Consider the following 125,923-nt stretch of genomic DNA (forward strand, 5'->3'; position numbering starts at 1 on the left):
GTGCTTACGATTTCAAGGGAATTGTCCACAAGGAGTTCGTGCCAACGGGCTAAACCGCCAATGCAATTTTCTATCTTCGCGTTTTGAAGCATTTCTTGCATCGCATTCGTCGAATGCGAGCAAAACAGTGTATCGAGGCCAGAGGGGACTATTTTAGCTTATTCTTATTTATTTCGGATTTCCAGGCGGCTATTAAATCAATGATTGCGGCTATACTAAGATCAAAGGTTGCACAGGAATGCCGGGCAGCTTTTAATGATATTAGTGTCGTATTCAAGGTCAGCGTTATTTGAGTTCCGGGGCACAGAGCCATTGAGGGAAATTGTAAAGCCGATGAGCTAGCCGGGAAAGGTATTACTCTTCAAATGCTTAGTGACAGAAGTACCATTGGGATATCTACGGCCACGCGCAAACTAATAATCAAAAACAACATTATCCCAGAGGCCAATAGGTCAGCTAGGCTACTGTGCAAATAAATAAGAAAAACACAAAGAAACTGCTTAGCCCTTCACAGAGGACATTTCAAAGGTCGTGGCTTGTATAACAGGTCACTGGCTGTTTGGCAGGCATTACTTGAGGCTAGGAGTTTTCTTCCATGAATTTTATAGAAGTTGTAGAGATGAGGAAGAGGAAGAAACAGTTGAGTATTTCCTCTGCAATTATCCAGCCTTAGCTAGAATCAAAGCAGGTTTTCAAGGCAAATATTTTTTCAATTCTCTTAGGAACTGGCCGGACAATGGTTTCATGAAGATTAATAACTGAGGTTCCCGTACCACACAGTGGTATTACAATGGGTCTGTAAGGCCTAAGAGGGTAGGGCACTAATCTAACACATCCATAAACCATTAAATTTTTTTAATCTCAGATCATTTAGCTAGCATTAGTAAGCAGCCAAGCCTATTTATGCTAATTAAACCATCGATTTGCTCTGCCTTTTTTCTTCATTTCTTCAACTGCGAATAAAACAAAAAAATCGAGTTTGTGCTCAATAATAATGTTTATAATATATTTTTATAATTTTTTATTATAATTTTATCATATTATTATTTTTTTTTTATTTGAAGTTGTCATTATTTTACAACTTTAAGGTTTCATTATTTAAAGTGTGCTGAGTCGAAATATGGGGAATAAAACGTTTGTGGTTTTGAAACCGGATGCGATATATTTTTTCTTCATTTTTTTATTTTTTTTTATTTTTAGTATTTTTAATGCTACCCGTTTTTTACAAAAACTTAAAATATACATAAAATATAAAAATCCTAAAAGAAAATTGTCTTATCAAAGTGCAATCCTTTTTGAATCGATAGCTAGTCGAATTTTTGCAAATCGGTAAGTTCTTGCGTAAGTTATAGTGTTTTGAAAGAAAAAATTACAAAAAGTTTTAATTATTAATGGTGGCAAAAAAAAAAAAAAAAAAAAAATTGTAACAAAATATTTTCGTAAGTCGCGTGTTCACAACGAAAAAGTTTTTTGGCTGGCCTACTTCGGGAATTTTCACACTGAAACATATGTACGCACATCCAATGAAAATTTACGTTTGCGATGAACTGAAGGTTAAGTTGAGGGACAGTTTTATGTCGGCTCTGGACGGCAGATAGTTTTTTATGAGGAGCTTTTTCTTATCATATATATCAGATTATTTTCATACAAGATGGCGCAAAATTAATCACCCAATTTCATTTTTGAATAACTTCTTTTACTAAATAAAAAAAAATAATAAAAATTTTGAGTGATGGAAATCTTTATTTTGACCTTTTCGCACTCCATTGCTTGTCTGTTTAACATATGTATGTACTGCAGCTGTTCACAAGTGCAGTTCACACGTGTCAAATATGATTGACGTACGACGCCATTTGGAAAAATTGTAAATCTTACGATAGCGTGATTAATTTTGCGCCACCTTGTATATTGATTAGTAAACTACAATAATTAAAGTTTTAAATTATAACTCTCCGATTTTTTTATCTCTGATTTGGCAGTGTCTCAAATGCCTTTCATTTAATACCCATATAAAATCAGTAACCCCACTTTTTATTAAGTTTTACTTGCTCGCTTGCCATTCTACAAATATTTTTTGATTATAGCTACTTAAAATAACTTCCGCTTGTTTAAAAGTTATTTAATATTCTATTCCTTCTCTAATCAATTTCTAGTTTTCATATTCAAAATAAGTGACAAGGCTATCTAATTTTATTTTTTATGTAAAAAACTATCTTTAACACGCATTTAGATCTCTAAAGTAGAGCTCATCGTTCCATAGCCTACGATATTCGCCGTTGCCAACGTGCAAAGGTTCAAAAACCTTGCGCATAATCTTTTTTTCAAACAATCCAAGCGTCGCTTCATCGGATGTTGTCATCGTCCACGCTTTTGCGCCATACGTTAGGACGGGTATGCTCCAATTTTATTTTTGAATAACTTCTTTTACGAAATTAAAAATCAATGATGATTGGATTACGACTCCATTTCTAAAAATTATAAATCTTACGTTAAAGTGATGAATTTTGCGCCACCTTGTATTTTATAAATTGTATATTGTGAAGTATAGCTCCCTTAACCCTTTCGCTACTGCTGGGACACTGATATCCCACAACATGTTCACTTCCCCCTTACACTTGCAATTTTCATAAGAAACTCAACCAAAATGTCACAATCAGTAGCTGCGAACAGTACTTACAATTTACCGTTATCCGCATTCCACACAGTTTCAATCGTGTTTAGTTTTGATCAGTTGTTTGTGAGCAGTCGCTAATATTGCATCAAATTTACGCGTAATTTTGGTGAAATAATACGTATTTTTATAAGAAGTGTTGATTTTTGTAAAGAAAAATATTGCCCTTTTACTGGTAAGTACAAATATATATTTTAATAAGAGTTTTGTGGAAAATATTCAGCGGAAATTAATTTTGGGATGCATGTGTCCCAGCAGGGCTTTATATAGGGACATATGTGTCCCAGCAGTACGTTGTACATATTGTATCACACAGCTAATTTATTTATTTTTGCAACATGGTAGACAGCAAAAATGTCGAAATTAAATCGCGATCAAATTAGTGCATTACTTCAAGAAGGCGATGATGAATCCATGGAATCAGGAACTGATTTTAGTGACGGAAGTGATGATATATTTATAGTCCTGAGTTAGATAAAACCATTGGCAATGACGATTGTTCTAGCGATTCAGAGGAGACCGGATTGAGTGACGAGAATAGTGGCATAGACGATCAACCGGCACGAGGTGACGAAGCCTCAGGCACGGTTATTTGGAGCACACCGAATGAGTCGTTTATTTCCAGAAAATCGGTTAGTAACCATCGCGAATGCAAAATTGCAGCAAATATTGGGCGCCACTCAACCCCCTACGAAATTTTTCAAAAATTGTTTCCAAGAAGCATGTCTTTGTACATTGCCCAATGTACTAATGAGAGGCTCAGGAAAATACCCATAACGGAGCGAAACAAAAAAAAATTCTTGAGAAGGACTCCGGTGATATTGATATATTACTTGGATGCATGTTTATCATGTCGTATAACCATGTGCCGTCGATTAAAAACTACTGGTCGAATCATAACTCATTGAGCAATGAATCTATAAAATCAGCCATATCTCGTGATCGTTTTGAGCAGATAATGTCTAAGCTATATTTTGCTCCAGTTGACAAGCCTGCAGATGCAGGAAAAACCTATTACATTGACGATTTCATGAATTGCTTGAAAACAACTTTCAATGCCTGCCGGGATGATAGTAGCTTCCAAAGTATCGATGAACAAATGACTAAATTCAAAGGGCGTTCATCACTCAAGCAATATATGCCACTCAAGCCAGTGAAACGGGCCATCAAAATGAGGCTTCGCTGCGATTCTTTGACTGGATACACCTATGACATGAGTATCTACTGTGGAAAAGAAGGATCTGTCCTTGAAGGGACACTCGGCGAACGAGTTGTGAATGATCTTGCAGCAACGATTTCTAACCCTGACGTGACACTTTGCTTTGATCTTTTTTCACCACTGTTAATCTTATTAACAACATACAATATCCAGCTTTGGGAACATGCATGTCCAACCGGAAGAATGTTCCGAAAATACCAGAAAAATTGCAGTGAGGCGAAGCTATTTTCAAAGTTAATTCGGCGGGTACGAAGTCAAACTAAAACCCTTTAATGAATTTTTTAAGTAACTTTCTTGATTGCAGGTACCATAGCGGTAAAAAGGCAGGACGTCAAAGAGGTAATGCTGCTCAGTAACTGCCACACACTGAGGCAGAGTTTCCATACCCTGACATCGTAAAGACGTACCGCGTAATAATGGGCGGTGTGGACTTGGCAGATCAAATGTCGGGATTGTATGATATAAACAGAAAATCAAATAAATGGTGGAAAAAAGTATTTTATCGTGGCATGATGATGGCTGCTGTAAACACTTGGGTTATATATTCGGAGCTGAATAGGAAGAAACCTGCCTTCTTACCAGTGCTGGTCGAGATTGCTGAGTCGCTAATTGAAAAAGGAAAGGAATCTACCGCATATAAACGATCCCGTCGGTCTGGAAGATCATCGAATAAGTACAAATCAATGATAAATGTGGGGGATCATTTACCCATAGAGCAGTCTAAAAGACGTCGATGCGTAGCATGCGCCAATCAAAAAGTCGAGAAAAGAACAAAAATTATTTGCCGGGCTTGTAATTTGCCATTCTGTATACAATGTTTCGCTTCATCACATTCATAAAATAAATAAAAGTACAAATCATATGTTATTACCAAAAAAATGTTTCTACTTTCTAGGTGTAGTTTGTACCCTGTTGGGACAAATATATCCCATTTTTAAATACTGTTGGGACACATATGTCCCACCTGAAAATACCGTTATCTACATAAGTTACAAGCTTCATCTTGTTTCTACGCACATAAAGTACCAATGCGTATCCAAAAACTCAAAAATAAAGTTTGAGCAAATCCCCTCTAAAAGTCGGAGCGAAAGGGTTAAATACTTTTTATTTGACGCTCATATTGTGGTATTTTATTCAATTTTTGTGCTAAAACAGGTTGGCAATTCAAAATTAAACTATATTTGAAGCTTATCCTAAATACATAGATCTCGTTAAATATCGATACTAAAATAATTTGTTTAATTTTTTTATAACTTAATTGTTCAATTAAATTATTTATTATTTGAACTATTTTACGAGCGCCCAATAGGCAGAGTTTATTATTTCAGCACTGTAGATGACTCCTAATTGCTGTCGAAATGCCGACAAATGTATAAAAGCAATAGTTTAGTTTGATGTTTTATTCTTAACCCTTAAGCTCACAAAATAAAAATACGAAAATAAAATTAATATTATTTCTTAATTAATTTGTAACCTTATTTTAAAATATTTCGGATTTAAAGCTTTCATGCGTACACAATTGTAATATCTTTTTTTCTACTCTGTCAGCAGATGTGCATTTCGGTTTGCACTTAGATCTGTTCTCTGAAGTATACGAGCATATGGTATATGTAAATATGTATATTTTACGTAATATTTGTATGTTTCCTTCGATAATTTTTCCTTTAATTCAACAAATTTTCGCCGGTATTTACATATGCAGACATACAAATAAACTACACCTCTACTCATTCCGAACCTGTCAAAAATGTATAAAAAGCCTCAAAGGTAACTGTAAATACAAACACCTATACATGTATTTATATATAAATGTGTGTGTGTTGTGTAATGTCCTTTGTCTGGCTAACATATTTTAGACGTGTGTGTGAGTACATATATTTTGTTTTTTGAGCTGGACTGTGGCCTTCTTTGCCTACCATTTCCGATGTTAACTTTTTTGTTCATTTTTCGTAGGAGTCATGGAGGGCGTTAATTTTTTGTTTTTGCTATGCGAAGGTGTTGCATGTAAAGCTTTCAGCAGTTTTTCAATGTCATGTACGTATGCCACACGTAGCCTATTACATCAACATACATACATATGTACACATACATATAAGTATATCTTACTTCTACAGCGAGAGGTTTGCATATTAAAAGGTTCAAATTTGAATTGTGAATCATTTTGTTTACACTTTGCTGTTGTAAATTCCATTTACGAGCCCTATAATGGAATTCATACAGCCTTCTGTGCATGAAGCAATAATTAAAGGTGATGTAAGTAGCCAATTTTCACCCTGTGTTAGCCATCTTGAAGCTACTTAATAAATCCGTGTTGTCCTCTTGGAAAAGCTACTTTTTATTTCAGAGCAAATTCTAAAGAAAAAGTACTCAAAAGCCTAGAAATTAAAACTTTTGCTGAAAAAGTTAGCAGGCAATACTGTTTTGCCTATTCCATTTTGCTTAGACTTTCGCATCTTTCAATTCTATTGAAAGTTCTGTGAAAATTATTTATTTTATTTATTTTTTTTATTTTTTAAAAGCTTAAATAACAATACAATTGCTAAATAAACAAAAAGATAACGCAGCGCTAGCAATGGAGGCTTTCAGCTGGCTGGTGAAGAATTCCTGGTGTAATACGTCGTAGAAGATCAGAGTCCTTCAGAAATTTATAGATTTTCGAAATGTTGGAATCGGAAGGGTTAATTAATAGCGATAGTGCATCATGACCGTCAAAATTCTGCTGTCTTTGTCTATCTAATATAGTCCAGGGCAAAAGGCTAACAAGTGCAGGATACTTACTGGAGTATTACAAAATAGACACAGGCTTGGTTGCCTCCCTTGCAGTAGATATGCATTGGTGATTACACTGTGACCAATGCGTAGGCGAGTATATGGCGTAGTATAGTTAAATGGGAGGGATGATAGATAAGTTGGTTTAGTACGATTAGGATTAATCCTGGAGTAATGGTGGCTATAGTGAAACCAGTCAGCTACTAGTTTGGTTTGCCTATGCTGCTTTATAAGTCGATAAACATCATTTTTACATAAAAGGTTTGATGTGATCGTAGGAGTAATGCTCATATCCTTGGCAGTATTATCAGCGATTGTATTGCCGTTGATGCATGAATGCCCTGGTACCCACATGATTTTGATATTATGAGGGTGAGAAATCAGGATATTTCTCATGGTTCCAATAATGTGGTTGGAATTATTATAGTTCTTTATGGCCTGAAAACAGGACATACTGTCTGTGCATATAATGTATTTCCCCTTCGATTTTGACGAATACTGCATGGCGTAGAGAACTGCTGTTGCTTCTGCGGTGAAAATTGAACAAAACGGAAGTAGTAGTCAATACGATATAGGCTCTCCATTCTCTTTCACGACAGCAAAGGAAGTGTAATTCGCTTTGGAACCATCGGTGAAGATTAGCTGCCAACTAGTGCTTTTAAAGCGAGATGAAATTTCTAAAAAATGTGCGCAATACTCTACCGATGTCGTAGTAGATTTTTGCATGTAACTTAAGTCGTTTATAAAAGATGATTTTTTTAGCACCCATGGCGGGTAATGGCCATGTCTCGTCGATAATAGTCTTAAGGGCAGTCCATTGTCTTTTGCAAAAGAGACGCATTTGGAAATTGATGAAGCTATCTTAGGAGCCCGTGCACGCACGGTTGCCGAGTGAAAGCATTTTTGTAGCAAAGCATTAGAAGTGAGAGCAAGCTTAGGATAAAGTTTCCTTATATTGTCCTCCACATTGTCGATTAGTGATGGTAGAGCTGATTCTGCCAAGATGTTTTTTATTGGCGAAGTAGGAAATGCACGTAAAGATCGTCGGACAGCAGTATGGTAAGGAGACGCTAGGAGCTTGATGTTATTTTTGCATGTTGGCCCTATATTTCTACGCCAAAGTTGATAGAGGATAAGAGGAGCGCCTTTGTAACGTTGACCAGCAATTCATAGTTGATAAGCGAGCGTTTGCAAGATAAATAAACAATAAACTAATAAATTTGTAATTTTTTCAATTTTAATTCTTCTAACTCCAATGTTTTTCTTACGTGGAGGAATGATCGACTGAACTTCTGCCTTTGCAATGTCTTTACGGTAACAAATGGACATACATATATTGTCATATATTGTTATGCTCGGAATACGAAATTAAATTTTCTGTTTTATCTCATTCCTGTCGATAACATATCATGGCAGCCAAATCTATATCAAATTCAATGGTTTAACAAGTTACTCTCTTAATGCATATGAAGGATGCTAAAAGTCAGCATTTATTTCAGGAATAAAAGTTTGTAAAAACAGGTATGAAGCGTACATTTACGTTCGTACGGTACTGAAATGAGGAAATTTGCAACACGTCGTAATACAAAGGTTACTAAACATGGCTTTATATGCATAAGAGTGAAATAATTTTCCAAAATATTTTTGTTTACTAGCTGCATTTCCATTTTAATGTAATGAAAATACTCCTTTAGAGACTCCATTTTTTTACTTTTGTCTCGTTTCCCATCTAACTAATATTTGTTTTACAACTGCGAACTAACTTAAAACACATACATAAGTAACATCACATATTTGTGAGTGCTCTTGGGTTAGATAAACATCCAAAATATTCTAAGTAAATATTATATTCGCTTTAAAACAAAAACAATAATTTTTCTGTTGTTTTGTTTTAATGTAGAAGTAATAACCAATATACCAACGATTCATTAAATGAGGACGCTGACTTTGATAGCTTACACGAAGATGCCCTTGAATATATTGCCGGTTACATAATACGCAAATTAAAGTTGACCAATTGTTCATGCAATGAGCCTACATTTACTTGGGTTGACACTTTATCTAAGGGCGGATTAGTTAAACCAAGCACCGAGTTCTTGGACAAAATTAAAATGTTGGAATCAGCGTTTAACCAGTTCAACGGCAGGGAGCTTTACGGTGGGATATCATTTTTACAAAAATTGTTCAAATTAATGAGCATTCGATAAGATAATTGTAAGTAAAGTATGCAATGCTTTGGGCGTCTACTTGTGTTTCTGCGTATATATGAATTTATCTTTTTTTAACACAGATTTTATACTTGTAACTTTGCAGGTAATCTCGTCAATCAAAAAGTCAAATGTATGATTAGCGGACGTGACGAAATAAAAGTGGTTTTTCCTCGTTAAGAGTTTCCACTATTCTCAAGTTGTTTTATTATATTTATTACTTCAGTGTAGGTTTACAAATGGCACCTATAGATTCCAATCCGATGCATGGTCAAAATACATATATATATGACACAAATCCATGGGAATAGTTAAGTTAAAAATATAAATAATTAAGTACCACTTATAAAATAACATAAAATTATTCAATGGCTTACAACGACCTTTTTCAATTTTTTACTACATTTTCCGAAAGGGGATCAACTTATGCCCTTTTTTCCCTTGCTTCCAAATTGCATCAATGGATTAAGTAGCATCCGAAATCAGTTGTCAAACTTTACTTAACCTTGTATAATTGAATCATGCCTTCTGTGTACATACATATATACATACATACATATTACAAGTGTTTGTATTGATATTTTTTGGTGGTTTGCCAGAAGCTTAGCTGGAAAGTTTTTATGCATTCATCACATATTTGGAATCTGGGACCCTGATTTGTTTCGGTCTCGAAGTAAAATCGCTGAATGTAGTAAAGTTTAATTGAATTATATTATACTAGCAAACCCGGCCCCCTTCGCTGGGCACATTAAAATAGAATAGATATGGTTTAGAACAGAAAATATATGATTTTCATATTATTTATTTCTTTATTCTTTATTCAAGCGCTTTGGCATAAATATATTGTTTTGTTTTTCTATTTGTTTTTGAGTAAATATAAAATATAAATTGAAAATCAGGAAAAAAAGAAGATTGTTTTTAAATTTCAAATCAACGCATATGAATAAACAATTGTCTTTTTTCCTGATCATCCATGAATTTTTCGTTTCAATTTATATGTTTTATTAAGCATTGGAGCTTTTTTAACCATTATCCATTTATATTTTTCAAAAAAAAAAAAAACGAAAAAAAATTTTTTTCACGAACACATAATTTCATTCGGATTTCACATTAAATTCTCAAATTTCGTAAGAAATTATTCACTGTTCCAAAATCCACTCCAAAAAAATTCACAAACAATTTTTACATATTGCACTTACGTATTTTCCTAATGGCATCCAAATCAGAAAGAAATATTGACACATTGTAACTCACACTGTCAATTTGACAGTTCAGTTCCGCCCCAAGCGTTAAAAAAGTAAGCGACATTATGGCTGGTTCAAAAGAACGCTGTACCCGTTGCCAGTGCTCCGAATTACAACCAAACTTTACGAAACCCATTTTCAATACTTACTTAACAATGTGCGTAAGTTTGGTTTAATTCGGTGCAAAGACGCGGCGGGTCCACGTTTTGGCATATATTTCGAGACCCTAGTCATCAATAGGTATGAAAATTACCCCGTATTAAAGCACTTATCAACAGCTTTCATTTGATATCCATATTGAACAAACACATCCTAGGGTCCACGTTTTGGTCTCTATCTCGAGACCCTAGTCACGGAGCGGATGGAAATACTCTGAACTAAAGCATTCACCAACAGCTTCCATTTGATACCCATATTGTACATACACATCCGAAGGTTACCCGGGTCCACGTTTTGACCTATATCTCGAGCCCTATTTCCAAAATACAATATGATCCATGTTACTCGTGGATGATGTAGCTTTCGAATGGTGAAAGAATTTTTAAAATCGGTCCAGTAGTTTTTGAGCCTATTCATTACAACCAAACAAACAAACAAAGTTTTCCTCTTTATAATATTAGTATAGATATATATATATTTTTTTTATATATTAATTTAATTACAAAGTTTTAAAAAATAATTTTATTAAATATCCATGCGGTTATTTGAGCATTGTATTTTCACTAGAAATTAAATGAATGGCAACACAAAAAATTCTGCATTACAACTGTACCTTTACATACTGGGAAGTATATAAGTTTTTAGCTGGTAACACTTCTCAAAAATATTTCTTTATTAGAGTTGATCTAAATATCTTTAGTTTAAATAAATAAAAATAAAATAATTTTCCTTAACTTTATTTTAACATTATATTTTAACTAAAAAATTACGCAAATTTTTAAGTGGCAACGCTTTTCAAAAATATTCCTTTATTAAAGCTGCTCTAAATACTTTTCATTTAATATATAATTATGTAAACGTAGATTATCTACTTTTTCGTACTTAACTCCCAACCCGTAAAAGTACGTTCACATATGCATTAATTACCAATAAATCCACAAAATTAATCTACCCATTCACATATGGCAGATTACCTGCAAAATTGACAATCAGCTGTGAATACTGTTGTGAAAGGTTAGTCTTCATGGAAATTAATTTGGTGGAATATTTCGGTGTTTCTGGCTTGTTTAATATTATTAGCGATATGAAGGAAAGACAAGGAGAACGAATAGCTAATATAAGCGAGATTACCCATATAAAATTTCTCTCCCAAAATCTGAGCTTATAAAATAATCCTAGATTATTACCATACTTTTTTACATACAACCCTGAGTTACTGATAATTATTTTGACGAATATAGAAAGAAATGTCAAAGTAAAAACTAAATAAAATGGATGCCGCCAATGAAAACAGGTTTGTAGACGTAAAAATAAAAATTTGTAGACGTATTTCTAATAAAATTTTTGTTAGGTATTATTAATTGTGAATTCATATAACAGAAAAAAGAATGTGTCCATAAACGCTTTGTTCTCTTATTTATTATTATAAAATGTAATATCGAATTTCGCATGCGTATAGCTGCCATCATTTTTTGAAATCTAAATAAACGTCGTTTACGGATTTCTTCCAACTGTTTATTACTCGTAGCCAATTGTAAAATTAAATTAGCTATTCCTTCTCCTTGTCTTTTCTTCATATCGTTAATGATAATTAAACAAACCAAAAGAATAAAATATTCCACCAAACCAATTTCCATGAAAAAAAACCTTTCAAAGCATTATTGACAGCTGATTGTCAATTTTGCGGGGTAATCTGCTATATGTGAACGGGTAGATTAATTTTGTGCATTTATTGCTAATTACTGCATATGAGAACATACATTTAATCCCCATATACAAATTGTCGTAAATTTTAAGTGGCAACACTTTTCAAAAATACTGCATTTAATACTAATAAAAAAGCTTTATATTTTAACTAAAGTTTTTCATAACTTTTTTATCAATTTGTTTGGCAGCCCCATTTAAAAATATGTTTATATTTTAGATGCTTTGTATACATTTTATTTCATAACATTATTATAACATTTTCATTCACTTTTTGGCTACAATTTTTATATAAAATTAGGTGGCAAGGTAGTTTAGTATTATTTTCTAATTTAATATCTTTAAGCAATCTTATTTTGTTGCCTTTATTATAATTTTATATATAGTTCTTTAACTTATTTTTTAGATCTTTCAGAAAACACAAAATCTATAGACTGTTCGAATAAATGGCTTTACCCAAAAACTGGCACATGCTTAGTTTTAAATTACCCATATGCCCGCTGTGTTAATGCGAGCAAAATTTTAAGATTAAGATCAGCTAAAACACTGAAAACTTTTCAAGGTTCAACCAATATATGATAAAAGAACTTGAATATAAAAATTCCGCACACACCCAATTTGATGCCTGATCTGTATTGGACTCACGCTCGGGTCGAGGAATGAGTCTATAATTACTATGAAGATGATAGAGACCTTCGTTTCCTACATAGATTTTCGCGCTATCCCTCTAAAAGAGAAATCTGAAGCTAGAACTGAACAAAACTTTGTGGGAATACTGAGAATAGAATACACCAACATCTGTTTGGCTATCTTCTAAAATATACTATGTGAGGACCCTGATTAAGACCACTGGTTTAAATGTTCTACTCTATAAAAAAAGATACCTTGGCACTGTCATGCACAGGATAAAGAAATTCTCTAATTCTCGATAATGATAATTCATTCCGATCTTTTGACGGATTCAGTCATCATTTTCAATAAGAAGTCTACTTTCGATTTAATCAGCTTAGATATCATGTTCACTGTTTTATAAAAAACCTCTTTAGGGTATGAATATTTGAATTGATTTGAGTGCTGTTCAAATTTGATGTGATACTCTGAAGGTGTATTATTTGACTCAACTTGAAAACTAATGTAACTAAATGAATAATCAGATTTGATCATTTCTTTCTCAGATTTTTTCCTGCGTATTAGTATATTTCTGGTTCTATTGGCACAGATAATCATTATACTGTTGAAGACAGGTCATTACATATGTTTTATCGTGGTTCTTACACGTGAGTAATGAAAGTAGTTGTTGTAAAATGCCCGAAGTTATATCTGGAAGCAAAGAAACTTGTTACAAATAGCTTCAGAGTAAAAATAGCGGACATTTTTTCAGCATCGCTTTTTTATACACTGCTTTTTTTTAAGTATAATATGAATTTTATTTTGCTAAGTTTCAAATTCGGGGATAGGCCATATTTAGTCCGAATTAATATACAAAACTAGCGGTATTGGTGTAAATAAAAAAGCACAACCTAACTACATTCCCAATTGTATTGTGTCTGGGCCTTAAGTGTGTGAATGACACTTGCTGCACAGAAGAAGAAGCAGCACGTGTTCTGATCAGCTGCTTTGTATTTTAACAACAAACTATATATTTGACCGCGTCAAGATTTTCTGCGTCTTGCTATGGTTGACAAGGAGCAGGATTTCAACGAGTTGCTTGACGGCATTATTCTAGCAGAGGAAAATCTTAATCTTGAGGGCTACGAAGAGGGTTTGGAGGTGGGGCGCGCCCAAGGTGTTCAAGAAGGTTATCAGCTCGGTTATGCGCAAGGCCTCCAGCTAGGCAAAGAACTAGCTGAGATTTATGCCGTGGTAGTGGCACAACAAACACAAGCACATACGGAGAAAGTACAACGAGCGCTCCAGCAATTGCGAAAGAGCATAGACGACTTTCCACGTGATAATAATCCAGAAGCGGATATAATTGGAACGGTGGAGAGCATACGCAATCAATATAAACGTGTGCGAGTCTTGACTGCGGGTAAAGTTGGGAAGTTTGCGAAAAAAGTGGAAGATAGTGGAAGTAGTAGTGTGACGGGGGACAAGGGCAAAGATTTATCTTTTTAAATACGAAACGAATAGCAACATGAGTATTAATCAAATACGCGCGCGTCTGGATGAAATACTTCACTTTATGCAGCCACATTGGGAGTTTGTCAATTGCCATATGGTTAGTTATTTGACGGAAAAGCACTGGCAAAAGTACGTGCCGGCTGAACTGAAGCTTGAAGTGCCAGATGTGGAGAGTGTGCAAAGCTGTATTGAATCAGTGTTTTGGAATAGTGAAGTTGACAAAGAAGTTGACGTTGGAAGATTTGTTGGCTTTAAGCGATTTTTGGCCAGATGTGAGCAACAACGTTTAGATAAATGCCACGATGTGCTAACGCCAATAGAAGTGTTAAACAAAACGCTTGATTTGGACAAGAATGTGGAGCAAAACCTGTCAATTAAAGAGTTTATGAGTAAAAAGAAAAGGCATGAGGTAGGCTTTATTTATACCAGTTTACAATAAAGGTTTGACAGTCTACATTAATTATCATGCCATTCTGCAGGTTGAGATCACTGCCGCATTAGTTAATCGCCTAATTCAGAGTGTCTCAAAGCACAACAATAAACAGGATGTTTTTGTAGTCGATGCTGGTGATGGCAAAGGCTATCTATCATCACGCCTGGCTTTGCAATATGGACACCGTGTCTTGGGAATCGACGCTCAAGAATTGAATACCGAAAATGCTTTGGAACGAAATCGAAAACTCCAGGTAGTTTATACTTATAAGTTATAATATTTAAACCATTTGAAAAAACTGTAATCATCTGTAGCGCGTTTGGAATGGTTTGGTAAAGCGTGCAGAGTTAGAACAACAAGGTGTGACGCCTAAACGTCGCGGCAACAAAGCGGCAGCAGAAATGGATCTACCAACGCAAACTGTTGAAAAGCCAACCGAGCAGGAAACGCTCTACAAAACGGCAGCTGCGTTTATTACACCCGATATAAATATAACACAGCTCCTGCAACATCAATTTCCTGAGGCCAATGACGCATCCTCCTTTTGCTTGACTGGATTGCACACCTGCGGCAATTTAGCTGCCACTTGCCTACGCGTTTTCAATGAAAAGCCACAGTGCAAACTGATTTGCAATATTGGCTGCTGTTATCACCTGCTGCAAGAAGAATATGCAATGCCCGAATATTTTGCTAATGAAACTATATCCGCGCTTCAAACTGCGCCTGGTTTCCCGATGAGTAAATTTCTACGTGACAAACGCATAGCGCTCGGTCGCAACGCGCGCATGTTGGCCACACAATCTCTAGAACGCGTCACCGATGAACGCAGTGCCATGAATATTTCACTATTTTATCGCGCACTCTTAGAAGTATTGATTTGCGAAAATGCCAGTGATCTAAAGCAAAAGGTACAAGTAGGCAAAATACGAAAGTTTACAAACTTTAGCAATTACATTGAGTTTTGCTATAAAAAAATCGCTCCACACAATGCCAACTTGCAATGGCGTGCCGAAGTAGTTGATGGCGTGCGGCAGCAATATGCCGCAGATGAGCATTACATGCATTTATTTTATTTGCTGCGCATGTGCTTTGCGCAAGTGCTGGAAACTCTAATATTATTGGATCGGTTGTTATACCTTAAAGAGTTGGGCCACGAAAAGAGTTACCTGGTAGCGGTATTTGATGCAGTAATATCGCCGCGCCGTTTCGGCATTATCGCTTTGAAGAGTGCTGATAGATGATATGCACATGCATGAGTATGTGCGCATGTATATATTTAAATACATATGTGCATATGCAAATACGGATTGTTGTAAAAATGTAAGCCTTTAATAGTCGCATGTCAAAAACGATTAGTGGTTAAATGTACTCCGGGGTGAAATTATACACTCATATTTCTGTGTCTATTTTTTTAATTTAATAAATCTACACAAGTAAATTTGAAAGACGTTAATAAAGTCAAATGTCTAATTATATACACCATTGCGACTTGTATACCTGTGTGTACTTGTATTAAATTGTATTGTATTTTAACGCTAGCGTAAATAAAGGGCTCGTTGTAGCGGACATTTAAATATCACTTCAGCGCGTATTTTTATTGCATCTACATACATTAAAATGACTATATATTAAAGATAAACAACTGGCTGTTCTATGCAGTCGAAAAAATGACACGCTCGTTTATGGGTGCATAACAGTGACAAGGATTTTACTTTGTATTTTCGGTTTACTTGAAACTTTGATAAGACCTACAATAATAAATATTTTTTATGTATTAATTATATTGATATTTGGAAAGCGTCGATTTTCAAGCAGCAAATAAAAACTTGAACCTATGGGACTACCGAGCTCAGTGTTGCGGTAGAAGTGGAATTGAAAAGGTCCAATGAAATTTGCAACAGTTAAAAATATTTAAATTTAAAAAAAGTTAAAAAGTCAAATTTTGTAAAATATTTTTGTATAAGGTAACTACAAATGAATTAGAAGAGAAGCAGCAATTCACTGATAATAACGAAGTGCAAAATTCATTTTATAAAGAAATAAACGATGTACATAAATCTGTTATATGCGGACATTTTTTTTTTTAATTTTTGGTGCAGAAACGTTGGTGATTTTTATTTGCGGTGCTCACTACTGCATCCGTTATGTTATCGGCTATGTGAAAATTTAACATATTTGTACTCAAACCGATAAAATATTATTATAAAAATTTTCGATTTGTTGGGAGTTGTTGGTTAAATTAATAACTTTTTTTTGTTTGTTAAGCATGAAATATCACTGCTCGTAATGAGCGATGGGCGTTATAATTGGACAAATTCTAAAATAATTAAGCGTCAGCGCCGACTTAAAATTTAAAGAAATTCGATTTTTTCATTTAATTTTTTTTAATTAGAAAGTTGCTATAAATAAATTCGACAATCTTACCGTTATTCAAATTAAAGAAATAGAATTTGTATCACACAGAAATTTTCCTATTTGAAAAACTAAGTGCCAATTTATTATTTTTCAATTTGCTAAAAAAAAAAAAATAACTGTTTCGGGTGGATGTATGTTGAAAAAAGAAATTAACCAATTTCGGTGATGGGTCTCTTGTGATATGGACCAGTTTCGAATACCATGGAAATTTACTTCTTACGAAACCTTGGAGTCTGTACTGAATTTTTTGATGAGAATTTCCGTAGGGAGTTCTGAACTTTTTACCCTTTCCAAATATATCCTTCTTCTAGAGAACCTGTAGATATTATTTCTCAAAGAGTCTTCAATAGACACTTATATGAAACTCTCAAGCCCCTGTGAGACGCGATCAAGTCGATGATTCTGTGCCTCATTTTAGCCACTTGGATTCAGTCAAGCGACAAAAAGTTGCGAAAAATCTCAAAGTAGTTCGTTGCTAGGGTCGTATAAACATTTCGCGGGTTTTGTAGGTACGCGTATAAAATGCATAAATTGATTAATTTTGCGAAAAAAGTGTGACAATTTAATGACAGGAAATAGGAATAGGAAAAAATAAGCAGAAAATAAAATTAAGTACCGGCAATCTTAAAAAAAGAAAAAAAAAACAATTAATTAAAAAAAAATCAAGTGTATTATTATTAAAATAGAATCAAATAAGGCGACGTTAGTGTAATCATTAAATAAAATAACATAATATAAATTGATATGAAAAATAAAAAATTAATAAGAAAATGTAAAAAAAAAACATTAAGTACAATATTAAAATATATAATAGAATAAAATAAAACGACATTAAATAAAATAAAATAACATAAATTAAAATATAATTTTATATAAAAAAATATATTAAAAATAATATGTATGTATATATAATGAAATAAGATGGCATTAAAATAAATAAGAAAAATAAATTAAATTAAATAACTTAAATTGATAAAAAAGGTAAAGAATTATTAAAAAAAGCAAAATATTAAAAATATGGAATAAAAAAATAAAATCATGGTAAAGAAAAAAAAAATTAATTAAAAAATTAAATTAAATTTAATTTAAAATAAATAAGAAAAATAAATTAAATTAAATAACTTAAATTGATAAAAAAGGTAAAGAATTATTAAAAAAAGCAAAATATTAAAAATATGGAATAAAAAAATAAAATGATAGTAAAGAAAAAAAAAATTAATTAAAAAATTAAATTAAATTTAATTTAAAATAAATAAGAAAAATAAATTAAATTAAATAACTTAAATTGATAAAAAAGGTAAAGAATTATTAAAAAAGCAAAATATTAAAAATATGGAATAAAAAAATAAAATGATAGTAAAGAAAAAAAAAAAAATTAAATTAAATTTAATTTAATTAATTAAAACAACATAAATTGTTAAAGAACTAATAAAAAAGATCAAAATTAAGTAACATATTAAAAAATATAAGAAAATCAAATAAATGGCATTAATTTAAATAAAAAATAAAAATAAAATAGAATAACACAAATTGACAAGACGTAGACTCGCCATTTTGGGTAGACAATCCTTTATGGATTGGCAGATCTCGGTTCTGTCGAGATTAAGGATCTTACAAAACTTTTGAAAAGTATACATTGGTTTTGGTTCCCCATGTGGCATCATAATGGGGCCAGAGCCTGAGTGTGTCCCACAGTAGAAAACCGCTTAAACCTAACGTCACCTAACATAAATTGATATAAAAAAAGAAAAGTTTTAATGAAAAATCATATTATAAAACAATTAAATAAAATAGTAAACATATAGAATAAAACAAAATGAAATTACATTACAGAAAATTTAAATAAAAAAATTAAAATAGAATATAAAATATACCAATAAATATTAAAATATAGAGTAAAACAAGATGGCATTAAATAAAATAGGATATTGATATGAAAAAAGAGAAAATTAATTAACAAATAAAATATTAAAAAAGTAGAATAAAATAAAATAAATGGCATTAAATTAAATAAAAAGCATAAACTAAAATAAAATACAATAAAATGAATAAAATAAAATTAATTAAAATATAAAATTTTAATTGTCGAACTTTGCTCGTAATTGTCTGATAATTAAATATAGTATTCCAAAAAGTATTTATTATAAAACCGACGCGAAGAGGGCGTGTTTCGAATTAAAAACGTATGTATGTGGCACAGAATTAATTACTCTATCGTAAGATTTATAATTTTTGCAAATGGCGTCGTACGACAACCATATTTGACACTTGTGAACTAGACAGATGCAGTGTACAAACACACAAGCAATGGCACGTGTAAATATCAAAACCAAAGATCAATCAAAATTACTGCGTAAAAAATTATTCAAAAACGAAATTGGATGATTAATTTTGCGCCGTCTAGGAAAAATATATGATTACACATGCACACATTCATATGCATGTGCAAGCTTGTTAGATTACAATTAGAAACATTTTACGGAAAACAACTTCTTTAAGTGCAGGTGCTTGAGATCTTTTCAACTTAGTACTTATCTTTTTGCTGCATCATTTAGTTTACTGACTACAATGAATGCGACAGATAACGGCAGTGCTGTTACTCGTATTTTTATATGTAGGGCCTCGCTTATCTAATTTTCATTACGTCCTGGTTTCGGAGAGCGTTGAGAAGGATTTTTGATCATTGGTTAAAGGATTTTGTATTGTGCAGCACAGTTTCGGATTTTTTTTGGGCAGCTGAAGAGCTAAACCTTTTGTAAGATTGCCATAATGGAATAGGCTGGTGCGAGCAGCTTACAGCAACAGCGACTAACTAACTAACTATGTAGTTCTTGCACCAAATTGCAAACTGTTGGTAGAAGTTAAGCTGAATAGACTTCATAAGCTGAGAAACCTTCTTATATGACGCCGCATCCGAAGTTTGTATGGCAAAAAGTCTTCTTATTGTAGTTATTCGTAATTGTACGTGAAGTGATTCTTGGAAGACATCCTTTCCCCCGATTATCATCATCCATATATTATATTTTACTTTGTCACGCCAATTTGGTCTTAGCCCAAGCGTTTTAAAATGCCGATATCAGTAAATAACTGCACTTTCATCCACAACCGCCCCAGTTCTTATCAGCGAATTCGACAGTTTTTTTTAAATTAGCGAATATGCTCAACAGGTCAAAATCGATTCAACCGTTAAACAGATTAGGCCGGACAAACAGACGGGCAAAAAACTTTAAAACTCGTTTTCATTTACGAATGGCTATGTGAGCTTAAAACGTGAAGCAATTATTAGTAAGGCGTATCTATAGAAGATGGTTTGATTATAATAGTTAACTTCTTCTTCTTCAATTCGCCTTGCAGTCTAAGAAATGAAACGCTCTTTTATGGGTGCATAACAGTGACCAGGATTTTATTTTGTATCTTCGGTTTACTTGAAACTTTGATAAGACCTACAATAATAAATATTTTTATGTAAAGCGTCGATTTTCAAGCACCAAATAAAAACTTGAACCTATGGGACTACCGAGCTCAGTGTTGCGGTAGAACTGGAATTGAAAAGGTCGAATGAAATTTGCAACAGTTAAAAATATTTGAATTTAAAAAAAGTTAAAAAGTTAAATTTTGTAAAATATTTTTGTAAAAGGTAACTACAAATGAATTAGAAGAGAAGCAGTAACTCACTGATAATAACGAAGTGCAAAATTCATTTCATAAGGAAATAGACGATGTACATAAATCTGCCGAAATATTTATATGTGGAAATTTTTTTTTTAATTTTTGGTACAGAAACCTTGTTGTTGGTGATTTTCATTTGCGGTGCTCACTGCTGCATCCCTTATGGTGTCGGCTGAAGCAATTAATTATTCATACATACATACATATGTGCTAATTTAACAAATTTGTACTCGAACCGATTGGGGCTAAATAAAATATTATTTAAAAATTTTTTGATATGTTGTAAGTTGTTGGTTCAATTAATAATTTTTTTTGTTTGTTAAGTGTTATTTCAACACTGCTCGTAATGAACGATGGGCGTGGCAATTGGAAAAATTCTAAAATAATTAAGAGTCAACGAAGCGCCACTTAAAATGGAAAGTAATTCGATTTTTTAATTAGAAAGTTCTTCTTCTTAATTGGCGCGATAACCGCTTACGCGATTTTGGCCGAGATTAACAAAGCGCGCCAGTCGTTTCTTTCTCGTGCTAACCGGCGCCAATTGGACACACCAAGTGAAGCCAAATCCTTCTCCACCTGATCTTTCCAACGCAGAGGAGGCCTTCCTCTTCCTCTACTACCACCAGCTGGTACCGCATCGAATACTTTCAAACCCGGAGCGTTTGTATCCATTCGGACGACATGACCCAGCCAACGTAGCCGCTGGATCTTTATTCGCTGCGCTATGTCTATGTCGTCGTAAAGCTCATACAGCTCATCGTTCCATCGTCTGCGATATTCGCCGTTGCCAACGTGCAAAGGTCCAAAAATCTTACGCAGAATCTTTCTCTCGAACACTCCAAGCGTCGCTTCATCGGATGTTGTCATCGTCCAAGCTTCTGCGCCATACGTCAGGACGGGCATGATGAGAGTCTTGTAGAGTGTTAGTTTTGTTCGTCGAGAGAGGACTTTACTGCTCAGTTGCCTACTTAGTCCAAAGTAGCACTTGTTGGCAAGAGAGATTCTTCGTTGGATTTCAAGGCTGACATTGTTATCGGTGTTAATGCTGGTTCCCAAATAAACGAAGTCTTTTACAACCTCGAAATTATAACTGTCTACAGTGACGTGGGTGCCGATACGCGAGTGCGCCGACTGTTTGTTTAAAGACAGGAGGTACTTCGATTTGTCCTCGTTCACCACCAGACCCATTCGCTTTGCCTCTTTATCCAGTTTGGAGAAGGCAGAACTAACAGCGCGGTTGTTAAGGCCGATGATATCGAGATCATCGGCATACGCCAACAATTGTACGCTCTTATAAAATATTGTGCCTCAGCGATTAAGTTCTGCGGCTCGTACGTACGTATTAGAAAGTTGCTATAAATAAATTCGACAATCTTACCGTTATTCAAATTAAAGAAATAGAATTTGTATCACACAGAAATTTTCCTATTTGAAGAACTAAGTGCCAATTTATTATTTTTCAAATCGCTAAAAAAAAAATAACTGTTTCGGGTGGATGTATGTTGAAAAAAGAAATTAACCAATTTCGCTGATGGGTCTCTTGTGATATGGGTCAGTTTCGAGTACCATGGAAATTTACTTTTTACGAAACCTTGGAGTCTGTACTGAATTTTTTTATGAGAATTTCCGTAGTGAGTTATGAACTTTTTACCCTTTCCAAATATATCCTTCTTCTAGAGAACCTGTAGATATTATTTCTCAAAGAGTCTTCAATAGACACTTATATGAAACTTTTAAGCCCCTGTGAGACGTGATCAAGTCGATGATTCTGTGCCTCATTTTAACCACTTGGATTCAGTCAAGTGACAAAAAGTTGCGAAAAAGTAGTGCTAGGGTCGTATAAACATTTCGCGGGTTTTGTAGGTACGCGTATAAAATGCATAAATTGATTAATTTCGCGAAAAAGTGTGGCTATTTAGTGACAATACTTATCTCCTAGAATAAAGCACAATAGAAAAAAATAAGCAAAATATAAAAATTAAGTACCTTCAATCTTAAAAAAGGAAAACAACAAAATATAATTTTTTATAATTTACTTTGATTATCAGTTTACCATTAATTCTCAAAAATAAAAACTCTCCTCTTTGACGGTGGCAATGAGCTGCTCTTTCGGAAATGGCGACGAAACTACATACTTTGCGGTTGAGCTAGCAAGAAGATGGACTGAATTACTCATTCTAATTCGCTAACATCCTTCGATCGTATCTCTTTACGATCAGTGCCTCGAATAGTAACCGACAGCCAGCCTCACCTAACCTAAAGACACATGTCTATGTGTGTAGAACTAAAGCTGTTGTTTACTTTCAAATATAATAAATGTTTTAAATAAATATTTACCCTGCTCTTGAGCTGGTTTGGAGGGCTCTAATGACTTATATGGTAGCAGAGTAAGGTATATAATTACTTATACAATCAACTACAATGTCCGTCAGAATAGTAACACTTGACAGACAAGTGATTGATCTCATCATATTAAATCGCTTCGTCATTATCTCAGTGTTAGTTTTTTCCTCCTCGCCTTAATTGACGCTGTAAGTGTCTAAATTGGACGAGTTCACAAGTGCGTTCCAGTCGCTTTTTTAATTACATTCTAGAGATATAGGCAGGTCGATAGACAGATACGTAAGATAGTAGAGTAGTATATGTTAGTAGAATGACACAGGAACGGAGGCGAACTGCGACTTAGAAATTCTCTTATATCCAGTAAACGAGTTTCTAACGCCTAACAAAGAAATTTAACTTCAGGTTCCCTAATGAAAGTTCAAAGTTGCTTTGTAGCTGTATTAATAATAATTTAAAGACCTATCGTCATTTCTTAAGGAATATCAATTTAAATATATCCAATCAGAGTCGAGCATTCACAGCAAATGTGTTGTGCCCCCTTATTGTTGATCCAGACGTTTACAGATGCCTATTCTTCAGTTTCAGTGGACAGGCTAATCTGGTGTAGGTGCGAACACAAACGAATGTGATCCTTGAGGTGAGCTGTGTGCAATCTGAAGTCAATCAAAGTAAAGGTTTTAAATAAAAAGTTTTGCATAACAGGGCCCGCTCATCATACTCCACGATAAGGCAATGAATTAAAGCACAACTGGTTTTGATGACTAAACTTTCCACCCCTCAAAGCAGTTGCACAAAATAGTGAATTTTGCAATTAAAAATCAGGAGCCTTATTCTTAAATACGCATTTTAAAATTTTCTTTTGTTTACTACTTCAAAATTTCTTATCTATTCCAAAGCAGCTCCTATGATGATATCTACAGATACGATTTGCCTCTTGGCCACCTTCTTCGTAGCTCTTTACATTTGGTGCCGCTACAATTATGGCTACTGGAAACGACAGAATATTCCATTTATGACGCCGATACCACTGATTGGCAATACTAAGGTCATGTTTACACTGAGCAACAGTTTCTTCTTATATCTCTCTGACATTTATAAGGATGCTAAAATGTCAAAAGCCGCCGCGGTCGGCATTTATATATTGAATAAACCAGCTTTGATACTACGCGAACCGGAGCTTGTCAAATCTGTGCTCATTAAAGAATTTTCAAAATTCTCCAACCGGTATTCAGCTTGCGATCCACATGGGGATGCTTTGGGATCGAATAATTTGTTTTTCATACGCAATCCACAATGGAAGGAGCTGAGAACGAAGATTTCACCGGTGTTCACAACAGGAAAGATCAAACAAATGTATCCACTAATGATTGAGGTTAACTAAACAAATAAAAAATCATTACATGCTTTGAATTTTTCTATATTATTATACTTTCTCATTTTAGGTCGGCTCTCAGTTAGAGGCTCATTTGGCGTCGCACATCAAGAGCGGCAATTCCTTCGTCACCGAAATTAAAGATATTTGTGCGCTCTTCACTACCGATTTGATTGCAACAATTGCTTTTGGTGTACAAGCGAATAGCTTAAAAAATCCAAATGCAGAGTTTCGTAGAGAGGGGCGTAAATTTATGGAGTTTAATTTGGGTCGTGCGTTTGCCTTTTTCATCGCATTCTTCTATCCAAATTGGGTCACTAAACTAAAAATAAAAATTTTTTCGCCCGAGCTTTCTTCATTTCTACGTCGTACTATTAGTCATGTAATAACGGAAAGAGAGAAAAGTGGCCTCACACGCAATGATCTGATCGATGTGCTGGTGTCATTGAAAAAAGAGTCTGTTGAGAAACAGGAGTACAATCAAGTGACACAGGATGTGCTAGTAGCACAAGCGGCGGTGTTTTTAACGGCTGGATTCGAGACTTCATCATCAACGATGGCATTCACATTATTTGAATTGTCCAAAAGACCGGATTTACAAGAGCGTCTACGCAACGAAATTTGTGAGGCGTTAGTGGCGGAGAATGGCAAACTATCCTATGAGACCATTACCAACTTACCATATTTGAGTATGGTAGTAGATGAGGTGTTACGTTTGTATCCAGTTTTGCCCGTACTCGATCGCGAACATCAACCCAAAGATGGGGAAAGCCAATTTGATCTCAAACCGTATTACGATTATACAGTGCCAAATGGTATGGCTGTTTATATACCAATTTTCGGTTTGCAACGCGATCCCAAGGTGAGTTGGTTGGAGTGTGGGAGGGAAACTGGTTCTGAAATGAAAAAAACAAGTATCAGAACCAGTTACTTTTCTCGAAATTAATTGTTTTTCGTTTTACTTCTAGTATTGGCCCAACCCCAATACCTTCGATCCGGAACGATTCAGCCCCGAGAAGAAAAAGTTACATGAACCTATGGCCTACTTACCTTTCGGTACTGGCCCACATAATTGTATTGGTAGTCGAATCGGTTTACTGCAAACCAAAATCGGTTTGGTGCACATATTGAGGAATCATTACGTTGAGGTCTGCGATAAAACACCAGCGCAAATAAATTTCGATCCCTTGGCAATAGTTTTGCAAAATAAGGGAGGCATTTACTTGAATGTAGTGAACGATGGACTCTACGAGCGGAGTGCGAAGAAGTGATAGGCGCAGTTTGGAAGGAATGCAATGAGTTTTATTATGGATTAAGGTTAAAATGTTCAATAAATGTAGATAAACGTGAAATATTTTCTTGCGTTAAGTTTACTTTTTGTTTGTTTTAATTCGCATTTTGGCATATGATAATTCGAAAATGGAGGCTCTGTCAAATGATGCTTTCTACTTTTTTACACGTTTAAGTCTCTAATGCACCTACCCATAGTTATTTTTGGATAGTTAGTAGTGCATATCCATATACGGATGGAAGAAATATCGATTCATCACAATACATCAGATAACAAGAAATAGTAGTGGTGAATTGAAATCGAAGGAAGCCAAGCGGGTTTGCCGAACATCGAGGTCATAACGACAGTTTTATGGGACGCACGTAGTGTCCTTTACACAAATTATTAGGAGGTTGAATTAGTTTTAAAGGTGACACACAGATGGCGCTATTTATCACTTTATCGCGTTGGCAATACGACAAGGTTATTTTGCAACATGACAACGCTCGGCCGCATATTGCTCAACCTGTCAAAAAATACCTTGGAACGCTTGGCTGGGAAGTGTTACCCCACCCGCCGTATAGTCCAGACATAGCTCCCTCCGATTATCATTTGTTCCGGCATATGAGTCTCGATTTGGCGGACCAGCGGTTCTCCTCGTATGAGGCTACCAAAATATGGGTTGAGTCATGGATAGCCAAGCAGCGGCCAGAATTTTGGAGAAACGGCATCCGGAAATTGCCCGAAAGATGGGCGAAAGTTGTAGCTAGCGATGGCCAATGGCTTTATTGTGAAAAATTTTGTACCGTTTTTTCACAATAAAGCCCCAAATCTTCGAAAAAAACCTTTAAAACTAATTCAACCTCCCAATAAGTTTCTTGAAAGTGGTAAAACGCTCTGTATTTCTTCCACCAGATCAATTTACTAATACACAGATCCGCAATTTCAAGGTGAAACTTTAATGAATGGAGTTATGCATTTTTCTCGAGATTAAGCTCTACTGTGAGACGTCTTTCTGCTTCCAAATATAAAAAAATTGAAGAAACATTTGATGGAAGTGTATCGAGCTAAGAGAAGACTCTGTTGAAAAATAAAATTTTTCCCCAACAGTGCTTTTGTGTGTTATTGCACACTATTTTTGTCTTAGAAGACTGCTACTGAAATTGTCCAACCCACACGGGTAAGAGATATAGGATTAAAAGGTTCCCCAAAAATATGCGCCATTAAATTTCATTATAGACTCTTGAAAGTAATTTTAATGGTAATTGTAATTTTACATGAGTTTTTTTCAAAATATTCAAATCAACTTGAGACCAAATTAGGAAGACTTTAAAACACTGTAAAAAATATTGTGACGTTTAGTGAAAAAACGGAAGTCATTCAAATATTCTACAACTGTTTCTCTTTCATTATTGCTAACTATAACGCATTCTTCTCTTTTTCCGTCCATTTTGTCGCACAGTGTACCTATTAAAACTATGTGTGGATCTAACAAAGTACATAGTTACCTTTTTTTCAGAACTGAAACTAAAGTTTTGCTTGCAAGCCCTTTTTTACTAATTTGTACGCTAATTGTACCCGTTTGTACCCATTTTCACCCATTCGTGACCGCTCGTTTGAAACACGCAAATGACAGAAAAAAACTTCATAACGTGCCTCGATATATTTTGCTAAAAAATACTATATTTAACAACTGTTAATTATACTCAACAGCATCTTGAGCTATGGAAAAGCGATTTTTTTAATTTCAGCTAATTACCCGAGACACGCAAAGGTGTTATTGACCCACGCCAAATGCTCAAAAGTGCTTTGATTTAAAAATTATATAAATATATTTTACAAATTCATATCTACACTTCTGTGCTGGTATGCAGTAACTGAGTGCCCCTTAAAATCAATAGTTTTTGAATAACTTTCACTCATTTTCGCATCCAACTCGTTCTCGTTTGCATGGAATCCTCTTAACCAAACAAGCGGCGGCAATTAATCAGAGGACTACGCACAACATTTAAGTAAATACCGCCCTCGGCCTGCACCACAACTGCTTTGCGATCCAACTGCATGGGGATCTTTGTACGCTCACAAGTCGTCACTTTGTGATTTAGTAGAAAATAAGTAAGACCGATTTTGGTTTGCATCATAGCAAAGCGTTCACCAATGCAGCCGTGTGGTCCCAAACCGAATGGCATGTAGGCATAAGGCTTTAAGTTTTTCTTGTTTTGTGGCGCAAAACGTTCGGGATCGAATTTTTCCGGTTCGGGATAGAACTGTAGGGATAGTGAAAAAAGTGAGTACTATTTTAGTTGATCACACTCTTGATGGTAAAACAAGCTTCGAGAAAAATTACCTCCGGGTTCATATGCAGACCATAAACTGGTATGTAAACGGGCATACCTTGTGGCATGCGAAAATTGTGAAAAGGTTCCAACGAGTAACCCTCTTGCTCTGTGCATTGTCGATCCAAAAATGGTAAAGGTGGATAGAGTCGCAATACCTCATCGATCACCATTTGCATATACTGTAATGAGTCTATAAATTCATGCGAAATTTTACCCGCTGTACGTGTTAGACCTTCTGAGATTTCTTCGCGCACACGCTGCTGCAAATCTGGTTGCTTGGCTAGCTCGTACAGTGCAAAGGACATTGTCGCCGAAGATGACTCAAAGCCAGCTGTGAAAAAGAGTGCCGCCTGCGCAACCAATATGTCACCCTCAAAGATGAGTCCATGCGGAGAGTTTTTATTTTTTGTAGAGTTCTTAAATTCGATCAAAATATCTATTAGATCGTTACGTTTCAGACCAGATAGTTCTCGTTGTTCCATTACGTAATTGATTGTAGAACGCAGAAATTCGCTGGATGTTGGTGGCACTACCTTGAATTTTAAATAGGGTACCAAGTGTGGCATAAAGAACACCACCATGAATTCCAGCGAACGACGTACACTAAACTTGAAGACAGCGCGACCGTGGCGACGGAACTCGCCATTGGGATTTTTGAAACAATTCGCTTGGACACCATAAGCAACGGTGGCTATCACATCTGTGGTATAGAGTGCACAAAGCTCTTTCATTTCCATCGTAAAAGAGTTCGCTGCATGGCATTCAATTGATCGAGAAAGCAAATATTTATCAAGCTCGCGACCGACCTGCAACAGCAAGATGGAGGAAGAGAATTTTTGTGTTTAAAACCATGTTGTAATTGTGATTGGAGAGTTTAAAATGAGGATTTATTTATGGATTCTCGTGCATTTCCGGCGGTGAGATCTGGAATTTATTGGTTTTTTATAGCGACATGATAAGCGGATGTGCTTTTTGGGTTTAAGAGTGAGGCTTCAACTTCGCTTAAGACTTGTCATAGGCGTCAAGTTGAAAACTCCGGCTGTATATAATATTATATGGTACATGAGTTTCTTCAAATTTACCTCTTCAACTAAAGGAAGCATGTGCTTGAGTTTACCGCTGGTAAAGAACGGTGATAACTTGAAACGGACCTCCTTCCAGGCGGGATTGCGTAAGAAAAATAAATTCAGCGAACCCAATGGATCTCCTTTGCAATCTGAGTTGGAAAACCTGAAGCAGAGAAAGATTACTACTACATACATACATATATGTGCAGCAAACATTGCACACCCGCTTTCCACCTTACCTATCAGAGAACTTTGAAAAGTCCTTCACCAAAATTCGTTTAATAAGTTCAGGTTCACGCAACAATATTGCCGGCTCATTGAATACATGTACGCCTACGAAAGGTCTGTGCCTGGCATCGGGATGATTATAAAGGCTTTGCACAAACTCTGCTGGACTGCGCTGCATCGAAAATAATCCACCTAATAAGCCCACGCCATATGTTGGTCTCAGCTGTGGCACCTGATGGCGGTTCCAGTAATCATAGTGGTACCGTAACCAAAGTAAAAGCAAGCAACAAAGAAGTAGCAACAACAGCAAACTTTCGAGCCACATTGCATTGGTGGCGGAGTCGTGTACGATACTGAAGCTTTATGTGGTTGATGTTGGGCGATTTATGTGGCGCGCCGCCGACTATACAGTTGGGCGTCAAGTGAGTAATGAACTATTCGAACTTACCTTGGAGGTGCAGTGATATTTTTGGAAATGCGGCAAATACACATTGAATACGGAATGCGGAATGAGAAATGAATGTAGATTTTTTGAGCGGGATAAGAAGTAGGCTTTGTGCGGTAGTCATTTAGCTCAATATGCGAAATAAATATTTGCATACATTGAAGATGCGGAAATACATGAAAAAATATGAAAACAGATTTTACAAGCAAAAATAAACAATATATTTATAATAAAGGGTCTTTCAAAAGTGACGCCTAGATGGCAGTAGTGAATAATTCCTAGACGTTACTGTTTTCTATGCCATCTTTGACATTTCTCAAGTAGACAGATTCACCATTTTACACAATAGAACAACGCGTTAAAATTATTGAAACTTATTATATTCTCAGTGTGCTTTTAAACACAATTCTTCAATTTCCTTCTCAATGGAAAAAATCGACCACTATAATGAATCCGAAACCAGGAAAAAATAAAGCCAAGACAGCTTCATACAGGCCTATAAGACTGCTGCCATCTCTCTTCAAACTATTTGGAAAGTTGCTAAAACGAAAACTGATGCCGCATCTGCAGCAAAACAGTACTGTTCCAGCTCATCAGTTCGGTTTTCGTGAGAATCACGGCACAATTGAGCAAGTCAATCGTATCAGCTCCGAAATAAGCAATGCCATATTTCTTGATGTAGTTCACGCGTTCGACAGAGTATGGCACGGGGGTCTTGTCTACAAAATCCAACGCACACTGCCACACAGCTCACACAAAATATTAGAATCGTATCTTACAAATCGGGTGTTTATCGTAAGATATAAAAACTACCTAACTGATGAAGTCGGTATTAAAGCCGGCGTACCACAAGGCAGTGTACTCAACAGGCATCAAAGTGAATGAGCAAAAGTGTAAGCATGTGACTTTTGCGCTAAATAGAAGCGACAGCTAGAGTGTGTATCTAAACTCCACACTCATACCTCATTCATATCACATATCTTGCTGTGCGTATAGACAGACGCCTGACATGTAAAAGGCACATTGAGGTCAAAAGTGGACAGATGAGGCTAAAAACGAAAGATCTTCATTGGCTAATCAATTCTCGTTCCGGGCTTAGCCTTGATCACAGAATTCTTCTCTATAATACAATCATCAAGCCAATCTGGTTGTATGCGTCACAATTGTGGGGTAATGGAAGTGCCAGTAATATTGCAAGTATACAACGAAGGATATCTAAAATATTAAGAATGCTTATTGGAGCGCCGTGGTACATAACCAATGAAAATATCCGTCCAGTCCTAAATGTTCCATTAGTGACAGCAGAAATAGCAGTAATCCAATAAAACTACCGCCAAAGGCTGAAACATCACCCAAATCCATTGGCGCGGTCGCGGTTGCATACCGTCCATAACAACCTATAATATAGGTTAAGTATCGAAATCGTATTGTTAGTATTGAAATTAATTAATAGATTCTATAAATAATAATAACAGTATAAAAAAAAATTATAAAAGTGGTCGATCTTTAAGAACAACAAATCGCAAAATTCGTGTTTTTTTTATGGAAATAATTGTCCGAATGGGTCGGCAGTTCAAAGGTTAGTGAAAATATTTGAAGAAACTTGTTTTGTCAAGGATAGAAAAATGACTGGCAGACCAAAAACTGGACGTTCTGTTGAGAAAATTGCTGCTGTGGGGCGAAGTGTTGCTGAACAACCTTCAACGTAGATATCTCGACGTTCTCAACAATTAGGAATTCATGAATTACTGGTTGGCGGTTTTTACCGGTAGACGTGCTCCGGCCCTTTACTGCATGAATTATATATATATAATTGGCGCGTACACCCTTTTTGGGTGTTTAGCCGAGCTCCTCCTCCTATTTGTGGCGTGCGTCTTGATGTTGTCCCACAAATGGAGGGACCTACAGTTTCAAGCCGACTCCGAACGACAGATATTTTTATGAGGAGCTTTTTCATGGCAGAAATACACTCGGAGGTGTGCCATTGCCTGCCGAGGGGCGGCCGTTCTGAATTTCTCTGAATTCCGAATGGTAATCCTGCTCCAACCCATTCGGCTGCGGCGGTGCAAAGAATATTTAATTTTCCAAAATAGCAACAGGAAAGGGTTTCCAGCTGATACCCACAACGCAGTATTTGATCATTGCTATGAAATTAAAATAATTTTTAAAAAGGTGACAACTCTTAAGCGATATGACTTCGATTAGCCATTTCTCTACTCTATCTCTGGACTCTGCTCACTTGACGAAAAAATTTCATGTGAAAGCAACGACAAAGTTATCGAACAAGATTCGAGGCTAGCGAATATGGTTCTACGTCCTAAAACTGGTATAACTCATTATTTACAATGCTGCCATTTCTCAAGAGAGTCTCGTTAAGGGGGGATGAACGCGTTTTAAGGGGCGAGCCTACTTTAGAGGCTTCAAAAAATCGATTTTTTTTTGTTTTTGCAAAATATCTTCCCAAACTAACCAAGAATGTGTCCTCAAAATTTCAGAAGCAAATTCAAAATATTTTCGGAGTTACAGAAGAAATTGTGAGCAAGCATACGAACAGCCAAAAAAATGAATTTTGTTTTTAATTAGCGAAAAATTGTTGAATTTCTCACTTTTTGTTTAATTTTCTTGGTAAGGGTAAGGGATAAAAATCGATTTTTTTGCATGTTATTGTAGTAAAACATTTCAAAAATACCGTGTTAAAATTTTAAGTCAATCCGAGCAAAACTTTTTAAGTTATAGAGCATAAAGCCGACCCGCCTCAAACATCTGCCGAGACGCAGCAGTTGCGCGCGTAGTCCGTTACAAACTTTAAACGCGGTTTTCTCGAACCTTTTTTTTTAAAGTGCGTAGTCATTGGCATTTGAAAACTACTCAACCGATCCTTTTGAAATTTTGCACACATATTTTACATATAAAAAACCTCCTCCCAACGTTTTTTTTTCGCCATTTTTTTTTATATTAAGGTGATTTCGCTCATTTTGCAATATTTTTACATGAAAATTTTATCAAATATTCTTGAAATGTTACTTTATAATATGCAACGACTTTTAATAAACTGACTTGAACCGTTTCGCTACAATAAATTCATGAAAAAAGTGTTTTTTTTAGCGTTTATCCCTTACCCCCCCTTAAAAATCGGTCGAGGCGTTTCGGAGGTGTGAGACCACACACAAACAAATAAAATATAATACATACAAACACCACTAGTTTCACATCATCAACCACAAGGGGATGGTTGCAATCCTGGCTAAAATTATACACTTACATATGTATATGTATAAGCACATTAGCCGAAGACATTAACAACCCAGTGCTTGTTCCTTTTTCTCTACTATAATGGAATAATATTTATGTTTGGATTTATGGAATAATTATTACTCTTTTCAATAAATTAATTAAAAAATGCATATCTACAACTGTATACAAGTAAGTACTTACCTACAATGACCGTAAGTCATTTTTTATTTAAAAAAATTTAGACGTAGTTTCATCATTTATATATGTATATATGGGGGTGCAATGTGCAATGTATAATTAAATATTTTTTCGCCTTGATTAAATACATATGCCACATTTTCATTGTTTTTTATTAAAATGACTATATATTAAAGATAAAACACTTTCTGTTCTATTCACTCCACGAATGAAAAATTGTTTTATGGATGCATAGCATCAGCAAAGTATTTTCGGCTTACTCGAAATTTTGATAACAGGTACAATAATAAAAAATTGTGTGTGTAATAATTTATATTGATATTTGGAAAGCAGCATTTCTGAAGCACCAAATAAAAATCTAAACTTGTGGGACTACTGTACTCAGTGTTGCGATAGAAGTGCAATTGAAAAGGTCGAATAAAATTCGCTAAAGTTAAAAAAAATTAAGTTTGTATAAGACTAGCGCCATTGAATTAGTGTGTGAATATTAGTTCACTGATATGCCAAATTAAAAACCGCAAAAACGGGTCATTGATAATAAGGAATTGTAAAATTGATTGCTATTCAAATGTGCAAAACTTTTTTCGATATTATTTTTTTCCAAAAACCTTATATGTATGTATGTACAGTCTGTGTGAGAAAACTGGAACCGCGATTATTCATGAAGTATAAAAAATATATATTTAAAATTCCTTTTACATGAAAGTATGTACAAAACTACGAGTCGCAATTACTCAATAAGCCGAGTAGTCTTCATCGTTGTCGAGTATGGCCTGGCATCTTCTTCTTGTTTTGAACCAGCTTTTCTGCGTTGCTCGTCGACAAACAAGACTAGATTTTACGAACTTGACGCGCGAGTTGCATTAAATCATGGTCTGGCTTTCCGACAAGACGCGTTTTCACAGTTCCCCACACATTTTCAATGGGGTTGGCGTCTGGGGACTGGGAAGGCCAGTCCAATACTGTGACGCCATTTGCTTTGTTTTGTTGTTTCTCAATGTGTTTTTCTGAGAGCAGTAATTTTGATGATGTGGGACGGATATGTTCGGCTCCTTCAGTTGACGTTTGATGGTGGTGATACTCACATCTATTCCCTTTTTAGCAAGAACTGATCGTGCTTGGCGTAGTCACAAAGAAGGGTCTCGTTTAAAAAGTTGGACGTCCTGCTTTTTTGTCGTCACTCGCTTCAAGCCGCGCTCGGAAAAGTCATCAACATTTTTGTACACCTTATACCGCTGATTCCACACCACAACAAACTTTTGTGACTTTTTAATCGCTTTTGCAGCCGCGGCGTAAGATAATTTTGGCCCTTTCGAATGCGTGCATAAAAATGCCGCCTCAAAATGTTTCGCGTACTTCTCACGCACTGAGTTAGCACTGGCGTCGTAGCCCTTGTGTGGGACTATTACGCAGCAAAAAGCAGAACGAAATATATCTTGAAGTCACAAGAAAAAAACCGGTTCTTTTCTTCTGGCACATACTGGACGTATATATATAAATTATACGTAATGAAGAAATATTGGTCCTTTTTGCAGTGTTTACAACGGTATCTGTTATTGCTTTAAATAAAATTTGCTGGTAAAAACTAGACTAGAAGAAAATCAGATATGTGTTTCTTCATGGCCGATGAATTCGATTGCTAATCTATGGATGACCGCGGACACCATATCGGGATTGGGATCATAGAATCATTTTCTGGGATCTGATATTTGGTTGATTTGCTTAATGGCACACACACATAAATGCATATTTTTGGTTAACAAGGCTTTGTTTTGTTGGTCAGGAGGTTGAAATCAAAATGTCAGAGACATTATCAAAGGTATGATCAAAGGTCACACCAATGGTGTTTGGGGCACGCTCCCACATTCCTTCTCCTCGGCTGATTTCCACGCTGGAACCGCGTAAGGATTTCTTCAAGGTGGAGATTCGTTTATATCTATTGATACAATAGGTTCCTGCGTTCAGGTTCCGCTCCTTTGGGCAAATGGAGACTTTACGTCAACGATAGTATTCACTCCTCCCACTGCCTTCGAAAGCGGTTGGGAGGGAATGAAACATCGGAGAAAGTGCAATAGGCTGATGCTATTCTATTCAAACTATTCTCTTGTCTTCGGCTTGGTACTGTAGTAAGTGTTGGCAAGTCTCATATTTAGTAACCCCAGAATACCGTTGAGTCTACCGTAGCTGCCGTAGCCAAATGTGCCCGGCGGTAATCATCAACTCCAAAAATCTCAGAATTTTCAGTTTGAAGACGTTAGTTCAAATTTTTGATATTGTGACCGCCGTATTGAATTAGAAAATGTATTCAATATTAAAAATTGCCATCGGATTTATAATCGATGGCCCCAGAAACCATCGCAATTTTTATGAGTTTAGCTCATACTAATGAGCAAATCGATCGTAAATACCAGACCTTAAAGGGTTAAACTCATATATCAAAGCGGCGTGGCCACAAAACCACTCTACGGACAAGTTAGCAAGAAAAGAGAGCGAACTACCTTTGTAAACAACGCTTAAAATGCGTGCATTCCTTGGAAGAATATTCTTCGAATCAAGAGCGAACGTTCATTGAAAGCGCATATGCGCTATGAAACCCATTTGTGAAATAACCAGACAAAAACGACTAATCTATAATCAAGCCGCCCTATTAAAAAGAGGTTTAAGTCGTTAATCCACCTTGATCGAATCTCCCTACGGTCATAATAACCAGAAGATAATTTTCAAATACAACAAATATTGCGAATATACACTTCTACATACCTACCCTGCTGTTTAACCAGTTTCGTGCGCAGTAATAAATTATTAAGCAGCTCAATTGATAGCAGGAGGCCGGCAGAGCCGAATGCATTTATGCGTGACTACCGTTCGGTAGGGCAGTGGTTCAAAACCCATTGTGGGTATGGCACACCAAATGATAGAAAAGCGATCGCTCCCCACATATTTATCAATTTTGTTATAAATATTGGAAAAAATTGCATACTTAAAAACACCTTTCAGAATTCTGAAAAAATTATTACTTTGGTAAATGTTTCGGAAATGAGTTAATATTTGATCACACTTTGTGCACACTCATACTACTACCATTATAATTACTGTTTATGAATCAAAAACAAGCATTATTATCAAATACGCATTTTGAAAATTTCCTTTGATTACTACTTAACTCTTTCTCATCTATTACAATGCAGCCCACATGATGATGTCTATAGACACGCTTTGCCTCTTGGCCACCCTCTTGATATTATTTTACATTTGGTATCGCTACAATTATGGCTACTGGAAACGACAGAATATTCCATTTATAACGCCGTTACCACTGATTGGCAATACTAAAGCTATGTTTACACTGAGCAACAGTATCTTCTTATATCTCTCTGACATTTATAAGGATGCCAAAATGTCAAAAGCCGCCGCAGTCGGTATTTATATACTGAATAAACCAGCTTTGGTGCTACGCGAACCGGAGCTTATCAAATCTGTACTCATTAAAGAATTTTCAAAATTCTCCAATCGTTGTGCAACTTGTGATCCTCACTTCGATGCTTTGGGATCGAATAATTTATTTTTCATACGCAATCCACAATGGAAGGAGCTGAGAACGAAGATTTCACCGGTGTTCACAACAGGAAAGATCAAACAAATGTATCCACTAATGATTGAGGTTAACTAAACAAATAAAAAATCATTACATGCTTTGAATTTTTCTATATTATTATACTTTCTCATTTTAGGTCGGCTCTCAGTTAGAGGCTCATTTGGCGTCGCACATCAAGAGCGGCAATTCCTTCGTCACCGAAATTAAAGATATTTGTGCGCTCTTCACTACCGATTTGATTGCAACAATTGCTTTTGGTGTACAAGCGAATAGCTTAAAAAATCCAAATGCAGAGTTTCGTAGAGAGGGGCGTAAATTTATGGAGTTTAATTTGGGTCGTGCGTTTGCCTTTTTCATCGCATTCTTCTATCCAAATTGGGTCACTAAACTAAAAATAAAAATTTTTTCGCCCGAGCTTTCTTCATTTCTACGTCGTACTATTAGTCATGTAATAACGGAAAGAGAGAAAAGTGGCCTCACACGCAATGATCTGATCGATGTGCTGGTGTCATTGAAAAAAGAGTCTGTCGAGAAACACGAGTACGATAAATTGACACAGGATGTGCTAGTAGCACAAGCGGCGGTGTTTTTAACGGCTGGATTCGAGACTTCATCATCAACGATGGCATTCACATTATTTGAATTGGCCAAAAGACTGGATTTACAAGAGCGTCTACGCAACGAAATTTGTGAGGCGTTAGTGGCGGAGAATGGCAAACTATCCTATGAGACCATTACCAACTTACCATATCTGGGTATGGTAGTAGATGAGGTGTTACGTTTGTATCCAGTTTTGCCCGTCCTCGATCGCGAACATCAACCCAAAGATGGGGAAAGCCAATTCGATCTCAAGCCGTATTATGATTATACAGTGCCAAATGGTATGGCTGTTTATGTACCAATTTTCGGTTTGCAACGCGATCCCAAGGTGAGTTGGATGGAATGTGGGAGGGCTACAGTAAATAAAAAATTCAGAACTGGTTCTTAAATACCAAAAGCTACTATCGAAACCTGTTACTTTCTTTCGATATTGATGGTTTTTCGTTTTACTTCTAGTATTGGCCCAACCCCGATACCTTCGATCCGGAACGATTCAGCCCCGAGAAGAAAAAGTTACATGAACCTATGGCCTACTTACCTTTCGGTACTGGCCCACATAATTGTATTGGTAGCCGAATCGGTTTATTGCAAACCAAAATCGGTTTGGTGCACATTTTAAAGAATCATTACGTTGAGGTCTGCGATAAAACACCAGCGCAAATAAATTTCGATCCACTGTCCTTAGTTTTGCAAAATAAAGGTGGAATTTACTTGAATGTAGTGAACGATGGGCTCTATGAGCGGAGTGCGAAGAAGTGATAGACGAGGTTTGGAAAAAAAGTAATGGATTCTTTATAGAATAAGTTTTAAATTTATGCAACTTATTAAATGAAGAATAAACTTGAAATATCTTCTACTGATAAAAAGTTTATTTGCTTCGAAATATAATTAGTTGTTGGGTAGAAGAATGTGAATATAATTAATATGAAATACTCTAATTTTTCAGCTGAGAACGAGGGCGTCGGCTAATTGTTAAGTCTAGCGGTAATGCAGAAACCCCCTCCGTTGAACAGTTGGTATGAGAAAACTGAGTTACATCTACTTACATGCAAACTGTAGACTTTAAGTAAAATATGTTTGAACTTACAATGAATATAAGGGAAATACGAGTATTATAAATGAATAACATTAAAATAATTCAGATTTTTCAGTTATATTATTTTTCATATTTATTATATTTTTCATTTCACATTTGATACATTTGGGGCACTCCATTAAAAATCGTCGATGTCCATACCGGCATTTTTATAACTATTGGAAAATGTTCACTATACTTACGAAGCTCACACTCTCTATGATCTTTGGTATGACCAGCGGTTGCAGCGCAGTGAATATTTCGCTCTTTTATCTGGCACCAATGATCTAAGCTTTAAATTCTAAAGCAAAATATACAAGTGGACAAAATACGAAAGTTTGGGAACTTTAGCAATTAGCTTTGCTGCAATAAACTTTCTCCACACCTCCACACAATGCCAACTTCCATAGCTGAGCGGAAGTTGTTGACGCAGGCAGCAGCCAGTTGCTGAAAATGAGCTTTATATATACATATAGGTACAGTGGCGGATCCAGGATTTCATAAAGGGGGGGGCGGGGGGGGGGGGGTCCGGGGTATTTTAGAAGGGTGTTTTTATTAAAAATCAATTTCGTGAATAAAATATGGCATTATTCGCGCTGCATGTCGTGACTAGCCGATGAAAAAACTAATAGCTCTAGATATCTTGTAAAAAAAATTCTAAAAATAGTAAAGGACTTTGATTCAAAACTACAAGAATAATTGGCGGTTTTTATACATCGTGGGACACCTTCATAAATAATTACGCCTATTTAAGATACAATATATTATAACATGTGTTGGAGCCAACTTGCAATTCAACCATGTATAGTTTAAGTACGAAAAAAATATCAACCCTGTTTGTAACTTCTTTACTTCTTCTTCTTGTATTAATGCTTACTGTGACTCAATTCACTCCAATAAAGTTCTTCAAACGAAACGGTCGTGTTTATATATAATATTATATATTTAATTGCGCTTTTCTCTAACAACATGTGTTGCTATATAACGGCAAGAAAGTTACCATGAAAGAGCCGTTGCAGCTTTTCCTTATCGTAACGGCGACACCCTGTGTACTGTTAACTCGAAATTTTAAATAGCGCGCCAACGAAATCGCGATGACGGCGCCGAGTGATTTTTCCCTAAGTTTTTTTGGTGAATAACTAGGCTATCTTTAAACATGCATGAACATGCTTCTATTCTTTTGTTTCTTTCAACGAGCAGCATACATTGTGTCGAGCATTTGTTGACAAGTAGTTAATACGCCTCCTAACATGAAGAGAACATTATTTTCTTATTTCGAGCGCCTTGATCCAGAATCAGAACCAAAAATAAAAAAGAAGGAAAAACAGGTAAAGTTAAAAATTTGTATCCAAGAACAGTCAGTGTACGGTTGGTGCTCAAATTAATAGAATCACTATGAAAAAATCAAGTTTCAGCCATTTAACTGATAATAATCAAAGAATAGTTTATTTTTAATATGTTGTTTATTAAATTTCTATAATACGACAAAAACAATATTCAAACCAGTCTTTTATTAAAAAAATATCAAAAAAAATCAAAATGGCAGATCCAATAACAAGTTTCAAGCGAATTACATTAAATTTTCGAAAGATCGTCCGCCATATTGGATCAGCCATTTTTAATTTTAAAAAACTAACATCAGATTCGTAATCAGCGACACCAATGTCGAACATACATAGTTTTTTAAGCATCTGTTGCGCCATTAAAGAGGGCGTTAAGAAAATGAATTTGCATGTCTAAAAGTCTTAAATTCAAAATAGTATAACTTTTTTTTCATTCATCCTAGAAGTCTTTTAAAAAATGGATTTTAAAGCTACAGAGTATTACTTTGCGATTCCGTTGTGGAAAAAAAAAAAAAAAAAATTTACCTTACTCAAAAAAAATTCATAAAGATGTCCAAAATCGGCATTTCTTGACTATTTAACCACAAATTGCCAAAAGTCCTGACGTGCTGGAGCATTTTCAAGATCAAATTCGTTTTCAGCACAAAAAAACTTCAAGAGACACTCGTAGCCGTTTTAGAAATTGGACAAAAAATGAAATTACGCAGGCCTGTGTAATTATTCAAAATTTTGAATTGCGTCCGTCGTTTTATAATTGTTTTTATTATAAAATAAATTAAAACTGGAAGAAAAATCTAATAAACTGCTAATGCATATAAAAAAATATGGTATTTTTTAACTTGACTCATACAGAATTGAAACATAAAATTTTAGAGCATGATTCCAATGGGGGGGGTCCGGACCCGAAAACCCCCCCCGTGGATCCGCCACTGTATAGGTATATAATTGGTGCGTACACCCTTTTTGGGTGTTTGGTCGAGCTCCTCCTCCTATTTGTGGTGTGTGTCTTGATGTTGTTAAACAAATGGAAGCACCTACAGTTTCAAGCCGACTCCGAACGGCAGATATTTTTATGAGAAGCTTTTCATGGCAGACATACACTCGGAGGTTTGCCATTGCCTGCCGAGGGGCGACCGCTATTAGAAAAATGTCTTTCTTAATTTTGGTGTTTCACCGAGATTCGAACCTACGTTCTCTCTGTGAATTCCGAATGGTAGTCACGCATCAATCCATTCAGCTACGGCGGCCGCTGAAAATGAGCATAACAGGCTCTTATTTTATTTGCTACGAATGTATGAGTTTTGCGCAACTACTGGAAAGACTAGAATTTGACTATGACAAGCAGTATTTGATGCTGTAATAATCTCGCGTCGTTTTGGCATTATCGCATTGAAATACGCTGTTGGTGCACGTGCACGTGGATACGTATGTATGTGTGTGTGTGCTATAATCTCTACACGTATAAGTACCTAATTCTGTTTAGCAAGGGAATTAAGCTTCTTATTATATTTTTGAACAATCTTTGAGGTTTTCCAAAGACTTTAATTTCACTAAAAAAAGTTTTCTTGCCTCCCATAGCGTAATGATACTTATTACTATGGTTTAAGTACCATCCGGCTCCAGAGCCTATTTCATTCTTTGACCCTTCGGTAAAGAAAATATCCGTCAAATTTCTTTGAATGCACTCTGGATTACAATGACAATTTGACAAATTTCCTGTCAAATGAAACTATGGCTATACGGTCAGCCTTAGGTGCCAAAGAAAGTGGATACTGTTCAGTTGGCATCTTAAAGATTTCTCTGTGTCCCGAAGCTCCGTATTCGTGCCAGAAACCATATTTATGGAGTCTACATATTGCAAGCAAGAAAATCAAGCGCAGCTTTAAGGCATGGTACCTGTAATGCATCATTATAATGCATTAGGGCGGGCAGTTTTTGAAGTGAAAACTTCTTTAGAATCGTTGGGAGTGATTTGAGACTCGATGAAACGAAAAAGCGACACTCTTGGCTACGAAGCGTTATATTATATGTTGATATAAACGTAGCGACGAACTAAATAACTTTTAGGTCAGCGCCGACAGCATGGCGCCGAGCGGCTAGCAATGTGAGCTTCCGATCCAAAATCCTTGGTTCGAATCACAAGAAAAAAATTTTTTTTATACAGTTATTTTATTTTATTTTATGATATGTGAGGAGCTTTTTTTCATGGCAGAAATACACTCGGTGCTTTGCCATTGCCTGCTGAGGGGTGAGCGCTATTAGAAAAATAGTTTTCCTTTATTTTGGTGTTTTCACCGAGATTCGAACTGACGTTCTCTCTGTGAATTCTGAATAGTAGTCACGCACCAACCCATTCGGCTACGGCGTTTGTTTAATTTTACTGATGCAAAAATGAGGAAAAATATATGAATAAAGTTTGCTTACTGTTTACACATTTGCCAAAGGTGACGGAGAACCAAAAAAAAAAAAAGTCGATTTTCAAACAAATACGAGTGCATATGTGTAATTGTGTTAGAGTTTCGGTCACGCAGGTTTTGCTAGGGACGCTCATAATAGCAACCGCGTGTGTATTTTTATATTCGTAAATATTTTCATTTTTAAATATTTACCGCAATTATGCCGAAAAACAATGCAGAAAAGTGTCGTGAATATCGACAGAAAAACAAATCAATAAATAGCATCACGGAATTCATTCACAAAAATTTAATAAAGTATACCCCAGAAGTATCGCGGATACTTAGAAAAGATTACGATAAAGTTCCAATGATTTTAAGTGGCGATTTTAACGTAAATTTTGCATTGGACACAGCGATTCCTTTAATTGACGTTCTCAATACAACATTCAATTTAAAAATGTGTAACAATCGCACTGAATCGACAACACGATCAAAAACAACAATTGACGCGGTATTTCAAAGATATGTTGACAACATCGAAACCAAAGCATTTGTATCATATTTTAGCTACCATAAGCCACTCGTATCATTTGTTGAAATTGAAAACATTGAGGATGAATAATAATAAAATGAAGAAAATAAAATATGAACTTTATAGCAATATTATAATGAACCTATAAATCCCGCCCCTAATGCTGCTTTCGTCTCATTCTCTCTCAGTTTGTTTTACGGAAGGTTTCACTTCTATCGCGTCTAACCGTTAGGCTGGTATTTTTTTTTTTTTTTAATTTTACGCACAATCAGATTCTGCTAGGAATGTTAAAGAATTATTTGTAATTTTTTTTAACATTGTAATAGAAAAAGCGACTGCATGTATTTTTTTTATATCTAAGCAAACTGAAATTTAAAAAATCGATTGTTTTTTTATTTAGCGCCATCGTGCGTTTCTTTAAATGAAAAACAGATAACAAAATAAAATTTATCGCATTGAAACACACTTAAGTACAAGTTTGAATTAAAAAAAAAAAAAATAACACGCATAGTACTTAAATATATATTAATGGCATACTAACCTCACATTAAATAAAAATAGTCTCTTTCAAAATATTGGGAGACTCAAGCCAATTTTTTCAAATCCATTTTTTTATAATTTTATGTAGAATTGAAATCGCTACAGACGATGCCGAAAAAGATCGTTCCATACAAATTGAACCACCCTAATGTACATATGCAAATACGGAATGTTAAAAAACTTAAATTTTCACTGAGGGGAAATCTTAAAACACTAGGGGTTGGTTGCAGTCCCGAAGGAAATTACTTTCATATATTTTACATAGATACTTTTTTTTTTGGTATGCGGTCCATGCGGTTACATCTTCTAAAGATAGTTACAGTCCGTACTAAAAGCATGCCCGATTCTACGGCTATGCGCCAACGGCCTAAAATCACCCCCTCCCTCTTCATCCTGCAGTTCCTTTCGGGCCCGTGTTAAGATGCTCCTTGGTGAGGCACACTATTCGGACGTTTCATCCCCTCAGTTGTTTCTGGGCCATTTACATGCTTGAATCTATGTAAGTGTTGTCTAAAGTAGCCTTGACCAGTCAAAAACTTGCACAACTGTAAAAGTGCATATTTGTGTAAGTAAATTTTATATGTATTTAAAAAATCGTTTAAAACAGTCAAAATCAATATCTTATTTTTAACTCATTTACGTTGATAAAGGGGCCCATTTCAGCGGGTATTTAAGTATCATTCCATCTTAGTTATAACAGCGAGTATTTTTATTGTATTTCTATTCAAATTACTCTACATACACATATTAAAGATAAACCACTGGCTGCGCTATTCAATCGTTTTGAGTGCATTCAAAGTAAAAAAATTGTTGCTGTGCTTTGAATTTTTGGATTACTCGAAAATTTGATAACACCTACATTAAAAAATTTATTTATGTGTTTTTACTTGTATATATTGAAATTTGGTTAGCTGCAGTTTTGCACCAAATAAAAACTTGAATCTATAGGACTGTCGAACTCAGTGTTCCGGTTGAAGTGCAATTGAAAACGTCGAAAGAAGTTCGCAATAATAAAAATAAATAAAGCAAAAGGTAACCCGGCTGATGACTTTGTATTCTCTTCATAGATAAAACACCAAAACAAAAAGAAAACAAAAACAACAGCAAATTGATAATAATCAAATGTGAAATTAATTTTAAAAGAATAAAACAATCTACTCCCACCGAAATGCTCGTAATCATTTGCGTTAAATATTTTTCGAATTTATTAAAATCCATTAAGGTGCGAAAGGGTTGCATGAAATTCTAATTTGCGGTATTTACCCCTGCATCCGCTAGGCTGTCGGCAAAAATAAATAATTATGTGTATGCGCGAATCGAGCATAGTTGTACTTACTTCAAGCGCTATGAAAAGAAGAAAATATTCCTTTTATATTTTTCGATTAGTTGGAAATTCGTAACTTTTTTCTTTTTGGTCGAGCTCATCCTCCTTCTTGTGGTGTGCGTCTTGATGTTTTTTTTATGATGAGCTTTTCATGGCACAAATTCACTTGGACGTTTGCTACTGTCTACCGAGGGGCGACCTCTATTAGAAAAAACTGTTTTTATCATTTTGCTGTTTCATGCACGGATATTCGAATCTACGTACTCCCGACAAGTAGTCACGCAGCAACCCATTTGGCTACGGCGGGTTAATTTTTTTTAATTGGTATAACAGGTTTATTAAAATTAATATTTTTTCTCTCCCATCTATTCGAATATAGTCTATACGATGATATCTGCAGATACGATTTGCCTCTTGGTCACCCTCTTGATATTATTTTACATTTGGTATCGCTACAATTATGGCTACTGGAAACGACAGAATATTCCATTTATGACGCCGTTACCACTGATTGGCAATGCTAAGGTCATGTTTACACTGAGCAACAGTTTCTTCTTATATCTCTCTGACATTTATAAGGATGCCAAAATGTCAAAAGCCGCCGCAGTCGGTATTTATATACTGAATAAACCAGCTTTGGTGCTACGCGAACCGGAGGTTATCAAATCTGTACTAATAAAGGAATTTTCCAAATTCTCCAATCGTTATGCAACTTGTGATCCGCACGGCGATAGTTTGGGATCGAATAATGTATTTTTCATACGCAATCCACAATGGAGGGAACTGAGAACGAAGATTTCACCGGTGTTCACAACAGGAAAGATCAAACAAATGTATCCACTAATGATCGAGGTTAACTAAGCAAACAACATTGCATATTTTGAACTTTTGTTACTTTCTCTTCTCGTTTTAGATTGGTTTTGAGTTAGAATCACATTTGGATTCGCACATCAGGAGTGGCAATTCTTTCGTTACCGAAATCAAAGAGATCTGTGCGCTTTTCGCCACCGATTTGATTGCAACAATTGCTTTTGGTGTACAAGCGAATAGCTTAAAAAATCCAAATGCAGAGTTTCGCCAGCAGGGACGAAAATTTGTGGAGTTTACATTGGGTCGTGCGTTTGACTTTTTCATCGCATTCTTCTATCCAAATTGGGTCACTACCATGAAAGTAAAACTTTTTTCACCCGAGCTTTCTTCATTTCTACGTCGTACTATTAGTCATGTAATAACGGAAAGAGAGAAAAGTGGCCTCATACGCAATGATTTGATCGATGTGCTAGTGGCATTGAAAAAAGAGATTATCGCGAAACAAGAGTACAATCAAGTGACACAAGATATGCTCGCAGCGCAAGCGGGGGCTTTTTTAACGGCTGGATTTGAGGCTTCATCTTCGACGATATCATTCGCATTGTACGAATTGGCCAACAGAACGGATCTGCAAGAGCGTCTGCGCAACGAAATTTGTGAGGCGTTAGTGGCGGAAAATGGCAAACTATCCTATGAGACTATTACCAACTTACCATATCTGGGTATGGTAGTAGATGAGGTGTTACGTTTGTATCCAGTTTTGCCCATAATCGATCGCGAACACCTCCCCAAGAATGGAGAAAGCCAATTTGATCTCAAACCGTATTATGATTATACAGTGCCAAATGGTATGGCTGTTTATGTACCAATTTTCGGTTTGCAACGCGATCCCAAGGTGAGTTGGATGGAATGTGGGAGGGAAATTGGTTCTGAAATGCCAAAAACAAGTATCAGAACCAGTTACTTTTCTCGAAATTAATTGTTTTTCGTTTTACTTCTAGTATTGGCCCAACCCCGATATCTTCGATCCGGAACGATTCAGCCCCGAGAAGAAAAAGTTACATAAACCGATGACCTATATACCATTTGGTAATGGTCCTCGTAATTGTATTGGTGGCCGTATGGGGTTGCTGCAAACAAAAGTGGGCTTGGTACACATTTTAAAGAATCATTACGTTGAGGTGTGCGATAAAACACCAGCGCAAATTACTTTCGATCCACTGTCCTTACTTTTGCATAATAAGGGAGGCATTTACTTGAATGTAGTGAACGATGGACTCTATGAACGGAGTGCAAAAATGTGATTTGGGTGGAACTCAATATTTGTATTATGGAATAAGATGAAATTTTTCAATAAATAAAAAATGAACTCATGTTTGTTAAAAGTTAGTAAGAGCAAAAAACGTTACATTGAGGAAGGTGAAGATGAAAACGTAATCGAAAAGTACGCTGAGTTGGCAATTAGTAGAGAAGCTTAAATTTAACAATGTTGTGATCTTTTGTAAAAGCATCAATATTTAATAGTTAGTTATTTATCTTTTATTATAACTGTTACTGATGACTTGGGTGCACATTAAGGGGTTAGGGGTAGTCAGAGGCCCGAAAAAATGATGATTTTCACGAATTTTTTTTTGCTACTTAATTAATTTATTTAACAAAAATAAAAACATAGCATAAAAACATCATGTTTTAACTTGACTTCACCAAAATTTCAAAAAAAAAAATTAATAATTGCAAAAGTTATCGCTGTTTGTGTGAAGCCCGTTTCTCCAGAAGTCCCTTGCGGTGAACATCACAAGTCCTTGCAGATTCATCTAAAACCAATCGGACAAGAAAAATTAGTTTTATTAATAGATAATCTTGTGCCTGATCGAAGCTTTTTTTTTTTCAAAATGAACAAAATGGCGGCCTCAGAAAATTTTTTCCAGATTTTAGAAAAAAAACCAACAGTTAATTGTTAAAAAAAATCGAAATTTTTGAAAAAAAAAAAAATCCTTCGATCAGGCACAAGTTTTTTATGTTTTTCAAAAGCTGTATAAATTTTATTGAAATCTACGTAGCGGTTTTTAAGTTACAGTGTTCACCAGTTTGAAAAACATAGTTTTGAGAAAAACGCATTTAAAGTTTTGCTATCGGCTCCGGAGCGGCCGAGCGCCCTTTGTTAATTGTTGAATAACTTGAAAAGTATTTGTCGGATTCACTTCAAATTTTTACACAATATTTTTAAAACATTATACTTTAAGAAAATGCAAAAAACAAAAAATCGATTTTTTGAAAATTCTGACTACCCCTAACCCCTTAAGGGGGGAAACCGGTTTGAGGCCGAAATTTTGGTGTTCTTCGTGAATTTTTTGAACACTTTAAATTCTTTCAAGCCATTTCGGTCGGAAATAGTGGCGTTAGAGCGTGTTGTCCACGGACGATCGCCATCCGAGTGTCTTGGTGGTGAGCATTCCTGAAATTGCAATTTTCCTCCGTAATCAACAACAGTTTTTTTTTTCGTTAACAACATGTTTCCTAAGAATATGAACCTAATTGTGATAAAATAATATTGAAAATTGCATATCTTTGAGGCATATCTTTGCGTTCAACAATGTAATTTTTTCATATCACATTTTTTCATCTATTTTGCTTAAAAAAAATATTTTTAATGATAATATAATCCCCGAACTAGGTTCATATGAATAAGGATTGAATAAAGAATACTCTGAAAATTTATAACGATTGGTCGATAACTTTTTGAGCTAGAGTGCCCACCAGTTGAAAAAAAGTAGTTTCGAGAAAAACGTCGTTCTAACTAACGCGCGCTACGGTGCGGAACCGAAGGGCAGTCACTTAAGTGCTCATAGAATCGGAAATAATGCGAATTTCGCTTTAAAATTTTTACCATATATTCTTGAGTAGTTATACTAACAATTTACGCAATAAAAAAGTCGATTTTTTGATAAGTCTAAAATAACCTGAAGTTAGTGAATTTTATTGAAAGCTATCGCGCCATGATAAACGACTTTTCTTATGCCGGAAATTGAATCCCGTGATCTTTACAACATTTGGTTCCAACAAGAAGGCGGGTGGCGCTACTTGCCATACAATCCGTGAAACAATGGATTTACTGCGTCGTTGTTTCGGTATGCAATTTATCTCTCGTCTCGGACCAGTGGATTGGCCGCCAAGATCACACCATTGGACTTTTATGTAAAGCCTGAATGCTTTGTGGATAAACAAGCTTGATTGAGACATTGGAAGTCAACATTACTAAAGTTATTCACGAGATACCGACCGAAGTCGTCCAGCGAATCATTCACAATTGGTGTTTACGGATTGGTGTTGCGGTCAATATTTGAAAGGGATTATATTTCAAAAATAAATGTCATGAATGTCAATTTAAATTTTCGGTGTTTTATTGTTGTTTAATTTAAAATCAAGCTCTTAAAAAGACACACGATATTCTCCAATATTAGCACCCCTGGAACTTCTTTCTGCTTTCAAATATGGGGAAATGGCTCATCAGTAAAATATTTGGGTCATATGAAGAGATCATCGATTAAATAAATTTCCATTTTGATAGCCTCCAGGAATTGTATTGTTTGCACCAACAAATTGCAGGAACGTTTGATGGAAGTGTATCGAGCTAAGAGAAGACTCTGTTGAAAAATAAAATGGTTCCCTACAGTGCTGCTGTGTGTTATTGCACACTATTTTTGACTTAGAAGACCACTACTGAAATTGTCCCGAAACTATTTTTGTATAATATTTTTTGTAATTTTAATATTTTTGTATAATATTTTCAGCCTCCATCGATCCTTCAAACTAAATATTTTTCAGATTTTTAAATAAGAGTACCAAAACAACCCACACGGCCAAAATATTCAGATCAACTTGATACCAAATTAGGAAGACTTCGAAATACTGTAATAAATATTGTGACGTTTAATTAAAAAATATAAGGCATTCAAATATTCTACAACTGTTTCTCTTACATAATTTATGGTATATACTGCATTCTTCTCTTTTTTCGTCCCATTTTGTCGCAGAGTGTAACTATTAAAACTGTGTGTGGATCTAATAAAGTAGTTACCTCTTTCTCAGTAGTGAAACTAGTATTTTGTTTGTAAGCCCACATTTTGTTAAATTTTTCACTAATTTATACAAACGCACACACATACATATATGCCCATTTGTACCCATTTTCCACTATTCGTGACCGCTCGTTTGGCACACGCGATCATTTCGGGTGACATTGCAAATCATGAGCAAAACGGCATAACGTGCCAAATCAGTTTTCGTTAGAAAACACTTAAAAGCTGATCATTACTAAAGTTTGTTGAACAGCATCTTGAAGATGAACTGTAGAAAATATTTTTTTTTTAATTTGAACAAATTGCCCGAGGCACGCAAAGATGCTATTGACCCACGCCAAATGCTCAAAAGTGCATTGATTTAAAAATTATATAAATATATTTTCAAAGTCACAGTGATTGAATGCCCCTTAAAATCTATAGTTTTTGAATAACTTTCACTCATTCACGCACCTAACTCGTTCTCGGTTGCATGGAATCCGTCTAACCAAAAAAGCGGCAGCAGTTAAATAGAGGACTACGTAAAACATTCAAGTAAATACCGCCCTGGGCCTGCCCCACAATCTTTGTGTACGCACAAGTTGTCACTTTGTGATTTAGTAGAAAATAAGTGAGTCCAATTTCAGTCTGTATTACAGTAAAGTATTTATTTCTGAAGCCTATGAACAAAATATTCTTACAGACTACATCGCCATCAGCATCATTTCCTCTAACTCCTGGGAGAGCATAGGACTGCGACTACAAACATTATAAAATATTGCTATTAATAGCTATTAATACATAAAACCGATTTATGTTGATTTCGGAATCTATGTACACTTTGGCAGAGAGAGATCAAGGTTTGGTTTTTTTTTCTCTATATTGAATATTTATTTCTTCCATTAGTTTTTTAAAATACGTATTTAAATTCTTCTTCTTCACTTCTTTTCAGCCAGCTACCTGCTCATCCCCTCATCATGTCAGCGTACAGCTTTTACCCACTTCTAACACTAACTCTTCTCTTCATCACAGTAACGCTGCTGCAGCTTTGGTTCAATCACCGCTACCGTTATTGGTATCGCCGCAAAATTCCATATCTGCAACCCACAATGTTTTTAGGCAATTTAAAGCCTCTACTGCTATTTCGCACATCCTTTGGTGATTACTTTCGTTCACTCTACGCTGAGCCATCTTTTCAATCTGCGCCATTTTTCGGTTTCTACATACTTCATACACCCGCCTTACTTATACGCGACCCCCAATTAATCGAACAGTTACTAATTAAAGAATTCAATAATTTTCCCAATCGCTATGAGGCCGCCGATCTGCAGAGTGATCCTATGGGCGCTTTAACACTACCTTTAGCCAAATATGCGATATGGCGTAAAAGCCGACGTGAGCTCTCAAAACTATTCACTAGTGGGCATATCAAACATAAATTTTATCCAAAACTTTTAACGATCGCTAAGCAGCTGGAGGGGTATATCACACGTAAACTAACGCAGGAAGATCAACAACTCTTAGTAAACTCTGGCCTGGCCACCGTGATTGAGGTCAAGGAAATGTGCGCGCTCTACACCACAGACGTCACAGCTGCCTTATTGTATACCATTGATACAGCAGGTCTTAAAAATGATGGCTGTGAAATGCGTACACAGTGCGAATATTTGTTCAAGCCTAGTCTGCGTAAGATCGTCGATTTCTTCGCTATATTTTTCCTGCCCACAGCAGTGCGTGTGCTCAAGTCAAAAGTCTTCACTCAACAATACGCACAATATTTGCGACGACTTGTAGAGCAGCGTATAAAGGCGGGTGATCAGCATCGCGATAGCGGCGATCTTATAGATTTGTTGTTGAAAATGCAGCAATCTTTAGATGACACAACACTCAGTGACTGGCTGCGCCATACGGACTTTACAGCCGCGCAGGTGGGCATTTTTCTATTAGCTGGCTTTGAGACATCCTCTTCGCTGATTGCGCTCATCTTATACGAATTGGCGAAGCAGCCGAAAATTCAGACAAAATTAAAGGCTGAATTAGCAGCTTGTTTTTCTAAATCGTCTAGCCGTGATATTAGCTATAAAAAAGTTTTGCAATTGCCATACCTTCACATGATTGTCACCGAAGGATTGCGACTGTATCCGACAGCACCTTTTATAAATAGAGAGTGCTTACCGAATGGGCAAGAGCAGACGCTATGGTACGAGGAGAGAAGCAAGTGTCTGTGCATACCTAAGGACGTGCCAGCATATGTCTCTATTTTGGGCATACACAGAGATCCAAAGGTAAAGCGTGCACATTATTTCATTTATTTTCAGTTGAAGTCAATATTTACGAAAGCTTTAATTGAATTGAAATGTTTGCGAAAATGTCAAAAGAGTTAGGAAATATGTAAGTTACTGCGAGCAACCAATCTCTGAAACGTTCACATCTCGCACACACTTTGATCTTTCATAGATCTTGAGTGAGATCACAACCTCACGCTTTAAGATATTCGTTGTGGCATAAAAAGGACTTGGACTTCTCTGCGCTAAAAAGACAAGTAAAAAGTGAATTCATGCCTTAAAAATGTTTCCTCACATCAACAGTTTTAGTCCAATAGGCACAAGTTGGGTGTATTTGTTTTTTTAAGATACAATGTTTTTGCTTACAAAAGAAGTACAAAAATACTGGATTTGCGACGAAACTTTTAACTTAATGAAACTAACAAGGTTTCGGCAATAGATTCTGGTAAAGCGGACACAACAAATCAGACGTGTATGGGCGTTTTGAAAGTATACATCTGAATTCTTGTCTATTCTTATGATAAAGTGGCATAGGAAACTAAGTGATCCTTATATTTTAGATATGCGACGTGGTCAACAGTTCTATGTAAAAAACAAAGGGGAATATTTTTGTGGAATATTTAGCCCTCTAACTCCTCAAACGATGGACCTTATGATTTTCAATAATTTTTTTTTCCTAGTCAATTGCTTTATTTTACAAAAATACAAACAAAAAATAGCATTAATACAACATGTTTCGATTTGACTTTAGCAACATTTTAAAACAAACAAAAAATAATAATAATTGTAAAAGTTATAGCTCTTTGTGTGGAGCCCGTTTCTCCAGAAGTCCCTTGCGGTTATCATCACAAGTCCTTATAGATTCATCTAAAATCAATCGGACAAGAGAAATTAGATTTATTAACAGATAATGTTATGATCAAAGCTTTTTTTTCATATGGTGGTCAATATGATGGTCTCAGGAAATATTTTTTCAGATTTTCGAGAAAAAAACCGACAATTAATTGTTTAAAAAAATCGAAATTTTTGAAAACAATCCTTCGGTCAGGCACGCGTTTTTTATGTTTTTCAAAAGCAGTATAAATTTTATTGAAATCAACCAAGCGGTTTTTAAGTTACAATGATCACCAGTTCAAAAAACATAGTTTTGAGAAAAACGCATTTATAGTTTTGCTATCGAGCGCCCGAGCACCCTTTATTAATTGTTGAATAACTCGAAAAGTATTTGTCGGTATTTTCACACAATATTTTTAAGATAAAAAATGATTTTGAGTGATGGCAATCTTTATTTTGACCTTCACGCGCTCCATTTCTTGTCTATTTGTATACTGCAGCTGTATAGTTCCCAGGAATCAAATATGATTGACACACGACGCCATTTGCAAAAATTATAAATCTTCCGTCAGTGTGATTAGTTTTGCGCCACCTTGCAAAATATATCTTTTCAAATTTAAATTACAAAAAATACAGTTTTTAACATTTAAAATATATAAAAAATACATTTTTTAATATTTAAAATATAAAAAAAATATTTCTTTTTAAATTTAAAATATGCAAGAAAAAATAAATTATTTAATATATAAAAAAACATAATTTTTATTTTATTTAAAATATACAATAGAAATTTTTTATAAACTTTAGAGTTTTATTGTTCAAAATACGTAAGAAAATATAGTAGAAAAAGAAAATAAATAGTAATTTATGTTGCCTAGTGTAGTTAGATTACACTAGTTTACACCAAAAATGGTCCTCGACCAAAAGGCGTGTTTTAAACTAATTTGCGGTCGCTGAAACCAACAATGAATTTTTTTTTTTTTTTCAAAGAACGGTTTCCGAGATATTCCCAAAAACCTGTTTTTTGGGCAATAGCGCAGTTATTACCTGCTATCTCGAAAACAGTGCGCGCCATTTCTTTGAAGCTCATAAATTTCGAAAGGCACATATATAACCTACATGGCAATATATAATTCGTGTCAATGGAAGTCGTAGTTTTCGCAAAACAGCTGTTGAAAGTAAAAAAAGGCATTTTTGACGTTTTTTACTAAATTATCAAAGTTTATTAACTTTTTTCTGGAACAAAAAATTTTTTATATCGACATAAGATAGGTTTTTGTCACCTACATTTTAAGCCTAAGTTTGTTTGAATCGACGAAAAATTGTAGAAGTTATTACCAAAGTCAACACGTGTGATTTTGCAGCTTTTGACTTGGCTATGTTTGAGGTCGAAAATACGCTTTTACTCTCAAACTTCTTCTTTTATGTTGCACGGAATCATCACGAAGTTGCATCCAGCAGTAGTCGCTCATCATTCCTTGATCCCAAAAGCCCTCATAACGCTTTTCAATCGTAGCAATATCTTGATGAAATCGCTCGCCTCGTTCATCACTTTCAGCCAACAAATTCGAAGGAAAAAAATCCACATGACTGTTACAAAAACCTGTTAACAAAAACAAAGTTAATTGTAAATTTTCCAATCAATTTATATGATAAATATATGTATTTAGGAGTATGTACGTTTTACAATACTAACCAATAGTTTTAAAGTATTTCATCATTGTATGAATCAATTGACGGTCGTTGTTGCTCCTATTGTTTCCCAAGAATCCATGAACAACTTTTTGGAAAGCTTTCCAAGCTTTAGCTTCGGAACTGTCAAGGCATTGTTGAAATTCTGTGTCCGTAAACAATTTCTTTACCTGTGGACCGACGAATATACCCGCTTTGATTTTCTCTGTTGACAATCTTGGGACCCGGTTTTCAAGTATTTAAGGGCTGTGTTTTCCGGTTTTTTGCCAAAGCTTTTACAAAATTCTTCATTAGCCCTCTGTCGTCGTGCACAAATTTATACTTGCAGAAATATGGCGCTACCGAAAAATATATACAGACGTACAATGTTCATACCTAGCTGGAATTGGTAGAATGGGCAAATAAGCCTATTCTGCGACATATATATATATATATAAATATATATATCTATTTGTGTGAAATAAATATTGTTTTTAATAATAGTGAGCCTAACAACAGTTATTTTGCGTGACTCAATACGCAGGCTGGCATGATTTACTTTTGTTCGAAACCGTATTGTATACATCCAAAGGATATACGACAGACGATGAAATTGTCTTCATTCACATAATATGTTATAGCTTTTTGGGAATATCTCGGAAACCGTTCTTTGAAAAAAAAAAATAAAATTCATTTTTGGTTTCAGCGACCTCAAATTAGTTTAAAAAACGCTTTTTGGTCGAGGACCATTTTTGAAAGTGAAAAATTGTAAACTAGTGTTATTCATGTTTTCTTTCTTTATTTATTTTATTAGGTCAATTTTTCCCCCGTACTTTGTTTCGGCGTCTGAAGTATTCTACTGGTAATGCTGAGCAAAAAAATTCATGCAAGCACAGTTCTAAAATGGCTTCGAGCCTCCTCATTTTTAATTTTAGCTTTTTCGTTTTTATTATTATGATAATATTACTATTTTGTTTAACTTTTGTTTTTTGGTCGAAAATGTGTTTGATGTTGTTCTTTTTATATGAATTTTTAAAATTTCTTTCAGTACTGGCCTAACCCACAGCTTTTCGATCCTCAAAGGTTTGCGCCTGAAAATCTACCCTCTATTCAACCAATGACCTACTTACCGTTTGGTGCGGGTCCACATGGCTGTATTGGCAGTCGACTTGGAATACTACAAGTAAAATTAGGATTAATATTTATTCTAAGGAGTTATCGTGTTAAAGTATGTGAGCAAACACTTACCAAAATTCAATTTGATCCGAAACGTTTTATGCTAGAAGCGAATGGTGGGCTATACTTGAAGTTTGTCAAGGAAGAATAAATTTAATAAGAACAAAATAATAAATCTGTAAGCGAAAAATATGTATATATTTACACTCGCTGCTATGTTATTTTTCCTTTTATAAACAATTAACTTTAACAAACAAAAACAAAAAAAATTTGCACTTATAGTAAAATTTCCCCATCACATGATAAAAAAATTTACACAATATATGCCACAAACACCGTTAAGCAGCTGTTATTATAATTAGATCTTAGATATTAATAAATGTAGGTATAAGAAATTTTAAGCTTAAAATCATACATCTGTTAAACTCATCGAACTCGACCTCAAAATAATGGATCGCGCACTATGTTCAAGTGTATACCTCCCAAAACGTGTAATATAACGGCGCTTGGACTTAATTCAATTTCCCTCGGCGTCTGATCACAGGGGGTCACATAATGATTGCGATAAAAGTAGAGCAGTCCAACTTTTGTTTGCAACAGTGCGAAGCGTTCGCCTAAACAAGTATGCGGGCCAAGGCCGAATGGCATATAGGCGCTCAGGTTGTTGTCTTCTTTGTTTTCAGGTAGAAAACGATCGGGATAAAATTTTTCGGGATCTTTGAAGTACTGTGTAAAAAATATAAAAAATATTCGAATATAAAAAATTTCAAAATAAAATTTAAAAAATATCAAATATAAGAAAAATCTTAAAATAAAATTTAGAAAATAAATTTATAAAATTAATATATTTAAATTTAAGAAATTCCGAATCTTAATTGCAATTTACACTTAACTTCAGCTAAGCATCGCATTTAAATATCTAAAAATACGAACAGTTTCGCTGTTGACATTTAGCAAACTTAACAGAGCTTTTAACTACAATTAAGTTTTTGGGAAAAATAGGCTATTAGCTGAAGGAGCTAACAAACTTTGCCCTAAGTCCCAGGTTTAAGACTTAAACCACAAATATGATTTTGAAAATGAACAAAAAGTAAGAAAAGAACGAGTGTAGATATTTTTATTTTAATTAAAAAGCTCACCTGCGGATCCATGTGCATGGCGTGACTCGGTACGAAGATAGGCATACCTAAAGGTATATTAAAATCGATGCCGTATTCATTCAATGAATAACCGGCTTCACCTGCTTTCGGCGTGCATGTACGATCGAGGAAAGGCAATGGTGGATAAATGCGTAGCACCTCCTTTAGAATATTATCTAAATACTTCAGACCCATTATCAATTCGTAGGTCACTTTGCCGTCGTTATTCAGCACTGCTTCGCGTATCTCTTCGCGCAAACGACGCTGCATATCCGGATGACGAGCCATTTCGTACATTGTAAATGACAAGGTCATTGATGAGGTCTCGAAGCCAGCCGAGAAGAAAATAGCTGCCTGTGCTGCCAAAGCATCTCGCTGCAAAAGGAATGGCTTTTTACCTTCTTTCAATTCCACTTCCGCTTCGCGTCGAAGTTTAATCAAAATATCGATGAGATCATTGCGAACAATACCGCTTTTAATGCGCTCTTCCATTACATTATTGATGGTTTTGCGCAAAAACTTTGTAACCGATGCAGAGAATACTTTCACATGGAATATTGTAGTCAAAATTGGTATGAAAAAGATAGCTTTGAACTCTAATGAACGAAACCAACTGAAGGTGAAAATTTTCTTTCCATTCTTACGAAAAGTGCCGTTAGGATTTTGAAGACTGTTGCTTTTGACGCCATAAGCAGTAATTGCAATCACATCGGTTGTATATAATGAATTTGACTCCTTTATTTCGAGCACAGTCGATTTGGTTTCCGAATCAATTTTCAAAGTACAGAGATAGCTGTCGTATTGCTGAGCCATCTACAGATATGAGTGGAAAGCCAATTGTAATGTTTTTAAACTGTTGCTTCTAACAAATAAATTTCATATTATTATTGCGTATATGTACATATGTACGAGTATATGTTTATGTATATATATATAATCTATTAGAGTGGGTTATAGTTTTTGTCTACTTTGTTTCGGTGACTAATGTATTCTACATGCAATTATAAACAAGAAAGTCGAGGGAAGCATAACTCCGATATGTTTTCCGAGACTCCTTATTTCTAAATAGAAAAAATAAATAAATGGCGCATACACTTCTGCTAGGCGTTTGGCCGAGCTCCTCCTCCTATTTGTGGTGTGCCTCCGTTTCCATGAAATGGAGTGACCTACAGTTTTACGCCGACTCCGAATGGCAAATGGTTTTTATGAGGAGCTTTTTCAAGGTAAAAATACACTCGGAGGTTTGCCATTGCCTGACGAGGGGCAACCGCAATTAGAAAAAACTGTTAGCAGTCACGCACCAGCCCATTTGATTATGGCGGTCGGCTTATTTTTAATTTAATTATTAATCCCCAGCCATTTGCGTTTTTACATTTCTCAGAAGAAAGTTTATGTACATTTGGTTTTGGGTACCAGAAATTAACTTTTGATGTTTATTTTGCTAAAAACCATACGCTAAAGAGTTTAACATTGCAAGTTCACTCAAAATTACTATTTTTTAAACAACGAAATCGGCCTACTTTAACTACAAAAAATATAAATGGTAATCATTCTATTTGAAATTAATCAAAATAAATGTTAAGCAACATAAAAGTATTTCATTACAAACAACTCGAAAATGAATTATATTCACTATAATATAAATAAATAAATAAAAATTTTCACAATAATATTGCACTGACTGACATAATATTTTTGTCGAATTTGGGTAAAACCACTGTAGACATTTCAAAAAATTGATTTTTTTTATAAGCTTAAAAAATTCTTTGAACCTTTTAAAATACAGAACAAAAAGTTTTATACGTTACCGAAGTCTATTTCATAAATATTTGAAGCTTTTAACCAAGCGTTAGTGACTGCTACCTAACGACTTCTCCAAATTTCCAAACTTTAAACGCGTTTTTCTCAAAACACGTTTTCTGAAATTGGCACGCAGCATAACTCAAACCATTTTAAATATTTTTAATCAGGTTTTTCACTACGTCTGTATAATAACCTTCTTAAGAGAAGAGCGTAGGGGATTTTCGATAGATTAATTTAAACGATTGTTATAATTATTTAAGTGCCGTTTTTTTAGTCCAAAATAGAGTTTTTTTCTTCAAATGCTTGCTAATTCCACAAAAATAAATTATTTTTTAAATTGCCTACGTGTTTCTCTAGCTATTCTTATCTAGATTAAGAAAAAACAAATTTCCTTGTTCCAGATTAAAATTTGCACCCTCTGTGCTGCGTGCCGCGGAGCTCCTTCAAGAGAAACCACATTACAAAAATGTCTCCAATGCCGCCATTTTGTAAAATTTTTCGATCAAACTTTGTAGTTTTGTATTTTAGTATATAAGTAATAACTTCCCAAATCAGAGCGATTGTTTTCCCTTTCTTTCTATACAAAAAAATTCTTTAAAAATCGTGTTTATTTTACGCGTGTAGAGTGGTGTTACCCCTTAAGTAAAAAATTTAAAATTGCATAGTTTTTCATCATCATCGTTTCTTTAATCTTCTGTTGGAGCAATTTTTAGTAAAACATAAAAACAAAGCAACAAAATCTTTACCCCCCTTCTATTCATTTTGCCCTTAATTATTGTACCGAAATTCCTAAGGAAGAGATTATCAAACAGTTAGTACGTTTAATTTTTTCACAAAATAAAATTAAAAAAAATAGTTTAGGAAAAGGGTATATAAGTAAAACGTTATGTCAAAATTTCAAAAAATAAATTTGGAAAACACTGAAAATTTATGGGTACATTTAATTTTTTCGGAAAAAAACTTATTTTCAAGTAAAATTTCGTTTAAAAGGAGAATCTAATTAAAAAATTTGTTTAAATATTAAGAGATCTTTTGAAAGATGATTTTAGGAAAAATTTAATACATAAGAAAACAAAAATATTTTAGAATGGCTAGGTTAGGTTATGGTGGTAGTCGGTCCTAATGACCAACTCACTTAGACCTTATAGGTCCGTTGTGATGCCACTGTGCGCCACGGGAACCTTGTTTATTTATCTTCATGAAACCATTTTGTGGCTCTGAAGCGCAAGATTGGCCTAATCGCCACGCCAGACAGTTCTGTAAGAGAATTGAAAAAGTGTTTATCTAGACAACCTGCTCTGATTTCAGCTAAGTGCTCAACTGTTCAACTTCTACAATATTCATGGGAGAAATTTTTTAGGAAACAAATTTATTTTTTAAAAATATTAGTTTAAGAAAGAAAATATCTCTTATTTAAAAAAAAATACCAGTCTAACGATTAGACGCGATAGAAGTGAAACCTTCCGTAAAACAAACTGAGAGAGAATGAGACGAAAGCAGCATTAGGAGCGGGATAATTATAGGTTCATTATAATATTGATATAAAGTTCATATTTTATTTTCTTCATTTTATTATTATTCATCCTCAATGTTTTCAATTTCAACAAATGATACGAGTGGCTTATGATAGCTAAAATATGATACAAATGCTTTGGTTTCGATGTTGTCAACATTTCTTTGAAATACCGCGTCAATTGTTGTTTTTGATCGTGTTGTCGATTCAGTGCGATTGTTACACATTTTTAAATTGAATGTTGTATTGAGAAAGTCAATTGAAGGAACCGCTGTGTCTAATGCAAAATTTACGTTAAAATCGCCACTTAAAATCATTGGAACTTTATCGTAATCTTTTCTAAGTATCCGCGATACTTCTGGTGTATACTTTATTAAATTTTCGTGAATGAATTCCGTGATGCTATTTATTGATTTTTTTTTCTGTCGATATTCACGACACTTTTCTGCATTACTGGCATAATTGCGGTAAATATTTAAAAATGAAAATATTTACGAATATAAAAATACACACGCGGTTGCTATTATGAGCGTCCCCAGCAAAACCTGCGTGACCGAAACTCTAACACAATTACATTTTTTTGAATGTTACAAATACATATGCACGCAGGTTTTGCTGGGGCGTGACCGAAACTCTAACACAAATATTTTCCCTCATTTTTGCATCAGTAAAATTAAACAAACGCCGTAGCCGAATGGGTTGGTGCGTGACTACTATTCAGAATTCACAGAGAGAACGTCAGTTCGAATCTCGGTGAAAACACCAAAATTAAGGAAAACTATTTTTCTAATAGCGCTCACCCCTCAGCAGGCAATGGCAAAACACCGAGTGTATTTCTGCCATGAAAAAAAGCTCCTCATAAACATATCATAAAATAAAATAAAATATCTGTTTAAAAAAAATTTTTTTCTTATGATTCGAACCAAGGATTTTGGATCGGAAGCTCACATTGCTAGTCGCTCGGCTACCGCGCCATGCTACCGGCGCTGCCCTAAAAGTTATTTAGTTCGTCACTACGTTTATATCAACATATAATATAACACTTCGTAACTAACTAACTTTTAGGCCAGCACCTACAGCATGACGCGGTAGCCGAGCGACTAGCAATGTGAGCTTCCGATCCAAAATCCTTGGTTCGAATCACAAGAAAAAATAAAAGTTATTTTTATTTAGTTCGTCGCTACGTTTATATCAACATATAATATAACGCTTCGTAGCCAAGTTGGTCGCTTTTTTCGTTTCACTTTTTCCCAAATCACTCCCAACGATTCTAAAGAAGTTTTCACTTCAAAAGGGTTTTCCAATAAGAGGTGCTAGTGGAGGTATTTTCAATGGTCAATGGTTTCGTTGCTTATGTGGCACGTAGCGCCGTCTTGTCCAGATCAATACCATCCAATTCCGTCCATAAAAAATCGTTAATCATCTCTCGATAGCGCAATCCATTCACCGTAACTGTTGCTCCATTCATTCATTTTCGAAAAAGTAAGGTCCAATGACTCCGCCGGACCATAAACCACACCAAACAGTCACACGTTGAGGATAGAGAGGCTTTTCAACAATAACTCTTAGATTTTCTGAGCCCCAGATCCGACAATTTTGCTTATTGACGCAGCCACCGAGATGGAAATGGGACTCATCACTCAAGATGATTTTTCAATGGAATTCCGAATAATTTTCATGCATTTCAACGACCCAATCAGCAAAGACACGTCGTTGTTGATGATCGGCCGGCTTGAGTTCTTGTGTTAACTGGACTTTATAAGTCTTAAGACCGAAATCTTTGTGCAAAATACGGTTTAATGACGTTTGTGGAACGCCTAATTCTAAAGAACGACGAGGAATGGACAAACCTGGGGTTTCTTCGACATTTTCAGCTACAACAGCAATATTTTCGACTGTTCTTGAGCGACGTGCACGGGTTTTATTCTTCACATCACTAACTTGTCCCAACAGCTCGAATTTTTTCACCAATTTCTGTATTGAGGTCCGACAAGGTGCTTCGCGATGACCCAAAAATGTTCGAGTTTTACGAACCGTCTCTGCCAAATTTTCACCATTCTTTTAGTGAATTTTATTAATTTCAATGCGTTGTTTAAGCGTGTAACGTTCCATTTTTATTAGTGGCGTAGTTTCTAATTGTCACATATCAAAAAATGACAGCTTCAAAAGTGATATCTACCGATGCTATTCCCGCTATGGCTATTCAAAATAACACCTGTTATTGGAAAACCTTAAAAATTTTTTGTTTGAAATGAAAAAAAAAAAATTTGATCCAAATTATTGCGCCAAAGAGTTTAAAGAAAACTTAATAACATTTACAAAAACAAAATTTTCGGCGCTCAATTTTTCAACAAGAAAGTTATGTTTAGGAACAGAAAAATAGTTTTAGGAAATAAATAACAATAAAACATTGAACAAATTCTTATTGTATTGACAAAAAATTATTACATTAGTTGTCTGAAAAACAAATCCATAATTTTGGAGCAAAATTTTTGTGCAAATGGTTTAAAAATGTTTTATGGTCGATCTTTAGCTCCTGGGCGATTATTTCTTTGGTTTTATCGACATCGAGAATACCCGAACGGAATCGACGAAACATAATTAGGTGTTGCAGTACCGCCATCATAAACATTTTTCACAATTTCAGCGGCTTGGCTTGCATTTTCACCTTTATCCAAGAAAAACTGTAAAATGTACCGAGTTTCTCTTTCTTTACTTCCATTGATAACGCCCTGTAACTCACAGCTTTAAAGTGGACGGAAACGAAAGAGCGGATGAGTGTGCAAGGAGAGGCTCTGAGTTGGACCTTCAGCGAGTGGTAGAGGGCATAAGCATTCCTCTAAACGAGTTATACACTGTGATTGACCTGAGCATTTTCGCGGAAACCAATAGAAGATTGTCTCTAACTACTAAGTGCAGGGTCTCCAAAACGCTCTGGCCAAATGAATGTTAAAAGAACAAAATATCTGCTTGTATTCAACAGATCAACTACCAGCGTCCTCACAGGTGTTATAACGGGTCACTGCGCTATTGGCACTCTAGCCAGTAGAATGGGTGTACCCCACAATGACTTCTGCTGGAGCTGTGGAGATGAAAAAGTACAACAGTACAGTGAACGCCCTGCACTTCAAAGAAGCCGTGCCTAATATCTTGGTGATTATTTCTTTGAGGACCTGCGAAATTTGAATAATATCTCACTGGAGGGACTAATTACCTTCTTAGCAACTTAGTTAGGGAAAATAAAACAAATGCAGGTATCACAATGGGCCTTAGTGCCACTTAGTGTTAAATAAGCAACTTGACTAACCTAACCTACCAGATATCGACCACTACAACCATTTACCAAGAAAATAATGGATTTATTTTTATCCAAATTACTATTTCCACATCAAAAAAACGTAAATTTTTACAAATTTTTAGTAAAACATGAAAATTTAAATTTTGAGCCAAATTTTATAGGAATAATTTATTTTTTTTAACTAACCCATTTCTTGGGCTTTTAATTGAAAATTATTTTCTGGCCTAACGGCAGATGGTTTTTATACAAATGTATGTGTTTGGCCGAGCTTCTGGCTTTTATGCGAGGTTTTTTCACGGCAGAAATACACTATTAGAAAACACTTTTTCCATCATTTCATGTCTCACGCCTAGACTGAGTACTGAAGTTGTGAGCAATGCCACATGTCAGCCATATACAAACCAACTCAGATCGGAGCTGGGCTTTATGTTTTCCTGGTTGGAAGTTCCACTTTTTTATTTATTTTTTACTTCTACACATTGGCACTGCCTTAACTTTTCCTCACTTAGTATGTGCGTTGGTATGGTGAGTATATGAATCTGTATGTGCATGTAGATATGCATTTACCTCCTGCATTAGTGGAAACATTTGCTTCATTCTGCCACTGCTGAAAACTGGCGACAGCTTGGCCCGTAACTCCTTCCATACGGGATTCTTGGCAAAGAACAGATTATCCGAACCCATCGAGTCGAAGTGGGGATCGGCAGAAGCATGACGATTTGAGAAATAATTATTATCTTTGATCAATACCCTTTTGACCAGCTCTAGATCGCGCACTAACAATGCGGGCTTATTACAACAATATATGCCGATGATAGGAAGATCTTTGGCCTTTTCATGTTGGTACAAATACTGGAACCACGCACAAGAATCACACTCTGATTTGAGGATGCCTTTGAAATTGCCAAAAATCATCGCAGGCTCAATATAAGGCACTCGATGACGGCGCCAATATGTATATTGATATTGCAGGCAAAGGTAAGTGCCAAAGGTGATGAATGCCAAAGTGGTCAGGATCTCGGTAACGTGTGCGGTTAACGCGCCCGCAATGCCCGACAAAACATCGAAAACGAACATTTTACGACTTTTTTGTTGTGGTTAGGAAATATAATAAATATATTCCTACTCACACCGTTTGAAATAACAAATTATTCATGTAAATATTCCCCACATAGCACATCTCCGGCGCGTTAAGTGAACTAAGTGCGAGTGGAGGGCTTCTAAGTGCTTTTATACCAACATTAACTGCTTTGAGACATAACACATACATGCATATGTAGATACATAGCAGAATCGAGAGTATCAGTAGAATGCACTAAGTTTGCCAATAGTTATAAGTGAATAAGTTTAATTAATGAAGTGGTTGATAGCGCACCCCACATCCTATAGCTGCAACAACCTAAAGCTTTACTCAACGAAGTGCAGAGCAAATCAAATATAGGATGGTACATCGAGCACAGGGCATATTCATTAAAGGTGGTGTCACTAGACCAACAACCATGTTTTGTACGTTTGCTTGTCAAAGCAAAGTATTGGCAAAGTATAAAACAAAGAACGAATTCGACTTGTTTCATTCTGAGTTGACAGCCACATGGACACGGCGAAAGAAAAAAACATATCAGCTGATTTACCAACACCACCTTTAATAGATTCGCCTTGAATTTGAACTATCAATTTTTTTTTCGCTTTGACAGTTAAAATAATATACGTGAGGGACCAGAAATTTGGCTTATAAAGGGTGTTTTTTTTTAGAGATTAGGTTTTCAAGTTGGCACTACTTTTTTCGTAGATGGTCTTTTTGACAGCTGTCACTTGATTTATGGTCAGTTTGGTTTGCCATTTCATAATGAATAGACTTACACCTGAACAACGTTTGCAAATAGTGCAAATTTATTACGACAATAATGGTTCGGTTCGCGCGGTTTGAAAATAATGGTTTTTGTTCAGCGATGAAGCTCACTTTTGGTTGAATGGGTATGTCAATAAGCAAAATTGTCGCATTTGGAGTGAACATAATCCACAAGCCATTGCTGAGACGCCGTTACATCCCCAAAAAGTCACTGTTTGGTGTGCTCTATGGGCAGAGGGAATCATTGGTCCATATTTCTTTAAAAATGAAGCCGGCCATAATGTTACAGTCAGTGGAGAGCGCTATAGAGCCATGATTAATGACTTTTTCGTGCCCGAATTGGACGATGTTGATGTGGACGACCATTGGTTCCAACAAGACGGCGCTACATGCCATACAGCCAACGCAACAATCGATTTATTGAAGGAAACTTTTGGTGAGCGCATTATCTCGCGCCGTGGACCTGTGGCGTGGCCTCCAAGATCGTGCGATATAACACCGCTGGACTATTTCTTGTGGGGCTATGTGAAGTCGCTTGTCTACGCAGATAAGCCCGAGACGATTGACGTCTTGGAAGAGAATATTCGGCGCGTTATTGCTGACATACGGCCCCAATTGCTGCAAAAAGTGGTCGAAAATTGGGCCTCTCGGCTAGAATTTATTCGAGCCAGCCGCGGCGGCCACTTGCCCGAAATCATTTTTAAAACATAATGGCAAACCCTTATCTTTATAATAAAGCTAAATTCTTGGCCATAACATTAAATTATATACGTTTTATTTCATCTTGAAAACCTAACCTCTAAAAAAAACACCCTTTAGTAATAAATTTAAAAGCGCGATCGCTGATCGCTGATCGCTTTTCGCTTCAACAAATTTTGTATATATCAAGGCGAATTGAATAACTAAGGTGACGCCTTCTGAAAACCTTTACTTTATTTTTCGCAATTTTGACAAAGTGCATGACGCATTAAAGCAAATAAACAAAACAAACTAGAGAAACGGGAGAAATTACATATTTGTAAACTTCAGTGAAAGGCTTAGTAATATTGTAATTTATGACATTTAAACGAAACAAACTAATGAAAGCAAAGTGCCGCTTGTTAAATTGTGAAAGGGGAGTTAAAAAATTGGCCAAATTACAGTTTACCTGCGTTTTTGTAGTTTCTATTGCATTGGCCTACGCATCCCCTTCACAAACAAGTAATTTACCTTCCTTTTGTTTATATATTCTCATGACGTCGCAGCGTCATTTGGTATATATTACATTAGAAGCATTCGAAAATATTCGAAAATCTAAAATTAGCTGAAAAGATGCTGTCAATTGACCACCTAGAAGTTTTGATTTGATTTCAATTGACTATACAGAGACAATTCAAGAGTTGAAACTTAAAATGCCATGCGCGAAATAACTGCCGCAACAAGCGAAAACGTATTGAAGAATTAGCAAGACTTATTCTTCCCAATAAAAACAAAAATTTCGGAAAAATATTCTTGCTTGTTTTACACCCTTTTTTACCACTCTCTTTCCATCTAAGGAAGAATGGAACAAGGGATTCCTCTAAACAACTTCGACACTACAGTCGATACAGATGGCAGTAAAATGGACTGTAGAATTTAAAAATTTTTTGTGGTGTTGGAGCTGGTATATATTCTAACAGACTTAAAATTGAGAAATCTTAGACATCAACAACCTAATACGGTTCTTAAACCGCACAGACTGGTACAGTCATGCTGTAAATAACCGTTAAACAAGTTGGTAACGAGGATGTGGCAACAAAATGGTGCGGAAGCGCTAGTTGAATTCTGGAAGAATCACCATTTTAACCAACCAACCAACGCCCTTTGAATGTTTGGCCGAGCTTTTCCTTCTATTTGTGGTGTGTGTCTTGATGGTTTCCACAAATGGAGGTATCTACAATCTTATGCCGCCTCGAAACGGCTTTTATGAGGAGCTTTTTTTAATTAATTAATTAATTTAATTCGATTCCGCTAGATGAACCACCCTGTGTACGTACATATGCACGGTATAGATTTATTTGGTTTATATAAATAATATATATGCTATATGTGTAGCCATAAAAATAGGTACATACAGATATTCAGTTGTGTGTGGTTTTTATTTCATATTATAGATTAATATAGGAAACATAAATAATTATTATAATAATTAAAGGATCTTTTAAGACTCACTAGTTTGACAATAGGGGAAAACGGGATATTCATGTGGTCATTCAAAGAGGTACGAAACAGAAATAGACACGATACAAAAAAACCTAGTGATTTTATTAAAAATGCTGTTTAAATTATCGAAGTTTAATCAATAACCTCTGTGTCCACCACATCTGTGAATGACTTTTTGTATTCGATTTGTTATACAGCGTTTTTCAATAGGTGCGCTTCAACTTTTTTCCGATAGGGAGGGTGAACGACGCAATATTTTTTATTTTTCGCTTGTCATTTGTAAACTTCATTAGTATACATTTCATCATGGAACGCTACACACTTAAGCAATGATTGCAAATCGTGCATAATCGTTCTGTTGCTGCTACCAGATCCAGATTTTTTCCAAAAAATCATCTTCAGTGATGAAGCTCACTTTTGGCTCAATGGCTTTGTCAACAAGCAAAATATGCGTTACTGGGCAGAAAGCAATCCACACGCGATTCATGAGGCACCGTTGCATCCCGAAAAAATCACTGTTTGGTGCGGTTTACATGCCGGCGGCGTAATTGGCCCATATTTTTTCGTTGACGAGAACGATCGCCACGTTACTGTGAATGGAAATCGATACTGCGACATGATAAACGATTATTTTTAGCCGCAATTGAATGGTATGGACTTAGACGACATGTGGTTTCAACAGGACGGGGCCACAAGCCACACAGCACACGCTACAATTGATTTGTTGAAGAGTAAGTTCAATGAGCGCATTATTTCCAGAAATGGACCGGTCGAATGGCCGCCGCGCTCTTGTGATTTGACGCCTCTAGACTATTTTCTTTGGGGTTATGTGAAGTCATTGGTCTACAGTAACAAGCCGGCGACGATTTGTGAGCTCAGAGCCAATATTGAACGCGAAATTGCTGGAATTTCGGCCGATTTATGCAAAAGAGTGGTCGAAAATTGGGTTCAACGATTGGACTTCGTAAAACGTGCACGCGGTGGTCATGCAAAAGAAATCGAGTTTCATACTTAAATGTATATGTTCAAACTCGATAATAAAAAAAAATTAGTTAAAAAAGTCAAACCGTTTGTGTTTTATTAAAAAAAAAAGTTGAAGCGCTCTTACTGAAAAACGCTGTAGAATTGATAATCCTACGGCAGGCTTCTGCGGAACTGAGATACCATAGTTCTTTGATTTTTTGCCATAAATCCGTATTATTTTTGAATGTTTCCTTCCCGGTTCACTTCTTGAAGTCTCCACCATGATTTTCAATGGGTTTTAGTCTTGGCCAGTGCATAACTTTGACATTATTTTGTAAAAACCATTCACATACCAACACTGAGAAGTGAGGGGAAGCCATTATTTTACATATTATAAAAAGCCACCTAAGTGGCATATTCTCCTCAGCAAATGGTAGTATCACTTTTTGAAGTACTATATGTCGTGTAAATAATTTTGTACATTTTATTGGTTATGAGATGAATAGGTCCTTCTCCATACCAAGAGAAACATCCCCAAATCAGTATGTTGCCGCCACCGCGCTTGACTGTTTTTTTTTGTGAACCGCGGTGAGAACTCATTGTTGCTTTCAGCTTCAATGGCCTTTGATGCCTTAAATGGATCCCTCTTGGCAAGAGTCAAAATTAAATTATCAGTAGTGTAAATCAGTGATGGTAAATGTAGGGAAAATTCCCTACATGTAGGGATTTTTGTCGAAAAAGGAGGACAGATTTTTTAAATTCTGTAAAAGTAGGGAATTTTCAAAAAGGACAGAAAAAAACAGCGGGAAATATTAAAAAAGTTCATTTAAAATAAAAAGCCGCAGATTTCATGCTAGTATTTTTTTCCTTATGGCAGCATACTTTTAAAGCGTTAATACGGCAACATTGCCATTTTTTCTTCGTTAACGCTAACGCGATTTTTTCTTCGCGCGAAAATTGTTAGTTGTCCCGCGTTTCCTGGTGCTTTTCACTTTTGAATTAAGTTTGCAATTATTTTAGTTTTAGCTTTTTTTATATTTAAAATTTATATATTTTACAGAAAAGAGCTGCTCCTCTTCGACTGACTCTTTGGAAGAACACCAGGAGAAAAATTCAAGTATCGGAAACAAAAGTTCAATAACAAGTGGCTTGACGACGACAATTTTAGTGGCTGGTTGGAAGCTGTGGCTAAAAATATGAAGGCAATAAAAAAGACAAGTAAAATAAACAGTTTTTGTTTTAAGAAAAAGCCGAGTAAACCAAATGGTTCCAGAAATTTCGAAATAAGACTTAGCATGTTCTTCGCTGAGCATAACGACGCGCTGCAAATGGTTCACCCCATTTAATCCCCATCTTAAAAGTAATCGTGCCGGATTCTAAAAAAATAGAAACTCTGTCTTGTTTTAAACAGAACTGAATCTAATGAAAAAGTCGAATTTTTAGTCTTTTTGCGGTATTTTTCATTATATATGTGTTTATACAATAATCTAATAAATATGTGTATTTATATATATTTTTGAAATAAAATTGCTTATTAAAGTGTCTTATAAAGTGTCAAAACAGCACCAAGCCCAAAACTTAAGGGGGTCTTCTACCGTCGCGCCTTAATCTCGGGCCTATTTTTGGGAATTAATTACAAAGCAACCACTTGAGATAATGAAATCAGATTTTTTTTATTTAATTTGCACAAGTTTGCACTATTTAAAAATATATTTTTCAAATCGAATTCTTTGGCCCTGTGTCCTTGAACCGTCCTCGAGGTTGCCCTTGTAAAAATGTCCTAGGCGACTTTGTGGCACGCGATCGACCATTTTACTTATCTGAAATCAAAAAAAATTTTTTTTTTATCATAAAGTGTAGCGTTGGCTATGTTTTCCCAGTGGCGATTTTAAATATTTTGAAATTTGTAAAAAATGCGTGATTTTAAAAAAAAAGTTTGAAAATTTCCTCTTTTTTTTACACTTTAGAGGCCCGCAAAATTAAACTAATCAAAAATTGAAAAAAGTGGTCTGGGAAAACATAGCGAGATGTTCACTGAATAACTGGAAAAAAGATGGGATGAATTCGACAAATATTTATAGTAGATGTGTGACCAGAAAGTTGAAAAAAGTCAACTTTCGGGAAAAGGCGTTTAAAGATAAAGAAACGCTCGAAAATGCCACGCGCATGCATGTATTCTCCCCGAAATGCTCATGAAGGAACATGTTTTTCATAAAACCCTCTTTATAGCATACTCTTAACATTAGTAGCTTTTAAAAAATCTAAAAAAAAAAAAATCGATTTTTTCAAACCGTGACGGTAGAAGACCCCCTTAAGCAAATAATTCAATTTTGACGTTGCAAGTGCCTCATTATAGTGTAAGCACAGGAGAAAAATATGTAGGAAATTTTGTAGGGAAAATTTTTTGAAGCGTAGGGAAAAGTAGGGAATTTTTTTGGGCTGTGTAGGGATTTTTGAAAAAATCATTTACCATCACTGGTGTAAATAGTTTTTTTTCGTGGAATACTGCACACGACCCATTTTTGAAAGAAATTTATATGAATTCTTAGTTATTAAAATTATTATTTTTTGTTTCAGTCCCCATTTATTTTATACATTTGTCCATTGACATTAAGTATAATTTGTACAACAATATAACAGCGTTATAAAGCATTTATTAGGTCGCTTGGTCGAAACGTCTTTTTGTGTTTTTCCCCTTTCAAGAACATTGTTGATTTCTACATTACTGTGTGTGTGTGTATTTTTGTTGTTATCTTTTTGATTTTTTTGTCTACTGTTGCTATATTAAAAGTCCTGTAATTATGATCATTTTTCGGGTACCTGCCAGACATGGTCAAAATTCGAAGAATCTTCGATTGGTGTCGTTGGATTTTTTTATAAAATACTACAAAATTACACTTTATGAAAATAACCTAATCTGTGCAATCAATAAAGCAACTTAACAGTATTTTAAATTCACAACGAAGCAGTGATGCCATTTAAAAAAAAAAAAATAGTTTTGAATTTTTCCGAGCGGCGCAAGGAAATCGATAGACAAATGCAGCTTACCTATTTTAATGGCCATGTGTGTGTATATATATACTATATAAGTATATGTAAAGTACCTACTTGTGGTGATACATATCAATCCTCTGCTGCGTACGTTGATTAGCTATTAGACTAAGATAAATTAACTGCAGTTTAGTATGTTTTTTTACTCGTATATGCACGTGCCCTTAGATTTACCGCGAGTTTGCGGGAAAATGTCATAATCAAAGCACACACAAAAAACAAACAAAAAGTAGGCGTGTAAAGTTTTCAATTGCTATGCAATTACTATTGCTTCTTTGTAACACGCTTTTATTAGCTCGGGTTGTATGTATGTATGTATGTATATATGAATGAATGTAACGGAATCTTTTTATATTTATTGCTTGTAAATAAATCAGGAGAATTCAGTACGTTATCTTAGAGATGCATACAAATGCAGTAAACTTGACAATAATTCGTATTCTCATGCGTGCAACAAAACAGAGTGGACATAATAAACTACTTGTGATAAAACAATTTCAGTCGACTTTCTACAAGGTGGCACCAAATTAATCAACCTATCGGAAGATTTATAATTTTGGCAAATGGCGTCGTACGCCAATTATATTTGACACTTGTGAACTAGGCAGCTATAGTATACAAACAGACAAGCAATGCCCTCCACTGCTCCATTGCAAAGATCAAAATAAAAATTTCCATCACTCAAAATCATTTTTTTTTATTTAGGAAAAAAGCTATTCAAACGCAAAAATTGATTGATAATTAATTTTGCACCAACCTTCTATCGATCTGTAAATATTTTATACTTAATTCACGGAAAAGTGCATTTTTCTCAGGTGAATTCATTTATAATTTTCAAAGCGTGGGCGATGCGGGTAGCTCCAAAACATAATTTGTTTTTCTGGGTCATTCTAATATACTCGTACATCTAATTAAAATTAATTGTGGATAAAATTAAAGGTATGGGAAACTCTTTCATATAACTTCCAGGCCTTAGATAAATAGATAAACTAAAATTAAATAAATAAATTTTTTCATTTACATTGTTTTCAGTTGTTTTTCTTTTTTATTTTCATTTTTTAGAAAAACTTTTAGTACAAATGCACCAAATATGCAAGATAAGTTCATTTGGCCTGAGTACCAGATAGTTCTATAACAAAAATCCCAATCTCTACAAGCCTCTTTTTATATGGCACAGAAGCGTGGACGAAGGAAGAATTGCGTAAACCTCGTGGGTACTAAAATTACCTTTTATTCACAGATTTAATAAGTAGCCAAACGTTTCGCCAATTGGAAAGCTTAGTGAAGCTTTCTGCTTTTTACTGATGGTATTGGAAAATAAAAGGTCCTTTCTTCGGTCAAGTCACTCAGAATAAGACCCCAAATTTTACGTAATTTTTTTACATTTTTGCTTCCTACTTTTTCCCCAAAACACAATTTCGCTTTTTTATAGATCGTTTGTGATAGAAGGAAAATAGAAAAAAATTCCCTAGTAATGGGGAATTCCTATTCAGAATCGCCCTGTATATGAATAACTGAGACAATTTCACAAAGTACAGTCTATCCAACAGATGCGTGACCAGCAAAATTCAAACCTAGAGTTCCATTATAAAAAAATTTAAATGCCGCTACATGTGTAGGCGTATCCTTTTCGCATAATGCGTTGTGCAATCTGTGAGTTTTTTGAGAAATTTAGAAAGCGTACGTTTTTTTTTGTCAAAATGAATGCCGCGTATAAAAAATCAATTGAATATGTACACACATCGAAGGCCCATAAATGCCACTTGCATCTGCAGCAATATATTTAGAGAAGTCGAATATGTTTATAAATAAATGAGTGCAACGGTATATCCAAATTAAAAGCATTGACGACTTCCCAAGACGAGGCAAAAAAGGAAACACGTATCTCTCCAAAACAAGATCAGAAGATCATTGATTTGTTTGTGACAAAGCAAAGCTTTGTTACGTGAAGCTGAAGTGATTTTAAGGGAAAATTGTGTTAATGTATGCAAATACACTATTCCAGAGTGTTTACGTGCAGAAGACCTCAAATTCTGGAGCACGTTGAAAAAACCGCTGCTCTCATTATCACACATTTGAAAAAAGACTTGCATGGGTTAAGGAAAATTCAAAACGAAATTGGACAAACAAAATATTCACGGATCAATTTTCCTTTTGCGTGAATAGTTGCATGCATTGACAATTGACAATTGTATCGAACTCTTAAGCATCCAGTTAAGGTTCATGTTTGGAAGGCTGGTGTGCCGAAGGTGTGTAGAATGGAAAATGGGATTGAAATATTGGATTGGCCTTCACAGTTGCCTGAGGTTTGGGCAATAGTTAAGCAAGAACTGAAAGGAAATGAAATGTGGACGGCCAAAGAATTATCAAAGCAGAATGGGCTAATTTGGAGCCGATTACTTAAACAATTTGCGCAGAAATTAACATAGGGTATGACTCGAAGATGTAAAGCCATTTTAGCTAATTGTGGTGACTATACATTTTATTGAATATGTTGCGTATATAAAATATTATAAGCCCATACAATGCATTTTTTTCGAATCGATTTGCTCAAATAGTCTTTAAGTTGTGGTGATTCCGCTTCTAAAGGGTAGTTAAATTTCAAGGACCGATATTGAATATGAACCACACCTAAATGTCAAGTTTTTTTCTGCATTTCATTTGACATTTTTCAAATTTCAGACTAACCGAATTTGAACCATGGAAAGATACACAATCGAGCAACGCGTTAAAGTTATGGCAGTAAATGGCAACAGTGAATGACCAATTTTCGAAGAAAATTATCTTCTTGTGTGATGAGGCACATTTTCACCTCAGTGGATTCGTCAATAAGCAGAATTGCCGCATTTGGCCGAATGATAATCCAAGAGTGTTTGCCGAAAAACCAATGCACCCACAAAGAGTGACTGCTTGGTGGGGTTTATGGGCTGCCGGCATCATTGGGCCGCATTTTTTCCAAAATGAGGCCGGTCAGGCAGTTACTGTGAATAGTGTTCGCTATCGTGAGATGATAACGAACTTTTTATGGCCCGAATTGGAAGATATGGATGTGGACGATATGTGGTTTCAACAGGACGGTGCCACTTGTCATCCAGCTAACGAAACAATGGCTCTTTTACGCGAAAAATTTGATGGCCGAATAATCTCACGTCGCGGCGATGTCAATTAGCGGCCAAGATCATGTGATTTGACACCGTTGAACTTCTTTCTTTGGGGTTATTTGAAAGAAAAGGTGTACGTGGATAAGCCAACAACAATTCAAGAGCTAAAGGATGAGATAATTCGCCACATTAACTGCGTAGAACCTCAATTTTGCCCCAGCGTCAGCGAAAATTTGGACAATCGGATGGAGGTGTGCCAATATTTTATTCCATACGTAATTGAACCATACCAATATTATCATAATAAAGAGATATGAGAATAATTTCCTAAAAAAGATGTATTTTATTCAAAATCAACACCGGCTCTTGAAACTTAACCACCCTTTATAAGACAAACTGTTAAAAAGCAGCTTGCAAAATTGTGCTCCCTGCAGGGCATGCGTAGTGATTTCTGAAAACATAAATATTCTTAGAGATATCAATAAATAAGCGCGGAGTACCGCAGTGCTAATCTATTTCTATTTTTTGTTTGTTTAATTTTAGCTTGCAAACAATTAAGCCATTAAATGATGTGTATTTAAAAAATAAAGAAAAGAAATACATATATAAATTGTTTGTCTTGCATCTCTGAATAGATAAGCGGTTTTTCTGGTTGGAGTATTAAACGTATTATTGCCGCATTACGTGCGTAGATATGTATTAATTTATAAGCATACTTACAGTGCAAATTGTTATGAAATATAATCAATCACTTTTACATCGAAACTACTTGGGAAATGCGGGGAGTCACTGACTCACTTTTGTAACACAATCGAGCAAGTCTAAGTACTCTTGTTGACCAGCTGACATAGCTCGACAAACTAACATATTACTTACTAGGTCCGGCACTCGGAGTGTAACCAATTATAAGGCCATAAATTTAGTTTGGAAAATTATTTTTATTTAATTTAAAAAATGTGTGGAAATAATACAAAATTAAGAATCCATTTACTTTTGCTCGATATGACCACCTTTTGCCTTGACTATGGCCATGAGACGGTACAGAAACGAATCGCAAGCTGCCCGAATGTGACTTGCAGGTATTTTAGCCCACTCGCGGACAATGGCGTTTTTCAGCGCATCGAGACTGGTGAATCTTTTAGTTCGGAGCTTGCTCTTCAAAATAGCCGAAAGAGAATAATCCATCGCATTCCCGTTGGTGAATTTTAGAGCCATTGTGTGGACGTTATAAGGTTCGGAAAATTGTTTTTTAGCTATTCTTGGTTCACTAGAGCTTTGTGAGACGATGCCGAGTCCTGTTGAAACGTCCAGAATCTGCGACCGAAATTTTTGTCTGCCCACGGTTTCAAAGCAACCTCCAAAATACTTTCCCGATAATATTTCGCACTTACCTTGACGCCAGGCTCGATGAAAACGATTGGAGAGCGCACATCTGCGGTTACAGCGGCTCAAATCATTACGTGTGGCGGGTGGTGCTTCCTGGTGGCCAATGACTCAAATTCTCGTATGAACAGTCGGTCCCCATTGTTTTGGGAGTTTACGAATTGCTCAATTTTTATTGGCTATACCTTTGCAGCACCTCTGTAAGCCGTATGCGAAAACTCTTCACTAATATCTGCCTTTAATATGTCACTTTGATGATTGAAACGCAGGCGTTCCATAAATATTGGGCATGGGAATAAGTTTCCGTCCTTTCTTAGCCAAAGTTATTAATTATTTAAACAAGTATTGTAATTAATACATGATATTATGCGAAGTATGTGCCATTGGAAGCTACAACTTTACTTCATCTATCAGGCAGCATACGGATACCTCTTACGAAAAATTCGAGTTCTATTGACTTGATCCATTCATTGAGCCAGTTTGCGATGCTCTCTTAAGAAATGAACCGCTCTACAATAAGGGCCGACTGCATTAATCGGACAACGTCTGTTGTAGGTGGGGCTTAAAGGTTAACCTTTAGTACAAAATCACACCCATGCATTTCAGTCGATACGAGAAGATCGTCATTCTCTGTTTATTGTCATCGCTGCTTAACCAATTTAATTACGGTGACTAATATGGTTCATTTTCGCAATGTCACAATGTCAATTGTGTGTGTGTGTGTGCATGTGTTTAACCAAATTATCTACCTTTTGAAGAATTTTATTTTTATGCATATACTTATACATACATATGTACGTATGTTTTAATATTATAGATAAGTTCACTTATTTTCTAATTGGAATAATATTTGAGAAAGTACTTAAGTGCGGCTGCTTATAAGTGATTAACTGTAAATATATTAATTAAAAAACTCAATAGGCGCCTTCTGTTCGCCACCTCTCTGCTCGCTATGCTTAGACTCTGCTCGCTTGATGAAAAATTTGCATGCGAAAGGAACAACAAAGTTATCGAGAAAGATTTTCCACTAGCGGAAATTTTTACCTCAAGGATGATAGAATACAAGGTTGCGCCGTCCGAATTCACTGTGTCGTCCGGCTCCATGAATAAACAAACAAAAGGAAAGGGAATTATTTGCTTGAGAAGAGGAAGAGTAGGCGAAAGCAATAGAAACCACCAAACACAACAAAATTATATATATACACACACACACCGACTTTCTTGACGTAGTGAAATATCCTAACTACTTGAGATAGGCTAAACGGGTGTACAGATTATGCAATGTTAGAATCATTAGAGGCTACAGGACCATAACTGACGAAGCAGCAGGGGTAATAGCAGGCAGAATCCCCCTCGAAATAAAATTAAAATAAAGGGTTCTTCAATTGGCGCGGGTCGATTTTGGCGCCCTGTGGCAACCATTTTGTTTTGGTGACATCTGTCAAATCTTTTGTTTATTATTCAGTTGTTTATGCCAAATCATCATGGCAAGTTACACGACTGAATAGTACGTTCAAATGATAAAACTTTATTATCAAAATGAGTGTTCATTAACGCAAACGTTGCGCGCATTGCGCCCATTTTTCGGTAGACGTGGTGGCCCTTCCAATTTCTTATGGCCCATATTGAACCATATGGACCTAGACGACATGTGGTTCCAGAAGGACGGCGCTACGTGCCACACAGCAAATTCCATTTTATTCAATTTCAACATCTACCCGCCCTTATTGAAAAACCCTTTATATGATGATGATTTCGCTCTGCAAACTTAGCAGACCAATGATAGTGGGAAGGGAAGAACCACTTTCACTATGATCCCGACATACAGAAATGGATCCGGAGAACACATGGAAACGTTAACTTCATGCTGACACAGGGCATGGCCATGGTTGTTTCAGGCAGTACTTGTACAAATACATGCTCACAGACTCCCCATTTTGCCTATACTGCCAAGGGAAATATGAAACTCCTGAGAATGCCCTAGACTTGATGGGGAACGAAGCATGTGGCGCTCAAATATCGGCGAGAGCATGACAGCTGCTAGCCTAGTACAATATATGCTAGAATGTGAAGAAACGTGAAACTGTGGTTGTAACGTAGCCTCAACAATTATGCGAAGGCTGAGACATGATGATAATGAACGCAGACAAATGAGTGAATAAACACATCCTGCCCCCTCGAAGGAATATCTTAACTGGTAATACCGAGGGGAAAAAAGCAGAACAGCGAGGCGATGGGGTGGTTTAGTCCGTAGGCACTACGAAACTTAGTTCAAAAAGAGCCGGGGAATACCGCATGTGAATCGGGCATACGTATGAGTCGTCTCATACTGATATTTAGAAGGTTCCACCTCCCAGGTCCGCATACCAAAAAACAAAAACACACTTTCTTGCCAAGGGATCTTTCGCATAAAAATGCAAAAAAACTACATTTGGAGGCATTATACAGGGTGGGCCATATAGCGTTTGCTTTTCGAACCACCTATTTTTTTGAAAATGGTATCACAAATGACATGTCAAATGTGTTCATAATTTACTTAAAGGTTTGACATTTACGAAATGGGACACTATACGCTTGAACAAAATTGGGAAATATTGAAAACCTAATTCCAAAGTGGTAAGTATTCTTCTTCTTCCGCGGTTACAGTAAATGGCGAGCATTACCGTGGCATGCTCAACGAGTTTTTGTTTCCAAAAATTGAGGAGGATGACATGGACGACATTTGGTTTCAACAGGACGGTGCAACTTGTCACACAAAGTTACACTCAAACTTTTGGCTACCGTTTTTGAATTCCGATATCAATTGGCCGCCTCGGAGCCGTGATTTAAGCCCGTTGGACTATTTGTTGTGGGGAGCCATTAAGGACAAATGCTATGCGAACCATCCAGAGACGATGGATGCTTTAAAACACGAAATCGAAGTTGCCATTCATGAAATTAGAGCCCAAAATATCGAAAATGTGCTTAAAAATTGTGTTGATCGAATGGCTGTAAAGCCAGTCGTGGCAGTCATTTGAACGATATTATTTTTCATTCATAAATGACAATTTTCAATCTTTAAAATAAAAAAAACGTTTGAAAAAATATTAAAATATTGATTAGTTTTTTTTTTATAGCCGATTCAAAAAGCAAGTTTCACATGGCCCACCCTATATTAATTGGTGCTTTCACAATATAATACGCAGCATATTGTTTTCGTTAGTTTGTTTAGTTTAAATATCACAAACCACAATAATACCAAGCTATTCATTGAATTTTCACAGACATGTTTTTTCTCCTCCTTTGGTTAGTTTTGTATTGGAAAGGAACCTGACGTCAGACTTGTCAAAATCGTGAAAAACTACGCAACTATTTTACGAAGACGCCACCTTCAATATTCAAGTATTTCTGCCATGAAAAAGATCCTCATAAAAAATATCTGCCGTTCGGACTCGAAACAGTAGGTTGTTCCTATAGGCTTCTCCTCCGCAGTTCTACTGACTAGAGACCGAGTCTTCCAACACATTCCCAAGCCATCGGTGCAGATGGCGAATCCATCTATCTATCAGCCTGCAATCTGTGCAACGCACCTGCGCTCTCAGAGTGGCTTCGTCACACAGAACAGTATCTGAAGCATCGGTGTTAGTTATCAGCGGAACCATCCCTATAGATATTCTAGCACAAGAGCGCACACGGAGATGGGAGGCAAAAAACAAAGGAATCCCAGTACCACGCTTCTCCGATATTAGAGTTCAAACGCTCACGATCTAAAAAAGTGTGTAGAAAGAAAGCAGGGTGAGGTTAATTATTACCTCACACAGTTTTTGTCCGGACATGGGTCCTTTCGCAAGTATTTGTGGCGAATGGGAAAAGTGAGCCAACCAAACTGCATATATGGAGATACTGAGTAAGATGATGCGGGGCACACCTTCTTTAAATGCGAAAGGTGGAACGTAGAGAGAACAGGTCTGTAACGAGCTATTAGGGTGTTTACACCTCAAGAAATTATCGAGAAAATGATGATAGACGAAGAAAACTAGATATGCTGAAGAGCATTGAGTATAGGTTTCTCAAAACAGGCGACCCTGGACGCAGGGTGAGTAAGTAAGTGTCCTTCTTAGGACGCCGTCTTGGCCCTCCACCTCGAAGCAATGCGGAAGCAGTCCCTGGGTGGAGGGAAAAATCCAAGAGAAGAGGAGGGATATTTTTAGTGGAATCACCACACAGGTAGTAGTGACCTCAATCTCACCACCAAAAAAAACAAGAAAAAAAATATATTTATCAGTCACCACGCGTTCCATTTTTACTTTCCAAAAGATGCAAAGGATGCTTGGACCGAAAGTTTCAGTCAAAGATAATTACGTCCGTGCCAGAATGCTGGTAGATTTTGACCCCATTCTCAGTCCGCTTTTAATTCGGTTCAATGTCGTTGCTTGTCCATAGCTGGCTGGCTTTTATTTGTCAGATTTACTTAACTTCCTGAGTTTTTTTTGCGTTTGAATGAAGGCTTGTAACGGACGGCCGCCGAGTTGGTACGTGACTAAGTTGCAGTACTCATGCGAAGCTTTGTAGTTTTTCAATTACTTTCCAATTGTTTCTTTACTCGGTGCCAGGTTTCTGCTAGGACCATATTCTTACCTCTCTATGAGTTCATTTGGTGGTTTTCTAACTATACAATTCATGTGGCTACGGCCGGGTTTATAACTCCGCTCCTAAGTATTGAGCCAATCCACGCCAGCTTAAGAAGCTTAAGGTACCGAATACTATGCTTTGCAAAAAGACAATGAACCTGGTCGATCACTTGTCTAAGGTGTCAAAAATTGCGTCATGGTCTCCCACCACTATCGCGTAATCGTCAGCGAGAGAGTGCTCTGGGTTAGAATTGAAAGCAAATCATTGGAAGCCCTATATGGACTGCAGAGTGGATGCTTATTTTGCACGCAACTTATATACCCTCGCGGCTTCAATTTCTCAGTAGACTTTTCTATCTTCATTTATTGTTTTGATGGTAATATAGAATTAACACTCGGCGTCAAAATTCTATACGATTTGACTCGACTAAATGAAAAAAATATTCACTAATATGCTTAACGTAACTTCTCAAGCATTTTCATTTGTGAACGACAACTTGTCCGGTATCTGAGCCAACTAGATTCTGCCTGTTGGCACAGTTAGGTAGCCCAGTACAGTTTTAGACTTTCCGGTCATTCGACTCTCTAAATGGTGACTCATTGGATTTTTAAAGCTGGTTATTTCAATCTGGTAGCCGCCGCAGCCGAATGGTTTTGTGTGTGACTACTATTCGGAAGTGTACAGGCTCGAAATTCTGCGCACGCAACAGCAATTGATTGAAAAACGTCTTTTCCATTGGTGGTCACTCGGCGGCAGACAATGGCAAAACTCCTGTATTTCTGCCATGAAAAAGCTCCGCTCGCTAAATACCTATTTTTCATCTCAGAAAATTTCTCTCGGGGTTATTCTATTATACTTTTTCAGACAGTTACTAATTAATAGTTTTGTTAAGTAGGAATGAAATATCGGTCGCCAACGTGGTGCCTGTTTTTTTACTTAAAGATACATTTCTAAATGTCAAAGATGATCATTTATCAAACAGGTATTGCTTATTCCTGATGAGATCAGCACGCACCAATGTGTTTTATTATATTAATTTACATCAACACCTTCTGATCGAAAAGTAATCGGCATTCTAGATTTAAACGAACCTTCAAGCTGGTGTATTTGCTAGTTGTGTGCACGTTCCTTTTTGAGATAATCTGTCAAAAAGTGCGTGCGTAATAACTTCGTTAAGATTTGTGCAGTCCGCTGATTTCGCTATGTCGACTCTATTTCATATAAAATTTTGTGTTTCTAATGAAACAATTTATGCGAGAGCCTTGAAAATGCTAACGGAAGCCTGCACAGACTCAAGAAAATGTCGAAGCATACGTATGTGAGTGGTAAAAAGGGGTCGCACAGCGACTGATTATTTGCCTAGTACTGGGCGTTCATCTACGCCTGTGACTGGTCGAAAAAGTTAAGAAAATGGTACTTCAAAATCTTCGATCGTTGTGATTATCAGGGAGATATCTGCTGATGTTGGGTCTCACTCGTATCGGTACATGGCGCTGTGCACAATTTTTTGAGGATAAGTCGAGTTGTATTGCTGTCGCTAAATAAATGTTTTCTGTGGACTGTCAAAGATATTATCAACGTCGTTATTACCGTTAACAAGGCTCTGGTTTATCAATGTAATTTCGAAATGAATCAACTATCATCGGCATGTCGCAAACAAAATTAAAATGTTCTTTGTCGCCTTCATCGTTCGCATATAGTCATTTTCGAGGTGTGGTGCATTTCAAATACCTTCCGCTAGAACGAAGAGCAAATAGGAAGAATGTGCATCACAAGAACTCGGAATTGTAGTAAATAACAACTTTTGGCTCCCTTCACACGACAAGGGGTGCATTACTCGCAAATTTAGTGTTAAAGTTTTCCCCATAGAAAGGGTAAAAATGTCAAAGACTTCTTTGGGTAACATTAATGCTTATCCGCTAAAGTAGATCTGGACAGTGGACGATGCCATTAACTACACTGCAAATAAATGAAAGTGAAAGGACTGTCCTTCTCCTTTCAAGAGATTCTAGATTAATTAGCTTTAGTCGAGGGAGCTCAAATCGGAGGGAATGTAATGCTTGTTTAAAAAAAAAATTTTTTATCGCGTTCTATTCTACTATATATTATAAGAGAATTGGTCGTCAGGTCTCCAAATGATAACAGCGTACTCTAGGTGAGAACGAACAAGAGATGTAAACAGCAGTTTATAGGTATACGGATTAGAAAATTTAGTTGTATTGCGACGGATGAAACCTAGAACCGAATACGATTTTGAAAGAATAAAATTAATGTATGTAGACACTGAAGGACTCAAGGAAAATTTTGTATCGAATAATACTCCAAGATCCTTAGACTCTGGTGTGGGATGTGTTGAAAATGCACTGACACCTCGAAAATGTAAAATGAAAACATTTTTTAATATTTATTTTTTAAGTCGAGTTGATGCTTCTGAGCATCCACTGAGTCCTTAAGAGATGAGAAGATTTCTAAATCATCCGCGAAGAGCAAGAAATTAGAAAAAGTAAAACATTACCTATGTCATTGATAAAAATGACAAAAAGAAGTGGCCCTAAGATGCTCCCTTAGGGAACGCCTGAAGTAGCAACTAGTGGTTCCAAAAATTTTTACCACTCACCGTCTGTCCGTCATATATGACTTAAGCCATTGCAGAAAGGTGGAGTTAAAGCCCAAGCAAGCCAACTTGTTTACTAAAATCTCGTGCGACATTTTGTCAAATGCCTTAGAGAAGTTAGTGTAGACGCAATCAACTTGGAGCCCTTTAGAAAACGATGAAATACAAAATTCGCTAAAACACCAAGATTAGTAGCTGCAAAACAGCCAGTTACAAAACTATGTTGGTTTGGATTAATTAAAGACTTAATCGCAAAATAAATTTTGTCCGTTACAATGCATTCAAACAGTTTAGAGTTGATTGATAGCTTGGAAACCGGCCTATAACTACGAAAATCATTTTTTCTTCCATTTTTAGAAAAACGTGTAATTATGGTAAAATTCCAACCATTTAAGAAAGAACCCGTAGATAAAGATTTATTAAGAATAATCTCTAGAGGAATTGCTAACGCTGGACAATTCTTAACCCAAATAGCTGAAAGACTATCAGCATATGTATATGATGACGGTTTGAGAGAAAGCATCCACTTGTAAGTGTCATCAGATGTGTTGTGCAGATTGCCAAAATTTAGAGATGAGGATATCTCGGACAAAAAGTCAGGGGATACCAGATGAGTTCATGAACTGAAACATAACACAGGCCTGCGAAATCTCGCTTTTTTACAGTTTCTAAAACCGCTATGGGTGTTTCCTGAAGATTTTTTTATGCTGAAAACGAATATGACCTTGAAAATGCTGTAGCACTTTGAGGTTAAATAGCCAAAAATGCAGATTTTGGCCATTTTAAAAACTTTTTTTGAGCAAGGTAAAGTTTTTTTTAATTTTCCACAACGGCATCGCAAAGTACTACTTTTTAGCTTTAAGGTCCTTTTTTAAAAATATTTTTACGATTAATATAAAAATTAAATAGCCAAAAATGCAGATTTTGGCCATTTTAAAAACTTTTTTTGAGCAAGGTAAAGTTTTTTTTAATTTTCCACAACGGCATCGCAAAGTACTACTTTTTAGCTTTAAGGTCCTTTTTTAAAAATATTTTTACGATTAATATAAAAAAGTTATTCTATTTTGAATTGGAGACTTTTAGATATGCAAATTCAACCTTTCTAACTCTCTAACGCCCCTGTAAAGAGCGAATTCAAAATAGTATAACTTTTTTTATATTAATCGCAAAAATATTTTTAAAAATGGATTTTAAAGCTGAATTAAAAAAACCTTTACCTTGCTCAAAAAAAAATTTAAAAATAGCCAAAATCTGCATTTTTTGGCTATTTAACCTCAAATTGCCAAAATTCTGACGTGCTGGAGCATTTTCAGCACAAAAAAAACCTTCAAGAAACACCCATAGCGGTTTTAGAAACTGTAAAAAAGCGAGATTTCGCAGGCCTGTGTTATGTTTCAGTTCATGAACTCATCAGGTATCCCCTGACTTTTTGTCCGAGATATCCTCATCTCTAAATTTTGGCAATCTGCACAACACATCTGATGACACTTACAAGTGGATGCTTTCTCTCAAACCGTCATCACATACATATGCCGATAGTCTTTCAGCTATTTGGGTTAAGAATTGTCCAGCGTTAGCAATTCCTCTAGAGATTATTCTTAATAAATCTTTATCTACGGGTTCTTTCTTAAATGGTTGGAATTTTACCATAATTACACGTTTTTCTAAAAATGGAAGAAAAAATGATTTTCGTAGTTAGAAACTGTGCCTCGCAGGACTGTATAATTAGACATAAACAAGTCTGCAAATAAGTTAGCTACTTCAGCAGGTGTACGTGCTAATTTTTTATTCAACATCATCGGAGCAGGTATACTCGAACTCGACTTTTTAGATTTTACAAAATTCCAAAATGACTTCGGAGTAGCTTTGTTGCTTTAATGGCAGAAATACACTCAGAGGTTTGCCCGTGTCTGCCGGGAAACGACCGCTTTAGACAGCATTTTTTTGCCTCTTGATGTTTCATGTCTATGGTGGGTTTCAAAGCAATCGAATAGTAGTCACGCGCAAGTCTATACAGCCGCACGGCATATGGTATTACATCTGTGTACTTGACAAGAATGAGCATTTTTAATACTCCCACTGCTCCAATCACGGAAAGTGAGACAATGGAAGCGTTAAAGAAGCATCCGCACACAAAGCTGCAGGTGGCTTCAAAATCAGCACTTGAAAATATTTTACAGATCGGAAGCCTTGAAATGTGTGAAAGGATTAACATAAATATAATTGAATACTTGAACTGTTTGCATTTTACTGACAAATTCCACGTACTTTTTGAACAGAAGTTACGTATATGCTAGAGGTGTCAATTTCAGTTTTTTCCAGATCCCGAACTTTTTTAAATACCCAACTGAAAGGAGTGAACACTTGTTTATCACAAAATTTTACTAGAATAAACGATTTTTAATTTTCAAGAAACTTGTTTTATTATTTATTTATACAGCATTGTGAAAATTTATTTGACTCAGTCGAACTGAGTAAGATTTTATTGTTACAAATTTTATTAATTTGTGGTCAATTTTTTTTTATTTTCATTGTTATTTGTGATGCAATACTTGACTGTATTAATAAATACGTAAATTTTAAAATCAATTTATTTTCAATTTTAATTGGTTTTAGTTTATTGTGTGCTTAAATGTTTTCAATTATCGAATTTTTACTAATTAAAAAGACATTTGTTATTTTATTGGGCTGCCGGGTCTGGTGAAACTGGCTTTTTGGACGTGAATTTAACATATTTCTATTATAACTAACGACTTGAGCCTCCAAGTAGCTTCGTAAATTTTAATTTTCTATCGATTTATGGATACAACCTTTTGAAAAGGATACTCGAACAGGTCGAAAAACCCGGGTGCCCAATCGAGGCTTTTACAAAACTGGTCCAACGGAGGGTTAAAAATATCCCGAAATTACGGTATCAAGATTTTGCGCTACCATTGGCATCCCATCGTACCTATTATGTATATACATACGTATGTATATGTGTCGCCATGCGCACCTACGCAAATAAAAATCCATATGATATTTTTCACGAGCTTCGTGTGAACGGCCTGTCAATGTGATAATTACTCTGTAGGAATAATAATTTATTTGAATTTTTTATAAAAACAATCAATCACAGAAATTCCTATCAGTCATATATGCGTGTATGTATTCTCATATGTATGTATGTGTACACACATTTATATTTGAATTAATTATTACTATAAATTCATGAATTTTATTTAATTTATTGTAAATGAATTTTAATTTTTTGCTCCATTTCTTTTAAAGCAAACTTGAGAACATTCGAACGTACGGACTGGACGTGGTTTGTCTCACTTTTGATAAAATAAAGTGTGTCCCGAAAATATTAAACAAAAAAAGAAACATATAATAAAAAAATAAACACAATAAAACAAGGAAACAATACAAAAAATTAAAAAAAGTTAAAAAAAAAATAAAGAAAAAAAATAAATAAATAAAATCAAAAACAAAAATTGAGTAATTAAAAGTAACGATAATAAATTAAATTTAAAATAATAAATAAATAAAAATTCATTTAAAAATAAAACAAAAAAATAAGTAAAAAATATATAAAAAATATACAAACATAAACAAAAGTTAAAAAATTAAAAAAAAAATTTATTTATTTATTTACAGACGTGAAATAGTAATACAATTATTCTTACACGTAAAAAAAGAAGCACTGGCTGCCAGGACCTTCGGCTCAAAAAATAAATTAATTAGAACTAACAAAAAAATAAATTAACTGAAATAAACAAAAAAAAAAAACGAAAATTAATAAAAATAATAATAATTAACAAAAAAAATTAATTAACAAAACGAATTAGATTAAAAAATATTATATTAAAAAAACCGAAGCCAAATTTAAAGATACAATAAATTCAAAACCAAAAATTAATCAATTAAAAGTAACAAAAAACGATAATTAATTTAAAAAAAGTAAATAAAATTAAAAAAAATCATTTAAAAATAAAAAAATAAGTAAAAAAATATACAAAGAAAATAAAAAAGTTTAAAAATTAGAACAAAAATTAATTAACAAAAAAAAAAATTAATTAACAAAAAAAAAAACAAATCGAAAAACGAAATCCATTTTTAAAGAAATAATGAAAATAAAAAAAGTGAAATAAAAATACCTGACCTCAAACCACTCGCCTTGTGCTTAAAGAAATATTTATTTTCAGTGGCTACCACAGCAGATACCACATTCTTTAAACCTAATTTTTCTAGAGTTTGTCTCACGAAATTCACTTTAACGAGTATAGATCACCGCTCAGATACGGCCAAATACCACTACTAACCCGGTTGTAATAAGATTACTAAACTTAGCGTATAAAAAATAAATTGTTTCCTTTTTGTGTCCAAGATCAAATCCTCCGCTCACAGTCTCTAAGCAACTAAGCAGACGGCAATCGTTCCCCCGACAGTCGGCTCTACGTTGCCGGAACAACCCGGATTTACTATACTTATATCCGACCAAGGACTGTCACTCCAGCAGCACTCTCCGTACATGTATGGGAAATGTGTTTGCTGCTACAACAACAACAACAATGGCAATCACGACTTTTTAAGCGACAACGAAATGAAGACTGCTTGCTTTCAATGACTGGGTCAAGTCGATTTTTTAACTGAACAATTAAAAGTCTTTGTTAGACGAGTTAGACCATCAGTTGTCGTTCTCGACGTCCGAGAGAGCTAATATAGAGATGGATACGATGCAACTCCATAACAAACCAACACAAGCACGAATTGTATCCACTTTTGAGTGTTAAACTGCAATCAAAATGAAACTCCGCGAAGCTCCGTTGACAAGTATCGATTGGTGGTGCGCATAAAAGCCACCTTGTTCGGCGTGGTATTAAAATTAAGTCTCCGGTTAACAAGTTGAACTTTTGACTGCTGGCACTTGCCCATACACCCTCTCCATTCTATTCATCGAACCAATTTTACCTCTTCACCGCCCAAAAACTTCTCGTTCAATGCCATCGAGAATCTCAACATATCGATTGGTGGCGCGCAACCTACTAAAATATTACCATCTAATCCACACAGGCGTCCACCGTAGCGGAATGGGTTGGTGCGTGACTACCATTTAGAATTCAGAGAGAACGTTGGTTCGAATCTCGATGAAACACCAAAATGAAGAAAAAGTTTTTTTTTAATAGCGGTCGCCCCTCGGCAGGCAATGGCAAATCTCCGAGTGTATTTCTGCCATGAAAAAGCTTCTCATAAAAAACATCTGCCGTTCGCAGTCGGCTTGAAACTTTAGGTTCCCCCATTTGTAGAACAACAAATATTAATACATGAAGACAAAAAAAAAAATCGATTTTTTGAAATTCTAACTGTATATAACCCCTTAAAAGGCCCAGTTTAGTAAGCTGAGGTAAGAATTTCTTTAAACAAAACTAATATTACAACCTTCGCGTCTTTATCCCAGAGATTTTGTCACCTAAACTAGAAAAAGAAAAGCGGTTTTATTAATGATTGAAACATTTTATTAATGAAAAAAACATTTTCAATTCGATTTAATTGTTTGTTATTACATTTCTGTGTATTTTTATAGAAGTGTTTTTAGCGGCCAACGCCATATTTAGCAGTGCCACATAGCTTTAAAATAAAATGCGCCCTCTTATGTCCGCCTGTAGTTTCAGTCATCCTTGAAAGAAAATTTACTAAATTTCTCCTCGATGTCGTTGACACGACAACGCACCTCCGGTGTCGGGTCCTTTTGGAAATTTACTAAATTTTCTTCGAATACAGTTTTCACCAACGTTAGATTTTTCATATCTTTGGCATCGGTTAAGCGTTTAATGAGCACTAATACAATGTTGAGAGATTCCTTTTTGAGCCCAGTATGAGGTAGCGCTACACAAAGAAACCAACATATTAAGCAAGCAATCATAATTGTGCCTCACAGTACTTTTTGCTGAGCTCACCTGACGCATAAATCACCGCTGATAACACTTGATTGCAGATTTTCACAACAATCGTGTCACGGGTCTCGCAATTGTCCATTTTAACCTTCTTCTCCTTGTTGCCTTCCAGCGTGGGCGGCACGCTGTCACTTGCGAAAACGCATAAGCGCTCAACGAACTTACAGAGTGCACCTAACAGGCTCACCTGCACGGGGCGCGTGCTGCTGCGCAAGCATAACAAGCAGCGCTCAACAAATTGCAGCTGATACTTGTATTGCGTTTCAACGCCATTTTTGGGCCATGACTTGCCCAGCGTTTCGCATACGGTCTCCTTCAGTTTGTTGAAAATGGTCGCGCGCTTGTTGCGTTCGTCGGCGGTTAAGCTCTTCTCACCAATCGACTCGTTTTCATCTTTGCGCAATTCCTTCTCCTCGAGTAAATACCAGATCATATTGTACACCTATTTGAAGTAAAAAAAAATGTTTTAGCTGACTTTGTTAAGTTAACTTGCGTTTGAATGTTCACCTCTTCAAAGCGGTCCACTTCCAGCTCCTCCAATATATCACCCAATGCGTGCAACGCCAAAGTGCGATATTGCGGTTCTTCCTTGCGACACTCGCGCATCGCCGCATCCACTATGCGCGCAGTAATCTCATGACGGCGATCAAGTCCCTTGCACAGCGCTGCCAAAGCCTGCAGCAGACGCTCCTTGCCCTTGAAAGTGCGTCCCTGCAATTCGCTGAGCAACAAATTGATTAAACGCAAACGATCAGCCTCATCAATTGTGCCACTCAGGCGCATGGCAATCGTGTGCATGGCATTGCCGGCTTGTGCCTTACGCAGCCAGCTAGCCTCTTCTAGCGACTTCTCCAATTTGGGTATTATCACATGCAAATTCATACGTATGCCGGCATCGCCGGGGCTGATTTCGTTCCACATCTCTTTCCACAACTCAATGTTGGATTTGTTCTCATCGTCAGGCTCCTCGTGTTTGGCGAAGAATACAAGCGGCAAAACATCGTCCAGGTAGTCTTTTAACAACTCATTGTGGCGCTTATTAATCGCTTGAATTGTGAGTGGAACAGAGCGATTTGAAGGATTTTCCATGTAAAGTTCATCGAGTTTAACGAATAAGTTTTTAATTGACTTCTCCTGTAAAAACGATTTTATTATTTGAAAACTTCTGTTATTTTTAGTATAAAATACCTTGGCTATGCCCACCAAATGACCCACCGCATTTGCATAGTATTTGCGCACAGTGGCATTGTGATCTTTTAAGCCCACAAAACAAGCAGCAAGGTATTTTCCCACAAGCGGTGACATGTCCTTGCCGACCCGAATGCTTATCTACAATAGATTTGTGTTTTTATTTTATATTTTTTTTAGTGGACGTCAATGAATTTAAATCAATGAAATAAATTGCAAACGTACGCTTGCCATCAAAACCAAAAATAGTTTTGGCATACACCTACCAAGCAGACGAAATGAGCGCAGGCTATCTTAGTGCCCAATATAATATTCGTTTTGATCAACTCCAAAACACTCGGGGTCATCTCTTCAAGCACTTTGTAGTCTATGTAGCGCATGCACTGAAAAGAAGAGCAAAACAATTTTCAACAATTTCCTCATAAATTGTTAGCGAATGCTGTACATCTGAATCTTTCCGCTAACTGTTCTAAAATTATTCTCCTTTTTAATTTTCAAGCAAGATTCTTCCTACCTTAGAAATCGATTCCACTGTATGATGTGATTTGGCTGCCTCAGCGCGCACTGTATCCACAGCTTCTTGCGCTTCATTGTCGGCGCTCAGGCGAGTCGCCAAATACGACAGCTTAGAGTTCTCCACTTCGCCAGTGGCTTTCAACAGGCAGGGTATCAGCATGGGCAGATGCGGCGCAATTAAGGAGCCCGACGAGTCAATCATTTCGGAAATCGTTCGAATGCTCACTTTACGTATTTCAGCAACAGTGTGTGTGACACCGGTTTGTAGTAATAGCGGTAAAATAGAAGATGCTACTGCCAACCCGGATTTGCCGTGATCCGAGGAAGCAGCCGAAACACAAAGCTAGAGCAAATAAAATAGATAAACAAATCAAATAAAAAAAAAATATGTCTCAAATAATTATGGAAAATATGAAGTTTAAAAAACCTACTTTGCTCAAAAACATAACGGATCCTTGTGCAGCTAAACGTGTGCCCTCGTGTATATCATCCATGACTCGAAATAGTTGCGCCCAAAGCTCACGCAACTCGGGCTCGGGTATTTCATCTTCAAGTGCGCCAAAAACAACCATTAGTTGAAAATCAGCCAAACGCAAAATTTTATTTCTAAAAAGTTACTTACCCGCATCCACATCCATAGCGCTAACGCCACTCTTACTTGCTTCATTCGCATTCTTATTCTGTCTTATGGCATCCAGTTTCTTTTCGTCGCTGCGTAGACGTAAACCATTCGGACGCTTGAGCAAATCTCGCACTGCCAAGCAGCAAGCAATGCGCACACGCCACTCGGTGAAAGTTAAATTGTTCAAAATTTCTCTTAAAATTTCCCAATAATATTTTTCGACTGCCTCTTTTGAATCGCTGACCACCGAATCCCAAATGGAAATCATCGAGTTTTGTATTTTCGGCGTCGGATCATATTTATAGCGATACAGACGCGGTATAATTTTGCCCAAGTATGGTTGCATTTTAGATTTAGAGTCGGCGCCAATCGATTTCAAACCGAATGCGGCACCCAATTTACTTGTCCAGGCGGCATTATGATTGGCCAACTGCATGAACTGATAGACCATCTCGGGTTGATTGAGATCGGAAGCGAGTGAGCAGAGCTCTTTGTAAGTGGTTATGTTGCCGCTGAGTAGTGATAGTAAGTGCATGATTATTCCTTGTATAGTTTTTGGCTCGCGCCCTAACTTACCCAGTAGGCGTTTTGCCCAGCATGCCTTCGGCGAAAAGCTCAGTATCTGCGCTGACTTTATTTACTTGCCTCTTGCCACCAATCAGCTGATCTAAAAGCGAATTGGCTAAATCGTTTTGGCTGTTGGCGTCAGATAACGAATAGACCAGTCCCAAGCCACGTGAAGCAACATCTTGTACAAATTCTTTGAACAAAAAATAAATAAATGCAATAAATTAAAATGCACCACTTTGAAATTCCAAAAGTTACCGCTATCATCCGAGAGCAGTTCAGTGAATGCAAATTGCAGTAATTCTTTGTTTTTGAGCACAGCTTGGCGATGACTGCAGTTCTTGATCAAAGCCAGCAGCCAAACAGAAGTAGCCTTTGAAGGAGAGAGAAAAAATAGTACGAGTATAAACAATTGGTTTTAGATGTATAAACGAAATTAGTAAAGGTTGGGCTATTATTCTCGTAGCAGTATTTTTAAACATTTGCCGGTCTTCGCAATCACAAGGAAAGGGGGGTTACATTAGTCTAATCTTTATAAAATTATTGACATCATCTATTGGGGCTCCTGTGGTTGTTGTAGCAGCTTACTAAACTCTTTCAGTACAATGTAGTGATGGTAATGGTTGTACGGGTTAGGCTAAGGCTTTTATGCACTGCGACCAGATTGATCTATTGTGCGCTCCTACTACTTAATTATAATTATTTTGTACACCGAGGAATCGAACCAGCTCCTTAGGAGGGAGCATTTGTAGGTCTTCCTCCTTTAGTAGGTACCAGCCCAGGATTCTGTGTCTCCTGTGGCCTAATGCCTCACAGTTGGTGATTAAGTGTTCCATAGACTCCTCTTCATCACAGCAGAACCTGCATAATCTTGAACTAGTTAATCCTATTGTGTTTAAGTGTTTATTAGAGGCAAAGTAACCTGTAAGTGACCTTTTTATCTAGGGTTAGAGCAGATCTTGCTCTGCTGGCATTGAAGTTCAAAAACATTTTGGAGTGATTAAGGCCGCTAGTGCCGTTCCAGTGTTCCCTGATTTTGTAATAGTTTTGATCCATTTTTTGGTTTCCTGTATTATATAATTTTTGTTAAAGCCGAAAAATGGGGTTGGTCCAATTAATAGCCTTTCTGCCCCTTTTTTGGCATAAAAGTCTGCCTTCTCGTTTCCTTCGTGTCGCTCATGTCCTGGTACCCAAATCAGTGAGACCTGATTATAAGTGGCCAGTTTGTTGAGTGCGTTGTTATACTCTATTAGGACTTTTGACTTGAATGTGAAGCTATTCAAGGCTTTGAGAACCGATTGGCTGTCCGAAATTATTTTAATTTTTACTTTCTCGAACCCTCTTTTGGATATGATTTCTACGGTTTCCGTTATGGCGAAAAGCTCCTAGGTAAGTAGGTTTGATGGGACACGTGGGTGGTTAGTGTAAAGCGGAGTGCCTTCACATGCTAGACATGTGTTGAGTATGTCGGGGTCATGTAGGAGTTTAGTCTGCTACAGTATCCAGAACGCAATTGTGCCAAAATTAAGTGGGTCCCTCGAGGTAGCTGAGGCCCTTCATCTGCAATAGACTCCGTGGTTAGACTTCGTGAGGGCATTCAGAGGTCGGGAATTTAGGAAGGTGGTAAGTGTTCTGTCTAAATCCTGATAAATTTATTTGCTCCTGATAAATTTATTTGCTTTTCCTTCAGGAAAACCCGAGGTGCATATTCGCCGACGTCGAGGCAAGTTATGTTGCTTGCATGCTTTTCTATCGACGAATGAACAGTGCCAACTATTTTCTATTGTTCTTGGCGTATTTAACAGACCCTCACATATTTTGCATCAATTTGTCCAGACTTCTATTGCGATCGTACACGTTTTAACATATGACCATATCTTCTTAGCTCGCTCTCTTTTGCTGCCTGCCATTGGCTGCCAAGGGGTGACCGCAATTATGTTTCATGCAAGAAAATTCAAACCTACGCACGCCGATTGGTAGTCACGCACCCATTCGGCGGCCTTACCGTACCTTGCATCAGAAGTCAGTGGAACTATTTTGCTATTTCTTGTTGAGCTTCTAAAACGTAGCCTAACAGTGAACACGGCATTAAAAATACAATACAACAGAGGGCAGCCCTCAATAAGTAAGCCTGCTACGTTATTCGGATTCCTAGTGGCCAAATTGACACTGACCTTTCGCTATTACAACAACAGATTACTCTTAACCACTATCTCTTTCATTTTTCCTTAAAAAACTCACCTGTCTAGAGTGCACATTTGGCTCTGGCACCAAACGCACCAAAGACATCATAAACTTCTCGAACATTTCATCATTACAATATGGATTATTTGTATGTTTGGTGGCGAAATCATCACTGGTATTTACATCATAACCATTCAATGTGGCGACCAAAGCCTCCGAAATGGCAATATTCAGAGCAACGTCCTTTTGCGTCTTAACAATGGATAAAAATTTATCCAAATTACGTTGAGTGAAGAATTCGCCATCACCAATGGCCAAGTAGCCCAGACAACGCGCTGCATCCTCACGTACTCGTGCGCGCACAGAAACGTTACGCAGTAGAGTATAAATGTCGTGATAAATCAAGAGCTTCGTGGAGGCTGTAGCAGCTATAGCATTCAAAAGTGCAAGAGCGCAGTAAAATATGGTTTTTAAAAAAAATTTAGAAATTTTCTTTACTCACTCTCAAATTCAATATCATCGTCATCGTTGTTTTTATCACTGGCCACTGGCACAAGAATCTCCACTTCAACATTTGGTATTATGGCCATTTTGCCAATCATCGATATGCACTTGACGGCAGCGGCTACAAGCAACCATTGTGATTCGTGCATCATTTTAACTAAAAGAAGGAGTAAGTATAAGCAATTAAAACTCTATTAGTTCGGTTTAATTATTTTATAGGGTTTACCTATCATTTTCACAGTATTTACGAAAACATCCCATTCGTGCAGTTGCTTAGCTGCTGCAGACTTATATTTGAGCGCAAGTTTGCGACAGAAGGCGTGACCTAAAACCAGCATCCAACCATGTTTATTCTCCAATGACTTTTGCGGCAGCTCTCTGAGGCATTCATTAACCTATTTGAGATATATATAATTAGTTTTATATGCCAATGAAGTCAAATTTTTTACTATTTACCTGAATATCAAATTCATCATCCTTGCAGCCATAAGCCAAGAGTACACCATATACCTGCGCCACATGGGTACGCATTGTTTCTGAGACATCTTTCAAGGAATTAGCCAAAGGCGTGAGTAGATGCATATGCGATTCGGTAAGCAGTTCGGGTGCAACATTTAATAAATCATAAAGACAGAGCAAATTCACCTCGCCTGCAGAAGTGGTAGGTTATAGAATACACAAGCATTATGAAGTATTTTTACAAAAACATTGTTATTGCACTTCCGCTTCTTCTAGTAGCAACTCACTTCTTTTCGCCTCGACAGAACGCTTTACAAACTGCACATATTGATGCAATTCATTTTGTTCGCTATTTTCATAATTTTCTGCAATATAAGCCTTCAATTTGGACGCTGCTTTTTCATCACCCGGTGCTGAACGCGCGCCGGCTGAGTACCACAGACAAAGACGCAAATAGTCGAGTATCTAAATAATGCAAGAACCAAACAGAAACAAAAATAGTTAGGCATTCATCGCAACTTCCACGCATTTTTTACCTCCTCGTAGACAGTTAGGCTGAATGCCAATTTAATATTACCAATGGTTACACAACCATAATTCTTCGACAAGCGTCTGTCAGCCATTTGTTTAACATTCTGCATGATTGATTTGAAGCTGGGCAACACAATTGGACGGCGTTCAGTTGAAAGTTGGTTAAAATTGTCTTTCGGTTTTTCCATATATTCCACGGAGTAAATCAAATTATAGTCGACATGATCCTTTTTAGAAACACCATACAAATAGGTGGTGACAGTGTCGTGCAAATGATTGCTGCAAAAAGAAAGGAAAATAATAAACGTCTACTTTCTGGAAATATGCTATTCAATATCACAATCCACATACCGTTCGCCTGCAATTAAGAGCAACAACAGACGTGCTGGTGCATAATATTCAGGATAGCAAGTGGTTAGAAACACACTGGTAGCATTTTGTACGATTTGCTGCTTCGACTCGACGTTATCTGAAAGCATAGCTAATAGCAAATGTTGTTGTCCACTCAACTGTACATTCTCTTCCAGATTATCTTCGTCGTCCGTTGCAGTTTTTGATTTCCAAGCGAAGGCCGGTGCCATAGCTACTAACGCATCACGTATGGATGATTGTATGTCCGCTGGCGAATTAGCCAAATGATTGAAGTATGTCAATACCACTTTTAAATCCTGACTAACAACCTCTGGGCAGGTACGTGCAAGTTGTGCCAATGCCGAGAGTGCTGCATTGTGCACATCAGACGGTTCGGTCGACTCGCGCCCACCAACTTTTATGAGACCGGTAAGTAGTACTTTTGCCACTTTGGAAACAATAACAATTGGACCGCTACACAACAAGAAAGTGCAATAAACTGTTAACTACATAATTTCCATATTATAACAAATTCTTACTAACTCTTTTATCAGATTCTCAGCAAACTGCAGCGCCAACACTTTACACTTCTGATTGGTATTCTCGCCAAATAGACCTTCGAATATCACCTGTATACCTTTAGGCGCATTTATGCCTTTACCCCGACACTTAATCAAATACTGGAGCAATTTTTGTCGCACACGCGCACAACAGGGCGTGGTCTTACGTTCAACATCCTGAATATTATTGCCACAGAATAGTGTATAAAGTGGCGCAGTCACTTGTGGATCGGCAAAATCAATCGCAGTACACACTTTACTTAACTCGGCTATGGCCGGTGTAGCCACACTGAAACGTGTATCAGATGATGCCAAGACCAATAGAATAAAAGCTTCAATGTCTTTGAAGAGACCAGCGCATATTAAGCGCACTATGCCTTTTTTAATCTGAGAATATTTAAGAAGTTTTATTTCGTATTTGGAGATCAATAAAATTGAATTCATTGTTAATTTATTGTGCTTTGCAAACCTTCTCCAACTCCTCGGCTTTCCAATTACTGGTCACAGCGCGTTTAAATGAATACGGACTCATGCCGGGCGGTACGTCTTGATCTTGTGTCACGCCATAGGGCAGCAATAAGACGTCTTGTAGTAGCTGCAGGAAGCATTTACGTATAGCTGGCTTATCGTCTAATTTTAAAACCTCATTTATACGCGCTGGATCGTCAGGAAACTTAAGGTCACCCAAAAGCGGTAGTACAAGCATGAACAGTCTAAAAAAAAAACAATTATGTACATACATTTACATTTGCAACTCTATGTTTTTCATAATGAATATTTAATCTATTGAAGACGTGCATATATATAAATACTAATAAATATTTGCAATTACTTGCCAATTTTACAATACAGTTCTACTACAACACATTTCTATAACCGCGCACTTACTTGTCTCGATAATTCTCAAGTTTCTCCTCGCTGGCAAGCACCTTGGGCACCAACTTGCTTTGTTGTTCGATATTCAAACGCGGAAACCCCATTGTAATGAAGATTATAGCAAAATTGAGCAAAAATGGTGAATTGCCAGAATTTGAATATTGGTCTAGCAAAGCCTCCACGGGTATTTGCACCAGCGGTCGGGATGTGACACGTCTTTTAATATGCGTCAGCACTTCAACAACCTAAAAATAAAATTGAAAATCAATTTTGTGGTAAGAACGCTCATATAGGGAATCCCAGTTCCTTGCTGGGCTAACCTTTGTGCGTACTGCATCGTTTGGTGAGGTGATCTTCAGTATGACCGGCGTCAGAAAGCGCCCAACAATAGCCTCCAACTTTTCATCGCTGTCTGCGCAACCCAAACGCAGGAGCACCCGTTCTAACAATTCTGCAAAGTAGTCATATAGGAAACGTTATTATTAAATGTGCACGTTTTTCAGTTGGCGACGATTTTATATAAATTAACAAATTTCAGTAAAATTACTTACCAATTTCTTCAGCTGGCGTCGATGACATTTTTATATTTTATGCTTTCCGTATAATTTCGTCTACTTTTCGCTGTCAAAAATGTGTCTTTAATTCTTTTGTTTTTTTCTTTTGTTGTTTACATGACCTGCTGCTGTTTCTAATTAGAAATGCAACAACGCTTCTTTACGGCAAAGAGTCATTCACAATAGGCTGGTAATACAAAATGAAAGTTTCAATATGTTAACGAGTAAATTTCATATGTACACACTCTATTATGTTTATATAGCATAGATCAGCGATATTAATTTTATTAGGAAATATTTAGTACCTAAAAATATAGAAGATTGCTTGAGGCCTACCACCGCTTCGTCCCCAACTGAACTGAACTGCTGCAATAATCTAAGCGTTATAGGGCATTTCTAGAGCTTTAAAAAGCCCATTGCAGACATTGCTTTGAGCATAAAAAGTATTTCTTGAGACGCTTCAACGAGAACAGCTCTTTCTAAACGTTAGAAATTAAAGCTGCTGTGAGAGTGCTATATCTTAACTGGCTTTTTACCTGGATACATCGACAGAATTTGAGCCGTGCAAGCGGACAACAACGGACAACAATGATCGCTCTGAATTAGTTACATTACGGTCAAATATGATAGGAAATCTCAGATTTCAGCTAAATGGCTGCTTGGAGGTTAAGCAGATAAAAATGTAGGAAAACTGTTGCCTCTCTGCGGGCACTATTTGATGATTAATTCCTTTACAGGAATGTGCGAACGTTTTTAATAATCAGATATTTCGCTTAATCGTTTTCAATTCATGTATATTTCTAGATATCGAGACAATTTTTTTGTTTTTATATAACACAATGTAATATTTTTAGAAATATATTTTTTTCAGTTTTATTTAAAATGTTTCTGAAAATGATTTTAATTCGTAATTGGTAAATGCCACAGAAATATTTGATCAAACATAAATAATATATACATATTTGTGAAAATCTAAACTTCATTTTTACATACATACATGAATACATACATACATATATATCATCTATGCAATGTGGCAATGCATCATATACATATATGGGTGTATGAAAATCGCTGGTAGGCTCACGTATACTTACCGCATGGCGTGCATTGCGTACACTCGTATTGGAGTAAACTATAAATGAAGTTTTATCGATATTGCAATAACAATCACAGACACGATTTCGTCTATCAAACCAAAAAAGCAGCAACAAAATTGCGGTTACCAAATAACAAATACACAAGTCCTCGAATCCCCAGATGGGCGCACACCTTTAATCATGTGCTCGCTTTTAAAAATAGAAAATTTGGCTACGTACATTCTATGAGGGTGTTTATGTGTGTGTTAGTGCGGTAAGGTAAAGTAAACAAGGATATGTCAAGGTAAAGTTATGTACATATGTTATGTACAGTGCACTCGCAGCGCACTCGAATACACTTTTTTTGAAACATGCAAACATTCTTCTCATACATACATTTGTACGTTAATATCCCGTTAGTTTCGTATGAACTAATTTTGGGTGCATTGGATTAGTACTTTTAAGTTTGCTGTTGTTGTTTTTATAGCAGCATAACTATTCCCCTACATGCTGCGAACGCTGCTGGAGTGACAGTCCTTGGCCGGATATTAATCCGGGTTGTTCCGATAACGTAGAACCAACTGTCGTGGGAACGCTTTTGAGTTTGCTAACATTTATATTTATAACCAGTCCACAAAAACATTTTTTTATTGGCCAAATTATTTGGAACATAATATGAATGAATACTTACATACCCGAATTTAACTGCAAACAAATTGTGTTGCTAATCAGTTTTTATAGCAAGCCATACACAATAGATAATTTGAAAAATGCAGTATCTTAAAGAAAATGAACTTTAATTAGTTCGAGTTAATGTGAGTGCACTGTATATGCACATTTATACATGGGTACCCAAGTACGGAATATAATAAAACAAAATAAGCAAAAAATAAAGTAAAATATAATTTAGTATTGTACAATAATATACAATTAAATTAAATTAAACTAAAATGAAAATGAAGCGAATAAAAATAAAATAATAAAAGATGAATAAAATAAAATTAAAAAATTAAAAACAGCATAAAAATTATATAAAAAAATAATTGGTGTGGTTTCCTTTTTCATGGCAGAAATACATTCGGAGGTTTGCCATTGCCTGCCGAGGGGCGGCCGCTATTAGAAAAAACTTTTTCGCTTTGCTGTTTCATGCACTGAGATGAATGGTAATCACTCTCGAATGGTAATCACACACTAAACCATTCGGTTACGGCGGATAATATAATAAAATAAAATAAAATAAAATAAAATAAACTACGTAAAATGCCATAAAATAAATGAGACTAAACGAAAAACAAAATACTAAGTAGTAAAGTGGGATTTGGAATCTTTTCCAATTCCCCTCACATCAATCTATCATTTAGATTACCCGACTACTGTAGTGTATTCCAAGCGGAAGTATGCGCTATCTGGTATGCTGCGAAAACTCTCTTAGAAAATAGAATATCACTAGAGGATATCCGCTTTTTCACCGACAGTCAAGCGGCCGTTCGAGCACTCAGCTCCTCTTATACCCACTCAGATGTGGTTCGATGTTGTCTCTTATCTCTTAACGAGATAAGTGTTCAGAATTCTGTCCAAGTTATCTGGATACCGGGTCACAGTGGATTCGAAGGTAACTGCAAAGCTGATGAGCTCGCAAGAGCTGGAGCTGCGCAATCAAATGTTAGTAACTTACCCACAATCCACATTCCGTTCTCAACATGTAAATTACTCATTGATCGAGAATTTCACAGCATTGCTGATCGGAGGTGGCGAGTGGAAACTACTTGCGTTACGACCAGACAAATCTGGCCATCCTACAATCTGAAACAGACAAAAACCCTTATAAGTCTTTCGAAACACGAACTAAGGCATATAATATCTCTTATCACCGGCCACTGCCTGTTGGGCACTCACGCACGTCGGCTCGGGGTTCCTCAAAACGACCTGTGCAGATACTGCGAGGACGAAGATGAGGAAGTATCGAGCAGACATTTGCTGTGCAGTTGTCCCGGTCTAGCCAGAAGTCGCCTCGCTCTTCTAGGCTCTCCAACAATTGACAATCTTTCAGTACTCTCGAACCTGAAAATCGAATCTCTCATCAGATTCTCGAAACGAATTAATATCTTTGACCAAAATCCACAATAAAAATCTCGGTTAGGTGGGAAAATCATATAACATAATGAGCTCTAGGGCAACACAACGGACCCAACTTGCGGTCTATGTGGCACTCCGATGCGGGGTCACCCTTAAACCAACCAAGTAGTAAAGTAATAAAAAATAAAACAAAAATAAGTAAAACAAAGTAAGTAAAATAAAATGATTAAATTAAATTAAGTAAAAGAAAAAATTGAAAGCAACATAACAATTATATATCTACATATTATATATACATAACGTCTTGATGTTGTCCCACAAATAGAGGGACCTACAGTTTCAAGCCGACTCCGAACGGCAGATATTTTTATGAGGAGTTTTTTCATGGCAGAAATACACTCGGAGGTTTGCCATTGCCTGCCGAGGGGCGACCGCTATTATGTAATACAAAATAAAATAATGAACAAAATTAACTTTAAGCTACTTAAACTTATACAATTCAATAAATTAAATTAAAAAAATAAAAATAAAATAAAATTTAAAAATAAAAATAAATAAATATATTATTAAAAAGTCTCCACAGCTCCACTATATACCACAATGTCGAATAGAACCTTGATACACTCATACTTTCTTGCACTTTTGAGCATAAAATACATACACCCACAAATATATCCATACATAAGTTCATATGCACATACATATTTAGCTCAGCTTGACATACCAATCAACACTGGGCCTACCTTATTTCATCAACTACCCGCAGAGGGTAGAATTAAGAAATGAAACAACGTCTTTGGCATCACTATCACACTTACCATTACATGAACACATAGAAGAGCATATATGTAACATACATACATACATATGGATGTACATGGGTATATACCTGTAACTTTAGATACGCAATGCAACATTTTTGACACACATATACCAAGCATCACGCTCCTCGCTTCACCCTATAAGTCATATTTTTGGCCCGTTTCAGGTTTTGCAGAACCGTTTTGCTCTCAGTTGCGACCTTTTGCGCCAGCACTTGCTGCGTGCGCGGTCATCAGCAGCAGAGCATCTATTTGAGGGGTGGTCGATAGATTTGACGAAACCCTAAACTGGACGAAACAATTCCAGCAGCATTGCTTTTTGCTATCTTTACGTTTGCTTACTGTTTCTATGTCGCTGCTGCCGTCGCCGCCGCTGCTGCTTCTGCACGTTTTTATGCGTCATTTCTAGCATTCAATATCGTTGGCTGGTTCCTTTTATTGCTGCTGTCACTGCGCCGCAGTTTCGACGTACTATGCGTTTCGCACCACTCTTCACCTGCTTTTCGTTTACTTGCTCTCTCTATCTCTCTCTATGTCTCTCACTTTAGCTACATGGCCTTGTTAAATTCGCTTTGCCGCCTAACCTGGCCCTGAGAATGTGGTACACAGGCTTCTATGTACTTAGCACCCGACAGTAGCGCATTGACGAAACGACCCGTTCCACGGCGTTGAAAAGCGCGAATTTGTGTTGTGCGAGCCATGCATGTATGCGTACATTTTTCTGGTCATGTTTTATTATCAGCATTGCAGAGCTTTGTAGACTTGCACGCCTCAGCCTGCCTGTGCAGCAATCCTGCTTACGGCAATGGCAACCTGTCTACTTTCGTATGCATATGCTTGTATGCCTGTGTACATACATATCTATGTTTACGTAAATTTGTATGTATGTACATATTTCAATGGAACGATATGTGCATGTACATATGTGTGCAAATCTGCTTACACATGTACTACATTTTTTGTGTAACTTTAGATATACATAGTCTTCATGGCCGTTTCCTACTGCTCCTGCTGCCGCGCTCCACTACTGCTGTCGCAAAGTGGACTGCAGCGCGTTTACTTGTTGCTATTTTGAGTTCTTACCTACAACACTTTTGAGGTTTTGCTACCATTATTATAGTTTTTCGTCTCAACCACATACATACATAAGGGCGTCTCTGCCCTTAAAACACATGAAACAAAAACACAAACAACACCTATAAGTATGCAGTATGTTCAAATAACATCTTCGTGTGTATATATAAGTACATACAAATGTATGCCCTTATGCAAATGTATGTAAATATCTAATGGTACACTTGTTCTGAAGTGTATTATGTATGCGGCTTAGCCTTCCGAAAGTCGATCTGTTTCTATAAATGTATTCAAGGAAACTACTGGCATAAAAGCCACTCCTAATTCTAAGTATATTGTAGGAATGTTTTTAAAAAGGATTTGAATAGATTTTTTTGTATTTTTTTTTTGTATGAAATTGAAATAATGTGAATAAAGCATTAGGTAAAAACGATAAAAGATTATTGTAAGCTGTTAGTTTTTTTTATTTCTAATGCATACGTTTGCGTGATGTATGGCAATAAAGAGCTACGAAGCGCGCGCGCTTGTCAAAAAGGACGACGGGGCGTATGAGGAACATTTAGAATTTTATTATTTGTGTTTGGTATTTCAACAATGCACACGGAAATATTTAGAATTAAAATTAGAAACATGTAACACGCTTAATGCCTGTACATGTATGTAAAAACCATCTGGGGTACAGAAATTTCTGAAAAACACCTTATTATAAAAAGCAAAGGCCTGTACAGCTTTACACTTTCAATGGTACTTGGGAATTTTAGGCGCAAAAACCACAAAAAAAAATTACAAATATTCAAATTTTTATAATTCAGTACATTGGCACACGAGGCCATTATAACTTTGTTCACATAACAATTGCTTGTAACAATTTTAGGTTGTATGGTCCAAGGTAGAATGATACTGTAACTATCTTTCAATATAACGGTAATTCATAAAAATGTAAAATTCCCATATTTCGACAATTAATAAAGCAAATTGGGTGACACCTTTTTTGTACACATAATGGCTGCTGCAGCTGAATGCTTCGGTGCGTTACTACCATTTGCAAGTTCTCAGAATCGAAATCCCGTGCACGAAACACCAAAACACCAAATAGAAAACGTACTTTCCAGTTGCGGTCGCTCCTCGGCAAGCAATTGCAAATCTCCGAGAGTATTTCTGCCATGAAAAGTTCCTGTAAAATCTTTTGCCGTTCGGAAGTGGTATAAGACTGTACGTTCCTTCATCTGCGGAAAAGTATCAAGACGCACAAATAGCAGGAGGAGCTCTTTGGCAAAATATCCAATATATCTATATAATGGGAGTTTCATTATTTGTGAAACTTACTTACTTACTTATGTGGCGCTACAACCGTGTGTCGGTTTTGGCCGAATCCAAAATGGCGCACCAGCTGTTTCTGTCTTGCGCTCGTTGGTGCCAGTTGGAAATCTCGAGTGAAGACAGGCACGGCAGCACTTTGTCTTTTCAACGGAGATGCGGCCTTCCTCTTCTACACCTTCTCTTTAGGGGTACCGTATCGTAAAATCACCTTGCTGGAGCGACTTCTTTCATACGGGTGGCATGGCCAAGCCAGCATAGCCGCTGTATTTTTGCACGTTTAACTATGTCCATGTCTCTATATAGCTCATACAACTCGCTGCTCCACCGTACGCAGTACTCCTCACTAACGCGAAGGAGGCAAAAGATCTTACGTAGAATTTTTCTCTCGAAGGTTCCCAAAACTTTTTCATCCGCTGTTGACATCGTCCATGCTTCTGCGCCAAATTTTAGGACGGGAGAGAGAGAGCTCTACTTCTCAGTTGCCTACTGAGCCCAAAGTAACACCTGTTGGCAAGAGTTATTCTCCGTTTGATCTCCAGGCTGACACCATTCCTTTTATTAATACTGCTCCCAAAGTAGACAAAGTCCTTCACAACTTCGAATTGTTGGTTGTCAACACTGTCATATTGTCCAAAAAGCGAAGACTCCCAGTGTGTTGACAGCGGGGTACTTTGTTTTACCCTCATTCACCGCAAGACCTACATTGCTCGTCTCTCCCTTAAACTGGAGTATGCCGAGCATACAGCGCGGTTGGTTTCGCCGATAATGTCGATGTCCTCGGCATATGCTAGTAGGATGGTACTCTTATGCAAGATAGTAGTAGTGCGGTTCAGCTCAGCAGCGGGAAAGATTTTTTCCAGCAAGAGGTTGAAAAAGTCACAAGAAAGAGTCTTGTCTGAAACATCGCTTGGTATCGGCTTGGTATTTGTTCTATGATGGTCTTACCAGGTCTGAAGCCGCACTGAAAGGGCCGAATCAGTTTGTTGACGATGGGCTGCATTCTCTCACACAATACGTTCGACAGGACCTTGTATGTGATGTTAAGCAGGTTTATCCCGCGGTAATTTGTGAAACATCGTTTGGTATAAAATGTTTTGAATAGATCCTTCCAAACTCCCACTGAGCTGGTTTTCTTACCACCGAAACTGGCTTTAAAATCAGCACAGACAGGGTGGATTTTCGATGCTGTCACAAGCCTTTTCAACCATTTGGAGTGTAATCAATAGCTGATCTCTGAGAAAATTTATCAAATTCAAAAATGTTGAGATCATTTAATAGTTTTTGACGGTTAACAAGAAAATTTATTTTGTGATGCAGAAACTTAATGTCTAGTCGGAAGACCATACCAAATTTTGCCTCATATGCACTGAATGTCCGTCTGCATTTATTTTTACAAAAGCTGGACGGTACTATAGAGTATGTATTATGTATTCGTTTCTATTTTAGGCTCTTGAGTTGTATAAAACTAGTGAAAGTATACCTTCGGTCTACCATCACAAGGTGAGAGATCAACTAACAGCCGCGTATCCCAAATAAAACGTCTAATACAGAAACCAGCTATTATAAAATATCACATATATTTTGTTGATTTTGTTTTTGATCAGTTTTAGGCAACTAGAGAAGGTTTGTCATGCAGTTTGATTTTTCCCGACCAAACCAAATATCCCTCCTTAACCACGCCTGCAATGAAGGCAGTGCTTGTATAAGGATATCCACAAAAATTGAGTTTACTTTTATAGAGCCGATTCTGCGAAGCGTTTTCTTAACATGTAGGTTTTGATGTTGTCGAAGAAATTGAAATACTCATTTTTTATAGATATTTTTTAGGAATTTTTTTTAAGGAAATAAAATGCGATCGTTTTGATTTTATAGTGTACTAGCTTTAACGCGCGGCCCCGCTCGCGTAGGAGTAGTTTTGAGGGATTTAGGATATGTATATAAAAGAATTACAAACAATAATTTCATAGAAAATAATTTTTTATTAATAACTATTGTATAATATTACAATACCCGCCATCCGTCGCTATGCCTCGTTGAATAAAATCAAAACAACCAATCAGAAAAATATCAAGCAAATTATTTTTATTAATTTTCTATTTCAAACCGTTTTTGAACTTTGCATATGGGTCATAGTTGAATAGCTTATGCGGATTATGAAGTCTAGAGTGTGCTATAAATAGTGGTAAATAGGAAAAACTACGATTTTTTAGATTAAATTCAAGCATATATTCGATTATTAGTGACGATGAGGGTGGTGGCGCGGCCTGGGGGCTGTGGGAAGTGAGTTTCATCATAAAAACATGCCTATAACCTTCATTGGGTGAAAATATGAATGTATAAAAATGTGTTCGTCATTTGGTGTTGTCGTTTCGTAGTGATGGGCGGACAACGTACAGACATTCACCTTTATACGAGTAGTATAGATTATTATTGACATCAAATAGTATACAAAAACAATATTTTTTTTACATATTTTTTTGTATTGTAGTAGAGTGGCACCAAAGTAAGCGTCTTAAAAATAAAATATAGGTGGCTTGTCAACGGGATTTTGGCTCTTCAGGACATCCGAAACGAAAAAGTTAAATTGATTATTATTCTGTAGGCTTGTCATTCTTGTAGCACATAATGGGAAATTATTTTGAAAAAAAAAAACAAAATGGCGGACTTTTGAAAAAAAAACGATCGCATTTTATTTAAAAAAAAGAAAAATCTTAAAAAATATCTATATTATAAAAAATGAGTATTTGACCAGACTACTACCTTAAAAACGAATTGTGGCACTATGCGAATGCTGGGAACTACGCAATTTGTGCACCTACGAAAGAAAATGCAACGCGAAATTTCTGATTCTGCATGTAAAGTTCTCTTAAAGAGTTCTGCGTATACAAACTACAACCAGAAGGCAGTGACTGGATTTATAAAGCAATTTGCTGAATATCCCAATAAACACCCACTTTTCAGAGTGCACTGAGAATCTTGCGGCTCAAAAACCGCCCTTTCCTAAGGGAAATCACAAGGGAATATTATTAGCCATATCAGGAGAGGTGAGAGGCTGTTATATGCTTTAAGCCATTCAAATCTCCAGCATTAGGTAGAATATTTGCTGCGAGAACTTAAGGCCAACTTCCGCCAAAATGCTCCAAGCGTGGGCTAAGACAAGGCAGGCTTTTATGCCTAAAAAGGCATGACTTTTCATGTAAAACCAACTATTTATAAGCTTTACCTGCTTTCTGTTTGAAATTTGAAGAGTCTATTAAACATCCACACAGTAAAACAATTACTTAAATGTGCAAAAAAAAATTTGCTTTGCGATTTTCAGTGGCACTCAGAGTATGTTATATATAATAGTATGTAAGTATGTATAAGTACATATTAGCGCTAACAATGTCGCGGTAATAATCAATATCGGGATCTCCCGAAATTGCGGTATTAGCATCGGGCCATACATTTTCTAAGTTCAGTAAAACTTCAAAACGGCGCTTCAGTGCTACTCGAGGAGTGCCAGACTGGCACTTCAACCATTTCACCTACCATTTTGAAATTTCAATAAGCCTGTTTTTTTTATATAAAAACTAAGAACGTTTTAACATAGCAACTTATTTGCAGAAAATTTAAGATATTAAAATTTTGAATATTTCTTATTTAGTTCAAAACAACTCAAATTTAGTTTTTATTTTTCGCTGGATAATATAAACACTTTTAGAAGTTAAAATTTTTAAGAAGAACTAAAGAACTACTATAAAAAACCTCTCCCTGCACATATTTTCTCTTCTAGTCGGAGCATAGAACGTTTTCTGTCAGCCGCTATATGTCTAATTTCATTCCGGGTGGCTGTGGAAGAGCTCTCATTTAGGACTGTGCGCATCCAAGTTTTTTGTAAGCTTCCTTGTGGGTTCCACTGTAAAGTCATTTTGGCAATATTTTCATCTTCTCTACGGAGAGTATGTCCAATGTAGTTCTATTTTCGTCTCTTAATTTCAAAGTTTGCTTGAGCAGCTTCTGGTGAGTGAAAGACGGTCAGCTTTGGATACTATTGTTGGCCTACTAATTGATTTTTTCCGTCACATATTATTAGTTTAGACTTATGGAGATCAGTTAGAGGATAATGTGAGAATAAATACATACTTTAAATAGTTCTTAAAGTTAAGTACCATACAATTTATATTTAAAAAAAATCAAAACCAAACCTAAACACAAGCCTGCAGAAACAAATTGACTCTTCATTTGAGCGCACATACTTACCCCACTCTAAAATACAAACATATAAACAAACGATTATGACCAAAAAGGAATATTAACGTGTACAGTCGACTCTCGTTAATTCGAAACTCGAGGGAGTCTTAAAATATTACGAATTATACAGTGTTTGAAACATTAAATGGTTCGAAATTTTTGAGAGAAAATAAGTAAAACTTCGAGTTATTAAGTGTTTTTATTTAACTGCTAATGCTTTACATATTCATAATGTGAATTAATTAATCTTTGAAAAGAACTCATTTATACGGGTTTGCTTCGAAGCACATTGCTGCTGCTCAGACTTTTCAATAATTTTTTTAAGCTGAAAAATGGCCTGATATGCTGTTTCATCAGTTTCGTTTTGTAGACTCTTGCTACCTTAACTGACACCTCTGCCAAAGGTTCTGATGTATCGTCTTCATCTTCAGCGTGGCTCTTTTCAATCGTATTTGTCGCAGATAAAATTTCGCCATCGGTTAGTGATCCTGAGACAGCGACATCTTCATACACTTGAACATAGTCAGAAAAACTCACACCGCCAATGTCAACTACTGGTACCATTGATGGTTCTTCATCATCCATAATTATTCGCGAATTGTCCTGATCTTCTTTTACGATTAATTTCTTCTTTTCAATTTTTTCAATTAATTTCTTCTTTTCAGCGCAATCGTCAAACATTTATACTTTTTAGGACTCATATTTAATATAAATTTTTAATCTGTATACCAACGAAGCGATTCGTTCTGAAGCGTGAGTCAAAATGTGCACAATAAAGATATTTACAGGGGAGTCCCAAAATTCAAAGTTCTTACTAACACACCAATAAACTTTGCAAATTTGAATTGTCGAGTGTTTGACCATATGAGTTCGAATTACCGCGTGGTAGCAATGATTTTTTCGTTCGAATTACCGAGTACATAAAAATGTATGGACATAATTCGAAATATAAAGAGATGTTATAGGGGACTCGTGATAACTTTGAATTAATGAGAGATTCAAAATATCGCAGGTTTGAATTAACGAGAGTCGACTGTATAAGAAAAATATTTTCTCTTACATTTTTAAATTTCCCTTGTGGCTTAAAACTCTTATGTTAGTGTAAAAACGGGAAATTTATGGTTTATTATACAAGGTGGCGTAAAATTAATCACACTTGTTAACTAGACAGCTGCACTAGATAAACAGACATGCAATGGAATGCGTAAAGATCACAATAAAGATTTCCATCACTCAAAGTATATATGTATATGTCGTAGATTGAGCTAACTTGACCACTGTACAATAGCGTACGGTTTTCTGTGGCGACCTGTTGTCGCTAGTGTCTCATAATGCACGACAGTTGAGCGAAAGAGAAGGGCTCTACTGTTGAGTAAGGTCTGGTCGTAGGACGTTAAGTGAATATGAGGAACATATATGGCAATATATTCGTCCAAATTGTAGAACTGTTTGAAAACAGAGTCAGCTACGAAGCGTCATGCAAAACGACCAGAACTTACTGTGCGAAGGTATGGACAAAGAAAGTACAGCGCCGTCATCAGAAGCGGGATCTGCTTTGCCTACAGATCATGCTGCTGGTTCATATTTAACAGCGTTGGAATTGCAAAACCATAATCTCCTGGAAATAATCAAAACCATGCAGATACAAAGGGCACCGGCAACTGATGAAAAAGCAGCACGTGTAATCTTGCCAAAATTCAATCCCGATAGTGTTGGAGCGGACGCCACAGCTTGGTGTACAACAGTTGATCTCATTTTTGCGGATAATGTGCTCGAGGGTAGCGGCCTAGTGATGGCATTAAGCAAGGCGCTAGAAGGCAGCGCTTCACAATGGCTTTCACAGATATGCTTTGCCGGTATCACTTGGACTCAGTTTAAAGAGCTGTTTATTCAACGTTTTGTGGGAGTGGAGACGTCTGCTGCTACTCTCCTAAACGTTTTGAACGGTCGACCGAGAGTGGGAGAGGGCTTCGCGGAATATGGCAGCCGCATCGTCACGCTGCTTATGGCGAAATGGAAAGAAAAAGGGTTGGAAGAGATCGCTGTATCGGTAACGTTGGCCCACATGGCGCAAGTGGACAAAAAACTGTTACGCTGGGTTTTTACTAATAATGTGAAAACTCGTAATGAGCTACAACAGGACTACAAGCTCACGCTTTTGCGAAGCGTAATTCAGATGACGATGTGTGCCCAACGGGTCCGGAACGTAAGAAGTTCAAGTTTCTGCCACGGGTGAAATGCAACCACTGTGGAAAGATTGGCCACAAATATGCAGAATGTCGTGAGCGTTTGGAAAGAGGACAGAGCAAAGGAAAGAGTCACAGCGGCAGCGGTACATCTGGAGTGAAGGAGCGATCAAATGTTAAGTGTTTTAAGTGCGACGAGTCCGGTGAGTCTATTCCATTTTGTTTCGACTCAGGAGCCGAATGTTCTTTGGTCAAGGAAAGTGTTGTTGGTAAATTTAAAGGAAAGAGAATTAATAATATTGTAAAACTGAACGGTATAAATAACGGTTCAATTTGTAGTACACAGCAAGTTTTATGTAATATAAATGTTGAACAATATTGCTTTGAGATTTTGTTGCATGTAATTATGGATAAGTTTCTGAAATATGATGTGTTGATTGGCCGTGAAATTCTTAGTCGGGGATTCGGCGTAACAATAGACGCTGATAAATTTAAAATTCATAAAACAAAGAGAGTGAACATTTTAAGTTTAGTTGATTATGAAGACGCTATAAAATTTGATAGCGATCTAAATGAGTCTGATAAGACGGCTTTGACGAATATTCTAAAGCGTTACTCTGATTGGTTTATTGACGGAATTCCCAAGACTCGAGTTTCCACAGGGCAGTTGCAAATTAAACTAATAGATCCACAAAAGACAGTGCAAGGCCGCCCTTATAGGCTTAGTGAGGAAGAGAAAGGTCACGTGCGCCGTAAAATTAACGAGTTACTAAATTCAAATATTATTCGCCCAAGCTGCTCACCCTTCGCCAGCCCCATGATGTTAGTTAAAAAGAAGAATGGCACCGATCGTCTTTGCGTAGATTATCGTATATTGAATGAGAATACAATTGCTGATAGGTATCCGTTGCCTCCTATTTCGGACCAGATTGCCAGGCTTCGCGGTGCTAGATATTTTTCGTGTATAGATATGGCAAGTGGCTTCTACCAGATTCCCGTACACGCAAATTCAATCGAGCGAACTGCTTTCGTAACACCTGAAGGGCAGTACGAGTTTTTGACCATGCCCTTTGGTTTGAAAAATGCCCCTTCTGTGTTTCAGCGGGCTATAATAAAAGCGTTAGGAGGTTTAGCGCACACCTATGCAATCGTTTATATCGATGATGTATTGGTGATAGCTGAAACCAAGGAAGAAGCGTTAGATCGGTTGCGGACAGTGCTAGAAACATTAAGTAAGGCGGGATTTTCATTCAATATCACTAAATGTTCCTTTCTCAAAATTAGTATAGAGTATCTCGGGTTTGAAATAAGAAACGGAGAAATCAGGCCAAATGCACGTAAAATTCAAGCATTAATCGGATTGCCGCCTCCCTTAACTGTATCGCAATTAAGACAATTTATAGGTTTGGCTTCCTACTTCCGGCAGTTTGTTCCAAAATTTTCGGAAACGCTAAAGCCCTTGTATCTCCTTTTATCAAAGAAAAACTCAGATTTTGTCTGGTTACCAGAGCATGAGCGGATACGATCAAAAATAATAACTGTATTGACCCAGGCGCCAGTGTTGACCATATTTGATCCGCGGTACTCAATAGAGTTGCATACAGATGCTAGCTCGATTGGCTATGGAGCGATATTGCTTCATAAAATTGACAAAAAACCCCATGTTGTAGAGTATTACAGCAAATGCACGTCTCCGGCCGAATCAAGATATCATTCGTATGAACTGGAGACGTTAGCAGTTGTTAACGCTATCAAACATTTTCGTCATTATTTGCAGGGACGTGAATTTGTTGTGTATACTGACTGCAACTTTTTGAAAACTAGTCGTACCAAATTGGATTTAACGCCGAGAGTGCATAGGTGGTGGGCGTTTTTACAATCATTTAATTTTGATTTGGAATACAGAAAAGGCGAACGAATGGCTCATGTTGATTTTCTTTCCCGGAATCCAGTGCCTGAGAAAAATAAGGGTCTGAATAAAATACCTGAAATGCGTATTAATTTAACTGAGGTAACCGACAATTGGTTGGTTTCGGAACAACAGCGTGATTCTGAGATACTAGAAATAGTAACGAAATTAAGAAATAATGAATTGCCAGAAAATTTATTGAGAACATATGAATTGCGAAAAGGAATATTGCATAGAAAAATACAACGAAACGGTAAAACTAAATGTTTGCCGGTAATTCCTAGAGCCTTTAGGTGGGCAGTTATAAATCACGTTCACGAATCAATCATGCATCTGGGATGGGAAAAGACTTTGGATAAGGTTTATGGTTACTATTGGTTCGAAAACATGTCCAAATACGTGCGTAGATTTGTAGAAAATTGTATTACGTGTAAATTATCAAAGCCCCCTGTTGGAAAAGTGCAGGCAGAGTTGCATCCTATTCCCAAGATAGATATACCATGGCACACAATACATATTGACATAACTGGTAAAATGAGCGGCAAAAATGACCTGAAAGAATATGTCATCGTCTTAATAGATGCGTACACGAAGTTTGTTTTTTTTTACCATACGTTAAATATAGATACTGAAAGTTGTATTAAAGCCCTTAAATCGATCGTATCATTATTTGGCTTGCCCACTCGGATAATAGCGGACCAAGGTCGCAGTTTTGCGAGTGCAGGTTTTCGCGAATTCTGTTTGTCTCAAAAAATTAATTTACATTTGATCGCTACCGGCGCGAGTAGGGCAAATGGACAGGTCGAACGGGTGATGAGTACGCTCAAAAATATGTTGACCGCTGTCGAAACCAGTCAGAGATCGTGGCAGGATGCGTTAGCTGACGTTCAACTGGCAATAAATTGCACTGCAAATCGAGTGACTAAGTTTAGCCCATTAGAGTTACTAATTGGTAAGGAAGCTAGACCATTTGGTTTATTGCCGATAAATGAAGAAGACGATGGTAAGGTAGACAGAGAAAATTTGAGAAAACAAGCTAAACAAAATATGGATGATAATGCGCGATATGAAAAACGTAGATTTGATAGAAACAAAGCAAAGATTAAGAAACATAAAGTAGGTGACCATGTATTGTTAAAGAATGAAGAACGTCACCAAACTAAGCTTGACCCAAAATTTAAAGGTCCGTTCGAGGTAATAGAAGTATTAGAAGGAGATAGATATCTGCTAAAATCACTAACAAGTAACCGTACGTATAAATATTCTCATGAATTTTTAAGGGCTTTGCCAAATAATCATATAACTGAAGAATTAGGTGAAGATGAAGACAGCACGATTGAAGAAGTGCCTGATGTCCAAGAGGGAAAATGATGACCGCACCATAACAGAAGAGAAGTGTTATGGCGGGGATCGAGACGGCAATGTGTAAAAGGAACTACACAAACGCTTTGAAATATGTTTTATAAAGTGTAAAAGGAATTACACACATGTTAAGTTCAACAATATATTGACAATGTAAATGAGTTGAAATCATTTTGTTAGTGGAAAAAAAAGAAAGAAAAGCTTTTCGGTAAGAAGACTAAACTGAATATGATAGAGTATTGTTATGAAAGTAATAAGAAGATATTTGAGACTTGTAATTGATTAGACGTGTATTTTGTAAGCCGTGAAGCTGTGAATTAAATAAAAATACCTGTTCCAAATGTGTAATGGATAAGTAAATTCTATCGTTTTGATTGGAGCATTATAGTGAAAAGCCCACACACGAGGACGTGTGATTTGTCAGGAAGGCCGTGTCGTAGATTGAGCTAACTTGACCACTGTACAATAGCGTACGGTTTTCTGTGGCGACCTGTTGTCACTAGTGTCTCATAATGCACGACAGTTGAGCGAAAGAGAAGGGCTCTACTGTTGAGTAAGGTCTGGTCGTAGGACGTTAAGGAGGAGGAACAGATATGGCAATATATTCGCCCAAATTGTAAAATTAGGTAGAACTGTTTGAAAACAGAGTCAGTTACGAAGCGTCATGCAAAGCGACCAGAACTTACTGTGCGAAGGTATGGACAAAGAAAGTACAGCGCCGTCATATATTTGTTTTTATTTAGTAAAATAGTTATTCAAAAACAAAATTGCATGATTAATTTTGCGCCCCCTATTTAAAACGTGTTCGTAAGCGTTAAGTGTTGAATATGATTACGAATTGGCAAGGTTGCATTTCGCTCTCGTTCTTTGCAAGGAAAAAAAATTATTCTTTAACTTGGATTAATATCACCATTGTTTCAATAACATTTTACTCCAAAATTTTCACTTCATTTCTAATTATTGTAAAAAATTACAAATTATTACGGGATTAATATCAACCAATCCCGAATTTTTCGATACTTCCTTGTAATAATTATGAGACACATTATCCCAATGAGTGATTGCTGAGCATCTTTTTCACATCAGTTCTTTGAGTGTTTACCCCCAGTTATGATCGTTCGATCACGGCGTGCGCTACTTGAGGAAGTAAAAAGCCTTTACTTTAGATATTTGTCCCGTTTATTTATTTTTTATTTATTTATTTAAATATTTCGCCGTTAAGGCGAAGTAAGAATATATAAAACAGTAGTGAGCAACAGAATAACAAATGAGCAAACGTTACTCTGGTTTTAAAATTTCAATTCGTTAATAGTAATAGAAATCATTCATAAATTTAATAAAAGCAGAGTGTAAGCATTTGAAACTTTTAGAAAAAAAACAGTACTCTAATAAATTGAGTTATACGAGTATTTGATTTGTTGGTGATTGAAAATAAATTGTATAATTTTTTAACACATTTTGGACTTTTACGTCGAAAAACTTACAGGAAAGACTACCATCAAAATACAAAAAGGCGCTTTCAAATCGGGGCGTTCTATATGTATATATATGTATTTATATATATATATATGTATTTATATATACATATATATATATGTATTTATATATATATATATATGTATTTATATATATATATGTATTTATATACATATATTGTCAAAAAAGTCTTGTGGTATATTATTTTTATTGAATTTTCAATTGTTCATAAAATTGGTTATAATAATGCGATTTAAGTCAAATATGCGCCGTTTTGTTCGATGACGAGTTCCCAACGAGATGCCAACTTCATAATTCCCCTCTTATAGAAGCTCGCTTCCCTATTGTCAAAAAACTCGGAGAGCCAATTTTCACAGGACTCTCTTGAGGACAACTTCCGACTACCAAGCTCGTTCGCCATGGACAGAAATAGGTGGTAATCACTTGGTGCGAGATCCGGACTATACGGTGGATGCAAAAGAACCTCCCATCCGAGCTCCCGGAGCTTCTGGCGCGTCACCAAAGATGTGTGTGGCCTGGCGTTGTCCTGATGGAAGACAATTCGGCCTCTGTTGATCAAAGATGGCCTCTTCTGCATGAGTGCTGCATTCAAGCGGTCCAGTTGTTGGCAGTACAGGTCCGAATTGAGCGTTTGGCCATAGGGGAGCAGCACATAGTGGATGATTCCCTGCCAATCCCACCAAACACACAGACGAACCTCCCTGGCCGTCAATTCAGGCTTGGCCACCGTCTGGGCAGCTTCACCGCTTTTCGACCACGACCGTTTGCGCTTCACGTTGTCGTAAGTGACCCACTTTTCATCGCCGGTCACCATCCGCTTCAAAAACGGGTTGATTTTGTTGCGATTCAGAAGCGATTCGCATGCATCCATCCATACGGGCAAAAATGTTTTTTTGCGTCAAGTCGTGTGGCACCCATACATCGAGCTTCTTTTTGAATCCAAGCTTCTTCAAATGGTTTATAACGGTTTGATGACTCATGCCCAGCTCTTGGCCGATGCTACGGCTGCTACTATGTCGGTCTCTTTCGATCAATTCAGCGATTTTATCGCAATTTTTGACGACAGACCTTCCGGACCGTGGCGCATCTTCGATCACCTCTGCACCAGAACGAAAACGTTGAAACCATCGTTGTGCGGTGGAAATGGAAACTGTATCGGGTGCATAAACTGCCAAATTTTATTGGCAGCATGAGATGCATTTTTGCCTTTATCGTAGTAGTACTGTAAAATATGCCGTATTTTCTCTTTATTTTGCTCCATGCTTGCGACGCTATAACTCACGAACGACTAAAAGCAAAGAACAATTAATCAAACACGTGTTAGCACGTGAAAAGAGCTTTCCAAAAAGCTCTAGCGTGAACCGATGCGACGAATACAATTAGAACTACGCGCTTGCAAAGACAAGCTTGCGGAAATACCGCAAGACTTTTTTGACAACCTTTATTTATATATACATATATATGTATGTGATAAATTGCCGAATTTTTGGTGAAATGGAAATATAATCCTACTAATATTATAAATGTGAAAGTTTGTATATTTGTATTTGTGAGTTTGGATGTTTGTGATGCAATCACGCGAAAACGACTGAACGGACTTGCATGAAATTTTGCATACAGTTAGTTTATGACCTGGATTGGAAAATATACTTTGTTAAGAAAGTTGCCAGCTGTTAAAGAATTAACTCTTAACGGCCAAGAGCTTTTTTTGTAATACTCGCCCATAAGACGACGGAAAATTAGGTGAAATTCTAAAACGCTTATAAGGATGAAAACTTAAACTAAATTCAAACTGATTTATTTAGATATGAATTCACTATACTGTCAATGTATGATCAACAAACCAAGGATATACAAAGTTGCAATATTTGTTAAAGAAAACTACAGCGATGATAAATAAATTAAATGAAGACTGAATTCTTTTCATGCCACCGCATTGGGGCCTTCCGGTTTCTATCGCGTAAGTATCATACTACGAGTATGTTCCCGTAGCGGGGCCTTTCCGCCGTTAGTGGTTAAATTAATAAGTTCAATCAAATATTGTAATATAGATGTAAAAGAGCTTTATTTCGAAAATATTTTTGAAGAGGGTTGCCAGCTGTGTGAAAAGTTAAGTTAAAGGTAAATTAATAAAATAAAAGAAATATAGTAATATGACTAGCAAAGGACATATATTTTAAAAACCTGAATTTCGAATACATTTTTAAATGAGGTTGCCACCTGTTTACAAAATTAATTTCAATAAAGTAAACTATTAAAGAAATACAGTGTGGTTCTCAAATGCAAAAAAATTAAGAAAATTTATTTTAGAAAATATTTTTGAAAATGGTGGTTACCACCTGTTTAAGTTAACCCTATTCAATTTAATAAATAAGTCAACTGGAATATCTACTACTATATGAGAGCAAAAAGAAAGAGGTATAAAAATGAAATAAAAATTAATATATTTTTGAGCAGGGTTACCAACTGTTTAAAAAATGAATTTAAATAAAATAAACTATTCAAGTAATACAATATGGCTATCAAATGAAAGAAATTTAAAAAGCTTACTTTGGAAAATATTTGTGGAGATTTTTGCCACCTGTTTGAGTTAATCCTATCCAACTTAAACATGTCCGCTGAAACACTAGCATACGGGTGCAAAAAGAAAGAGGTATGAAAATGAAATGAAAATTGATAGTGTTGCCACTTGCTAAAATAATCTAAATTCAGTGAAATGAGCTTGCTATTGAATTCAAATAGAAATTAATTATCCGTTTACATTATTCTTATACAGCTCTCAATTTACATAATTTACACGTATTGGTTGAAGACTAGAGTCGGCAAAAAAATATTATTACTATTAAATTCGAAGGTCACCAAAATTATGACTTGAAATGTGCTTCTCTCATTTCCAATTTTAACCCATTATAGCTCTCAATGTTGAATTGTTAGTTTTCTCAATATCAGTGTAAAACAAAAACACAAGAATGACATAAACAAGTTTGCGCTCATCAAAGAGTACGTGACGTCACATTGGTGCAGTTGTGTGGTGTTGCCAACCCTTTGGTTAAATATTTTTTGAAGGGTGAGACAGAAGGGGAAAAAATCACAACAAATTTCGCATGCAATTTACGCCGCCTATTTGCCAGTATTCTATAAATAATGCCATTGTGATCCCTACTGTCCCACAGAAGTATTTTACTCGTAAGAAAGTACAAAACTCATTCTACAAACCAACGATCATAATAAAAAACGATTTCGTTTAGTTAAACAATTTTTAAGTTACAGTTTAAGAGTCTATGAATTTAGTGAAAATGAAAATGTTACTCATTCAAAAATTGTTGGAAATCTTTATTTTCATCATTACGCGCTCCATTGCTTGTTTGTTTGTGTACTGCAGCTGTCTAATTCTTCGCCAGTCGTTTCTTTCTCGTGGTAACCGGCGCTAATTGGACACACCAAGTGAAGCCAAGTCCTTCTCCACCTGATTTTTCCAACGCAGAGGAGGCCTTCCTCTTCCTCTGCTACCACCAGCTGGTACCGCATCGAATACTTTCAAACCCGGAGCGTTTGTATACATTCGGACGACATGACCCAGCCAACGTTGCCACTGGATCTTTATTCGCTGGGCTATGTCTATGTCGTCGTAAATCTCATATAGCTCATCGTTCCATCGCCTGCGATATTCGCCGTTGCCAACGTGCAAAGGTACAAAAATCTTAAGCATAATCTTTCTCTCAAACACTCCAAGCTTCTGCGCTATACGTTAGGACGGGCATGATGAGAGTCTTGTAGAGGGTTAGTTTTGTTCGTCGAGAGAGAACTTTACTGCTCAGCTGCCTACTTAGTCCAAAGTACCACTTCCTGGCAAGAGAGATTCTACGTTGGATTTCCAGGCTGACATTGTTGCTGGTTCCTAAATAGACGAAGCCTTTTACAACCTCGAAAGTATAACTGTCAACAGTGACGTGGGTGCCGATACGCGAGTGCGCCGCTGTTTGTTTGAAGACAGGTGTCTACTTCATTGACACATATGATTGACGTACGACTACATTTATTTGCCAAAATTATAAATTACCCGAATATTTATACCACTAACAATCAATTTGCATGACTAAACCTTTTGTAGTTGTAAAAAAAAAGCCATACTAAAAGGCCTAAAAATACGGGCATCCCGTAATACCGGGATTGACATCGTTAGTACCGAAAAATACATTGTATTATTAATTATTTCGAATATCGTCATTTATTTACAGTTGCCAAAAGATCAAAACCCCTAGCTCATAATGGGGTACTTCAACAGCAAATATCCTCGTAAAACAAATATTTTTTATATTTGCTTTGTTGTGCCGCTGTGAGCAGGAGAAGCGGCTTAACTTAAGCTGGTAAAGTACAAGCGATTGTGCAAGAAATGCAAATGCCAGTGCACATGGACTTTTATTTATATAAATATATAAATATGTGTATATGTAAATAAAAGCAGATAAACTTTGTTTTATGTATGTGTGCGTGTATGTATGCACATATGCTGGCCTCCTTAAATATACACCACTAAGCTAATATGCACACACGTTCGCATACACACAAATATGCTTATTTCGCTTTCCATGCACCTACATACAAACATATGCATACAGTAAAAATACACTCAAACGCACACGTGTACTTGTTGTATAACCTGCTGCGATGTTTATGGAGGAAAGATGTTAAGAAAATCTACGCTAATTCGCAATGCGCAACTACAAACAGTGGCAGTTGGCTCATAAGTAACCTCGTCGGTGCACGGCGAGAATGAATGTTCGGTAAGTGAATGAATGAATGAATGAATGCAGCAACAGCAAAAGCAGCAGTAGCTCAGCATAATGCGGCAAAAACTGTGTCCGCCCCGCGCAACTACATGTGCTCTTGTTTGTTCGTATGTTTGTGTGTAGGCATATTTACCTATGTATGTACCCATTCTTTTAGCGCTTGCGACAGTGCGATGATGTGGAATTGCAACAAAATTGAATAAAAAACGCAAGAACACTTATAGCTGCAGGAGAAGCAATTGCTGTAGCAGCAGCAGCAGCAGCGATGCCAACTAAAGCAGAAAAAAAAAATTATAAAAACAAAAACGAAAAATAACAACGACAACACCAACAGTTATTTCAAGAACACATTAAGAGCCCTTCGCATTGGACTGACTGCGTCGTTGCGCTTCCACTTCCACTTTGCTTACTGGCTTTCGCTTTGGTTTGGTTTGGTTTGGTTTGGCTTGACTTGGCTTGGCTTTGGCTTTGCAGTGCTTTGCCTCGCTCTGTGTTGTGCTGCGCTGCGCTTTGTCTTAAGCTTTGCCGCATTGTCATCGGGTGACAACTGCAATGTGGCAAAAGAAAACCAGAAACCAAAGGAAAACATGCAAAAAAAGAACTAAAGAAACCGAGTGGGAAGAAGGAGGGGGAAAAACGCAAGCCAGCAAGCAAGTAAGCAAACAAGGCGTAGAAAAGAAAAGGTCTCGCCTGAGTTGAATATTTGCACTGCCGCATAACCGCTGCATTGCAACAACCACAGGCATAACTCAAAGTAGTCGACCAGCGCCAGCTAACTGATCAACCAGCCAACCAGCCAACCAGTCAACCAATCAATGTGCCACGCATTTATGCATTGGCAAGTCATATTAACTCTTTGGCGCAACAATTGAATACTCGCATGACGCGCCATGTCCATATCGCTGCGTTATTTGCAACCGACTCGGCAGTCGCCGCAGTAGGGCTACGTCTGATGAATGCGGCGGTGCTGCAAAATGGTGGTGGCAGAGAAGTGGATTTTGAAGGGAAATGCGTTGTCGTGTTGCGGCTGTTACTGTTACTACTGTATTGTATGTGTGTGTGTTTGTGTGTATGTGTGTAGATGCTAAAGACAAGTGGGCAATAACAGCAATGCGCCATTTTTCGCGTCCAACAGCTACCGTGCTTCCAATTCAGGCGCAGTACTTTGGCCTTAACAACACAAAACATTGCGGACAATTATGAGGTGTCGCACTTGTAGGCCGCGTTGCACATGGCCGTTTATTGTAGAAATGCAAATCCTGACATGATGGCCATGATGCTAAGAAACTTATTGAAATCTGCTGCTCTTAGTTCAAAATAAGAAGTTGCAGGAGCCCTTTTGCCTGCTGAACCTATAATTTTCTTAGCTTCATTTCGCTATTAATATCTTAGCTTCAATGCACCAGTTATGCCAATTTTCAGCAAATTGACTTTGTTGTTGCAGCAGTATAAAGATTCCCCATAAAATGATCTCAAGGTCAAGCCTTATATGATCAAAATACGCATAATCTCACACCAAATCAGCAACATGTCAAACTTGAGAGAGCAAAGAAGTTGCTTGGCTTGGGCGAAAGAGGTTAATTTCCGAACATTGCGTTCTCTGACGAGAGAATTTTCCATACTGAGCAATTCATAAACTCCCAAAACGATAGAGTTTATTTGATCGACCGTTCATACGAGAATTTGAGTCATCGATTGGCCACCGGGAAGCAGCACCCGCCACAGGTAATGGTTTGGGCAGCTGTAACCGCAGATGGGCGCTCTCCAATCGTTTTGATCGGGCCTGGCGCCAAGATAAATACGAAATATTATCGGGAAAGTATTCTGGAAGTTGCTTTGAAGCCGTGGACAGATAAACATTTCGGTGGCAGACCACGGATGTTTGAATAGGACTCGGCTCTATCTCACAAAGCTCGAGTGAACCAAGAATGGATAAAAAACAACGTTCCGAACTTCATTACGTCCACACAATGGCTCTCAAATTCAGCAGACGCGAACCCGATGGACTATTCTGTACGGGCTGTTTTGGAGAGCAAGCTCCGAGCTAAAAGATTCACCAGTCTCGAGGCGCTGAAAAAAGCTATTGTCCGCGAGTGGGCAAAAATACCTACAAGTCACATTCGGTCAGCTTGCAATTCGTTTCTGGACCGTTCCAAGGCCAATTCAAAAGTTGGTCATATCGAGCAAAATTAAATTTATTCTTAATTTTGTATTATTTCCACACATTTTTTACTTTGAATTGAATAAAAGTAATTTTCCAAACAAAATCTATGGCCTTTTTAATTGGTTACACTTTGAGTGCCGGACCCTGTATAACAGACTTCCGTTGTTGTTGTTGTTGTTTTAACAGTAATGGTAGCCCTGTCAGTGAAGGGCATCTTCGCCTAGCTCATCTAGGGGTAGGCCCAGGAAACATGCTGTTTCGACAGGTTGGGTCCAGAGGGAGAGGAGGGTTAGATGAGTCGGTTTTAGGGGGCATGTGAAGAGGTGGTTAGTGTCGTGCGGGGTACCTTCACATGCCGGACATGTGTTTGGAATGTCGGGGTCGATTCTGGATATGTAACAGTTTAACCTGCTACAGTATCCAAAACGTAGTTGTGCCAGTGTTACACGAGTCTCACAGGGAAGCTGGAGCTCTTCGTCTGCAATAGGTGGTGGTTGGATTCCGATTACGGCATTCACAGGACGGGAGTTCATGAAGGTGGTGACGGTCTCCCGGTGGATGTCTAAATACTGTCCGGTCCAGTAGGTTGCGGTCAGTTTTGTCCTGGATTTCGTCAGTGTAGTCTAAAAGGTGTCTCCTGACGTGCCTAGGAGGCGGCTCAGGCTCAAGCAGGTGTCTGCTGGGGTGAAACCTGCGGTAACATCCAAGCAGGAACTGCTTGCTGAGCAGTTTGTTGTGCTCCACTACTGGGAGCATTTGTGCCTCGTTATGCAGGTGTTGAATGAGAGACATCAGGAGGCAACCGGTCGCTGTCCGAATGGCGGTATTTTGGCATGCCTGTAGCTTTATCCACTGCGTGTGACTAGTTCCAGGCGACCAGACAGGCGCAGCATAGTTCAGAACCGGCCGACCAATTGCCTTAAATGTCGAAAGCAACAGTTCTTTGTCTTTGCCCCAAGTGCTGCCGGCAAGCGATTTGAGGGCTTTGTTGCGATTTTGGACTTTAGTGGCAATTGCGGTTGTGTGCGCAGAGAAGGAGAGCAAGCTGTCAAAGGTTACACCCAAAATTTTGGGGTTGTTTACCGTCGGAATTGGTGTGTCGTCGACTTTTACCTTAAGGGACAGCTTGACCTCCTTTGTCCAGGTGGTAAAGAGGGTCGCCGTGGACTTGGTGGGGGAAAGTTGGAGACTCCTCGCAGTGAAAAAGCGAGAAAGGTCGGTGAGGTAGTTGTTCACTTTGGAACACAGGCCATCAATGTCATTGCCCGACGCTATTATCGTGCAGTCGTCAGCGTATGAGATCAGGGAACCTCCCGCTAGTGGTTGGGGGAGCTTCGAGATGTAGAAGTTGAATAGCAAGGGAGAAAGGACACCATCCTGCGGTACACCTTGCTTAATCTTCCTCTGCTTTGATGTTTGATCTCGAAAAATCACTGACGAGTGCCGACCGCTCAGGTAGTTTGCGGACCACCTCTTCAGCCCTGGCGGAACTGTCGACTGATAAATATCATCTAGTAGCGTGGAATGGCTGACTGTATCGAAAGCCTTCTTCAGGTCCAACGCTACTAGGACAGTCCTCTCGCAGGGGCGGTTTTGGTTAAGCCCGCGGTTTATCTGGCGTTTATGGCGGAATCCGTGCTGATGTGGGGCTGGGGTCAGGTGTTTCGTTTAGAGTGGGAGTAGGAGGGCTTCAAGTGTCTTCACTACTGTGGAAAGGAGAGTTAACGGCCGATAAGACTCCCCTTGGTTGGCGGGTTTCCCAGGTTTCAGTAGTGGGACCACTCTCCCGGCTTTCCACTTGTCAGGGATGATGAGAGTGGCCAGGGACAGATTGAAGACCCTTGTGAGGAATCCTACTCCCAGAGATCCCAGATGTTTCAGTATCAGCGCGTTGAATCCGTCAGGGCCAATGGCTTTTGATGATTTCGATTTGTTGATGGCCCCCTGAACCTCATCACCGGAGAAAGTAAGTGGCGCACTGCCGTTCGTCAGTTTGTGCAACCTTCTGGTAGCGCGACGTTTGGTTCTGTCGACCGGAGGATGCAGTATAAAAAACCGGCTAAAATAGCTCGCGCATCTCTTCGGGTCCGACGAAATGCAACCGTTAAAGGTAATGGCCACCTTGTCGTTGTGCTTCGTCGGGTTCGACAGGGCCCTTACGGTGGACTAGAGCTTACTCACACCAGTGGTGAAGTTGCAGGTCTTCAGGTGATCATCACATTTGCCCCGCTTGTGTTGGTTTATCAGTTGCCGGATCTCCGAATTGAGATTCCTTATGTGGTGATCCCCGGGATCGACCTGGCGTAGGTGGTCACGCTTGTTTGCGAAACCGGCTGCTTCGGCTGGGAATTGACATTTCTTGCATGCTGCTGCCTCATTATAGTAAATTCGGTGGCACTGTTCCAATTACAGGTTGAATAACAAACTGCTAAGCCATCCCGTTGAAGAATATGCGGCAGCCTGCTATACTTTTGTAATTGTTCGTGACAGAGTTGTCGTTCTTCTTGTAACTTCATAAGAGACATTTCTCATACATTTTTTGGGAATTCTGCCGAAGTGACAGTTTATGAGCGAATTCATATCCGGGTCATTATGATAACGCAGAACCGATTGTTTGGGGAACAAAGTCAAGCCTGTTCAGAACTGTATCGGCTGTCTGAAAATATGACGGCGTTGTTATTTGCGACCTCTTTTGATGGAATACATTCAACAACACATTACCTCTATAGTCGCCAATTCAGCTTGAAAGCCACCCCAATGGACGTGTATGCAGAACGAATCCTTTGATCTTAACTGTTCTGAATAAACTCCCAGCATGCATTTTAAAACTGGTTCTGAATTTAAACAATTTATGAATAACAAAGGCCTTCAAAGTGAAACTTTCTGAAATATAATAAATTAGTTCAAAATAAATTTCTAATCTTAATGTGCACCATAAAAGACAAATATTTTAAAATTATTACTTTTCGATAACTTTTCAAGATAATCTTATCAATTTTATTATTACTACATAGCTGCCTATACAAGCACACGTAACAATGTATGACCCTTTATATGTGTGCAGTCAAGTGTATCAATTGCTTGTTTGCAAATTTCCACTATAAAGATCTAAGTTTACACTGTATATGTATGTATGTGTGTAACTGCACACGTATTAATATGTGCGGAATGTTTCTGCTGCATTGCTACAATATTTTAATAGTTAAAGATCTGAGTCTATAACCATAGCCATTTTTATTACACTATGCTACATACGTGTGCGTATATGTATGTGTGTGCTAATATATGTATGTATGTATATAGATTTATAATAGTAGATGGTTGGCGCTATAGCCGAGTGGTTCTGTGCGTGATTACCATTCGATTTGCCTGCGTTTGAATGCCCACTTTGGGCATGAAACAGTAAATGACCGACAATGGTAGGCAATGCAAACCTCCGATTGCATTTCTGGCATGTCAAAAGCGTATTATACAAATAATCTGCAATAGGGTGTGGTTAGAGGGGTGGTCAAACACTATCATTTTTGTTGGCATGCTTTTGATGCAATTTTAGAATATTTTTCTAGTTCAGCGTCATTACTTTACATATCTTTGATGTTTTCTTTTAAAATTGCTTTTGTAGGTTTTCGGAATTGGTAAGCCTTGCTTTTAAGATGAGGTCAACAATTTTCAATAGGATGCAAATAGGATTCAAATTCGGAGCAATGTC

At 36.7% G+C, this 125,923-nt stretch overlaps 7 protein-coding genes across 12 annotated transcripts; 5 read left to right on the forward strand and 2 right to left on the reverse strand.

Annotated features, from left to right (window-relative positions):
• Positions 1-13,573: 13,573 nt before the first annotated feature.
• Positions 13,574-14,091, forward strand: LOC129244551 (protein LTO1 homolog). The gene has a single exon (XM_054882243.1). It carries the CDS (start codon positions 13,648-13,650, stop codon positions 14,089-14,091), a length of 444 nt encoding a protein of 147 aa, XP_054738218.1. The 5' UTR covers positions 13,574-13,647.
• Positions 14,092-14,110: 19 nt separating this feature from the next.
• Positions 14,111-16,109, forward strand: LOC129244550 (probable methyltransferase-like protein 25). Its single transcript, XM_054882242.1, has 3 exons — positions 14,111-14,506; positions 14,577-14,783; positions 14,845-16,109. Exons 1-3 carry the CDS (start codon positions 14,111-14,113, stop codon positions 15,769-15,771), a joined length of 1,530 nt encoding a protein of 509 aa, XP_054738217.1. The 3' UTR covers positions 15,772-16,109.
• Positions 16,110-16,204: 95 nt separating this feature from the next.
• Positions 16,205-25,702, forward strand: LOC129244548 (cytochrome P450 6g1). 6 transcript variants are annotated; one of them, XM_054882235.1, is made up of 4 exons: positions 16,205-16,494; positions 23,854-24,329; positions 24,400-25,191; positions 25,298-25,702. In XM_054882235.1, the coding sequence occupies exons 2-4, from the start codon at positions 23,862-23,864 to the stop codon at positions 25,598-25,600; spliced, it is 1,563 nt and encodes a 520-aa protein (XP_054738210.1). In that variant the 5' UTR covers positions 16,205-16,494; positions 23,854-23,861; the 3' UTR covers positions 25,601-25,702. The 6 variants fall into 6 exon arrangements, with proteins under 6 accessions (XP_054738210.1, XP_054738209.1, XP_054738214.1 ...); XM_054882234.1 differs by having other exon boundaries at positions 23,857-24,329; XM_054882239.1 differs by having other exon boundaries at positions 16,205-16,410; positions 23,857-24,329.
• Positions 25,703-27,456: 1,754 nt separating this feature from the next.
• Positions 27,457-64,300, reverse strand: LOC129244309 (uncharacterized). Its single transcript, XM_054881926.1, has 8 exons — positions 63,670-64,300; positions 56,489-57,301; positions 55,794-56,075; positions 55,304-55,350; positions 29,245-29,592; positions 29,021-29,168; positions 27,947-28,744; positions 27,457-27,866 (listed from the first exon to the last, which is right to left on the reverse strand). Exons 1-8 carry the CDS (start codon positions 64,177-64,179, stop codon positions 27,561-27,563), a joined length of 3,252 nt encoding a protein of 1,083 aa, XP_054737901.1. The 5' UTR covers positions 64,180-64,300; the 3' UTR covers positions 27,457-27,560.
• LOC129244549 (cytochrome P450 6g1-like) lies at positions 44,168-46,714 on the forward strand. The gene is made up of 4 exons (XM_054882241.1): positions 44,168-44,223; positions 44,895-45,367; positions 45,429-46,220; positions 46,327-46,714. Exons 2-4 carry the CDS (start codon positions 44,903-44,905, stop codon positions 46,627-46,629), a joined length of 1,560 nt encoding a protein of 519 aa, XP_054738216.1. The 5' UTR covers positions 44,168-44,223; positions 44,895-44,902; the 3' UTR covers positions 46,630-46,714.
• On the forward strand, positions 50,171-55,625 carry LOC129244547 (probable cytochrome P450 6t3). The gene is made up of 3 exons (XM_054882233.1): positions 50,171-50,243; positions 50,336-51,668; positions 55,222-55,625. Exons 2-3 carry the CDS (start codon positions 50,361-50,363, stop codon positions 55,498-55,500), a joined length of 1,587 nt encoding a protein of 528 aa, XP_054738208.1. The 5' UTR covers positions 50,171-50,243; positions 50,336-50,360; the 3' UTR covers positions 55,501-55,625.
• A 24,030-nt stretch (positions 64,301-88,330) lies between the features above and the next one.
• LOC129243929 (proteasome-associated protein ECM29 homolog) lies at positions 88,331-97,840 on the reverse strand. Its single transcript, XM_054881399.1, has 22 exons — positions 97,701-97,840; positions 97,470-97,600; positions 97,162-97,394; positions 96,743-96,986; positions 96,257-96,660; positions 95,714-96,187; positions 95,368-95,641; positions 95,119-95,296; positions 94,829-95,022; positions 94,599-94,767; positions 94,371-94,529; positions 93,926-94,296; positions 91,943-92,057; positions 91,694-91,877; positions 91,118-91,629; positions 90,927-91,042; positions 90,494-90,838; positions 90,246-90,362; positions 89,980-90,120; positions 89,299-89,925; positions 88,795-89,233; positions 88,331-88,723 (listed from the first exon to the last, which is right to left on the reverse strand). Exons 1-22 carry the CDS (start codon positions 97,726-97,728, stop codon positions 88,506-88,508), a joined length of 5,673 nt encoding a protein of 1,890 aa, XP_054737374.1. The 5' UTR covers positions 97,729-97,840; the 3' UTR covers positions 88,331-88,505.
• Positions 97,841-125,923: the final 28,083 nt, after the last annotated feature.

The sequence above is a fragment of the Anastrepha obliqua genome, chromosome 4 (assembly GCF_027943255.1).
Source record: "Anastrepha obliqua isolate idAnaObli1 chromosome 4, idAnaObli1_1.0, whole genome shotgun sequence".
Lineage (NCBI taxonomy): Eukaryota > Metazoa > Arthropoda > Insecta > Diptera > Tephritidae > Anastrepha > Anastrepha obliqua.

Coding starts and splice junctions, on each gene's coding strand:
- LOC129244548 (XM_054882235.1), top strand. CDS start 23,862: ATGATGATATCTACAGATACGATTTGCCTCTTGGCCACCTTCTTCGTA. Junction 24,330..24,399: donor TGTATCCACTAATGATTGAG/GTTAACTAAACA, acceptor TTCTCATTTTAG/GTCGGCTCTCAGTTAGAGGC. Junction 25,192..25,297: donor GTTTGCAACGCGATCCCAAG/GTGAGTTGGTTG, acceptor TTTTACTTCTAG/TATTGGCCCAACCCCAATAC.
- LOC129244309 (XM_054881926.1), bottom strand. CDS start 64,179: ATGTTCGTTTTCGATGTTTTGTCGGGCATTGCGGGCGCGTTAACCGCA. Junction 57,302..63,669: donor TGTTTCCACTAATGCAGGAG/GTAAATGCATAT, acceptor TCATATCTGTAG/ATGGCTCAGCAATACGACAG. Junction 55,351..55,793: donor TAGTGCGCGATCCATTATTT/TGAGGTCGAGTT, acceptor TTTTACTTGTAG/TATTCCAAGTCGACTGCCAA.
- LOC129244547 (XM_054882233.1), top strand. CDS start 50,361: ATGTCAGCGTACAGCTTTTACCCACTTCTAACACTAACTCTTCTCTTC. Junction 51,669..55,221: donor GCATACACAGAGATCCAAAG/GTAAAGCGTGCA, acceptor AATTTCTTTCAG/TACTGGCCTAACCCACAGCT.
- LOC129244551 (XM_054882243.1), top strand. CDS start 13,648: ATGGTTGACAAGGAGCAGGATTTCAACGAGTTGCTTGACGGCATTATT.
- LOC129244549 (XM_054882241.1), top strand. CDS start 44,903: ATGATATCTGCAGATACGATTTGCCTCTTGGTCACCCTCTTGATATTA. Junction 45,368..45,428: donor TGTATCCACTAATGATCGAG/GTTAACTAAGCA, acceptor TTCTCGTTTTAG/ATTGGTTTTGAGTTAGAATC. Junction 46,221..46,326: donor GTTTGCAACGCGATCCCAAG/GTGAGTTGGATG, acceptor TTTTACTTCTAG/TATTGGCCCAACCCCGATAT.
- LOC129243929 (XM_054881399.1), bottom strand. CDS start 97,728: ATGTCATCGACGCCAGCTGAAGAAATTG. Junction 94,768..94,828: donor ATGATGAATTTGATATTCAG/GTAAATAGTAAA, acceptor TATCTCAAATAG/GTTAATGAATGCCTCAGAGA. Junction 88,724..88,794: donor AGCGGTGATTTATGCGTCAG/GTGAGCTCAGCA, acceptor TTCTTTGTGTAG/CGCTACCTCATACTGGGCTC.
- LOC129244550 (XM_054882242.1), top strand. CDS start 14,111: ATGAGTATTAATCAAATACGCGCGCGTCTGGATGAAATACTTCACTTT. Junction 14,507..14,576: donor GTAAAAAGAAAAGGCATGAG/GTAGGCTTTATT, acceptor GCCATTCTGCAG/GTTGAGATCACTGCCGCATT. Junction 14,784..14,844: donor AACGAAATCGAAAACTCCAG/GTAGTTTATACT, acceptor AATCATCTGTAG/CGCGTTTGGAATGGTTTGGT.